Consider the following 143,635-nt stretch of genomic DNA (forward strand, 5'->3'; position numbering starts at 1 on the left):
CTTAAAGTCTGATACCTCACTAATACCACAAATATTGAATCAATATTGTGCCAGCACAAATCTGCTCTCTGTAGTGGCGCTCTTTATGGTGCCATAAAATATGCATTCACTGTTACCCTGCTACCCTGTTAGATGTCCCAAGGTAACTCATTAACAGTGACTGGCAGAGATATGGTAAATGTATATCTGTGGATACTTCTCCACTTTGCACTTTGTTGCCAGTCATGAAATAAACAAGTTTTTTTCCCATTTCTTCAGTCAAATCTATAAAATCAAGGGTGATCGTGGCTCAAGAGTCGGCAGTTGGTCTTGTAATCGTAAGGTTGCCAGTCGAGCCCCGGCTCGGACAGTCTCGGTCGTTGTGTCCTTGGGCAAGACACTTCACCTGCCGCCTGCTGGTGATGGCCAGAGGGGCCGATGGTGCGATATGGCAGCATCGCTTCTGTCAGTCTGCCCCAGGGCAGCTGAGGCTACAACTGTAGCTTGCCTCCACCAGTGTGTGAATGAATAATGGAATTGTAAAGTGCTTTGAGGGTCTCGAAAAGCACTATATAAATGCAATCCATTATTGTTATTATTAAAATATGCCAAAGATGGTTTGACAGGCATAAAATAGGATTTTCGAAGAAGTGGTAACCCTACAAACCTATCTGTAGCAGATAAAGTATCTGAACATCAGTTAAAAAGTAGGAAATGCCATGCAATGCCATCTAGAAGCATATGATTGCCAGAAGCTTAATTTTTCAGTTTGAAACACTCAGTGTAGTAAAATCATACCTGACTGCTCCTGTCTGCATGCCAAAGCATAGATTTAGCTTTGAAGCATGATGGACTAATCCAACTGTTGGCCTCTTTTTCTAACAGTAAAACAGTGACAAGGTCCAGTTTTATGCTTGATACTGCGGGTAAAACACAAGTCAGCTTGCAATACATGCCACTGAGCTCATGTAGTCCTTTTTTCTATCCCTGTGAGCGTTTCCTGTTATTTCAGCTGGTGTTCTGTCAGGTCATCATCTTTCTTCAGTAAGGATGTGTCCATAGAGAGACATATCTTGAGTGAGTTCAGGTCATTCTCCTCTGTGTGAGACTGAAAGATAACTAACCAAACTCTGAGATTCTGCTTCCACCAGCTTCATTATAAGTAGCTTCCCATCTTTTGCTATTACTGCAATTCTTTTTCTTCGAATTTTCCAACATATTCCACCAAAGTTTGCATTGTATGCGCCCATGTGGAGTCCTATGCACATAGAGGAGGCAGCAAAAGACCCAATTTAAGTAAAAGAGGGAAAGTGTCTGTCCTGCAAAAGCAGTGCAGTCTCATATAAACTGGGACCTCTGGTCACCTTTCATTCATTTAACATTAACCAGTAATGACTTCTCTATTGGGTAAAATACAGTTTAAACAAGCAGAGAAAAAATTACTCTCAACCATCACACAGACATATCATCATGTAAAGCTACTTTCAATACTACTGATATTTTCTTTCTCTGAAATGGATTTTTCTGAGTTAACTTCAGTAGTTACTGCCTCCAAACCATCAATGTGTCTATTGGTCGGGTCATCAACAGTAGGCTCATGAACAGCCCTAAGATGATCCCATGCTCAGTGAGATGAGCTTTCAGCCATTGCAGACATTATTACAACCCGCACAGACACATGAGCATGCATGGTCATTGCAGTATTTCAAGAAAAGACAAAAATACAACCTTTGACAGTTTACCATTGTTGCAGGGTGTGGTCTCTGGCTCCGCTGCAGTGGAGGGGTGGGGCAGGGGGCTCGAGGGGCAGTGCCAGGGAGGCTGATGGCCAGGTGGAAGGGATTTCACTAATGAATGCTCCTCTTTATATAGGCTGTATCCCAATTCAGGGTCTGCAGCCTTAAAGGCTGCATTTTAAGGCCGGTTACATCACAGCGACGCGACGAAGGCTGTCCCAATTCAAAGGCTGCTCGAAATGCAGCCCTCAAATGTGTTCTTCATTTCCCTGAATTTTAAGGCTGTGGCGGTGTAGACTTCGTGGCCCAACATATCCCATAATTCATAGCGCGGCAGTCGGTGTGGATAATTTTGCCGCAGACGGCAGAAGCGGAGCGGCCGAAGAGTAAACTGTGAAAAGTAAGTACTGAATATTATGTCACTCATTCATGTGAAAATGTTTAATAATGAGGAACATTAAAACATTACTGTTGGCCACATGTCGGCAAAGTTATTTGCCATTAGCGATGTTTGTACTTTCAGCGTTTACTTGGTTTTAAAGCCTTTACTTTAAAATATACGCCGTTCAATAGTCGACCTTAATCTTACAGAGAATGTGATGATTTTGTGGATAATTAAAGTCAGTCATATATCCACAAACACAACAAGCTGAAAGTCAGTGATGCTGCTCGGTTTGCAGTCCTGAATATCACGGCACAAGCAGGATTCACTGCACTGTTAATGTTAGCTATGTTATATTGCTGCCTCTGTTCGGTGGTGTCGAGCCAAACGGACTTTAATGTGTGTTTGAACGAGCTGACGGTTCACTCGTTAAGCTGAAAGAAAGATGCTTTAATCACAGCAGTCACACATGTGTCCACTGTACCATCTGGGAACTCTTCTTGTTTAGCACTCGTAATAACACAAACACTAAATCCTCCTTCTCTTGTGCTGTTTTGTAGCAGTGTCTACACCTGAGACACCTGTCTGTCTGTCCTGCACTCTATCTCCTTCTTTCTCTCTGATTGTGTAATAAAAGTATGAACATGTATTTATAAGTTACACTTGTGTTTGAATCCTGCAGCTTATCACACATTTGATTTCCATGTGTGACAACTGCAAGTGTAAAGAGTGAGGACAGACTGAGGGACCCACTGCTGCACATCATCTGTGAGGCTTTGCACCCCTGATGATCCACCAGGACAAACTCAGCAGTGTGTGAGGAAGAGGAGGAGGAAGAAGGTAGGAGGAGGAAGTATGTATCAGCAGCAGAATGGACCTAAAAATAAATGTTTATTTCAGTTCTATGAAGCTTTGAGTATTTTGCATTACTAGTACTGCTGTGTTTGTTGCATCATATTGCTGTAATTGTTTATATGCTTTATATATTCTGAGGTAAGTTGATCTATAGTGTTACATCATATTCTATAAGGATGTTATGTGTTTGTATACTTTCTGCCCAGTTTGACCCATTTAGCAGAAGTCAGCCTGTTTAAGGCTCTGATATCTATTCTGTATGACTTAAAGCAGTTATGACATGGTCTGATTTTCTCACCCAATAAAGGAATATTTAATATATCAGTCTACTCTTCATTCTATCAGAAACAGTTATCACAGCTTGTACATTTTCTTTTTATAAATATATGTAACCATTGAGCCACATTTAGTAATGCCAACATATTAAACGAACAATATTTGTCTCTTATATATAATACACCTATATATACACTGTCAAAGATACTCGTCTTTGAGTGAAGATTTAAGGTGATAGGAACGATAAATAAATGCAACTTGAATCTTTACTGAAGCTCAGTATTTGACACGGAGTTCAAACTCCCTGCTGTGATGACTAATAATGATTAATATAATAACTATAATATTGGCCATATTATATTTACATTACCAAAGTGAGATGACTTTAATCTCATGAACAACATTACCTAATTGTTATTTACTAGCTAATCTTAAAATGACTGTTCAGTACAGAAATGAAGCCCAACAATCATGTTTTACAGTCCCGTGGTCTCAGCCTCAGATACTTATTAAATCACACAGAGCTCATGTAGAAACAAATGAACTAAATGTGTTCTCCTTCATTTCTGTCAAACAAAGCTGTATGACACGTTTCCAGCTATCATGGTTGCTAGGCAACCTGGGTAGCACGAAGGAGGCTAGACCATCCCATTTCACAAGCCTCGCACTTCCGGCCTTAGCGGTCTTTGAGTACGCGGCCCTTGAGGACCGTTGAGGCTGCAGACCCTGAATTGGGATACAGCCATAGTGACGCAGAGAACCAGAGAGGAGGCGATGTTTGTTTGTTTGTTTGTTTGTTTGTTTGTGTGTGTGTGTGTGTGTGTGTGTGTGTGTGTGTGTGTGTGTGTGTAGGAACAGCTGGAAAGCTGTCCAGACTCATCAAAGTGCTGACCAGGAAACTCTGTGGCTGAGCTGCCGGGAGGAAAGCATCTAGCTTGACACACTGTGTAAATAAAACTGTTACAATATAAACGAACGCTGTGTGGGTTCGTGGTGTGTCACAGTCATATATGTACTACTTAATGTTTGTTGAAGTTAATTAAGTATTTTGTGTCACTTTCTAAATACCAGCATGTCATACAACATCCAAAAGTCAAAACATAATGGAATGGAATTATTTCTTGTGATTAGTTCCACTGAAATAAGAAAAGGTCTGTTTATAGATGCACAATGTGCATAGCAGGTAAACTTTGGTAAATTCATCCCTTGTCACGATCTGAGGGCACAGACCGTGCGGTGGTGTGTGTGGTGGACCCAGGTGCGAACACAAGAGAGTAGACCGGAGTAAACTTAAACTGAAAGCGAGCCTTTATTGTGGCTGATGACAGGTCTCAACACAAAGCAGAAACACCGTGACTAAACTGAACCTAAACTAAACTGGGAAACAGATACTGATAAACTAAGGAGACTCAGAAAACCATGACGATGATTGTACAGACTGGCCGTGAGGACATGGAGGGTGGGAACACAGACGACGCGACACAGACTGTATGAAACACAGAGACTAAATACACATGAGGGATGATCAGGGGAAGTGGCCACACATGGGAGCACAGCTGACACACATGAACCTAACGACAGGACAGGAGAAGTGAAACTGAATACACTGACATTGAATACAGACTTTCAAAGTAAAACAGGAAACATGGAGATTAGACATGACATGAACTAAACATAACCAGGCAGACATGACGCATGAACCAGGGAGACTTAGTACAGGGGGAGATGACATAAACAACTAAGGAACAAAGGACTAAACAGCAATCTCAAAATAAACTAGATGAGCTAAACTAGGGCACAAATGAATACAAAAGATACATAAAACTCAAACACTGAGTCGCTCGACCCAGGACCATGACACCCCTAAAATCTGCATCCATTCTTAATGTCACAGCAGCTGCCAACAATAAAACAGAAAGAAGAGAATATTAACATGTAAGCCTGAATAATTCACAGCGTTTTCACACATGACTAGCTGCTTGTTTTAATTTAAAGCCAGTGTAAAAGTATTTGTAATGAGAGATTAGCAGCAGTCTCTTTGTCTGACATTATAGTATAGCTGACAAATGATCTATTCAGGTAGCATAACTCACAAACAATAAGACAAATGTTTTTGATGAGCTTGGTAAGGCATCCCTCTTTCCCCAATCTTGCCGTATTTCTTCTGCTATGAACCATTGTTAATTTCTTCTGTGAGATGTAATCAGTCTCAGAACAAATACACATAAAATTAATTTCATGCACATGATACAAACTGACAGAACAGCTTCCACTAGCATCCAACATATGATGCTGACTTCTGAGACTATGGAGAAGGGGACAGCGGTTGATGTCTATACTCCTTTGAATGCAATCCATGACCTTTAGCTGTTTGGTTTGATCACTGACACACATAATCTGTGGTTTCATACTGCAGTCTAGTCCATTTGCACATCAAAGCTGGTATTGCCAATCAACAATAAACAGATGCCAGAGAAAACTCATAATGTTGGGAAAAGCAATTCTTAACAATAAGTAAAAATCTTTCAGATATCTCATTTTGAAATTTTAATATTGTCTGAAGGTTCTGATTGTCTGTTTACTCTTTCCTGCAATACTGTTATAACTAGCTAAGTGGATAATGGTAAAAAAGCTAACATCAGTAAAGAGTTTTGTCAGTATTTATGAATCTATCATGCAACACATAGCTATTTTTTTAAGTTTTAAAGTGAGAAAATATATTTGATGGTTCTTCCTTCTGTGTTTTTGTGTCAGTCCCAGTGTTTTTACTTGATGTTAGATCAGGGGAACTTGCCCCTCCTTTCAATTGCTATATGTGTCTTCAGTAAAGGTTCACACTAACCTGGAGATTTTACAGGATGCATAAAGCAGCAACAGGCCTGCAGATGTTGCAAAAACTAACACTCACCCTAACTGCCTCAGCTGGAAAAATCAATGCTTATGTTAGGCTCCTCTTCATCGAATTCAGCTCAGCCTTTCACACCACCATTCCCGGTGGAGAAGCTGAGGTTGCTTGGGTTGGACACGTGTAAATGGATCCTGGACTTCCTGATGCAGAGGCAGACTATTTGAGTGAGCAGCCACATATCTGACACAATCTCAGTGAGCAAAGGTTCAACTCAGGGCTGCGTTGTGAGTCTCCTGTTCTTTACCCTGCTGACCCATGTCTGTATGGCCAGTTTCACCACCTTGTTATCATCATGCTGATGAAACTACAGTTGTCCTAACCACCTCTTCCAATGCACAATTGAAAGTGTTATCACCTACTGTATTACATCATGTCTTTTTGGACAGCTGCATGATATCCAAAGAGAAACAGCTGGAAAAGCCTGTGAAAAACAGCAGGGAAGATCACTTGTCACCCTCCCAGTCTTCAAATATAGCCCACTGTTCACTGTGTGAATATGTGTCCCTTCTAGTGTTGTTCCGCATGCCCCTGTTTTTCTGTCTCTGTGTCAGTATGTACACGTGTGTGTTTACCTTTTCTCCCACCTGGTTTCTGCTTTCTTTGAGTAACTCACCTGTTTGCAATCTGCTGATTAACTCAGCTGCAGCTCATCAGAGGATTAAAGCTGGCTGAGCACCAACTCGTTAGTCACCAGATTGTTGTGTCAGCCAGGTAACGTGCTTGGCCTCAGTTCTGTCCGTCTGTTCATCTCGTGCAAGGTTAACTATTGTTTCTGTCCAGTCCTCTTCTTGTAGTGTGTGTGTGTGTGTGTGTGTGTGCGTGTGTGTGTGTGTGCGCGTGTGCGTGTGCGTGCGCGCGTGAGTGTGTGCGTGCGTGCGTGCGTGTGTGTGTGCCTGCCCACGAACAACCTGGCAAACCCCCACCAATTCACCCTCAAAACAGTGTTAGCTTGTTTTATCCTCTACTTGTAACCTGAAAACATTACCATTGCTCAGCTTTGCTGGTCCATTCTTCAGTCTGTTCGGGATATTTATTTCACATTGTGATGTTTTTACTCTTCTTTTAATTTATTTGTACACTCTGTTTAGTGTATGATATGCGGTGTCTGTGAAGGTTCTCAGTCATCCAGGTCATCGTAGTCAAAGGAGCTTGCAAAGAAAAGCGTCTGGACTTCTTTAAGTTTACTTGAAGACGTTTCACCTCTCATCCGAGAAGCTTCTTCAGTTCTAAGGTCAAATGGTGGACCTCCACCATTTGACCTTAGAACTGAAGAAGCTTCTCGGATGAGAGGTGAAACGTCTTCAAGTAAACTTAAAGAAGTCCAGACGCTTTTCTTTGCAAGCTCCTTTGACTATGATATGCGGTATTTCATACTTAATTGATAGGTTTGTAGCTTGAACCTATTCGCTGGAACGTTGAAGACAATATAATTACACAGCAAGCAAGACACGAAGTAGGCAAAGCTCTTCATGTTTCTCGTGCACGGGAGAGAACCAGACAAACGCCGTTCCTTCGCTTGACCCCAGTTGCTCTCGTCCGCTCCCCCGTAACACTGCTCTTTTATTGAGGTTACATGAATATACATAGGTTCATTAACATATGACGTCTACATACAAACAAAGAGTACCTTGCCTGTGTGTGTGTGTGGTCAGAGTGTGACCCCATAAATGACTTCCCTAAACCTGCTGGTCTGAAAGTCCAACAGTTCATCTAAACAAAAGGCACTTAGACTAAAACAGATTAGATACGTTTATCCTACCATAAAACAATAAGAGAAGGTACGACCTCTCCCATGCTCCCAGAGTGCTCTGGAATGCACACAAAGTTTGCAGACTATTAAGGATCAAACCTCTACCAATCTACAACTAATTATAAAACTCTAAGCCTATATAAGTAGATATTTCTAAGCATAAATGACAATCAACAATACAAAACCTAACATTAATGGTAAGTAAATGCAGGAGACATTCAATTTAAATTAGATTTAAGCACCAAAAGAGGGCTGGTGCTTGCATAAGTCATTAGCTTTATTCCTTTGTTCAGCTCTTGCATTTAAATTCTCATCTAATCATTTGGAATTGAAATCCCTGAACTCCATCGGGGGTGCTACACTGACGTCTGCAACCTCTTCTGATTCTGTCTTATTCCTCACCAGCTGCACCTTCTTCACTCATCGAATAGCCGACTGTGCTATCTGTCAGTGCATATGCTTCATGCTACAGTACGTTATTCTGGTTTGTTTTGTTTGCCTGGTGTCTTAGACATCATTTATCTTCTCCCTCACCTGTAGATCTGTCTAGTCCTTCTCTAGCCCCCACTTTCCAACCCTTGCTTGGACAGCTCTTCTGCCAATGACTTTAACACTCCAGCTCTCTCTTTTTCATTTCAGCCTGACTCCCTGTTCTCTGAATTTTGCTCTGGTTGGTTTTTCGTAGGAAACCCCTGCTCCGCCTTAACGCATTGCGTGACTTTAATCTCAGGCTTAACTCTCCAGCTGTCAGTTGGAGTTGGCAAGTAAACTGCAGCCACTTTATAATAAACAACATTTTTTCATGCCCTATGATTGTTTGCTCTTGCGTTGATTAGTTTGGTGCTTTGCGTCACAGAGCCCATAGAGGGAAAACAGGGGCTCAGAAATCAGCTGAAAAATGCACTGCTCAAACAACATTGTACCCTCACACTCATTTGCACTGTCAGCTGAGATATGATGAAGCATTTCCTTCTGATCAGCAACCAAATTCATAGACTTATCTAATGGTATGTGACACTACATGTTTGATATACATGTATACACAAACACTCAGATGTGTAATAGTTAATGTGGCAGCGAGACAAGACTATCAAATCAGGTGCTGGCAGAGCAGGTGTTTGTGGTTTGTCTTTTTGCCTTTTCAGCATGTGTATCCTAACCTTTAACACTTTGCTGACACTGTTTCCTCACAGGACAAAGGTTCTGGGTTGGAAACCACCAGTCTGATGAGGTCTGTGTGAAGTTTGCATGTTCTCCTGCACCTGAGTGGGTTCTCTGTGGGCTCTCTAACTTCCCCCCACAGGCATGTGTACCGTGCCTTATACCCTATGACAGCTTCTGCCAATCATACTTATTGTTACGTTACTGAGCTCTATCCTAATAAACTTATTTAAATTTGTTATTATATAATTGTATTTTTTAACAAATCTACAGTAAGTAAAGTATTTCTTATCTTAATATAGAAGATGAAGAAGTGCACAGTAGGGCAGACTACTTACTATACACCGTTTGGTCTGATGAGCTCAAAACTCTAGCCCCTGTGTAGTTTTATTCTCTAGAGGGAGGGGAGCCCAGTCTGAGAGGGCTCTTATAAAAAAGCTCAGTGGCTGATCCAGAAGAAGATCAGAGGGAGCACCTGAGGCCAGAGGAAACATTAAGTTGTTATAGGCCCACACTTTCTTGTTGTTGTATGCCTACCCTTGCAGTACTCCTGTCTACATTCTTCATCTACCAGATTATCCCACCTCAAATACTTCCTTTGAAAGTCCCCTTGTCCTCTTTCCTTCTGTCCAGATGATATGCCGAACACCTTCTTGGCAGAACCTATCACAGCTCTGTGCAACATTCTTCCTTATTCAACTTAAACCATCTAATCCGTGGCTTCACCGTCACTCTTTTCCCTTTCTTTCCCCCCCCCCCCAAATCATCCTACAGACTACCAAGCAATGCTGCCTAGCTATACTCTCCCCTGACATCACCTTGTAATCTAGCTAAATGTTTGCTTCAGTTTTCCCTTTGCCCCTGGTCGTGGTTGTGTTTCTTCCCCATGTGCTCTCAGTCAGCGTTTCCTGGAGTTTAATTATGACTGGATACATAATTTGATTTTCCCTCATGGATTTACCCAGAAAGCTGATTCTGTTCATCTGGACATTGCACTTTCAGTGGGAGAAGTGTTTCATCATTCATCCAAGGGTCCTCTTAAGTCTTGTGAACTTACTGTGTGGACTTGTGAATTTATGGACTTTACATCAAACTCATTAAAAGTTTTGTTGATTTTGTGAATCACCTGCCTTCTTCTTAGAGTCTGCGTTTGGGTAACTCAAGCTCACTTACGTCTTGATGCATGCTCAAACATCTAGGTAAGTAAATCTCCAAAAGTTGATTCTGTTCATCTGGACAGAATCAATTGAAAGAGTGTCCACACCTACAGGCCAGTGGACACTCTTTCAATGATGAGGATGTACACACCCTGGACAGGGAGGAACGCTGGTTTGAGCGCGGAGTCAAGGAGGCCATTTATGTGAAAAGGGAAAGACCATCTCTGAATCGAGGAGGGGGCCTAAGGGTACATCTTTTGCCATCATACAATGATGTAATTGCAGCCATTCCCCAACTCTCTGTGAATGATACTCATGGCCATTGATCAGTGGTCTTTGATCAGTGGTTGTTGATCAATGGTCATGAGAATTTGCATAATTATGATTAAGGAACTGACCTCCCAGCCCATTGTTCCTTCAGTGGGCTGGTTTCAGTCATTATGCAAATGTACTGTTTATAAGATTGGGGAAACCTGCAGTCAGCTGAGACTGAAGAAGTCACTTGGATGAGTAACGAAACGTTTCTCCCACTGAAAACGCTACGTCCAGATGAACAGAATAAACTTAAATCTAACATTTTTTTCTAATTACTATATAGTATAATAAACATATTACCAAGGTTTATGAAAATATTTAATGAATGCTAATATTATGTAAAGAGTTCTTGAACCCAAGAGCAGAATTTCATACCCAGTGAATCAAATCTTCAGTTTCTGTGAAAAGAAACACTTTTTCAAAGAAAAGAGGCTACAGCAGGTCATTAAACTGATCTACTGTAGCCTGATGAGCTACTCTGATCAGTACATGTTGGCGAAATGTCAACATAATGACTGCATGATTAACTCTGGACACCAATAGTATTAAATCAGAAGAAAACTATCTGTGCAGTGTTGAAGTATGCAAGAAGGAAATATCATTCAAAAAGAATGTGGCTAAGTTTTCTTAAAACTTAAAACTTAGCCAGGTCAGCAGACGCAGCATCGAGCATCATCTTCTCCTGAATCAAAGGAGAGGAGCATAGCTCTCAGGTCACTGTTTTTCTGAAAACTGCAGTTGATTAACGCTGCCTGTGTGAAGGATCTCTACTCCTTCACTCTGAACAACCTCCCAGCTGGCCTTTTGTAATCAGGATCACGGTCTTTACCTCTGTATGCCCTCCCACAAGCTATGCTCTTAACGCTGATCGTCAGCATCATCTCCTTCTTGATCTTTTCCTCGCTCTGTGCCGTCTCTGTATTGATCTTAAGTAAAGAAAAACTTTCTCCAAAACTTGTTGGACCTACTGCAGCGATCTGAGATTTAATGGGATGGCAATCTAAGTAATTTCTGCCAACACTTACATCATGTATGCACTAGACAGGTGAACGCTTGCTTGCCCAAAGATCAGCTGTCAATTGGAAATTGAGTCCTTGACTGGCGTCATGTTTTTATTTGTGGCTTCAGCAAATCTATGCGAGTGATTCCTTTGAAAGTAACCAGTATAATCATTAACAGGCTCACTGTCAAATTTTTGAGGGACATATTGACACAGCATGTCAGTCTTTGCTTTTATAAGTGAAATTCTTCTTTGCTTCAAGTTTCCCTTCAGCCAGTCACTGCTGTCAGAGAAAACATGCTGCTATTATTGGCTGTCTTGGGGTAGACATAACTGACAGACCTGAACTGATTATAACGTACATCCCAGAAAATGGTACCTGCTGCACATATTTTAAATAAATCTAATGCCAGTCACCCAGCCGCCTGGGGAGGGTTCAGGTCAGCTTACCCAGCTCCAGCTGTAATATTTATTAAAAGGTCCATAGTCAAACTGTCACAAACAGTTTAGCTCAGAGCTCCGGGAAATATTGATGTAAACTCCACTGACCTTTCATAAACATGAATACAATCAGTGTTTACAAATGTGATAGTCAACTTGGTATACAGCCAGTGACCATGGTGACTCCTTTGGATACACATAGACAACTGCACTCTGTGTTGACCATGCTCAGAATCTTAGTTCTTTTATTTATTGCATCCCCCCCCAAAAAATGTTTTTGCGTTTTTGTACAAATCTAGTTTTTATTTTCCATAATTCCATATGTCTATCAGAAAATCAATTAATTCTTTGAAGATTCTAAGATTTATGATCCGCATTTGTACTGCAGCCAGCTGCTGTATACTGGGCTTCACCTTTGCTTATTCAAGTCTGTTAACCGGACACCTTAAATAAAAAAAATGGTAAATGGCCTGTATTTGTATAGCGCTTTACTAGTCCCTAAGGACCCCAAAGCGCTTTACACAACCAGTCATCCACCCATTCACACATACATTAACACACTGGTGATGGCACGCTAGTGGGTGCATGATTCTAGCAGCAACCATTCCATGCTGCTCATGTTCTGTTTTCAGGAGAAACCTTACCGTTGTAACGGGCTGGCGCCAATCTGCCAATCTACGCGCATGTATGTACGGACTGAGTAGAGCTGTGGAGGCCTGGCTTGTATGGCTGACAACGAATAAAGGTCTGTTGTTTGATTTAACTGACTGGCTTCAAGTTATCCGGCCAGCCTCCCTCCACACCACATGCCCGCTGGACCTGCTAGTCACTCCTTCCTCGCCAGACTGCTGTTACACTAGCAGGTATCCTTGTCAGTGCTTTGCACTTGCTAACTAAGCTAGCTAGTTGTAGCTGGTAACTTAGCACCAGATGTGGCAAAAGTACAGACATTCTGTACTTAAGTAGAAGTACAGATACCTGTGTTAAAAATAGTCCAGTAAAAGTTGATGTACTGAAGCAACTTCTTTACTTCTTTACTGAGCTCACGTTAGAAATCAATCATTTCTAACGTGAGCTTCAGTAGGTTTTCTTAGTGTATATGTTGTGATCAGCTGACCTTAACACAACTGAATTCAGCCAGATGTATGCAGATGTTTCACAGCTATCTTGGCTGATTTCCATCACCTACACTGACACCACACTGTTTATACTGTCTTTATACTAGACAGTATACAGTTGGTATGAAGCTGGAATTCAGTGAGTTAATCTAAGCATCATCAGATTAATTGCAAATTCATCTCTGATATACTTGATCTAACCTAGCACTGTGCAGCAGTCCAACACAGAGCTTTACTCTGAATTCACCACATTAATGCAAACTAACCTGTTTATCCTGCACAAAACTCCCCAGTATTTTCATGCAACATTTGTTAGTATCACTTCATTTGTTTTGCAGTATGTTTCACAACATGTCATATAGAAATCAATATGATTAAAATGATCATATGTAGAATGGTATATTTGTACTTTGTTACTTACCACCTCTGCTTTGCACTACATAATCATACAGTGACTCAAATATGGTGACATTTCACAGTTGCAAATGCAAATAACCTCTCTAGAGATTTGAAAGTTTCCTGTTCTGTTAATTGATTGCGGTTTCTTGTAAAGGTCTCAGTGCATTTCAAAAGAACATTGCATGCGTGTTCTACAGTTTGTCTAGAAAGATTGCACGTCATTGACTCTGAATGACTGAAAGGCTGTCTCTACTTCCCTCCTTGACATCTGTGGCTTGCCGTGTATTTGTTTGTGTGTCAGACACTTTAAGAAAGTCACTTTTATGATGTGCTCGGCTGTACATGTGGGAAGTGGCAAAGGTTGCAGCTTGAAGAATGAAAAACCAAAGCTATTCAGTTTGCCCCTTTGGATGTCTGACCAATTGCTATATAAAGTGGGCGTGCTTGTCAGATTGTCTGCTACAGGAAGGATGATTCAGATGTTGAAGCACTTCATAGGCCCTATACTGACATCCTAGCAATCTCTTGTTTCTTTGTGGTGTCAGAAAAGCACTACTTGTTCAGACTGAAACCCACTTGTTACTGTAAATGACCCATATCATGAATAAGATCTTCCTTCAATCATTCACTGTTCCCAGACATTCTTTTGTATGATTTGTATTAGAGTTTAGCGAGAGATTTTGAACATCTTTCACACCCACGCTTACATATACTAGCCTTACTTACAGTCCACATTATATTCGCTGTCTTTATTGGGCCCAGCCACTATTTTCCTGCCTCTCCACAGATGTTGTATGGGGTTAGAGCTTTGGCTGGGCCGCTCGCCCCAAACACAAATCATTTTTGGCTCCACTTTCAGATAGCAGATCATCACCTCCCTGTATTTTACTGATTTCACCTGATCGGGCTCATATTTCTGGGTGCCTGGGCTTTGCCTGACATGGTGCTTGAAGTTCTGCACACACGGTTAAATTTTGACCTTGTCAGACTACAAAACATTAAAGGCAAACTCTCAGCACTGTTCGTAGTCAACCAGAAATACTGGGCTGAGAAGAAGACACTGGACACAGACACAATTTTAGGAGATTTATTAACAAAGGCAGAATGAAAGTAACAGTAGAGGATGGATATTCTTTCACTCTATTCAATGAAAAATAGAGCAGCGGGCAAGCACAGGGAAGGATCGTTCAAGTGATGCTGACAGGATGATGGTGGATATATAGAAGAGGATCACAAGAAGAAAAAAGCAAATGTCAGTAAGTCTGATGATGAGCTGCTATTACCATAAAGTGCTTCTAATAATGTGGGTAACTGCGACACACTGTTTTATTAGACATTTATTGTTGTTTCATTATGACTGGAGTCTGAGTCACATTGTCAGAGGAGCAATACAGCATTGTTGACTGCTGATCTATGAATTTGCAAGTATATTGCATGACTTCAGTCAGATGGACTCTGTTGGTTTCTTTTGAAACTTTAAATATTATGTGTTTATGTGACTAAGTTTAAGTCTTGCCAGACAGAAGAAGGCACTTGGATGTGAGACGAAATGTTTCTCACTGAAAACAATTTGTTCAGATGAACAGATTCAAGTTGTTGGGATTTCCTTAGCTGGATGATTAGCATGCATCTGCTGATGTTTGTTGAGCTGATAGAAATGTTGCATTTGGAATTACATTTAAAAACCATTACTCCCTTTATGCTCGCTCCAGCCAGAAATCAGCAGGAAGACACAATCTCACTGAGTGAAAGGGACAAGAGAGGGAAAAATAGGTATATAGTGCTGGGAAGCATTGTACAGGGTGGGCCATTTATATGGATACACCGTAATAAAATGGGAATGGTTGGTGATATTAAAGTCCTGTTTGTGGCACATTAGTATATGTGTGGGGGCAAACTCCTCAAGATGGGTGGTGACCATGGTGGCCATTTAGAAGTCGGCCATCTTGGATACAACTTTTGTTTTTTCAATAGGAAGAGGGCCATTTGACACATCAAACTTAATGGTAATGTCACAAGAAAAACAATGGTGTGCTTGGTTTCAACGTAACTTTATTCTTTCATGAGTTATTTACAAGTTTCTCTTTGTTCACAGCCATTGACATGTCGAAGAGGTTAACACGTGAGGAGCGGATCGAAATTGTGTTGATATCTGGTGAACGCAGTAACTGGGTCATTGCAGCAGATTTCAATGCAAGACACCCTACGAGACCACCCATCTCCCATGCTACAGTTAGCAAACTGCTTGCTAAGTTTCGTGAAACTGGTTCAGTGTTGGATTTGCCAAAATGTGGACGCAAGAAAACTGTCACTAATGAAGAAACATCAGTGGCTGTCCTAGCTTCATTCAGCAAAAGCCCACAGCGTAGCACTCGCCGCATGTCACTGGAGAGTGGCATTAGTCGAACATCCCTTTAGCGGATATTAGCTACTCACAAATGGCACCCTTACAAACTCCAGCTACTGCAGCATCTCAACGAGGATGACCCAGATCAGCGCACAGAATTTGCAGAATGGGCAAAACAAAAACTGGAACAGGACCCTCAGTTCACGCAGAAGATTTTGTTCAGTGATGAGGCAAACTTTTACGTGAATAGTGAAGTTAACAAACAAAACCACCGCTATTGGTCTGACACTAACCCACATTGGATGGATCCCTCCAAGACTGTTGGAACAACAAAAGTGATGGTTTGGTGTGGTATATGGGGTACAACGATAGTGGGTCCATTCTTCATCAATGGAAACCTCAAGGCCACTGGATATTTGAAATTGCTACACGATGATGTGTTTCCCTCTTTATGCACTGAAGCTGGCACGTTCCCTGAGTTTTTCCAGCAAGATGGTGCACCACCACATTATGGGTGCCAGGTCCGAGCATTCCTAGATGAACAGTTTCCTGGAAAGTGGATTGGTCGTCGTGGGCCAGTTGAATGGCCCCCAAGGTCTCCCGATCTGACCCCCTTAGACTTTTATCTTTGGGGTCATCTGAAGGCAATTGTCTATGGTGTGAAGATACGAGATGTGCAGCACCTGAAACTACGGATACTGGATGCCTGTGCTGGCATTTCTCCTGCGGTGTTGCTATCAGTGTGTGAAGAGTGGGAGAAGAGGGTTGCATTGACAATCCAACACAATGGGCAGAACATTGAACACATTTTATAAGTGGTCAGAAACTTGTAAATAACTCATGAAAGAATCAAGTTACGTTGAAACCAAGCACACCATTGTTTTTCTTGTGACATTACCAATAAGTTTGATGTGTCACATGGCCCTCTTCCTATTGAAAAAACAAAAGTTGTATCCAAGATGGCCGACTTCTAAATGGCCACCATGGTCACCACCCATCTTGAGGAGTTTGCCCCCTCACATATACTAATGTGCCACAAACAGGACTTTAATATCACCAACCATTCCCATGTTATTACGGTGTATCCATATAAATGGCCCACCCTGTATTCATACAATTCACATTTTGTGAACAGATTTTTCATTGGGTTGTGGAACATTTTATAAACAGGACTTTACCCCAAGGAATGGGGTCATTTGGTAGAATCCAACTGACTGATATTTAAACAAAGAGGTTTTTGAGAGTTTATAAGAAAATCAAAGAATATTTCCACATGGTTTCTGCTGCTAGTTGACTTCTTCCACCTCCAAAGTTCTGAATGTATGAATTTGACATCTGCTGTTAGTAAGAAGTGTCTTCCCCATGTATGTTTTTGCAGCGGCACCAGATTTGACATTAATAATCATACCGTAGCTGCACACACTGTATTTCCCTCGTTTTAAAATTCATCAAAGCACTTTGAATTGTAAAGTTAAAGTGAAAAAGCCAATAAAACCTTGAGCTTGACATAAGAGGTGCTTCTGCTGGGTAGCTAATTTATATAATTGGTTCGTGTGTATTTTCCACATCAGTAGAGCACTGTATAATCCTTGGAATTACAATGTAAATGAACAAAAGAATCACCCTAAGATGAGACCTAAGGACTTCAAATGACAGCAGTAGGGGATGCTTCATTTTAGGCACATTTAAGTTCTGTCACAGTGGAAACCGTTAGCAGGCCTGATGCATTTCCATGAAGTCACTGAAAGCTTTTGATTAATGTAATTGGCTTGACTTCACTCGTTGCACTTTTATGAATGTATAATCATATCAAGGGAAGAGCTGCTAATCCTTCACCAGCTTTTATCAAAAACAATATAATGTATATAGTTTTGTTTTTTTAAATAATGAGGTATTTAATTTGTTTTGTTTTATATAAAAACAGATTGTCAGCAGGTACGCCACAATTAGCAGACAGAACTGTCACCAAGAGCCAGGAGTTTAATTGAAACTGTGAGTTCTTTTATTTTCATGATGAGAGTTACATGAAAATACTTCACTATCCTGACACTACAATTATGGCTAATAAGCCTAGTATAGCATAAATTCAAAAGAGTACGAGCTGGCCTAGCCCTGTCTAGTCAAAGCAGACCTCAGGAAGTCACATGCTTACAGTGTCCAAAGTTTCTTTTTCCCCCAATAGCTACATTATTATCTTACACCTGTTACTTTGTAGTTTTTCACACACTTAGAAGGCTTTAACCTCTGAAATCTAACATATATATTTAAATAGAGATTGAGAGTGGATTTTGTGTTGTATCTGAGATCATCTACTCCAAGAAGCCTCATTTGGTATCAAACTTCACAGAGGATTGCATTTTTCTAAAGATTACACAAATTATACACTTCTTCATTTAATGACAGACTGATAATGGATCAATATGCTCTTTGTAGTCTTGCTGCAGGGTAAAAATGAGGACATTCAGTTAAAATCAACAGGCAAAACTGAAATGAAAGGCATGGACTTAGAGCTAAAAGGCAAAATATATTTTTTATTACTTTTTCTTAGGAAGTACATTTGAGATGATATGGCAGGTGAGGGCCAAAAGTTGAAGGAAGCTGGTGGCTCGCAAAACCGTGCAGAGTGGGGATGAAGAGAGTGTACATGGATGGCGAACTGTCAGGGAGGGAGGCTAGCAGAGAAGCAGGCAGACAAGGAACAAGGGAAACCACAACTTAGACAAAGAGAAAGAGACGTGGGGCACAGAACACAGAGCGAAAAGAATAAAAATAAGAGAAACCTGTCAGACACACAGAGAGTGGATTTTCTGCAGTGGTAAATGTGCTGTTTCTTTTTAGTTATTTTTAGAGAGATATTATTTGGATCTGCACTGAATATGAATGGGTGCTCAGCCTTGTAGTTTTTGATTAATTTTGCCTTTGAACCAAAACTGGGAGTGAAAACATACCCCTGCACCTAAGCAGTGACACAAACTGGACTCATGACACATATTTGCACTGTGGGTGGTTTTCATGGCTTTTTAAGATTGCTGGCTTAGGGAAGGTTGGTTAAAGTTTGAAAATGTCATCAGTATTTCTATATCTATTGAATGGAAGGAGGAAAACTCAAGTAAAAGTGAAAAGCGATTCCATGTCCACATTGACACCAGGCGAAATTTTAGACCCAAAAAAAAATGCTTTTTTTCATTTATTAACCTTTTTTAAAGTTAGTTTAACCCTCAGAAACAGGATTTACTGTTTACTGTTGCTAAAAAATAATGAATCTTTATATGAATGTGAATCATCATTGTTGACCAGTCACATAAGTCATAGTTGCAAAGCTTGTGTCGATTGTTTTCAGTGTGCCATTTTTTCTGACATCAGCCTCCGAGCTTGCAGACGATACGCAGTGGAGCACAATTTTAGTCCTCATTTAAAACTTCATGAAAACCTGCCTACCATGGGTGACAGAGGTGCACAGACCTTTTTACATTCAGAATTCATCTTTGAAGTTTTCCCATTTGCTGCAAATTATTATTTTATTGTCCCCTGGTTTAAATCTGTACTATTTTCACTGCAAATGAGCCTGTAAAATTCACAGTGCTGTAATCTGGGGACCCTGAATTCCAGACAACTCAGGCTCTGTGCTGAATGCAGACTTTACATCATGGCCCTCAGTGCTCCCCCTTCCCTCTTTTCATGTGACTAACCATCTTGAATATTTTTCCCCTGTATGCAAATTAGTGTGTGCCAGTCCACTTCTCTTTCAGTTGCCATTTCTGTGCTTCTTCACAGTCCTGAAAATAGGTTTCTTGGACTAAAATACAGCCTAAAAACTAAATGAGTCGCTGGCCGCCTTGTGGTTGTCAAGAGGTTAAACTTCCACAGGAAATACTGGAATTTCATGATTAGTGACCTTATATACATCTCTCCTAAGTCCTAAACCAAAAGGTTATGAGGATTAATTAAAATGTTCCCTGTTGGATAAGTTGGAGTGATATTTAGCATGCTGACTCGTTTTTATTTGTCTGAGTTTAAGACATCAAAAAGTATTTAAATTCTTACCCTTTACAGGAAGGAAGTACAACCTCTATAAATGTTGTTTACATATCAGGACATAATAAAAATAGTTTTTCTAGTTTTTAGCAGGTCTTGAAATTTTGTAAATATGATCTCTGATGAACAGTGATATGAGATTTTGCACCATGTCATCATTTATTCAACAGCAATTAAGCCAAAGTGCAGAAGCAGTGTGTGGAAAACCTAAATACACCATTACTGTTTCCATAGGACTTCAGAGGTAAAACAGTAGCCATATGCTGCTAGTCAGATGCACTTAACTACATATGATTATTAGCAAGTGTGACCACCTTGCAATTCTTCCCAGGAGCGGGTGTCCCAGCAAATTCACCACAAGGTCAGACCATACAATGCTCAGAGAAACCAAATGGAAATTAAGAGCAAAAAACTCAGTGAGTCACTTAACTCAAAAGAAATTATGTCATATTGTCAGGGTCCTGGGACTGGGCGACCCAGGACCCCTGGGCAGTCATGGACCTGTTATATTATTATGTATTTTTGGTGTTGCTTCCCCTTCTTCTCTATGCTTGTACATATGTGTGTGTGGCTGTGTGTCTGAGCACTCGTTTATAGGCGCCGTCAGGCCTGGTGGGTGTGGCCCTGCTAGGGGACTGGCCACACCCGGAGCCACACACCTGCTGCTGATCAGGCCTCGTCGGGGGAGCTACTTAAGAGAGTCTTGGAGCTCCCACCGATGCGGGATCATTGCATGAGTCTCCACGTTAGTCATCCAGTTGAACTGAGCTAGTGCATGCCTGCCATTGTTTAGTGTCCTGACAGCTGCCGCTATTGTTTCCCGCAGGAGGAGCGTGGAAGGCCTGAAGAGCAGCGAGCACCGGGAGTGCAGACACGAGAGCAGAGAGCACCAGGAGGACACGACACGGGAGTCTGGGGAGAACACGGGGATTTATTGTTGTTTTGTACCACACTGTAAATAAACGCACTGTTCGCACACAGAGCACCGCGCCTGGGTCCTCCTTCCCTACACCCCCCACGGTCTGCCATGGCAAACCGTGACACATATGAATTAAAGTACAGTTAATTTAATTAAAAATTTCAGCAAAATTCAGAAAAATTAACAAAAATGAAGCATGTGTAATCCAAATACAGAAAAGGTCAACGTCAAGATGTTTATCTTTATTTCATGTGTTTATTTTGAATGTTTGTTAAAAACGATTAAGATAAATGGCTGTAGGTGCAACCATCACAAATGCAGGATCACACATGATGCATTAAATTGCGCTGTGCCAAAAGAATAATCATATAATGTATGAATTCACTGAGAGTAATGCAAGATCAGTTGCTTCCACAGTTAATAGTGCACGTTCTTTTTATGCGCAGCAGATTGAAGAAATTTGTTCTCTGTTCAGGAAATGATTCCATCGTGTTGAAGGTGGAGTGCATTACCAGGCTGATATGCAGTAAAAATGCCAACATCAACCTGAAAAATCGCCAGATTTGTATATAAATGATCATAACCCTCTAGGGTGGGACAGTGTGTGCGTGTCCTGGCTAGAATGCGATTATGTCCTCAGCAGGGTGTTCTGCAATGCAGCTGACAGTGAAGTGCAATGATATTCCTTCAGTTTCTCTCTGGAGAGACACTTCCAACACTCAGCACTCTACCACTTATTTTAGCTCTCACACACACACCAGGTAGAGAAAACATGCAGTCACTCAAGGGCATTAGCTCACTTGGAGTTAATGCACAGCCATAAATAAAAGTATTGTGCCTGGGAAAAGCCCTTGAGATTCATCATCTGATTTTCAAGTTGGTCCGACCAAATGTTCATGGACAAAATGGAAATAGATGCACAAGCCACATTTGTAATTTAGACTTGTGAGGACACGCTGTCATTTAGCCACCCTCGGTTAATTAATGTATTCCAAGTCTGCGCAAATGTTGCTTCATCACAGCATGTCAGAAACAAAATGTGAGACCTTCCAGACAATTCCTTAGTTGCACAAGTATAATAATAATTGATCAACAAATTGATTTACTCTGTCTTACAGAAACCTGGTTACAGCAGGATGATTATGTTAGTTTAAATGAATCAACACCCCGAGTCATTCTAACTACCAGAAATCTCGAAGCACAGGCCGAGGGGGCAGTGTGGCAGCAATTTTTCACACCAGCCTATTAATCAACGAAAGACCAAGACAGACTTTTAATTCATTTGAAAGCCTGATGCTTAGCCTTGTTCACCCCAGCTCTGAAACTCAGAAACCAGTCTTACTTGTTATCATCTATCGTCCACCTGGGCCTTACACAGAGTTTCTGTCTGATTTCTCAGACTTTTTTTCTGATTTAGTTCTGAGCTCAGATAAAATACTTATTGTGGGTGATTTTAACATTCATGTAGATGCAAAAAATGACAGCCTCAACATGGCATTTAATTTGTTATTAGACTCAACTGGCTTCTCTCAAAATGTGAAAGAACCCACCCACCACTTTAATCACACTCTAGATCTTGTTTTAACATATGGCATAGAAACTGAACATTTAACAGTGTTTCCTGAAAACCCTCTCCTGTCTGATCATTTCCTGATAACATTTACAATAATTGATTACACAGCAGTGGAGAGTAGACTTCATCACAGTAGATGTCTTTCTGAAAGCGCTGTAACTAATTTTAAGAACATAATCCACCCACTGTTATCATCTTCAATGACCTGTACCAACATAGAGCAGAGCAGCAATCTGAACGCTACTCCAACATAGGTCGATTATCTTGTTAATAATTTTACCTCCTCACTACGTACGACTCTGGATACTGTAGCTCCTGTGAAAACTAAGGCCTCAAATCAGAAGTACCTGACTCCGTGGTATAATTCTCAAAGACGTACCCTAAAGCAGATGACTCGTAAGCTGGAGAGGAAATGGCGTGTCACAAATTTAGAGGATCATCATTTAGCCTGGAGAAATAGTTTGCTGCTTTATAAGAAAGCCCTCCGCAAAGCCAGAACATCTTACTATTCATCACTGATTGAAGAAAATAAGAACAACCCCAGGTTTTTCTTCAGCACTGTAGCCAGGCTGACAAAAAGTCAGAGTACTGTTCAGCCAACCATCCCTTTAACGTTAACTAGTAATGACTTCATGAACTTCTTCACAAATAAAATTTTAATCATTAAAGAAAAAATTTACCAATAATCATCCCACAAATGTAATATTATCTACAGCTACTTTTAGTACCATTGATGTTAAGTTAGACTCTTTTTCTCCAATTGATCTTTCTGAGTTAACTTCAGTAATTACTTCCTCCAAACCATCAACATGTCTTTTAGACCCCATTCCTACAAAACTGCTCAAAGAAGTCCTGCCAATAATTAATTCTTCGATCTTAAATATGATCAACTCATCTCTAATAACCGGCTATGTACCACAGGCCTTCAAGCTGGCTGTAGTTAAACCTTTACTCAAAAAGCATCTCTAGACCCAGCAGTCTTAGCTAATTATACACTGTAAAATCTAATTAGTTCCCAGAACTCAAAAAAATTGAGGAAACTCGTTGCCTCAAAAAAAATTGAGTAAAGCTTAGCTAAAAATGACTAAATTAGGACAACTTATTTATTTTGAGTACTCTGTACAAGCTCATTTGTTCCCAGAACTCAAAAAAATTGAGGAAACTTGTTGCCTCAAAAAAACTAAGTAAAGCTTACTTAAGATGACTGTTAGGACAACTTACACATTGCAAGTCTGCAGTATTAAGAATAACTTGATATTTCTGACTGCACAATTTTAATTGTTTACCTACTGACAAACATTTCAAGTTCCGTTTTCAGAGAGCTCTGTTATCCACCAGCGCGATAGCTGACCGGGAGGTCAAGGCTCGATAGAGTCCAGGAGTACAGCTAACTCCTGGCATATTCTTTTCAACCCCCCTGCACTCTTTTGCTACTCAGGTTAAACATGAGATATATATATATATATATATATATATATATATATATATATATATATGTATATGTGTATATATATATATGTGTATATATATATTTATATATATATACATATATAATTAGTTAGTTAGTTATGGCTATGGATTGAAAATACCCCCCACACACCCCACCCCTCCCACCCACCTCCCGAAGAATTTTGTCTGGGCTCTTATCTCACTTTTTTATTTCAAACAATCAACAGAAAATTTCACAGACATAGTTTTATGTAAGGTTTTTAAGGCTGTGGTGTTAATTTTTAAGTAACATGAGCCCAGCGGCAGCAGCAACACTAGGCTAGCACTAACTAGCTAGCAAGATTATAAACCTGGTGCTAAACTAAGAGAAGCCACAAAATCACTTTGAATAAGAGTAAACATTTACTCACCAAGTCAGTGTATCAGGTAAAGATCCACAGCAATGACAATAATCTCTTGACCTGACGCTTCTCCAGGTTTGCTCAACATATTCCATAACAAATGCACCATGAACATGTGGACTGATCCGAGAGGGAGGAGGACGGTAGTCACGTGGCATTTTCAAAACACATCTTTCATCCTTCCGCCCTGAGAAGCAAAACTTCCAGCTTACTTAGTTTTTCTAAGTTAAGACAACTCAAATAAATTGAGTTTATCAGCATTTTTGCATAAAAAGTACTGGTAACTTATTCAAATCAAGTTCTAATAACAAATTGTTAAAAATTGAGTTCAGCCTATTTAATATTTTTAATTAAACACAATATTACATTTTACAGTGTAGGCCAATCTCCAACCTTCCTTTCATATCAAAAATCCTTGAAAGAGTAGTTGTCAAACAGCTAACAGATCATCTGCAGAGGAATGGCTTATTTGAAGAGTTTCAGTCAGGTTTCAGAGCTCATCACAGCACAGAAACAGCTTTAGTGAAGGTTACAAATGATCTTCTTATGGCCTCTGACAGTCGACTCATCTCTGTGCTTGTCCTGCTAGACCTCAGTGCAGCATTCGATACTGTTGACTATAATATTCTATTAGCGCGATTAGAACATGCTGTAGGTATTACAGGTACTGTGCTGCAGTGGTTTGTATCATATCTATCTAATAGACTCCAATTTGTACATGTAAATGGAGAGTCCTCTTCACACACTGAGGTTAATTATGGAGTTCCACAGGGTTCAGTGCTAGGACCAATTCTGTTTACACTATACATGCTTCCCCTAGGCAGCATCATTAGAAGACATAGCATAAATTTTTACTGCTATGCTGATGACACCCAGCTCTATCTATCTATGAAGCCAGATAACACACACCAATTAGTTAAACTGCAGGAATGTCTTAAAGACATAAAGACATGGATGGCCGCTAACTTTCTGCTTCTTAATTCAGATAAAACTGAGGTTATTTTACTCGGCCCTGAAAATCTTAGAAATATGGTATCTAACCAGATTCTTACTCTGGATGGCATTACCTTGGCCTCCAGTAACGCTGTGAGGAACCTTGGAGTCATTTTTGACCAGGATATGTCCTTCAACGTATATATTAAACAAATATGTAAGACTGCTTTCTTCCATTTGCGCAACATCTCTAAAATTAGAAATATCCTGTCTCAGAGTGATGCTGAAAAACTAGTTCATGCATTTATTACTTCCAGGCTGGACTACTGCAATTCATTATTATCAGAATGTCCTAAAAACTCCCTGAAAAGCCTTCAGCTAATCCAAAATGCTGCAGCAAGAGTCCTGACAGGGACTAGAAAGAGAGAGCATATTTCTCCTGTTTTGGCTTCCCTTCGTTGGCTTCCTGTTAAATCCAGAATTGAATTCAAAATCCTGCTCCTCACATACAAGGTCTTAAATAATCAGGCCCCATCTTATCTTAATGACCTTGTAGTACCATATCACCCTATTAGAGCACTTCGCTCTCACACTGCAGGCTTACTTGTTGTTCCTAGAGTATTTAAAAGTAGAATGGGAGGCAGAGCCTTCAGTTTTCAGCCCCCTCCTTCTGTGGAACCAGCTTCCAGTTTGGATTCAGGAGACAGACATTATCTCTACTTTCAAGATTAGGCTTAAAACTTTCCTTTTTGCTAAAGCATATAGTTAGGGCTGGGCCAGGTGACTCTGAATCCTCCCTTAGTTATGCTGCAATAGACGTAGGCTGCCGGGGATTCCCATGATGCATTGAGTTTTTCCTTTCCAGTCACCTTTCTCACTCACTATGTGTTAATAGACCTCTCTGCATTGAATCATATGTGTTATTAACCTCTGTCTCTCTTCCACAGCATGTCTTTCATCTTGTCTTCCTTCTCTCACCCCAACCAGTTGCAGCAGATGGCTGCCCCTCCCTGAGCCTGGTTCTGCCTGGGGTTTCTTCCTGTTAAAAGGGAGTTTTTCCTTCCCACTGTCGCCAAAGTGCTTGCTCATAGGGGGTCATATGATTGTGGGGTGGCTGTAGCTCAGGTGGCAGAGCAGGTCAGGTCAGCACTAATCAGAAGGTCGGTGGTTCGATCCCAGGCTGCCTCCTGGCTGCATGCCAAATATCCTTGGGCAAGATACTAACCCCATGTTTGCCTACTGGTGGTGGTCAGAGGGCCCGGTGGCGCCTGTGTCCGGCAGCCTCGCCTCTGTCAGTGCGCCCCAGGGCAGCTGTGGCTACAATGTAGCTTGCTATCGCCAATGTGTGTGTGAATGGGTGAATGACTGAATGTAGTGTAAAGCGCTTTGGGGTCCTTAAGGACTAGAAAAGCGCTATACAAATGCAGGCCATTTACCATTTGTTGGGTTTTTCTCTGTATCTATTATTGTACGATCTACTGTACAATATAAAGCGCCTTGAGGCGACTGTTGTTGTGATTTGGCGCTATATAAATAAAATTTAATCGAATTAAACAAGTAACTAGCTCAAGTCAACCCAGTTGGCAAAATACACAGACCATTATAAACCTGCTGTCTCCCCTGTTAGCAAAGCACAGCATTGAGCTAACAGTGTGTACCTGTAACTTTTAATGCCAAAGTGGAACATGGCAGTTGTTGGCTTGAAGGCTTTTTCCAGTCTGGAAGAATTATTTTGTGTAAAGTAAGTATCACTCCATAACATAACTGTAGTCCCAACAATGCTAACGCATGGTTTTCTTTCAGGGTGACTGATTCAAGCTAATTACAAGACTCATTAATCACCATGGAAACTTCTCACATATTGTGTGTCATGGTCCTTTTGACCCAGCTGTTTGAGTTTCCTGTGTTTTAAAGATATTTTGCATTATGGTTCTGTGGTAGGATGAATGTTATTTTTTGGTTCAACCCACTTTCAGCCTGGCGCATTAGGGGGCGCTAGTATAAATAGTGGCCATTTGAGCATTCCTGGATCGCTTACCTGTGATCTCCTTTTTGGTCACCTGACTTCCCTTTGGTGTTGCAGAGATCATTCTGAAGCCTCCATCGCGGCTGGTAGGTGTTTACTCATTGTAGTGTGTACATTACCTTACTTGGTGGTAAACAGATATTGTTTTTAGGTCATAGCTGTAGAAGCCTCCTATGAGCCACTCTGCTCATGTTTCATGATGCAGTTTACTCGGTACGTAATTCAATTTTGTTACGATCTCTGCCTTTTATTCTTTTATAGTAATTACTTATTATGCTTTGCAGGAAGTGTGGGCCTTAGTTTTACGCAACGCCACGCTAACTGAAGTGCTGCTGCTTTGCTTTGCTTTTACCGTCTGTTCCCGTTGCGAGGTTTCTTTTCCTGCTGCTGCCAGCTTTTTAAAGTGGACGTCGGCGTGGACAGCGGCCATATGCATGCCGGTTATGGGAGTCAGCTGGCGTACATATTAATTGACCGGATGATTAACTTATAGTCGGGCAGACGGCAAGTTGGAGCAATACGGCGATTCCGCTTGCTCCAGATTTTAAAGTTTTATCCAGATTGTATGTTGTTTTTGTTGTTTTGATCTGTTGTTTGTGTAACCCTGGTAAGATTCACAGCAATCAGAAGTACAGGGTTCTTTGAATGCATCGTAGTTCTTGTTTGATAGTTTAATTTCCGGGCTTGCCCTGAAGGCATCATCTGCAGCTCGGTGCGCGTGAAGGTGTGGTGTAGGGGGAAAAAGGACGGCAAGGAAAAACTCCATGCTGCCGCGGAGCACGGTTTTTTCCAGTTGAAAGAGAGAAAAGAGGTTCAATTAACATTTGTGAGAGAGCTGTCGTTAGCGGTGAACCACAGACGGGTACCTACCTCAAAGGAGTCGGAGTGTTTCTTCGAACTTTTTGAACTATTCTGACTGTTTTTTTTTTTTTGAGGTACAGTTCCATGTGTGCCGAGTGAGGAGCTGGTATCGTGGGTCTAAGACACTGTTGCTGCTGTGGAGGCCTTCTGTGTGTCAGGACGCCGACACGTTGATGCCTGCCGTACCAGGAGGGCGGTAGGGAAAAAAACAAAAGGAAGCCCACCTGAGAGATACCTTATCATTTTCTTTTGCTACTTTTTCCCGGCCTGAGATTCAGGTCGTTTTCAGTTCTTAACCCAGGACAGTGGGTAACTGAATAAACTGACACCATAAGGAACTGGACACTCACATGCTATTTTCTTTTCTTTTTCCTTTTCTTTGGGGTGTTGAAATATTGTGTTTCTTGTCTTACATCTATTTTGATTGTTTCAATTATTTTTGTGATGCATTTGAGATGGTTACTGCATTTGAAGGTATCCCTACATTGAGGATGAGCAAAGGGAACTGATCCAAAGAAAATATATATAAAGAAAACTTTGTTTCACAAACCTGTGGTCGTGCGTGTTATGTGGGTTGGAAGTCTTATTGCTCTTACAGAGTTGCTACCGCCAATCTCCTTCCCAAACCTACATTCGGATATTGTAGACATTGCACTTGGGCGAGCAGTATAGATCATCTCTTTATAGATAGAGGGACACACGTCCAGGTTACATAAAAAGTGGCGAGCCAGCCAGGAGATTGGTTAATAGTAGCTTCCTGATCTTCCACCCCATACTACGCACGTTTGAGAGTTTGACATTTGTTCCACTGAGTCAGGTATGGATATTTGCAACCGTTTTGTGGTTAATGGTCAGAACTCCCTGTATGTAACAGGTATAGGACCAGAATACACAGATGAGGAAATAACTGCTGTGTTCAAAGTTAATGGAGACATTTCTAAATTAGTGAGGATCCCTGACGAATCAGGACAACCAGAGGGTAGAGCCCTGATCCAGTATGCATCTGACAGGTCTATCTCTAGAATCGACCCCATTACCTTGGGTACCGTACCAAGTCCAAAGGACCCCGCTGTGATGTGGTTTGCGAGGACCATTAGAGATATTTGTCAGGAAGTGGTGGGGAGGGAGATAGCTCGCAGATACCTGGGCGAACTAAACTCTGTCGCAGGCAGTGGCAGGAAAGGTTTCTTGAATGTGCTTCAGGAGGAACTGCATGGGAACCAAGGCACATCACATGACGTACACAGTAATGCTGCACAGCCCCATGTAGCTCAAAATGCTAACACACCTAATAATGATCAAAATGAGCCTGCGGCGCCCACACATGCTTATAGTGCATCTGCTAGTTTACCAACGAGCCCAGTCCACATCAGTGAGGATGTTTTTAACCCCCCCCCCAGATCCAGAGAGTGATTGTGGAGCATGTCATCCGAAGTGAGTCCACCACTTCACCATCCCCACAAATAAGGTTGCGCACCTTCTCTGGGCGGATGCCAAGGCCAAACGGTGAGGTGGACTATGAAACATGGCACACCCAAGTTGATCTTCTCCTTAACGATCCTTCCTTGAATGATGCTCACAAGGTGAGAAGGATTCTTGAGAGCTTGCTGAGTCCAGCAGCTGATGTTGTGAAGCCTCTTGGCATCTCTTCACCACCAAGTGTCTACATCACTCAACTTGACTCTGTTTTTGGTGTTGTGGAGGATGGAGAGGAGTTGTTTGCGGCATTTCTCGGCTCTAACCAAGATAGTGGAGAGAAGCCATCAGCATACTTGAACAGGCTCCATAGCCTCCTCACAAGAGCAATTTCTAGAGGGGGAGCCTCAGCTGGAAATTCCAATGATCATTTGCTCAGACAGTTTTGTAGGGGCTGTTGGGATCAGGGCATCATCATCGGCTTACAGTTAGAGTGCAAAATGGGAAATCCACCAACATTTCCCGAATTCCTCCTCATGCTGAGAACTGAGGAAGACCGCTGTTCCACAAAGCTAGATAGGATGAAAAAGCATTTAGGTGCTTCAAAAGCTAACATGTATGCCCACCATGTTTTTGATATGCCCTCTTATGACTGTGAGCCTGTCCCACTGCCTAACTCAAAGCCGAATGAGACATCAAAGCTTGAAAAGAAAGTAAATGAGCTAACTAAACAGTTGGAAAAGCTAAACAAAAAGCCACCGAGCCTCATTCATGATAGTAATCCTCCCTTAGTGGTAAAAGCAAAGCAAGATGAAACCTCTAACATTGAGAACAAGATAGCTGAACTGACAAAGCAAGTTGAAAAACTAGCACAAAATCAGAGAGAGAGTACTGAAAAGACCGACTGCTTTGCAATCAGTAGTAGTAACATGAAGAGGGGCCTTAAGGTGCCTGGAATGCCGAGGCCGTGGTTTTGTTTAAAATGTGGGGAAGACAACCACATTGCTGCTCATTGCTCCAATGAACCCAACCCCGCACTGGTTCACAAGAAAAATGCAGAACTCCGGGAGAGGCAGGATAAGTTTTTAGCTCAGCAGGCTGCTTCCCCATTCACTTTAAACTAGTAGCAGCTCCTTTTGTGGGACATCCAGGAGCTGCAGTTGATGATAACCCCTGTCCCAACAGATCAGTTGATGGTGCTGGAACACAAAAGAAGGTTATAACCCACACAATGACTGAAACCTACCGTTGCACAGAGCGATCTATACCTGCAGGGCTTGTAAGTCCTCGTTGTGCGGCTTCTGTCTTTCTTGAGGGTGTACAGTGTGAGTCCATAATGGACACCGGCTCACAAGTTACAACAGTGTCCGAGTGTTTCCATAAGAACCATCTGTCTCACTTACCTATACATCCAATTCATGCCCTTCTTGAAATCGAAGGAGCAGGTGGACAGCAGGTCCCCTATCTTGGTTACATAGAAGCGCGTGTCACTTTCCCGCTGTCCGTTCCTTGCAGGAAAGAGGAGCTAGTCGTGTTAGCACTTGTGGTGCCAGAGTGTCAGTTCAACAGCAGGACCCCCCTGTTGATTGGTACCAATGTGTTATTACGACTCTATGAACAAGTACTTGAACAAGATGGTCCAGAGGTTGTTTGCAAACTCTTCTCTAGAGATTTTGCAGTGATCTTCCAGCATATTGCCCAGATCCATGACCTCAACAACCATGCTCATCCTGTCAGGTTACATGGTGGAAACCCCATCACCATCCCTGCAAAACAGAAGTGCTGCATCACAGGTGATGTCAGGTTGAAAAGGAACAGTCAGACCACATTTGTGCTTAAACCCAATGAACATCACAGGTTGCCAGGTGGCGTGTTCCTTGAAGCTGCTCTGATGGACATTCCATTTAAGTCTAGCTGCAAGGTCCCGGTCGTCCTGCGTAATCTTAGTGACCATGATGTTACGCTGCAGCCAAAATGCATCATTGCTCAAATATGTGCAGCTCAGCAGGTCACATCACTTGGACCAGTGAAAGGTGACTCTCATCACAATAAGCCTGACAGTGACAACCTCAAGTTCAATCTTGATGATTCACCAATATCTGAGCAATGGAAAGATCGTATCATCACCAAGCTTAGATCTATTCCAGAAGTCTTTGCTGTGGATGACCTGTCATATGGTCACACCACTGCAGTGAAACATCACATCAGGCTACATGACGAGACTCCTTTTAAGGAGAGGCCAAGGCCTATTCATCCCAGTGACAGGGAGGCAGTCAAGGAGCATCTTAAAGAACTGCTTGATGCAGGAATCATTAAAGAGTCACAGAGCCCTTTTGCATCCCCAGTGGTCTTGGTCCGGAAAAAGAATGGTTCTATCAGGTTATGCATCGACTACAGGAAGCTAAATGCTCGAACCATCAGAGATGCATACGCTCTTCCGAACATCGAGGAGACCTTTGCTGCCCTTAGCGGTGCTAAATGGTTCTCCGTCATGGACCTTAAATCTGGTTATTACTAGGTTGAGATGGCCAAAGAAGACAAGCCTAAAACCGCTTTCACGTGTCCACCCGGCTTCTTTGAATTCAATCGCATGCCTCAGGGTGTCACGAACGCACCAAGCACTTTTCAGCGCCTTATGGAAAGGTGTGTCGGTGACTTGCATCTCAATGAGGTATTGGTGTTTCTGGACGACTTGATTGTCTTTTCAGACACATTGGAACAACATGAAGCACGACTCATGAAGGTGCTGAACCGTCTTAAAGATTTCGGTCTAAAGCTTTCTCCGGAGAAATGTCACTTCTTTAAGGCGTCAGTGAAGTATCTTGGTCATGTCGTGGATGCACGAGGAGTTCATACTGACCCTGACAAGATATCCGCCTTGAGAGACTGGCCTCGTCCTTCAAATAGGAAAGAGCTTAAATGTTTCTTAGGCTTCGCTGGGTATTATCGGCGGTTTGTCGAATGATATTCCCAGATAGCCAAACCTCTTAATAGCCTGACAGCAGGCTACTACCCACCAAAGAAAAGGGGCAAAGTGTACAAGAGGGAGCGCTTCACACCTCTTGTGAGCCCTAATGCACCGCTCGGTGAGGAGTGGACTTCTGAGTGTGAGAGTGCATTCAGAACTCTGATCAAGAAATTGACGTCTGCGCCCATCCTTGCTTTTGCGAATCCACAACTACCATATGTTGTACATACTGACGCTTGTCGCGATGGATTGGGGGCAGCGCTCTATCAAGAGCAGGAGGGGAAGCTCAGAGTTGTCGCGTATGCCAGTCGAGGTCTTTCCAAGAGCGAGAGAAACTACCCCACGCACAAACTCGAATTCTTGGCCTTAAAATGGGCTGTTTGTGAAAAGTTCAGTGATTTCCTTTATGGGTCAAGTTTCACTGTGCTTACCGACAACAACCCCCTCACATACGTCTTGACATCTGCGAAGTTAGATGCTGCTGGTCATCGCTGGTTAGCCGCTCTTTCTACTTACCAGTTTACCATCAAGTACAGAGCAGGGCAGGCCAACCGCGATGCAGATGGGTTATCCCGGCGGCCTCAAGGTCTGCCTCTTGAGGATGAAGCTTTCACTAAAGAAAGAGAGAGAATAGAGGACATGAAAAAACGGTTCATGGAAGCAGGAGATGACATGGATCATGAGGTGTTCTCTGCATTATGTCAACGTCATCTTGTGATGGTTAAAGATGAACGTCACCCTCATTCAGAGCAGCCTGTCATTGCAGAGTCTCTTGTTGTTGACCCTTCTGTAGTGCCTGATGTTTTCGGTGAGGACACTTTACCATCCATGGCTAACTCTGACTGGTGTAATGTTCAAAATAATGATCCGTCTCTCTCACGTGTCATCACCTTTGTGAGGAGAGCTGTAAAACCCAGTTTCAGAGAGACAAACCTTGAACATCCCGATGTCAAACTTCTTCTCAGGGAGTGGAAAAAACTTGAACTCAGGGATGGTGTCCTGTACAGGAAGTGGTCTGAGCGAGGCGAACTGGTGTATCAGTTGGTCTTACCCGAACAGTTCAGAGAGAGGGCACTGCAAGGAGTGCATGATGATGTTGGCCATCTCGGTTCTGAGCGTGCACTTCAACTTGCTCGTGCCAGGTTCTACTGGCCGAGAATGGCCAGAGACATCGAGGAGAAGTGCAAAAAGTGCGAACGCTGTTTCAGGAGGAAGGCTGTGCCTCAGAGGGCCGCGCCTTTGGAAAACATTTCTGCTACTTATCCACTTGAACTTCTTTGTATGGATTATTTATCCCTTGAGCCGGATGATAGAGACACGAGAAACATTTTAGTCATCACCGACCACTTTACAAAATTTGCTGTGGCGGTGCCAACTAGGGATCAGAAAGCCAGAACTGTTGCGAAGGCTTTATGGGAGAACTTTATTGTTCACTACGGGTTCCCCAGTCGTCTGCTCAGCGACCAGGGCAGGGACTTTGAGTCTAAGACGATCAGAGAACTCTGCACACTGATAGGAGCAGACAAAGTTCGTACCACCCCCGTACCATCCCCGGGGAAACCCAGTGGAACAGTTTAACCGGACCCTCCTTGGTATGCTAGGGACCCTGGAAGAGAGAGACAAATATCATTGGAGAGATTTTGTCAAACCTCTGGTCCACGCATACAATTGCACGAGAAACAGTACAACAGGCTATTCGCCTTACGAACTAATGTTTGGTAGGCAGCCCAGACTGCCAATTGATCTTGTCCTGGGAATCCAACCTGATATGGCAAGTCACAAGACCCACTCAGAGTATGTCAAGGGCCTTCGTCAACGCCTACAGGAGAGCTACTCATTAGCTGCTAAAAATGCCAAGAAGATGGGAGAGAAGAACAAGGCTAGGTTTGACAGGGAGGTCAGGGCAGCTGAACTCTTAGAAGGGGATAGGGTCTTAGTGAGAAACGTGAATATCAGGGGGAAACACAAACTGGCAGATTGGTGGGAACAGAAAATCCATGTTGTTGTCAGACGGATTAGCAACAGTCCTGTTTATGTAGTCAAATCTGAGACAGGGGAGGGGCCACACCGTACGTTGCATAGAGACCTTCTTTTGCCGTGCGGGTTCCTACCTGTAACTGAGATCAGAGAGCAAAGTTCTTCCACTGACGCGTCGAGAAAAATGAGACTGAGGGGCAAAACAACAAAAGGCGTGCAAGGGGACACTGATTGTCAGGAGGACGAGTCGTACAGTGATGAAGATGAACTGTATCCTAATGCATGGATGCCAGAAATCATCACGAAGAGTCCTTTCCTGCAGAGGGAAGGTGGCTTCAATGAGCCTCAGCCAGTTTCCAGGGTATTAAACCCAGACACCCCTTCTTTTGTGCCCCAAAGTTCTGCACACTTACCCGAGAGACCTACTCAAGAGCTTCAACCAGGAACTCCTTATGTTAGCTCTGAGAATAGTGGTTCAGTTACACATCCTACTTCACACTGTAGGACTCCGGACCATATTGTCATTGATATTCCTGAACCTGATGTAACACAAATCTCACCTGATGAAGAGAACACAGATCTCATCACCACAGACCCTGTAGTTGCAGAAACTGACAATGTAGTATCTGAGAGTCAAGAGTCTGAGAACGCAAGTGTCAGGCGTTCTGCTAGGGAGAGACGTCCGCCTCGGAAACTCACCTACGATGAGCTGGGGGAGCCTTTAATCTTGGCCATTAGTTCATTCTTTCAGGCTTTAGGGGCTGCTATTTCACACGTGTCTGTACCGGTAGGGGCAGGTATGCATGCTGGGACTCATGCAGTCTAGAGGGGGAGAATGTAACCCTGGTAAGATTCACAGCAATCAGAAGTACAGGGTTCTTTGAATGCATCGTAGTTCTTGTTTGATAGTTTAATTTCTGGGCTTGCCCTGAAGGCATCATCTGCAGCTCGGTGCGTGTGAAGGTGTGGTGTAGGGGAAAAAGGACAGCAAGGAAAAACTCCATGCTGCCGCGGAGCACGGTTTTTTCCAGTTGAAAGAGAGAAAAGAGGTTCAATTAACATTTGTGAGAGAGCTGTCGTTAGCGGTGAACCACAGACGGGTACCTACCTCAAAGGAGTCGGAGTGTTTCTTCGAACACTCACATGCTATTTTCTTTTCTTTTTCCTTTTCTTTGGGGTGTTGAAATATTGTGTTTCTTGTCTTACATCTATTTTGATTGTTTCAATTATTTTTGTGATGCATTTGAGATGGTTACTGCATTTGAAGGTATCCCTACATTGAGGATGAGCAAAGGGAACTGATCCAAAGAAAATATATATAAAGCAAACTTTGTTTCACAAACCTGTGGTCGTGCGTGTTATGTGGGTTGGAAGTCTTATTGCTCTTACAGAGTTGCTACCGCCAATCTCCTTCCCAAACCTACATTCGGATATTGTAGACATTGCACTTGGGCGAGCAGTATAGATCATCTCTTTATAGAAAGAGGGACACACGTCCAGGTTACATTTGGATTTTTGTTACGCCACTGGTGGGAGGCCCTTTTTCTAGCTGCAGATCACCAGTGAGGTCCTGCAGTTGGGTTATCCCCCAGTGCTACATATTATTTTTGTTGTAATATATTAACATTTCTTTGTTTCTTTTATTCAGATGCGGAGTGCCGACGTGGAGGAGACTAGGGTGCCTTGGTGGTGGGATCCTTTGAGTGTACACACCTGCCTTGTTTAGTTTATTAGTGTGAGTGTGTGATTTGGTGTTGCACTTGTGTCTTGGTGTGTGTTCTTTTTTTTTGAGTTTGTGCGTGGCATCCCTGCCCCTCTACTGGTAAGCCTCAGCTCTGAATACCTTTTTAAGCATATTTGTCCATGGATATTTATGATTGTGTTTTTATACGGTGTTTTAAATAATTATTAATAAATTGTCAAACTGTTTTACCATTGAACCTCGTCTCTGTACTGAGTATAACAAACCTAACTGCCTTCTTGGTGATTAGTGTTACTTCCAGTATTCTCTGGGTGAAATTCCCAGAGTGGCGTTGTCTTTTAAACTGTGAAGAGTATTTACTTTATTTTCACCTCGTGCTGCCACAAACTTGGCGTTGTCGACAGGATATACTCAAAAACAGAGACCTTTTTATTATCTGGTGTAACGTAAACTGTTTTTTTAATTTTTTTTTATTCATTTTGTACAGGATAAAAGCAAAGCAGCAGCTACTTTGGTGTTGGATTCCACAGCTGTGTTACAGAGATGGAGGAAGAGTTGCAGGAACTCAGGGACTTGATTGCGCAGCTAAAAGCAGACAATGAGAGGCTGCGTCAGGAGAGGGCTGTTGGGTCAGGTACAAGTGCTACACCTTCTACTTCAACTGCATCATCTGTTAACCCCCCAACTGCTAGTGTCCCTGTAGCAGAGAGACTAGTTTTTGTGCCCCGTGACAGAAAATGCCCTATGTTTAGAGGAAAATCAGGTATAGGGTTGAATGAATGGTTGGAGGAAATAGAAGTTTGTGCTAGGGCACATCATTTGTCTTTGGCTGATAAAGCATTTTTCCTGTTTGACCACTTGGAAGGGGAAGCACGTGAGGAGATCAAATATCGCTCTAGTGTAGAGAGGACTGATCCCGCTAAGATCATCACTATATTGCAAGAACTTTATGGCTGTTCAGACTGCGGGATCGGCAAGGCGCTGATCAGCATCTCTCCACTCCTAGCCCCCCTTCTCTTCTCTTTTTCCTCTCTCTCTCCCTCTCCCCTGTTTTGCCAGGGCGGAATTCATGGCGGGTTCACGCCCTCGGTCCACGCCTTCCTGGATCGTGCACACCTGGGCCTCATCAGACCAGCTGGTATATTAGGAGGAGATCAGCTGTTCAACGCTGGATTGTTGTGAAGGCTCTTGTCAGTACACACCTAGCTCAAGTTTCCCGTGCCTCTGTCTCAGAGACTTAACGTGTTCCTTTGTTCCTAGATTCCCCGGACCCGTCCCCGTGTTTCCCCGTGTGGAGTGTGGAAGGAGTGACAGGTCGCTAGCGGAGTGGAGAGAGGCTGTTCTGAGCGCGTGTGTGATTTCCCCGTTTTCCCTGGAGCCCTGGACCCCTGCCCCTCACGTCTTGTATATAGCACTAACCTCGCACTGTCTGTACATACACTTGGTGAAGATCTGTAATAAACAATCTCTGTTTGAACGCTACCCAGGAGTCCTGCGAGTGGATCCTCTAAGCAACCCGTGACACCTATGTAGCATTGCAGGAAGCTTTCTTCTCTAGAAAACAGCAGGAAGGTGAGACACTGCAAGAGTTTTCCCTTGCCCTCTTGGGTCTTATGGAAAAAGTTAAATCGAGTGCCCCTAATGGCATGCCCAATGCTGATGTTTTACTAAGAGATCAATTTGTTGAACAGGTATTAGACAGTACGTTGTGGCGGGAGTTAAAGCAGCTAGTAAGGAGCCAGCCAACCCTGACATTGCTAGAGGTTAGAGGGGAAGCTATTAGGTGGGAACGTGAAGGGTTGCCTAGTGGCGTTAGACATAGAAGTAGTTCTGTCCCTTCTGTCTATGGCATTCAGTATGGGGTCCATAGCGGTCCTTCAGGAATAGCCCAGTCCACCCATCTGTCTGAGATGAGTGAGATGAAGGACTTGTTAAAGCGCCAGCAGGAGCAACTTAATCAGCTCACTCAGAGCATTGCTCGAATGCAGGGCCCCCATCGAATGTCTCGCTCAGGACGGAGCGATTCCATTATATGCAGACGTTGTCAGCAACCTGGACATTTTGCTCGGGAGTGTGATGGGGAACGTGTTCCTCGTTCCTGGCCTCCTTCGCAGGCCCCTCCGCATAATCGCAGGCACTCTCCTTTAAATACGGCTTCGGAAAACTAGCACCCTCTGTACTGCCGAGCCACAGTTCGGGTGGGGTGTCTGTTGGCTCAAGGGTTGTTTCCAATGGTCCAGAGGCAGTCTCCAAATTAGTTTCATCCTGTCCGCATATAGATGTGGACATGGGCGGCATAAAAGTACCTTGTTTGGTTGATACAGGGTCCATGGTGTCTACCATTACTGAAAGCTTTTTCCGCCAGCATTTTGAGTCCTGGGGTCAAGAACATCTCCAAGCTTGTCATTGGTTGCAGCTTAAAGCGGCTAATGGTTTGTCTATTCCCTACCTTGGCTATATAGAGCTAGGTGTAGAGCTCTGTGGTAAGTTTATTCCACAGTGTGGCGTGTTGATCGTTAAGGATCCGCCAGGTGCAGGACCTTCTACGGTTCCAGGTGTATTGGGGATGAATGTGATTCGGAAGTGTTACCACAAGCTTTTTGGGCAACATGGTGAAGCATTGTTTAGTTTAGGCTCTGTCACAGAGGCCCCTAAACCCCTTGTGCATGCGCTGCAAAAGTGTCATGATGTTAGTACAAGAGCCCCACCGGATTTGTCTGGCCATGTGAGAGTGAGAGGTAAGCGAGCATGTTGCATTCCGGGTGGTGTAATGAAAATAGTGGCCGCCACCTGTTCTGAGCAATATTCAGGTGCCACCGTGTTATTTGAACCCAATAATGTTAATTTGCCTGCTGGACTTTTAGCGTCCCCTGCATTGGTTCGAGTGGTTAGAGGTACTGCATACATACCAGTTGTTAATGTAGGGACCACAGCGGTTTTGCTTCATCCCAGGACCATTATGGGGACCCTGGAGGATGTTCACGTTGTCAGTTTGCCTGCTGGTGTGACAGAAATACCCCATAACATAGCAACAATGGCATCTCACACCGCCACTCCTACTGTGCAGGATCAGATGGAAGGAATTGATTTGTCTAAATTGTCAGCAGAGGAACAGGGACAGGTGAGGTCTCTCCTTAAGAAATACAGCTCGGTCTTTTCTGCTAATGACACTGATTTGGGTTGCACTAACTTGATCTCCCATGACATTCCGCTCTTAGATGATATCCCCATGCGGCAGCGTTATAGGCGCATCCCCCCTTCAGAGTATGAGGTTGTGAAAGAGCATATTAACCAGTTACTAGGGGCTAAGGTGATTAGAGAGAGTAGCAGCCCCTATGCTTCTCCCATTGTGCTCGTTAAGAAAAAGGATGGCAGCCCGCGCATGTGTGTTGATTATCGGCAATTGAACAACAAGACAAGGAAAGATGCATTCCCCCTGCCGCGCATTGAGGAATCCCTAGATGCGCTGACTGGTGCCCGTTGGTTTTCCACCATGGATTTAGCCAGTGGCTACAATCAGGTCCCAGTTACGGAAGAGGATAGGCCCAAGACTGCCTTCTGTACTCCTTTTGGCCTATTTGAGTGGAACTGAATGCCATTTGGGCTCTGTAATGCCCCTAGCACCTTCCAGAGACTAATGCAACGTCTTTTCGGTGATCAACAGTGCCAGTCTCTGCTTCTCTATCTTGATGACATTGGAATCTTCTCATCAACAGTACAGCAACATCTTGAGCGGCTGGATGTGGTGCTAGGTCGGCTTCAGCAGGAGGGTTTGAAAGCAAAGCTTGCCAAATGTGCCTTTTTCCAGCGGGAGGTTCGCTACTTGGGCCACGTCATCTCCGATCAGGGTGTCTCCACGGACCCTAGCAAGGTTGAAGTGGTGGCTAACTGGCAGCCTCCTAAGACTGTTTCAGAACTGCGGTCCTTTCTTGGGTTTGCCAGCTATTATCGCCGTTTTGTAGAGGGTTTTGCCAAGTTGGCGGCACCTCTGCATAGACTGGTGGCAGAGTGGGGAGGCAGAAAATCAAAGAAGAGGTCAGAGCATGGTGTAATGGAGAACTGGACTGCAGAATGTGCTCAAAGTTTTGAGGCATTAAAGACTAAACTGACAACAGCACCAGTGCTTGCTTATGCAGATTTCTCTTTGCCTTTTATTTTAGAAGTGGATGCCAGTCATGGCGGCCTAGGGGCAGTGCTCTCCCAGGAGCAGGGAGGTAAGGTGAGGCCAATAGCCTATGCCAGTCGGGGTTTGAGGCCTACTGAGCGCAATATGCTCAATTATAGCTCAATGAAGCTGGAGTTTTTGGCACTTAAGTGGGCCATGACTGAGAACTTTAGAGAGTACTTGTTGGGCCACAAGTGTATTGTTTACACTGACAACAATCCTCTTAGTCATTTGTCTTCTGCTAAACTTGGGGCTACTGAACAGCGCTGGACAGCTCAGCTTGCTTCATTTGACTTCGACTTAAAGTACAGGTCAGGAAGGAGTAATAAGAATGCAGACGCTTTATCTCGCCAGCATCCACCCGATCCTCAGGAAATTAAAGCCATGGTTCCTGGTACAGCCTTGCCTGAACCTCTTCAACAAGCCTTGCAGCTGGGACCAGCTGAGGTATCCCAAGCTGCCATTACAGTTTTGCCCCATCTCACTACTCCTGATCTTCATGCCCTCCAACAGGTTGATCCAGTGATAAAAGAGATCCTGGTGTTCTGGAGACGGAAGCAGCGACCTAGCTTCGAGGAGCGGCAGCAACTTGCCCCACCTGTTCTGGTGCTGCTACGACAATGGGATCGTCTGATTGAAAGGGATGGAGTTCTGTATCGTCAGGTTCATCGCCCTGACAGGGCCGAGGTGGTACTTCAGCTTTTGCTGCCTAGTGCACTAATGGAGCAGGTGCTGACTCATGTTCATCAGGACCACGGCCATCAAGGTGTGGAAAGGACCCTAGCGCTTCTCCGCTTATGGTGCTACTGGCCAGGTATGTCTGCTGAGGTAGCTCGCTGGTGTCAGAGATGTGAACGTTGCCAAGTTGCAAAAGACACCCAACCAGCAGCTCAAAGTTTCATGGGACATTTGTTGGCTTCTCGACCAAATGAAATCTTGGCTATTGATTACACCCTGCTTGAACCTTCCCGGAATGGGCTGGAGAACGTCTTGGTAATGACTGATGTTTTTAGCAAGCATACATTGGCTGTCCCCACTCGTGACCAATGTGCTGCTACAGTGGCCCAGGTTCTCGTAACAGAGTGGTTCTCAAAGTTTGGTGTACCTGCGCGTATTCATTCTGATCAGGGTCGTAACTTTGAAAGCTCCCTGATCCAGCAGCTCTGCAAGTTTTATGGTATTGAGAAGTCCCATACTACTCCTTATCATCCGGCTGGAAATGGTCAGTGCGAACGCTTTAATAGGACTTTGCACAAATTGTTGCGGACCCTGCCAGTATCCAGGAAAAGGGACTGGAATGTATGTTTGCCCCAGTTACTCTATTGCTACAACACCACTCCCCATCAGGCTACTGGGGAGACTCCATTTTTATTGATGTTTGGGCAAGAACCCAGGTTGCCAGTGGACTTTCTGTTGGGCAGAGTACCGGATCCCATCAGTGGAGATGTGCACGAGTGGATTCAGGAGCATAAAGCCCGGCTACAGGTTGTACATGAAGGAGCCAAGGAACGACTGCAACTGGCTGCCGTCCGCAGGAAGAGGCACCATGATAAAAAGGTGAAAGAGGCACCATTGAATGACAGGCAGTTGGTGTTCCTGCGCGATTTGAGTGGAAGAGGGAGATGTAAAATCCAAGATCGATGGAAACCAGCGGTATATAGGATCCTGAAGGCACCTAAAGGAGGTGGGGCAGTATATACCATTGCACCTGCAGATGATCCTAGCAGTGTGAAGCATGTTCATCGTACATTGTTGAAGGCTGTGGTAATAGCAGCTACACCATCAGTAGGGCCTGCTCCGAGCAGTAGCCCACATGGCCCAGAAATACCATCCTCAGAACATGACTCATCAAGTGACAGTGACCTGCTATTCCTGAGCATAGGAGCTCCTCAAGTAAATGTTTTACCATCTTATAGCCCAGCGGCAGTGATTCCAAGTAGCTCTGAGTTGTTGCTCTCACCAGAAGACCGGCTTTCCGCCATTCCAGCCATTTGTACAGCGACCCCAAGTGCAGCACCAGTTCCATCTTGCTCTCTTCCTGTTCCCACTATGAGCTCTGATACAAGAAATATGGTGGTGCGAAGAACAACACGGTCCACGGCTGGCCAGCATTCAAACATCCATCATCTCCCAAGACCAACAGGGGAGGTGGCACCAGGGGCTGCAAACTCTATTTCTGAGCTTAGGGTGCATGCTGTCTCTGCATTTTTTAGGCCTTGGGATTAACCTGGGTGTCCTTGTAATCCATCATCGGGGCGACGATGCAAAAAGGAGGGGTAGATTGTGGCAGGATGAATGTTATTTTTTGGTTCAACCCACTTTCAGCCTGGCGCATTAGGGGGCGCTAGTATAAATAGTGGCCATTTGAGCATTCCTGGATCGCTTACCTGTGATCTCCTTTTTGGTCACCTGACTTCCCTTTGGTGTTGCAGAGATCATTCTGAAGCCTCCATCGCGGCTGGTAGGTGTTTACTCATTGTAGTGTGTACATTACCTTACTTGGTGGTAAACAGATATTGTTTTTAGGTCATAGCTGTAGAAGCCTCCTATGAGCCACTCTGCTCATGTTTCATGACGCGGTTTACTCGGTACGTAATTCAATTTTGTTACGATCTCTGCCTTTTATTCTTTTATAGTAATTACTTATTATGCTTTGCAGGAAGTGTGGGCCTTAGTTTTACGCAACGCCACGCTAACTGAAGTGCTGCTGCTTTGCTTTGCTTTTACCGTCGGTTCCCGTTGCGAGGTTTCTTTTCCTGCTGCTGCCAGCTTTTTAAAGTGGACGTCGGCGTGGACAGCGGCCATATGCATGCCGGTTATGGGAGTCAGCTGGCGTACATATTAATTGACCGGATGATTAACTTATAGTCGGGCAGACGGCAAGTTGGAGCAATACGGCGATTCCGTTTGCTCCAGATTTTAAAGTTTTATCCAGATTGTATGTTGTTTTTGTTGTTTTGATCTGTTGTTTGGATTTTTGTTACGCCACTGGTGGGAGGCCCTTTTTCTAGCTGCAGATCACCAGTGAGGTCCTGCAGTTGGGTTATCCCCCAGCGCTACATATTATTTTTGTTGTAATATATTAACATTTCTTTGTTTCTTTTATTCAGATGCGGAGTGCCGACGTGGAGGAGACTAGGGTGCCTTGGTGGTGGGATCCTTTGAGTGTACACACCTGCCTTGTTTAGTTTATTAGTGTGAGTGTGTGATTTGGTGTTGCACTTGTGTCTTGGTGTGTTTTCTTTTTTTTTGAGTTTGTGCGTGGCATCCCTGCCCCTCCACTGGTAAGCCTCAGCTCTGAATACCTTTTTAAGCATATTTGTCCATGGATATTTATGATTGTGTTTTTATACGGTGTTTTAAATAATTATTAATAAATTGTCAAACTGTTTTACCATTGAACCTCGTCTCTGTACTGAGTATAACAAACCTAACTGCCTTCTTGGTGATTAGTGTTACTTCCAGTATTCTCTGGGTGAAATTCCCAGAGTGGCGTTGTCTTTTAAACTGTGAAGAGTATTTACTTTATTTTCACCTCGTGCTGCCACAGTTCAGTAGTAGTTTAAAGTTAGTTGGTTTTGAGTTTCTTCTATTTCCTGTTTAGTTCTTTGTTGATTAGGTTCCCTTGTGTCTCTGTCCTCTGCGTCCCTCTCTGTGTGTCTGTGCATGTTAATGTGGGCATCGTTGTGTCTTGTTTCCCTCTTCTATTCCCACATTCCCCTCATCGTGTTCATCCCGTCATGTCTCCCTCGTCCTCATGTTCCCACGCTCCCTCTCTCGTCTGCCTTTCCTCCACTCCTGTGTCAAGCTCATGTGTCAGTATTGCATTCCATCGTTTCCTGTTTTATTTTGACAGTCTTGCGTCCCATGTTCAGTGTGTCCACTTTGCTTCGTCCTGTCTTGTCACGATGTTCATTCATCCCAGCTGTGTTTCCCGTGTGTTTCCTTCCTCGTCACCCTCACGTGTATTTATGTGTTTAGCTATCATTCTGTCATGTCTCTAGGTTTCCTCGTATCCAGCCCAGGTTTTCATGTTTAAGGTTGTCTTGTTTATTTTCTAGTTTTCCCAGTTTAGGTTTAGTTTAGTGTTGAATTGTTTTGCCCTTTGTTTTGGATTCTTTATCAGCCCCAATTAACGGCTTACCTTCTGTTCCACCTCACCTCAGTGTCTGCATTTGGGTCCTCCTCCTCTCACCACACGATCTGCCATTACAGATCGTGACATTGTGTCAACATTTCAAGCTCATATATGTTTATTTTAGAACATCATAAAGGAGTACACCTGATATTTTAACATTTTATGAATCTAACCAAACTCAGTAATGGCAGAAAAATCTACTATGTAATATATAGTATGATAAATATATTAACATTAAACAAGTTGTACTGGGCCCAGTTCACTAGATTGAGATGCTGCTATCTAAAACTACATGCATGACAGTGCAAAAGTCTTAAACCGCCCCTTATGTCTTCATATTTTGGTCTTTCACCTGAGCATTTTGAGAGGAATGTGGTTGTTTTGTTCGTTAAGCCATTTAACACTAGGGATGGGTACCGGTATCCGGTGCCATTATGGCACCGGTTCTGACATAAGCGGTAGTAACCAGACCGAAAAGCAGCGCACATTTCGGTGCTTTTTTTTTCGTGAGATGTCATACACTTTGGATTCTAGCCAATCATTTTACCTTTCTGAGGATAGTAGGCGGGCCCAGGTACGTACGTTCTTTTAGAGCAGAGCTACAGATTAAAAATGCCCAAGGCGAAGAGGTCAAAAGTCTGGCTGTACTTCACAGCAAAAGATGCAAACTCAGCAGCCTGCAACAAGTGCTTTAAGGTGATTCTGTGCAAAAGAGGTAACACCTTGAGTCTGATGAAACACCTGGCGACGCATAGCGTTTTTTTTTAAAAGCCGAGAAATGGACCGTATTTGATAGCTTGCTGCAAGACCGAGCACCGAGTGCGGGTGTGGTGCCTGTTACCGGGTGTTGTGCCAAAAAGTGGTTGCCTGCCAAAAACTGTTTTCCAGTGTTTCCGTGTATTTTTTATGTGTAATATCTTTACGTATGTTGGTAAATAGACTTTGGTGAAAGGGGTTATATATAGAATTAAAAAATTATCTGTTTTTTCAAGTATCTTCACAACTCTGTGTTATTGTACTTACATTATAACCAATCCGGTCCTTTATCCCCACTTAAAATATTTTTACAGAACTATTGTAATATTTGCTGCCATTTCACTGTCCTCCTGGTCAACTTACTCTTACAAAAGACATATTTAATGTTAATGACATTTTTTAACTGCATAAATAAAGGTTATATAAAAGTCGCTGCCAAAAACTGATTACTCCTTCTACCTTGTTACACGAATGTTGTTTGTGGCTCAGTATGACTTTGTGTCATCCATGAGGGATGCATTTGACATATGTTTCACATATTATAGCCCAACAAGTTACTTATAGCAGTTTAAATACGAGCAATCACTTTTTGGCAAATACCGGAAATCAGTTTTTGGCAGACAATCACTTTTTGGCTCAACACCGGACCCGGAGTTAGCAACATCCCCCAAGAACCCGAAGAGTACAGTCCTAGCCCCTAGCCCTGCCAGTGTAGCAGAAATGATGACGGATGATGATGGCAGCAGCAGCCGTTCTTCTCTGCGTGAGTAGCTTAATGTTGTTCGTGTTTAATTTACGTTGAGTAGGCTAACCACATTATTAAGTTAATGCACGTAAGGTGAACTAGCAAACACTGTCGTAGTTAAATGCTGCTGTCTTCTTGTTTGATGGCAGATGCTCCCTTCACCCTGGCCAAAAAGGCTAAAATGACCAAAGAAAAAGTGGGAAACAGCTAAACATGAGAGGTTTTTGGACAAAGTTTGTGTCTTTTCCATTGATTAAGCACTGCTTCCAAGCAAGAGTGATACCATATATACCCTATAGCTGCAGAAAAGGCTAACATTGTTATCTTTTTACAAAAAAACAGCTAAACATGAGAGGTTTTTGGACAAAGTTTGTGTTCTCCATTCTTTAAGCACCGGCACTGTTTCAAAAGTACCGGTTTGGCACCGGTATCGGATAAAACCTAAACGATACCCATCCCTATTTAACACTGAGCTATGAATTATTCAAACATAAAAACGGTACACACTAATTCAATTCAATTCAATTCAATTTTATTTATATAGCGCCAAATCACAACAAAAGTCGCCTCAAGGCGCTTCATAGATACAGAGAAAAACCCAACAATCATATGACCCCCTATGAGCAAGCACTTTGGCGACAGTGGGAAGGAAAAACTCCCTTTTAACAGGAAGAAACCTCCGGCAGAACCAGGCTCAGGGAGGGGCGGCCATCTGCTGCGACCGGTTGGGGTGAGAGAAGGAAGACAGGATAAAAGACATGCTGTGGAAGAGAGACAGAGGTTAATAACAGATATGATTCAATGCAGAGAGGTCTATTAATACATAGTGAGTGAGAAAGGTGACTGGAAAGGAAAAACTCAATGCATCATGGGAATCCCCCGGCAGCCTACGTCTATTGCAGCATAACTAAGGGAGGATTCAGGGTCACCTGGTCCAGCCCTAACTATATGCTTTAGCAAAAAGGAAAGTTTTAAGCCTAATCTTAAAAGTAGAGATAGTGTCTGTCTCCCGAATCCAAACTGGAAGCTGGTTCCACAGAAGAGGGGCCTGAAAACTGAAGGCTCTGCCTCCCATTCTACTTTTAAATACTCTAGGAACAACAAGTAGGCCTGCAGAGCGAGAGCGAAGTGCTCTAATAGGGTGATATGGTACTACAAGGTCATTAAGATAAGATGGGGCCTGATTATTTAAGACCTTGTATGTGAGGAGCAGGATTTTGAATTCAATTCTGGACTTAACAGGAAGCCAATGAAGGGAAGCCAAAACAGGAGAAATATGCTCTCTCTTTCTAGTCCCTGTCAGTACTCTTGCTGCAGCATTTTGGATTAGCTGAAGGCTTTTCAGTCAGTTTTTTGGACATCCTGATAATAATGAATTGCAGTAGTCCAGCCTGGAAGTAATAAATGCATGAACTAGTTTTTCAGCGTCACTCTGAGACAGGATATTTCTAATTTTAGAGATGTTGCGCAAATGGAAGAAAGCAGTCTTACATATTTGTTTAATATGTGCGTTGAAGGACATGTCCTGGTCAAAAATGACTCCAAGGTTCCTCACAGCGTTATTGGAGGCCAAGGTAATGCCATCCAGAGTATGAATCTGGTTAGATACCATATTTCTAAGATTTTCAGGGCCGAGTACAATAACCTCAGTTTTATCTGAATTAAGAAGCAGAAAGTTAGCGGCCATCCAGGTCTTTATGTCTTTAAGACATTCCTGCAGTTTAACTAATTGGTGTGTGTTATCTGGCTTCATGGACAGATAGAGCTGGGTGTCATCGGCATAGCAGTGAAAATGTATGCTATGTCTTCTAATGATGCTGCCTAAGGGAAGCATGTATAATGTAAACAGAATTGGTCCTAGCACTGAACCCTGTGGAACTCCATAATTAACCTCAGTGTGTGAAGAGGACTCTCCATTTACATGCACAAATTGGAGTCTATTAGATAGATATGATACAAACCACTGCAGTGCAGTACCTGTAATACCTACAGCATGTTCTAATCGCTCTAATAGGATATTATGGTCAACAGTATCGAACGCTGCACTGAGGTCTAGCAGGACAAGCACAGAGATGAGTCCACTGTCAGAGGCCATAAGAAGATCATTTGTAACCTTCACTAAAGCTGTTTCTGTGCTGTGATGAGCTCTGAAACCTGACTGAAACTCTTCAAATAAGCCATTCCTCTGCAGATGATCTGTTAGCTGTTTGACAACTACTCTTTCAAGGATTTTTGATATGAAAGGAAGGTTGGAGATTGGCCTATAATTAGCTAAGACTGCTGGGTCTAGAGATGGCTTTTTGAGTAAAGGTTTAACTACAGCCAGCTTGAAGGCCTGTGGTACATAGCCGATTATTAGAGATAGGTTGATCATAAGTCTAAGTAACTAAGTCAAGGGATGAACCAGTGTTGTGTCTGTGCATAACTTAGCAAAGAATACATTTTACATTGTGTCTTTAAGCATCTTTTTATCTTTAGTGAACAGAAAAAAGGGCAGCTAACATACAAAGAAGAACTTTGAATGTCTTTCAAGAAGCCCAGAGAACTATTGAGACTGATTAAAGACCTTACTGGAACGCTTCCTAAGAGATTTCAGGCTGTCTTGAAGAAGAAAGGTGGTCATACCAAATATTAAATGTCAAGCTCCCTAGAAAGTGAAGAACAAAATGACAAGATTTGCTTTATTGTATTTACATCTATTTTTGCATGTTTCTGTAAATTCCTTTACCGTGAAAAAAATCAAGACTTTTGCACAGTTCTGTATTTTAAAGGATTTAATACATGTAACAGATGATGATGGAACAGGTGTCCCAAAGACCATGCACACACACACATGTCACCAGCTGTAAAAGAGGAATGGTTAAAGAGACTCGGGATTTAATGAGCTGTTGGCTGAAGGTGCCACTGGGAACCGATGGAGACCCCAAAGTGTGATAATCACCCTGAGCAAGAGCGCTTAACCTCATATTTCTATCTCAATTACATTTCTGGGGAGCTCTATTTCCTCCTAGACAGGCAGCAGGGTGATGCATTGTGTCACATCCAATAAGACAGCAGGAGCTTAAATAAATAAATTGCAGAGATATGTTCATCGGAAGCATATTTGTGGTATTTCAAAAAAAAAGAAGTGAACGAGAAAACAAATACTTTTGCACTGTATGCATCAAATAAATATGTTTTAAAGGTATAATTCAGCACTATGCATGATTTAGACTGAAACCAATTTTGCTCGTGAGAATATTTTTAACATAATTTTACAGGAAGAACATTTTTCACAGCAAAAAATGTTTCTACCACAGAGGTATAATACTGTTGCAATCTTTGCAAATGTTTTTACAGTGTTTTACAGTTTCCAGACCTGGGTCTGGGGTTTGCTGAGCCTTGGCCCCTGTGGGACATGGTCATGGAGGAAGAGGTTTCCCTTCACTGGATGCTGCTGCCCCTCCCTGGGATGCAGATGCTTGCTGGTTTCAGGGTGCGTGGCTGGATCTTATTTTTAGTAAGGCTAGAAAACATTATTGCATAAGGGTGGTCTGAAAGGAAGTCACAAGCTCCAGAAATGACCTTTATTTCGTCTTTTATACGATACCTTTAAGAGCTAAGAACAACTCATACGACTTCATCTTTCATCTACAAACTCCTGGCAGTCATGGGTTGAAAAGACACAGTAAAAAAGAGCTTCTGTAACCACCTTTCCTGTTCTTATTGTGTTTCTTACATAAAGGTTTTGGTAAATTTCTTTACAGTTGCATGTGTCTAAGACAGATTTTTAGTTGAAGGTTCAGACTGATTGTTTCTAGATGTTGTTGTCGGGTAAACTTATTGTCCATCGTTTACCTCATCCATTTTTCTGCTGGGTTTGTTTGCTGTCAGAGTGACAGAAGTATTCCTGAATGTCCTGAAGTATTTTGTGTTGAGCCTTCCTGCCCTTATCTTCTAGAGCTAGATCTTAGATAGTTTTCAGCTTTAGGCTTCTCCCATTGACAGATGGTCTGGGATCAGTGCAATTACCGTCATGTGAAAAAGAAAGTTTTACAGGACTCTGTGCAATGCTGTGAGTCAATAAGTTGACCATGAACCCCTCTATTCTGGAGTCAAATATGAGACCGTCTGTCTCAATGGCACAAAAAGAAAATAATCAACGTGTAGCATTGACTGAAACCTGATTAAAATGCTGTGTTGGGACTTTAAGAGAGCTGTGCATAAATGGATGTGCGGAAAACTCAACAAAGCAAAACAAAGCTAGAAAGAGAAGGACAAAATTCCTCCATTGATACATTCATACAGAAAATTTCAAATTATTGCTGCTAAAGGTGGTTCTACAAGCTATTAATAGAGTGTACGCAGTTTGTTAGTGCATTACATTTTGCAAAACTTTCTGTTGGTAGTTTTTGAAAGAAGATGATTACAATCTCTTAAAAAGAAGTATCTGTAGTTCTGCTGTAGCGACTTTTGATTCTTCGGTTTTAGGGTTGCCATACTGGATTGACTTTGATCTGTTCTTTTTTTCAACCTCCATTCAGTTTGACAGTGTTATCAGATTCCAGTGTTAAATCAGTGCACTACTCTGTAAATGTATTATTGTCAGCGGCAACTTCCTGCTGTGCTGAGCTTGGTGTTCCCTCATGGCTGTGACAGATGCCAAGAAAATTGGGCATACTGTAGTGAACATTTATATAATTATTTGACTGACTAAAATAACTTTGGCATGCGTTTACAGCGCAACTAGCTTTGCATATCTATGACTAATTGTGATATGTGATATACATATTTTTATGTCCAGGTGACTGATTTAATTTGTTATTGTTTTCTTTTTTCTTTAGAAAATTAAATGTTAAAAAATGTAAAAGTAGAATTTACCATCTGCATTCATCCAGCAGCACTTGGTGAGATACATTTATATTACAATCTAATTAAAATATTGCTTAAAAGCAGGAGTGATGTTTGTCTTTAACATCACAGGGAGTTTCTGGTTATACTGATAGACTGTAGATGTTTCCTCCTTGAATTTCCCTTCCTTGGTTTGGGAAATGACAGGAAGCAGACGCAGTGCAGAACTGAGCTTCTTAAAGGCTGGCAGCAGATGTGATATTTATGACCGTTTTTAAAAAAATCAGACACTGGCTGTGGTTCTCTACCAGACCACAGCCAGCGCTCAGAGAAGACTATTTCTGTATCTGTGTGTGACCATCACTTCAATCCATAAAAAACCTGCAATAAGCATCCATCACTGTTGCCTAAAGAGCTGCAGGCTTTCACAGGAGACATTACATATCTGAAATGCTCTAAACTCAGTGGGTATAGGCTTTGCTATGTATAGTATTTTATACAAACTAATCTCAACAAGTTACCACGTAATAATTCAGAAGGTCATATGACCATTAGGGATGTTGCAAATCCCATTTTCATGCTTAAACTTGAAATATGAAGTATACAGCTATGTAAACTATATGTATTGTTGTGAGCAAAGCAAAGCTGTGATGCAATATACACATGTAGAAAAAACACATCTGAGCATAGCTCTAATGCTTGTGACTCTGCTTTACTTTTTCTACCTGCTTGCTTAAGTATTGGCAACTATGCAATAGCCTGTCTCCTCCATACTTGTAGGAATCCTGCAGGAAAGCCTGAAGAGTACCTTTCTCCAAGTGTGCCTGACCCACTCTCACCCCACCTGTCATCACTACTCACCTGCCCTAAACCTCTCAGCATTGGAGCTCTGCCCTGATAGATTACTTACCTAAGGAACCTCATTTGAACTTTGCTCCCACATTAATCAGCTCTTGACAAAAAGAGAAATAGCTCTGATTCCTGTTTAGTAACCTACCTAAAGACACTTACCTGAAGACTGTTGCTGTCTGTGAACTTTAGGGATTTGCCTAAAAACACTAATGAAAGTTGTTAACTGGTTAACTTGTGACAGTATCCTGCATTTGGGTCCTTCAGTGAAGTCTTGGCAGAATGCAGAGACTTTGAAAAGATCAATACCACCCTCATGCCTTCATGGTTAATGTAGCTTGTTAGCTTAGTTACTGTGTTAGTGCAGTCTATTTACGACACTTACAGCCATCTAATACTATGCTATATGCACTGTGTGTTTGACTCTGTTGTAAGTGTGTGCCTTGCCTGAACATTGTTAAATGAAATATCCCCTGGCCTGCTTGAAAAGGTTGCATCCACTGGTACTCTGAATGCAAAACGTCTTCAGTGACAGCTGCCTTTGTGAAAAATACTGTGTTAAGAAAATAAATGCATAAAGTGACAGGATGACTTTCTCAGTGAAGCCACAAAATGCATAAATTCATCGACTTGATCTCACTCTGCAAGAAAGCTTTCCAAGAGTGCATGTGTGCCTGAAAGCGAGCACATGCCTTTAAAGAGGAGTTGAGATGCTGAGAGAAACTGATGCGTAATTCAGTCCTGATCATTAAGGGTAATGTGAGCAAGTCTAGAGGGTGAGAGTGGACATTTGTCCAAGTGCTTGGTGTGGGAAAGAAAACTATTCATCACAAGATAGTGATTGGGTAAAACTGCTGTCTTGTCCTTAAGTAGCTGCTGAGGGGAAAAAATGGCAATCCAGTAAGTGTAGTGGTGAAGAGGAGCAGAGATAGGAGAAGATGGTAGCAGCTAGTGGAAACAGTGCTTCTTACTATTTTATTACTCCAAGGAAAACAATCACTATTCACACAGATCCCAGAACTAGCAGATCACCAGTAGAGGTTGTATACTGAGCAACCTGGTATTCAACAATAAAATAAGTACAGAAATTTTCACTGTGTCCTCAGCATCCTTTTCTCTCTCACTTACTCTGTCTCACTCTTGCTCTCTCACTCTCTCTCCCAATTCCCTTCAGAGTGATAGTTTCTGTAACTCTGCAAACAGCTCTTATACATACAAAATTTGAACTGAGGTTGCTGTCTGCGTCTAGATCTATATAGTCTTATACCCTGAGTTAATTTTGATGGGTATAATTTATGAATAATCCCATGAACAGTAGAGGTGGACATAACTATCATGAAGACCTGATTAGTAGATTCAATGTTATTATGTTGGTTTAAAAAACTGCATATAATAACACGGGATGGATTGGGTGGATCTGACTGTGAAGCTGCTTGCTTACTTGCCTGTGTCATTAACCAATGAGCAAACCTTGGATAAACCTCCAATTTGAAACATAACAAGCCAAGATTTACAAAATAGAAATTATTTTTTATTTGATCTGGTGTGAAATGAGTGGCTGAATTCGTAAACTTCACAGGAAGTTTGATGTCGAAGTTCGTAAACTTCCACATCTAGGTTTTTGTTAATTCACAGAAAATGTCCTATTTCTTTTTTTTTTTTTTTTTTTTTAATTTGTAATGTAAATTTTAAAAAAAGAATAAAATTTCTGTCATTTATCTAATACTTGTGTTTCACTAGCTGGGCCCACGTCCTCATTTTAGGTTTGACAGTATTTTAGTAGGTAAAAGTGAATGCTTTGACATGAATTGAGCTGCGGTTTGGGGAAGGCCTCGAAGGGGACTGGAGACGGCTCCCGGGCCTGGCAGATCCCCATGCACTAAATATAAATGAAGACGTTAAAGAATTGAGAAGAAGGAGGGAGGGAGGGGCACGTAAACGAGAATGAACAGCTTGCAGAACTGGGGGGAACCTATATAGACTGGAAGGAGCGTGTTTGGAGGCGTGGTCCCGCTCCTGAAATTCCGATACATAATCTCCAATTAATATGAAGGCCATGGAGGAAAGGTCTTTATCAGTAGGAAAAGCCATAAAACCTATGGAAATTCCCCTGGATTGGTTTCTTACGTACTATATAATAAGATTTAATGTTGCAGCCTCACATGCATGACAGGGAATCTCTTGATGCTGTTATTATTAGCATTGGTAGTGCTGCAGTGTGCTCTTGCTAAAGGTCCAGTGCAGCACCTGACATGTTTTTATCTGACATCAACAGCACACTGAGCCTGCTGTTTCTGCTGCTTCTCATTCTTCTTCTTTGCCCTCCTCTCTCTGTCTTATCTGTAAGCTGTCATAGTGCAGGTCAAGACACACACACACACACACACATATTGTTCTGCTTGAAATGAGCACAAATTCCCGATGACTTGTAAATTATTCTTTAATTATCCCTTTACATCAAAATTTACACCAAAATTTAGGCAAAAGCACAGATTTAAAACACCTACTGCACATTACACATTAAATGTAACCAAACATAAGGTAGTTAAAACTAGGTAGTAACAGATACACAGTCACCTTATCAGTACTCGCACTGAAAACACATACAAAAGATAAACACTTGTTTTCTGTCTTTTTTAATAGCGAAACCATCATGGAAACACCAACACAGTGTAAAAGTCAGACTGTCATACATGGCTGTGTCTGAAAAGTGCTATATCACTACTTACTGTACTTTTCAAATGCATGTCTCAGTTAAAAGTGCAATTTTCAGTCACATATGACCAAAAATACCGAATCAGGTATTTTTTCCACACACACTGTGCAGTTAGCTTTATATTTAATGCTAAAACGCTGACCTTCAGCTTTAAGGCAATTTGAAGACTAAAAGAAAAACCCTGGGTAGCAGTAGACATTGTAGTTTTGTACCCTTTAGGGTTAGGGTGATTCAAATAGCTAAAAGCCAAACGTTCTCAGTTGATTGGATGTGAATGTAATTGCCCTCAAAGTAAAACTGAGTCAGGAGTTTAAAGCATGATGCTGTGCTATATTTTTCGTCATGTCAGCTCATCAGAAAAAGGCCATCATCAACAATGTGTTAATCCTTCTTTGCCATGCTGTACGGGACACGTGGCTAGCCGCAAACTCTTTTGTTTGTCAGAAAAAATAAATGCTGGAAAAACTGGTAAAAAACAATGTACAGTTTAACTTTTAAAATGAGGCTCTGAATTTGGTGTAGATGTGGTTGTCTGTCTCTCTCTGAACACTTAGCAGCACAAGGCTCATGCAGGCTTCAACAAAATTTCACCAATGTGGTAGCTACACAAAAGTGGTGATATAAGTTCTCAGACACAGCCTGGCTTCTCTTTTTTTTTTTTTACCACGGGAAAGATATGTGACCATTTATATTGTAACAGGCACTGGTTCTGTAACACACAGAGCACATCTTTCCCCAGAGTCACATCTCCTCCACAGACACAGTTCAACAACATATGCGGCTGTAATGCTCCGCTGTACATTTTGTGGTGCGTTAAATGACTTTACAACACAACACACACACAGATATCACTATGCCATGGTTCAAGGTGAGTTCTCTTTACAGCTCGTACTCAAAGTGTCACATTGAAAAGGAGATTCACAAAAGAGACCACTGGAGAGGTTGTCATTTGTACAATATGAGAAAAACTCTAAAATTCAAAGCAGCAATAAACGTCTCAACACTGACACTGCAGAGGCGGTCACTGAAGTTTTACTTCCAGATGTGATGATTTCTTCTTTTATTCAGGCACACCTGCCACTATGATCTAATTTCCCCTGGTTGTGCAAACATTCTTACAGATAAGATTCATCATAATGAAGTGCACTGTGATTAATATATATATGTAAATGTAAGGCTTCTTGTATGTAAACCCCCAAAAACCACTTTGATCACCGATAAGTACACCAATCTGCTCCCACCTTCATGAGCAAACACACTTGAGCATACACACATGTCACTCTTTTTATTTTATTCCCCCCATTAAGTGAGGAGTCCCACAAGCATTTGCATTGTAAAGTATGTGTGTCTGTGTGTGTGTTTAGATAGTAGCTGTAATTAGCATGATTGGAGAGTGAGGGATGGTTAGAAACACAGGAAGAGATGGTGCTGATGAGGACATTCACCCTACCGTGTAGCCTGCCAGGCGGCTCTCCTCAGCAACAAGCAGGCATCTTTTTGTCTCCATCGCTACAGCTCTCATCAACGATGGCCGTGTGAGAGCTCTGAGTGTGTGTTGAGAGAGACACTGCGGCGCGCTCGTTTAAGGAGCGCTCGCTGAACAAAGTTGATTACACATTCATTAAAGCCCCGGCCTCTCGTTCACCCACTCCACTTGACCTGTCCAAGTGAGAGGCGGATCAGGGAGCGTACTCTGCATTCAGGACACACTGTGGATTATTTCTGGCTCTGTGCTTATGATTAGGGCACCGCAGTCACATGAAATATAAATAAATAAAAGATGATGATGATGAGATGATAAGATGGGTTTTGAAGTGCAGCCTCCCAGTGCTCACTCCTGCATGCCTCTCTGGCTCAGACAGCTAATGCCACATTATAATGGATACTATGGATTTCTTGCATCCTATTAGATCTGTGATTTGCCCCATAATTGTGTTTGGAAGGCTTACTTGGGATTTTAATTTAGTTTTCATTTTTACATCGTTAATTAAACCAAGTTTGCACAACTGAATGGGATCCTCTGCCAACAACTAAGACAGTTCTCTGCACTAAAAAACAAAAGGGAAAAAAAATATTGGATAGTAATTCAGTAAACAGCCAAATCAAATGGACCTCAGACAATCCTTCCAAATGTTTGCACCACTGTCCTCGTGAGGATCTTGCAATTATAGCCTGAAACGCCTAGCACAACATAAACTGAATCTAACTTTGAAACTCCTCTGGAGAAGGCCGTCTCTGTTAGAAAATCTAATTTCAGCAGGAGCATGCGGAGATTACCTCTTCACGTTTCGGTCCCCTTGCAAGGGAGACAAAAGATTAAAAGCTCACAAGGCGGTTGCAGGAAAATTAAACGAATAAATAAACAAGCACACTTCTGTTACACATAAAGGACACATTCTCTGCTCGGGACTTTTACTCTGTGTTGTTTTGCCTCTTCGGATAAAACAAAATAGCCTCACAAATCACTCTTGAAACGAACTGCCCGCAGCTCACAGACGATATTAATAATATTAATAATATATCAATATTAATATTGATGGAGTATCTATTCCACTCTAACGGCTTTAAAAATATGTTTTAGCAGGATCTAATAAACTAAACCCTCCTCATAACACTGAATGATCCCCATTGCAGAACAAAAAACCCACAGCAGAGGCTGGTTATGGGTAATATGTCCTTGAGATGGTCCTCATTTGTAAACACAGTAAGAATCTGAGTTGCAGACTTGATCACTTACTGAATGAGCTCATTTGCTTCCAGTATTTTAGCTAAGGAACATTTTCTGCTCACTTCACTCACTCCAAATCATCCAACCAGGGCAGCACACATCAAGGTGTTTATAAGGTAATCAGGTTACTATCATCAAATAACATCAGCCATCATGCTCTCATTCACTCCTGGCTAAGTCTGTTTGAGGTTCTGCTCCTGAAATGTAACTATGCTCTTTGGATTGACAATACACCACTGCTACCAGAATACTAAAACACATATTTCATTAAACTTTTATGATAGCATGTGGCATTTGTGGTTATTTCACAAGTTTTTTTAAAATTTGCTTTACATTTTCCACATGTTCACCTCAGATGTTGGTGCTGATGAGTGTGAAAATATGACGTTATGAACCTCTGTGCAGAAGTTGAATGAATAAAGATTTCACTGTTCACTGTGAATCTCATGTCATCAGATGTTGCCTACATGTTAGCAGTGCTGTAGTGCAGCGGTCCCCAACCTTTTTTGCACCACAGACCGGTTTAATGTTTGACAATATTTTCACGGACCGGCCTTCAAGGTGTCGCAGATAAATACAACAAAATAAAAAGATACAACCACATTTAAGAATAAATGTGAATTCACTGTGTAATTGTGTAACTTTATTAGCAGCGTCCTCCTGAAATGCACCAACAACACTGAGAGCAACATCCTCCTCTCTGCCCCTTAATGCTCTCTGGTCACTATGGTAACACATAAATATTTCTTTCAAATAAGACACACAACTACAACACGGGAAAAGATCCAGGAAAACGCTAAAGTCCCTGAAAACCATAAATTTCACACCTGAGCCTCAACTCTCACAGCCCGGTACCAAACGACTCACAGACCGGTACAGTTGGGGTTGGGGACCACTGCTGTAGTGCACTCTTTAACATACTATACACACTAGACACTGTATGTATATATGTCTTGTGCTGGACTACATCATTCTTTAAACTTGAAACACTTTAATTCTTAAGGTGAATTTATTTTGCAGCTGCTAGTATCTGATAATGTAAGGAAAGCCAATTACATGTGAGACATTTCAATATGTTGAAGTTTTATGCTTGGCAATTTAAATGACACACACTGCTGTCTATGAGAACAGCAGGGATCATGTTCACGTTTGACTTCTATTTTGCATGAGAAAAGTCCCAGAGATCATATAACGCTGATTTCTGGCCTTGACCATTGCACACAGATATTTCTTCAGATTCTCAGACTCTGTTGATGATATTATGTACTGTAGATGATGAGATAATCAAAGTCTTCACAGCTTTACATTGACAAACATTATTCTGAAATTGTTTCACAGTTGTTTTGCAGACTGGTGAACCTGTGTGCATCTTTACTTCTGAGGAACTCTGAAGTCATGTTACTGACTTGCTGTCAATTAACCTAATTAGTTGCAAAATATTCCTCCAGCTGATTTTCACACTGCTTATCTTTTCAACCTTTTCTTGCCATCATCCCAACTTTATTTAAAAAAATATATATGTTGCTGTCATCAAATTCAAAACAAATCTTCAGGCAATAAAGGCAAGTAAAATATATTCAATAGTTATAAAATAACTATTGAATATATTTGACATTTTACACAGCTTTCCAATTCTCTTTTGTCCTGTCTTCTTTTCCTCCCCCCCAACTAGATGCAGCAGATGGCTGTCGGAGGTTGCTATATTTATTTTGTGTGTATTTTAGGAACAATGTGAAATCGTGTTTCAAATGTCACTGAAATGTACTTACAGGCTCAGATTAGTTCGGCTAACCTTAGCAGTGCTAGCGGCCGCAGCCTGGGTTTCTTCCGTCCTAACCTTCCTATTCAGTGCAGAATATGGTCACACTTGGTTTCTGTTGCTTGGTTACATATCTGCTGTCATACCTGGCGGTCGGTTGTATTATTGTACCATCTTTGAATGGTACAACAGCACCTGCCATTGTACTTTTATCAGAATCAGAATTAGAATCAGAATACTTTATTAATCCCGAAGGAAATTAGGAAATTATTATAAAATAAAAATAATACATCCTGCACCTGTGTTGAACCCAATCACCACCACCACAGTCTAAATTTATCCTTGTTAGGGTAACTGGTGATTCTAAATGGCGTGTAGGTGTGAATGTGAGTACCTCACCAGTGGCTGGACAAGCACGATAATTTAATGGAAAGTTATCCTTCTTTGAATTTTCTTTCTTTTGAGTAGATTTACTAGACTGTCACTCAACATGGCTGTCTGGTATGTGTATATGAAATCTCAAAGCTATTATTCTGATGGTCTTATCACTCAACCGATGCGCCTGTCTAGCTATGTTGGGTTTATTACTAGCTGCTTTGCCACGGTGAAACACTGGAATGTTAACTCGGGTGATGACACGTCTGGTATTTGCCTTTCATTTTCCCTCCCCGCACTGAATGTGACCTTCTGTTATTCATGCACAGTGTCCATGTTAAATGCTGTATGGTTCACTGTCAACAAGACAATGCAGTGAAAAAAGCGATAGAATTTATTGAATCCAAAGTAGTAATGTTGCTTCACAACTGCTTCTCACTTTCATGTCAGCTGACACTGGAATTTATAACAACAGGCCTTGTGTGCCGAGAATAGACCAACAATCAGGGGGGAGCATGTGAGCGGTATGTGCGTCTGTACGAAAATCATTGATGGGTGTCAGCAGGTGATCACTCTCTTGTCATGTGTGCACGTGTTGTGTGCACACACTGAAAACAATATCCATCTTGGAACTATATTTAACCAAGGGCTGCTGCATACTGTGTTCAGTATGTGATAGCAGTGAATTGATTCTCAGTGCAAAGCAAGTAAAAAAAAAAAATGCCAATAACGGTTTACTTACTTTCAGATTTTTAAAAAATCACTGAAATACTTCAAATGGATTCAGTCTTTCTTGCTTTGTGTGTTCTTGTCTGATAAGCGATAGCTCTGCAGTGCTGTGGATGTGCGTATCTGAGGCTGTGTGTTCGCTCTGCATCCAGCAAATATGTAAATTGTTGTGAATTTAGCTGTTAAGCACACTGCAGAATATCTGTATACAAATATCCTGCAGTGTGAACTCTTTCACAGATATAGCAGCAAGAAAACATCTTAAAATTTCATTACAGTTGTTAAAAGTATTTACAGTTTTTCTACTGTGAGAACAGTGTCACCATAGGTTTGCACCTCACTGCAATTTGTTATTACAGCAGTTGTATGTAGACATTTGAGTGTTTACTGCTGTAGGAGGTAATGACAGTTTGTCCCTGTGGGCTTTTCATTTCAATTTTATTTATATAGTGACACATCACAACACAGTTCCCTCAAGGCGCTTTTTATTATAAGGTAATGACCCTACAATAATACAAAAAATAAATAAATAAAAAATGAAGAAAACCCTGACAACTTCCCATTATTTGGAAGGAAAAAGGAAAAACTCCCTTTTAACAGGAAGAAACCTCTAGCAGAATCTGTCTCCTGGAGGAGTGGCCGTCTGTCGCGATTATTAGAGGTCAGGGGGGAAGACACGACAAAGAGAGCCAGAGATAAATAATAACTAATAATTAAATGCAGAGAGGTGTATAAACACATAGTGAGTGGAGAAGGTGATTGAATGTGCAAAACCCACATAATGCACCTGATCGAGCCCTAACTATAGGCTTTATCGAAAAGGAAAATTTTGTTTTTATGTCTTTTTGGGTTTTGTTTAGTGTGTGTGTGTTTTTGTTTTGTTTCAGACATTATGAAAAGCAGCAAGGCACATCACTGCACATTAAAGAGCCACAGGTAACAAGCTGCACATCCAAGGACAAAAAGTCCGCAAAGAACTTTAAACCTGATACTAACTTGTGTCCTGTTGTAGCTGGATTACATTTTGGACTGACAGCTTAAACAGTATTTGAAACAACTGTCCAGTGACACCTCATGCAAAGGAAGTTAAAGTTCACTTCGCCCATCTTAACAATGGAGCCTACCCATATAATGTACCAGATTCAGCCCAAAACAGTGTAGGGAGAAAACGATAAAGCTAACATAGAAATACAAGAAAATAAAAGACCATAACAGACAAAGTGAAACTAAAGTGGTTTGCTGGATTACCCCAGGGAATGTCCAGAACTGAAAGCCCAATAAATCTGATTTTAAGGTGCCAGCTAAAAAAAAGTTAAAAAAAAAATGTTTTACACTCTGAAAGCAGTGCCTGTCTTTCAGTTCACCAATGAATCATTATGTATCTGATGGAGGAGGAGCATGTTAAACAGACTAAAATAATGTACTGGTTCTGCAGAACACTCGATCATTTCTTTTCCGGATTGTGTTGAACAGATTTAATGGTGCACTCACATCATTTAAGGGTTCATATTGGGCATGTGGGGGGTTTAGCTAAATGTCTCTTGAAACAGCAGCCTCTTTAGCATCTGAAGCGCCTCTGTTTTTCAGAAATGATGCTGCCAGCTGCTGAAGTCAATGCGTAGCCTGATGACGGGGGAGTCCTACACTGCTGGTGTTTATGCTGATTGCCAGAACTTTTCAGCAACACCTACAGAGGATCTTTTGAGCGCTTCTTCAATCAGACAGGCGCTTGCTCTGCATGTTGGACTGCTCATGAAGTCCTGCTCAGTGAGACAGAGCTGGCAAGTTCAGAGTAGATTTTCGTTTGTTGTTTACAGTTTTTATCTCCCCTTGTGGGAGACCCTTTGAACTAAAATCCCACACCTGCATGTGTTTCAGTGTCTGTTAGAGAACTCCTGTGTAAAACAGGTTGCCTTCACTTTTTTCAAAACCCAAGCGCTGTCTCTTCGGAGAAAACCCCTCTGTTAAAAGGAGAAGCCGCCGTTTTTACAGCAGTGTATTGGCATCGTGTGACAGCTTCACTCTAAAATAGACTGTGAGAAGTCACGCAGCCTGCGTGATCGAGCATGTGTGAACCAGAGATGACTGGGGTGACATGCAGAAGCTGTGAACAATGGAGGCGCTAGCGTCAGCTTCAGTTTAGCTTTTCGAAAATGACATGTGCTCTTGTTGTTGAAGCTCGAGCCATTCTGGCACCTGGCAAATCCTACGAATGCCAGCTGACCATTAGCTCTGAATTGGATAACTAAGTGAAACTACAGTTCTGTGACCAGGGACAATATTTCCCAGCATGGCATTCCAGCAAACATGCTGGAAATGTGTTCATTAAAAACTCACATTCACCGGCAGACAAACTCACATATTCCTGCTGTACTTTTCATAAACACACGCAGGCAAAAGCATCAACGTGATCGCTCAACTTACATTCTTTTCCTGCTGTCCAGCAAAATGCTGCCTGCACTTGAAGTCTATTCCTCCAGGTTGCTACTGGAGTAGAAACTCGACATCTCTGATACTGTTTTGGAGACACTCCAAGATGATGAACCATTTGAGGTGAGGTCCAGGGAGGAGCTGTGTGGTCTGGCCTCAACCACAGCCCCGCCAGGCCCTGGGCCTCCTATAACTTTCACCTTGGGCTGCTCTACATCGTCCCCAACCTGTAGAATAGTAGACACGGTGGTCTCCATCCTGCTGGCCTTGTAAACACTTGTCTGGGTCTGAAGATAGCGGGTGGACTTGAGTTCGAGGCCTTCATAGGAGCCTTGAGGGACGCAGGGGCAGCAGCGGAATGCTTGTTTAAAACCAGCTCGAAACCTGTGGAGGAAATACACAAATAAATCTGTTCTCCTGTGATTTGGCTGCACGGTGACTCAGAGGTTTACACTGTTGCTTCACCCCAAGAGAACCCTGGGTTCAAACCTGGATAGCCCCCTTTCCCTTATTGACATCTATCATCCCCTCATAAATAAAATCATCATTTAAAAACTGCATTCTTTACTCTGGTGATCTCTGTCTAATATTAAAATTTGTTTAATAATCTGAAATATGTTAATGTGAAAAAAATAACAAATAAAAACCCTGAAATCTATTATCTGGCATCAACCACTATATGTGAACTGTGAGATTATGGTGGTTTAAAGGTAAGAGCGCTGAATTAATCAACCGTGCAGTTGATTTCTTCTTGTTAAATTTAAGGGAGAAATTTGCTATTTTGTTTTAATGTCTGACCAGGAGTGACAACTTGGGAAAGTTAAGAAAAAAGATGACAAACATACAAAACTATCACCAGTTTAGCTCTGCAGAGTTTTTTCATCTTCAGCTAACTGTTTGCAAATGGCCTGGTTTTGTTTGATCTCTGTGTGTGGATGAAGCCAGGAGTACAGTGCCAGGCAGTGGCAGCACAGTAAGCAGGGTGGTGTTATAACTGAGACACTCAGAGTCAAACTGGTGTTGTAACTATTCAACGTTACCTCTCTGTGAAGCCCCAGTAAAAACTCAGTGGAGCATTTAGCAGCTAAAGAGATATTTCCACACAGGAGTTGGTTAGAGAGTGAACATTAGACCTAAATTGGTCAGATGGACTGAGAAACAGCTCTAAATAGAAGCTATTGACGCTCTCTGTGGATTCTGGTTGTGTAAACAGAACGGTGACACATTACTCATTCCAACTTTATAATTAAATTTGTGTAGCTTGTTGCACAGCCTCCAAGTAAACAAAAAGTCATTTAATGCAGGTTTAAAGGACACAGCTGGTTCATTTTTTCCTCATCTTCTTACTGGTAAACTACAGTACAACAATAACATCCATCCGTGAAACACATATGCTCTAGATATTTTAAATGTAAAGGAAACTGTAAATCTGAGTTATTAACATTATATCTGTGGTGCAATTGTATGCCAAAGACACTAGAACATCATGTGTGTGTACAATCAAAAGATCATCTGTCAATGGCACTTCGGGCATGAAGCTAACAGCAGATGTAAAACTGTAACAGTTTAACACACATGCGCAGTGAACGTCCAAATGTTACTGTTCATTAACACATTTGCAGGTGTTACAAAAAAGACTAAAAATAAATCAAAACACTGACAGAAGACACGATGGAAGTATTTTGCGATTTAGATGAGAAAAGCCTGACATGAAACATCTTCAGTAGACAAACACAACCAAATGTGAAGCCCAGACAGAGAGAGAAGAATGAAGGGAAAGGCAACATGTCTGTCGCTGAGAGCGAGCGATAAGAAAGAGACTGATGAAAAAACACTCACATTGGTTATGCATATGAGCTCAGGGAGACAAAAACCGCCAGTGACTAAACCTATAACCCTCCCCTCACCCCACACATTTTCATTTTTGGGACTTGGGAGGTAAAATACTCAAGTGTGAAATCGCATTTCTCTGAAAGCTCAAAGGCAATTAGCAGGTTACAGCAATGGAGGACAATGGAAGATGCTTCATTAAAGAAGCATCTTCCATTGTCTTTGTGAATGATGATTCATTCACAAAGTCGAATATTTTAGATAGATAGAAAAGATAGGATAGCTTATTTCGAACATGTCAATGTAAGTAAAATAACAAGAGAGAAGCCAGGAGTACAGTACCAGGCAGTGTTAACCAGCAAAAACTGCTATAAACTTAAAAATTGTTGACAGTCACATTAGCTTAAGTGTGTACCATTATAAAGGAGTGTCTGGTGTTTAAAATTTGCGATGTTTTTTGATGAGGTTTATTGCCCATACTAAGTAATTTTGATATAAAAATAATGTAGCCTGAGCTTTTCAAAAATCCAAAGCCTACATTGTCATGGGGGGCTTATTGTTTTTTTCCCCCTTATTTTCTCAAACTTTTTGGTTAAGTTGCATGTGGAGTTTTAACTCCATCCCTTGGAGCTGTGATCCTTCTGTGATGCTTAAAATTCTAAGTTTTCAATCTCAATTGAGCTAGATAACGGCTCAGAGCAGACTAACGGGGCATTAATGGAAAAAACAAAAGCTGTTTAGAACGCACTGTGTGCTACTCTTGTCAGCCACATCTCAATCCAAATCAATGACTCTTTGATGTACTTGAATAAGAAAATTGCATTATGAGGTTGCTGTCCACAAGTTTGAAGCAAAAGATGGATGCTGTCATGTCAGTCTTAACCAGAATCTTTGAGGAATGTCTCACAGCTGAGCCTACAACAGGAAAAATAAAGACAGTTCTAAACCTCAGTATTTGATATGTGGAACTAATAAGATGGCCTCTGGGTGAAGTAGTTGCATAATGGTTTGGAGGTGCTAACTAACCTACCTGTCATTTAAGCAGCAGTAGATGATGGGGTTGTACATGGTAGAGCTCATGGCCAACCACATGATAGCGAGGTAGACCTGCTGGATGTATGTTTCCTCAAACATTTCGGGGAAGAACTGGTGCACCAGGAAGTAGACATGGTAGGGCAGCCAGCAGATGGCAAAAGTACATACCACCACAATCATCATCTTCACCACCTGTTGAATACATGATTACGCAATTATGTTTTGTAGATTTCTCCAGTGTGAACATGATTCTCAGTCAGACAAAGATTAATGTCAGACCAATTACAAACTGGTATCCTTAAGGAGCCTTAAGGTCATTATTATTAAAATAAGATTTCAGCAAAAAAGGAACCCCAGGTTACTCACGATACATTCATCGTGAGTAACTTGGGGTTCAATGACACAAAGGAATGGAGGAGCCAGAGATCATTCCATTAACCTCCCAATTGATAGATGTTCTTTGGGCCAAAGCTCATTTAAGATAGAGCAGAAAATTTGTCTGTGGACAGAAGAATCAAAATTCAACATTCATTTTTGGAAAAATGCCTGTGAGAGGAACCATCTGACGTGGTCTCTGTTCAAAAGCCTATATTTCTGATGGTATGAGGGTACATTAGTCCCTGTGACAGGGGTCGGCAACCTGCGGCTCCAGAGCCACATGCAGCTCTTTAGTCCTTATAGTGCGGCTCCGCGTGGTTTGGGAAAATAAATTAGAAGTATTTAGCTGAAGTGTATTTTATTTATGTTAGTTCATTTTTAACTTGTAGTTCTAAATTGGAAGATTATTGTGATATTGAAATATAAAAATAAAATTATATTCTATTATTTTTTCATCGCTCAAAATAAGCGTCACACTCACGAAAGCCGGTTTACCCACCGAAACGCCGTGCATTTATCGAGACTTATCAACCCCAGGTAGGCCAATTATGGATCTTCGGATCCACATTATGTCAGCAGCTATTCTCCACCGTGAACTATGTTAAAAACAAACGCCGCTCACGCCTCACAGATGACAGCTTACAGACCTGCGTAAAGATGAAAGTGACTTCGTACAGCCCCGATTTGCAGACGCTGTGCGCAGAGGTTCAGGAGCAGAAGTCCCATTGTAAACATATCACGGCAGACCCGACGATGTTTCCATGAACATGCTTTTCAGCAGCTCTTTATTGACCACTTTTCACACACGGTTGCTGTACGCATACAGCCGTCTGTAGCTTTTCAGCTCACAGCCCGACACACACCAACACAACAGCATAGACAGCACAGACGTTAAGGCAGCGAGGCGTGATTGCGGGTGCCGCTCAGGCGTGTCCGCCTCCCCTGCAGCGGTGCTGCAGACCACGCCCCGCCACACACATTAACCAATTAAAATACATATTTAGGCAGAATTTTGCAAATATCTATTTTTCATTTTTCAGCAGCATAGGGCTTTTTTTCCAATTATTTTTTAAAAGTCAGGTCAAGCCTCCAAACGCCCAAAGGCGATATCAGGGTGGCGGCTCACAACAGTTTTTGTTTGCTACATGGATCATTTTAGTTCAGCTGGGTGTCTTTCCTTTTGTTATATTTCTTTAAGAGTTCAAAATGTGTTAATTACATAAATAAAATGTAATTTTCTCTATAGCACTTCATGGATTTCATAAGCAACACACCTTAGTTGTTCACACAAAGCATAAAGGTAAAAAACAATATATACAGTGTTATCTTCATTTTAGATGTCAAAAAGTATTTGCGGCTCCCAGTGTTTTCTTTTGCGTGGAAACCGGGTCCAAATGGCTCTTTGGGTGTTAAAGGTTGCTGACCCCTGCCCTATGACATTGAAAGCTTGCACATTTAATACGTTTTATATGTTCTAGTGTGAATTAAATTTGAGTTTTTGAGATTAGCAAATTGCCGCATTCTGATTTTATCGATATTTTACACAGTGTAGTAACTTTTGAGAATTTTGAGTTTATAGAGTCATAGATGAACTCAATATGCTGTCTAACACCCAGAGGAAATCCACACAGACACACCCATTGAGGCTCCCCATGATTAGCAAGAGCAGTTCCCCAAATAAGAGAGTGAGCCAGTAAAACGTGTCTCAGAAAACCAGCACTCACAACAGTGTTACAGCAGGTATTGTCAGTTTCCGGCTTCATTTGTTATCTCTTAATGATGAGATTACAAGCTGCACTGCATCGATTGTTTCCACTGAGAACTCAGCATTCACCAATGTCATTTTAACAAGACATTGGCCAGCAGAGCCAACAAATCTATTTGTGCAGAAAAGTCTGAGCTACTTTGAAATCTTTCTGGGGCAAAATAAAAATATAATAGATCATGAGACACCGTCAGCGCTGCCAAGAATAGACAGTGCTCACTGACATTTAAGAGAGAATAAACAGATTTGACACATCAATTCCTCTCTATTTTGAAAAATCTTTTCAATATGTATATTTTTTCATTTTTAATTGTAAGAAGTAGAATAAGTCCAATAATAAAAGTGCTTTAGGGAAATGCCAACTCTAGCATATGCACTGCTAGCATGCTAAACTTTAGCAGAAGTTGGCACTGACCACAAAGAACTCCTGAGGGTGCAGTTATTGAGAATGCAATTAGCTCAGCAGGTTTTGGAGAAATGAAAGTGATCTCATAGTGGCTGTTAAAGACGGTGGCTCACCAAAGTGACAAAAGAATTTACCGCGGAGGAGTCGTGGTTTTCTACACCTAATGAGCAAGAAGAAGAGCTAATGGTGAAAAGAGTGGATTAAGAGACTGCAGTTGGTTAAAATAGCAAAAAGTGGTCTGAAAAAAAAAAACAGTCTAAGATAGAAGAAAGGACTGAGAACTCAGATTCAGGTGTGTGATGCTATGATGATTTTTTTATTACACGAGGAGACATCAGTCACATCCTGCTCAGGGCTGCAGAGCACAAAAATATTCTGATTACATTAGTGGTGAAATCCAGTAGGCAGGTTACCTTGCGTTTGGCAGTCAGCTGCTCCTTGTAGCGGTCAGAGGAGTCCCCAGGGATCTCACTGGCCCAGAGTGTCAGTCCCACCACCAGGTAAGCACAACCCATCAGCAGCAGTGGAAATGAATATATGAGGATGACCACACACACGTAGTACCTACAGACACATATTCTATATTATTACAAAAATATTTATCTATTCAAATAAAGTCAATAAGTAAATGCATTTTTAAAAGCAGACACATTGGCATGTATTGCATGGTAAATGAACTAGCTCTTTTCTACTCAGGCATTCAAAGTAAATCTAATGGAAAAACTGTAGAGCAGCCAGGATTGAAGTATGACCCGGCCTAACTGACTCCCAGCCACTCCAGCACAAATTAGTCAAGACAAGGCACAAGATGTGATACCATATGCTGAACTCATATGTTTTATCAATCAGTCAACAATTCAATTTCAGTTCAATTCAATTTTATTTATACAGAGCCAAAACACAACAACAGTCGTGTCAAGGCGTTTTATATTGTAGGTTAGACCCTAGAATAATACATAGAGTCAACAGTAGTCAATACTCCAGAAACTTGCACTTTGAAGTAGGATTTGGAGCAAGAACTTCATCTTATGCTGCATAACTAACGTGCTCTGGTACCTGTTGGATCTAAAAGTGAAAGAACTGGATTTTGTAATCTGACTTAGTCCTAGACTCTGGCATGCGGGTGCAGAGTCACATAAGTGTACCTTTTGGGTGTACTTATTCAGACCAATTCTTTGTGCTGTCCTTGCCTGAAGAGTTTGAAGCTGGCAGCTCTGATCTTGGAATGGACTCGAAAGCTTTATTTGTATCAACAGACAAAGTAGTGCTCAATTTGTGCATTGTTCCAGAGTGAGGCTTGAAGTGAACCCATTACTACTGATAATACTGGTGAATTGGTGAATTAAAATAATTTCCCTTTAAAAAAAAAAAAAGGCACAAAAAGTTGCACACACACAAATACAGATTTCATAGGAAGAAAAACCCCCCAAAGAAACAATTTCCCTGAGGGTTTTACAGCCTTCTTGGTGTGAGCCATGGTGAGTTTGTTGAATCTAAAAGAGTGTCAGAAACATTTCTCTGTCCCGTGATTTTCCTTTGTTGTTGTCATCACGGAGTGATCTGGTTGCAGAGCATCAGCTTAGTTGTCCCTAAAGTGACTGTTAGAATAGAATAGAATAGAATAGAATAAACCTTTATTATCCCACGGATGAGAAATTTTGGTGTTACAGAGCTCTTACAGCAAGGGAAAATAAAATATAAAAGGAAGACACAGAAGGTGGTCCTATAAACATAAGCAACCAAAGTTTGTACATACAGGTATATACAGGTAACAATGTACAGAATATGTATAGAAAAATTGAAAAATTTTATGGAGATATGTATAAAATGTACAGGGTTATGTATAAAATCTACAGAGCTATGTATAAAATGTACAGTAAACAAACAAGCTGGTGAGTAAGACCAAAAGAATGTTAAGCTGCATTATAGAGTCTGACAGCTGCTGGTAAGAATCACCTGCGGTAGCGCTCCTTCCCACACTGTGGGTGTAAAAGTCTACTGCTAAACGAGCTGCTCAGTGCTCGTACAGTCTCATGCAGGGGGTGGGAGGTGTTGTCCATGATGGATGTTAGCTTAGACAACATCCTCTCCTCCCCAACCTGCTCGATGGACTTCAGCGGACAGTCCAGGACAGAGCTGGCCCTCCTGACCAGTTTGTTGAGTTTCCCCCTGTCCCTCTCTGCCATTCCACCACTCCAACATAGAAAATAGCAGACCCCACCACAGTGTCTCGATAAAAGTTTGGTGTATGTGATGTATCAGAGCAAATGTTAAGTTGCTGAATATCCACTGCACTCAATGAGGCATTTCAAATGTTATTCAGTCCTATTAACGTTCAGCCTTCTCTTGCTGCATATTTTTTACAGGTGTTAAAGAAATGCCTTATTTAGAGCTAGACACTGATGGCAGCATAAAATAATCAAGAAAACTAAATAAATTATTTATAAGTGGTCTGAGCTCATAGGCAGGTCACTGGTGAGTGGAAGTTCCTGCTGTAGTTAATAAAAGGTCTCTAAGTATGTTTCAGTTCCATTACCCTGGAGCACCGACAAAATAAACACAACTGTGAGTGGAGGACTGAATCAAATAATCCTCAGTGTATCTGCAGGAGGAATTTAGAAATTTATATTTTGATACTTTATAATGAAATTTCAGATGTGAGAGTAACAGTTAGAAGTCTTCTTTGTCCAATAATGCAGTAATGCAGTAATTAGTTATGACAGCTTCAGCATTTAGTGACTAATGATTTGCAAATCGATCACAGACACAGTGCTTGATCATGTTAGCTCACTGTAAACTTTGTGCACTGTGTGTTTTATGGTATGTTAATCTGTGCACCAATGCATTAACGTCCTTTAAAATGTGGAAAATCGTGTTATATATATCTGAGAGCCCCTGTGTCAGGGATCCTGGGTCTGAGCGACCCAGGATCCCTGAGCAGTTATGGACTTCTTATTGTGATATGTATTTGTAAGTCTATGCTTCTGTTCCGGTGTTCCACTTATTGTATGTGTAGGCGTGTGTAGGTATGTGTGCGTATATATGTGTGTGTGGATGCCAAGAACCTGCAGGCCTGATGGGCGTGGTCCTGCTAGAGGATTGGCCACGCCTGAAGCCCCACACACCTGCTGCTGATCAGGCTCATTGGGGGAGCTATTTAGGAGACCGATGGAGCTCCCACCGGCGCGGGATCATTGAGTGAGACTTCATGTCAGTCTTAGCTCAGTTAAAGTCTGTGAGTGTATGCCTACTGGAATACAGTGTCTTGATGGCTGCCTCTGTTATTTTACCCTCAGGAGGAGCGTGGAGGAGGGCAGCAGGCACGGGGTGTGTGTGGACACACGAGATTGGAGAACACGGAGCACGGACTTTTTGAGAAGACACGACACGGGAGCTACCGGAGAGCACGGGGGAGCACGGGGATTTACTGTTATTGTTTCATTCAATGTAAATAAACGCACTGCTTAGACACGGAGTACCGCGACTGGGTCCTCCCTTCCCTACTTCCCCACGGTTTGCCCTGCCAAACCGTGACACCCTGACTCCAGCATCCACAGAGGGACAGTCTCTGGGCAGAGGAACCTCAAAGGACCTTTCCAACACACACACACACACACACACACACACACACACACACACACACACACACAGAGTGTCAACGTAAACAATATTATTCAGTACATTTCTAGATGACTAATAATACTGTAAGTGGTCCTATAGGGAAAACACAAATAACCAAAAAAGTGACCTGCTCTACCTCCTGAGCCACAGCCACCCCAAAACACTCATCAGGAACTCAGGAGGAGAGTACTGAGAAGGAGCAGAAGACTGCAGTTGTGATAGATGTGGCAATCCCAGCACAGTGACATTAGGAAGAAGGAACATGAGAAAATATAGCAGTACTAGGGAGTGTCATGTAATTAATATATGATTGTTGTTTTATGTACTTTAATAATGAAGGTTTGTAAAGCAAGGCCACTTTTGACTCATAAACCAAGTGCTTAGCCAGACTGAAAAACAGGAAGTCTAGGGTAGAGCTGCAGAGGTATATTAATAGAATACATGAAACCAGACAGAAAAGCGGAACTAGTACATACAAGGACTTGTTTTTATCGAAACGATGTGTGATGTGTGAAGGACCAAAATAACACCTATATGAGACACATTTTTAGCTTCTAATGTTAGAGATTCTGCAACTGACTTTGGGCTGTGCAGGGCTCTCTCTTCCGGAAGATGATTGAATAAAGAATTATAAATGTTTTGACCACTCCTGAGTCGGGTTTTCTCTGTTCTATCATGGGGATCAAATAATCGGGTTTAATATTTGGTGTTTCCGCTGCAACAGAGAGAACATATGTGGCCGAAGGTTGGATCTGAAATGAGGCGAACAGAAGACCGGTCTAAAAAGATTTAAAGGTAGGCACAAGCCTGTTCAAAAAGCAAATTTGTGCAGATTGGATGAATTCTAAATTATCTGTTCGCTGAGTTGACGATATTAACTATTAAATTGGCTCAGTAGTGGTAAAACTGAATTCTTGAGAATAAAGTAAAGCTTTGAAGTAAGGATAATGAAACTTTGAGAATGACAGTACTGAGTTAAAGGTAATATGGTATTTCATGGTAAAAGAGAAAAAGAAACAATGTGTGTTTAAGAGAATATAGGATAATAGGGAATTGGTCATTTGTTTGTGGGATTTAAGTCCCCATTGAGTATAAAGCCGGGCTTGGACATCCATAAAATCACTTGAAGGAGCAACTGGAGCAGATGTGGAAGACAAAGTCCAAACAACAATATCAGAGGCCTCTGTCCATAAGAGTGCAGCTCAAGGAACACCTAAGATGCTGCTCAGTAGCCTCAAACTCCCAGGTCTCTAGTAGAGGACCAGAGATTGAGGAGTACAGACATAGAGATGCAATCGCCCACTTCGTTAGGTACATCTACTTAATTAATCACATAAAAATCTCATCAGCCAAAGTAATGGCTATAACTGTCAAGACAACCTGCTGAAGTTCAAACTGAGCATCAGATTGGGGAAGAAAGGGGATTTAAATAACTCTAGACTCTGCATGGTTGTTGGTGCCTGACGAGCTGGTCTGAATATTTCAGAAACTGCTGACCTACTGTGACTTTTCCACAAAATCATCCCAAAGTTTACAGAGACTAGTCTGAAAAAGAGGAAATAGCTCTCTGGGTGAAAATGCCTCGTTGGTGTTAGAGCCTGGAGACGAATGGCCAGATAAGAAGGCAACAGCAGCTGAAACAACTTGTTTCTCCCAGTTTATACATACATTTAACAGGAAACAAGATAATGCATAATAGGTCCTGTTTCACAGCTTAAGTTACCTCCTTTGGTTTGCAAGAGTCAGGAGTTGATGTTACAAATATATCTTTTAATGAAATCCTGCCTTCATGCACCACCTGTCTTTCCTTAAATGTTCTTAAATTTATCATGAAACTGGTACACAGCTGCTGTTAAAGTGAATTGTTAAATGTTGTCATTTTTATGCTTACCACCTCTACATTGTTTCAAACTCTGGCATTCCTTTGTCCCCCTCCCCAGCCTCTCGAGGTTCTGGGGGGAGGCTGTAGTGTTTTATTACAAGCACATCCCATGTGAAGGATTTGGGCTAGAGACAGGTGATGAGCATTATGCTCCACCGCCTGGTTCTGACCAAGGCTTCCCTCGTTAGTGAGTTAAAGACCGGTTGAAGATGTTCTGTTATGTCTTGTGTTCTTCATGAGGAATAAGTCTCTAAACTAGCGGGGCATGTGGAAACACAGACCCAGCATTTATTTGGTCCTTCCGAGCCGGATACCAACACATCGCATCCACCAAGGAGAAGGAGATGACGCTGCCGCAGTCTGCTAGCAGCCAGCGTCTTGGACACCTGATGAAAGACCTGGTGCTTAACTTTATCACCCGGCCGGAGAGTTTGCGTCTGAACTCCCCTCGGGTTTGATGGCGATTAAGGGGATCCAGAGACTTTCCCGTGAACAAAAACAACACGAACAGTGAGTACAGAAGGCCTTAGAGAGCGGCTACGTGCTGTGCGTTGAACGCAGGTACGGGAGTGCGCTAGCCGCGTGAGAGAGACGCAGGCCTCTCCGCCGTTTGGGGCGTAGAGACAACCTAGGTTTGGTGACTCCGCCGTGAGGAGAGTTCGGAATCTCCGCCATTTGGGGCGTTAGGAGAGTGTCTGATGGTTGAATTCTCCGTCATATGGGGCGTTTGAGAGCTTTCAACAGAGTGCGCAAGCTGTGCGTGTAGACGCAAGCGGTAGGCGTATTTTGTGTGCGTGTGTGGGCCAGACGTGGTCTGCGTGAGTGAGTTTGATTGTTGTTTTGTATGCAGTCGCTTTTAAGCTGATGAGCAAGCTACACATTTTCAGAGCAGGAGCTGGTTGAACGTATCAGAGGGGAGGGAAACAAAGCTATGATATCTCGAGCATGCAGCTATCCGTGAGTTCAGTTTCTTCCTCGCACCTCATATGGGCAACAGCTTTTCTGCATCCTGATTCATGTGTGTGAGACTTTTGTAACATCAGCATCATGTTTTTGTTTTGGTTAAAAGCAGGTGATTGTGTCTGACGTCCTGGTGTGTGTGAGTTACAGAGAGTTGTGAAAGTATGTGAGTGAAGCGGTATCCAGCTGGGGCAGACATGATTCTGCAGGTCACCTGCCCAGTGGACAAAAGAAATAAAATAGTTGTGTTGATGAAATATGAATGATAACATGAAGAGTGTTTGGTGTTTCTCAGCCTGAAACAACTGAAATGTTACTTTCTGTTTTTAAGGAAGGAGAGTTAAAAAAAAAAGAGAGAGAGAGATGTGTGTTGTTTAAGCAGTGATGAGAATAATGAAAACGTGATGAGAGAGGTACATAAAACAGACACATACAGAAAATGCATTAACCATACTAACGCTACATGCATATATATATATACAATGAAACTCATGAAGACCAGACAGCATCTTAAGCATGAGATTCTGTTTGTCATCTTGTCCAAGTCACTAGTAAGATGAAAACGATACATAGACTAGTGGACTGAATATTATAGGAGCACAGATGTTTGCATCACATAGTGAGAAAACAGAATGCTGATGAGGGGTCTTGAATGAGTGAGCTGAGTGAGCTGATTGTTGAGTTTCTGGTGTGTGAAGAAGTTTTAACATGGCACACATTTGGTTACATGAGAAGAAACTTATTATGTGATGAGACAACAGGGTTATGCTATATGTTGTGTGTGGCTGATTGGATGAATGTTTGAGATTAAACTGGTTGATGATTTGTGTTTTGTTGCAAAGTTGAGCCTGCCAATTAGGATTGGTATGATTCCCCCCCTCCCGAGATGAAGAACACGTGTCATGATTTAACAAGGCCTTTCCTTTCTTTTCCTGTCTTTTCTTTCCTTTCTTTTATTCTTTTTATTTTGTTACTTTCATAGTGCACTGAAAGTTTTGTTTAATTTCTCTGTCATCTAAGCAGATCTGAACGTTGAATAGGAAGAACTACAACATGTTGTTGCGAACGGTTGCAAAGTGAATTTCTCCAAAATTAAAATGGGCTCAGGAGAAAGCTACTTATTTGGGACAATTAGGAAGTGAGTCCCTTTTTCTATAAGGATTCAACGAGGAAATCCAGCCTAAATTTTTTTCTTTTCGAAATGTTGTCGTTTTGCTGAAGGTGGAAACGAAATGCGACGATAGATTCCGCTATCAGCAAAGAAAGAATAAATGAATTAATGATGAGTGAAAATAAAAAAGATGGGGAACTGACTGACTGATAAAAGCTGACAAAAGCTGACAACCACTATGTGAACTTAACCCCCACGCTGATGTGACAAAGGTGTGGATGTATCTCTGTGTGTGTCTCTTGTTGCAGGAGCAGGAGGAGACCACAGGAGGAAAGTTGGGTCACATGACTATGTGAACTCTGCAAATTTAACCTTTTTAGTTGTAATTTTTCTGGGTTTTTGAATTTACCAAGGGTGTTATTCACCACCCTGTGTTGCTCACAGAGACCACTGTGAGAAAGAGTGTATACACCTGCGTAGCGCTAACATTTACATTTCTTTTCTACAGTAGAGATTAGATTAGATTTGATTAGATTAGATGAAACTTTATTAATCCCTCGGGTAGGTTCCTCCGGGAAATTCAGTCGAGGGTTAATCGTGTGATTTGATCATGTGATTTACAGCAGGACACACAACTTAATGTTTTTCTACTACAGGATTACTGAGTTTTTGTGTGAAGAAAACTGTGGTTACAGGCTATTTGTTGGTGATGAAATTACACTGTGTTGTTGAGAAAATGTTGGAGAAAATGTGAGAAGGGGAGGGGGAGAAGTGAATACAGTGTGACACATACTGTGTTTAAAACCAGTGTTACTTCTTTTTACAGCAGAGTGTTAACTTTATGACCTTTTACAGTACCTCTGGAATCTGGATGGCCTACGCCTGACCACCAGGATAATGTTGTTTGTTTTTGTTGTTCTAATGTTTGTTTTTCCTTTAAGAGCGCTTGTAAAGGATTCAGCACAGACAGACAAGTGATAATTGAACAGATGTGCAGTGGTTACAGAATAGTTACATGGGGCTCATTATCTGACCACTATTGAACTCATGGTGAGTGAAAAAATTTAAGGAAAGTCACTGATTACAATGTGGAATGACGTTGAGATGTTCAATGATTTGGAGTAAATTATGGAAAAAGTAGGGGTTTAATGAGTTTAGAATAAACCTGTAATGATACTTGTCTCTGTGATGCTGAATACTTTATTACACTTATGAGCTATAGTTGGTTGCAAATGTGAAGTTTGTTTTAACTGAAAGACTTTGTCTTCTAGGATACAGGCTCCAGGTGGAGCTGGGAGTTAAATAAGTTTAACATTTAACCACTGACTAATGTTTTGACACAGGGTTACAGGTTTGGAGTGAAGCTGCTCCAAGTGGGAAACCCTGTAGATTGTTTTAGGGAGAATGTGCAACATTCTTGTGCATGTCTCATTGTGTGGGAGTTTACACATGGCGAGAGCCGTGTGGCACAAGAGGAGTGTCAATTTTTAATTTGCAGGTACTATGAGAAGAAGCGAGTAAGGAAGAGTGTCGACAAGATGGAAGCTGAGGCCAGGAGAGGGGCTTCAGGAGGATCCGAGATCATCTTCAGCACAGCAGACATCCCACAGAGAGCTGTGCTACTGGGCTTCCAGGAGATCGTCACGAGGAGACTTCGCACAGCAAAATTTTAAATAAAATGAAAGAGATTCGATGTTGACGTTGAGGAAGACAACTAAGGTGTACGACGCGCTCTGCCTTAAATCGTCCACGGTGTTGGAACATGAGAAACTGAGGGATGAAGGGAGTGTGCCAAGCTCCAAAAGTGACAGCGCAGAGGAGGTCCAGCGATGGACTTGTGGTTCTGTGAACAGCACAAATGCCAGGTGACTGTGAAATAACTAACAGCACTTTTCCCAAAAATGAAGCCAGTAACTTACTATCCTAAAAGATTAGCTCTAGTTGCTTGTGCTTTACCTCCGTGTGTGAGATCAGTATGTGCAGCAGCTCAAGCTGTACAATGTTCCGGAAAATAGTTTTATTTTACCCTTTTGACACTGTTAGTTCCACATGAGGTAGATGTCTACTACTGCAGACTAAAATTAAATTTCTGTCAGCTGCAAGACACTTGTCTTTAATGTCACTGCTACTCTTACAACCGCACATAACAATAACGCGGTGCACAATTCTGACTCCGTCAACCCTTTTGCCAACGAAGGAAGAGGGCACTTCTCATGAGTGTAGAGAGCACGTGGAGACGGAGTGTAAGCCAAGAAATGACTTAATAGATGTGCCACTCGTTGAGGGAAAGGTTTGGTTTGTTGATGGTTTGAGCTTTACAACAGCAGAGGGACAGGCTAAAATAGGTTTTACTGTAGTAGATAGTGAGAAAGTTATCTGTGCAGGACAATTAGCATGTTTCATATCTGCTCAAGCAGCAGAAATAGTAATTTTTACAGAAGCGTGTAAAGCTGCAGAGAGACAAATTGTGACAATATATACTGATAGATTTGCTACATTACATTTCTTTGCAGCGCAGTGGGCAAGACAAGGTATGACAGCCTAGAACATGCCAAATTCTTGCAAAATCTGCTGGAAGCAATAATGTTGCCCAGTAGAATTGCCATTTGTAATTGTGCAGCACACACATGAGGGAAAGATCCAGTTGCATTAGGGAATGCTTTTGCAGATAAGATTGCAAAAGAGACAGTTTTAGGAGCACATGGTGTTCACATTTTTGCAGTGCAACACCAGCAGACATTGCCTATTATACAAGATGCATTGGCAGACATGCAGGCCCACTTACATACGGCAGGAGAACAGTTGTGGTTCACGAAAGGTGCAAGCTTGCAGGATGATGTTTATTATCTGTGTGATAAACCAATACTGCCTAAGAATTTATATAAGACTGCTTCTATTTTGAGCCATGGGCCGTGCCATGTCTCAACAGGAGGGATGATGGCAGAAGTAGAGCAACATTTTCATATTCTAGGATTTAATGCTTTAAAAAAAATTGCAGGACATGTATGATATGTTGCAAGCACAATTCTCAGGGTAATTTGAGACCTAAGAGAGGGAAATTCCCCAGACCCAGTCACCCATTTCAAGTTATTCACATGGACTTTATAGAGCTGTCCAACTGTAATAACTATAAGTACTGTCTAGTGATAGTGTGCCCTTTTTCAAAGTGGGTAGAAATCGTCCCAACTAGGGAAGCAGATGCCATTTCGGTTGCCAAAGCAATATGTACAAATATCGTCCCAGGACACAGGATTCCAGAGACTATTTATAGTGATAATGGCCCACACTTTGTAAATGAAGTGATTGGGTTAATGGCACAGCATCTAAAACATCATTGTTCATATCACCCACAAAGTGCAGGGTTGGTAGAGAGAACTAATGGGATAGTAAAGCTAAGACTTAGGGAAACAATGGAAGAGACAGGCAGGACATGGTTAGACTGTATAGAATTAGTTAAGATGTACATGAGGATTACTCCAACAGAGAACGGTCTGACACTCTTTGAGATTATATATGGTAGACTATTTAGGGTTCCAGTTTTCAGTAGTGATGATAGAAAAGCAGAAGAGAGAACACATTAGCAGATTGGATGCTTAAAATGTTAAAAAGTGAAGAAGTCATGAGAACAAATGATCTGCCAGATGATTCTGTTTCTCCACAGGAACAGAGTCTGAAGTCTGGAGATTGGATGCTGATAAAGGCCATGGAGAGGAAGTGTTGATCCAGTCCACGGTGGGAAGGTCCCTATCAGGTGCTGCTGACGACGCCCACAGCAGTGAAGATTGCTGAGAGAAACACTTGGATACATCAAGCGCACTGCAAGAAGGTAACACACTTCCTGGCCGACTCTGGGTAATGGTGAAAAGTCCAGGGTACAAAGGGGGGAGAATATCTCTAGGACCTCTCGTCTCAATCCTGGTGAAGAAACCAACGGATCCAGAACCCAATTTAGAATGGCTAAGGAATGTGCTGTGCACCTTCTTGAGCCTGTTGACCCTGAGTGGATTAACAGGAGCGCACTGGGACAGAGCAAATCACACCCAGTACCCACATGGGTTTTCAACCAACTACTGGTGGCAGTTTATGAACACAACTGCTCACATAAACAACAAGACCAATTGTTATGCTTGTGATGCCACTGTCTACACATTCTGGGCTGTGGCCATATAGCATCACAGAGAGCGAGACAGTTTGTTTGCTTGCCTTAGCAACACACCCAGTAGTAAGACATGCTTGGAACACTGCCAACTTTTCAACTCCCCTGAACCTGAATGGAAAAGTTGATTTGCCAGTAGCTGGGAAGGTGAATTGCTCTGGTACGACAGACCTGCTAGCCTGGCCCCAAGTATCTGACCCGCTGCTGGACATTATACTGCTAAACAAACTGGAAGCAGGCCAGTTACCCATGTGTATCAAGGGCAATGGGTCAGTCCAGGTTGGGGATTTGCCAAGGCATTTATGCAACGTCACTTATTCTTTTTGCCCTCGTTTGAACAGAATTAAGTGCCTGACGTGTCTGATGAATGTCAGGTGTGCCAGTGATGAAATTCAGCGAGCAGCAGACTGTGCATTTGACTCCTCGTACCAAATGACACATACTGAGGGAAGACAGAATGTGACCAAATGCTCAACGATCGCACCAACACCTAGAGGTACGAGGGTGTTAGCAGACTGGTATTTCTTTTATGGACATAAAGCATATCCATCTTTACCAGCAAAGTGGGGTGGTCTACGTGCACTCGTGAAATTGTCTGATCATGTTTTCTTCATGGAGAGAATTGAACACCATCCAGCATCAAAGACAAAGAGAGATGTCCAGAGTGCAAGCACAGGGCTCACGGATTTGAGTGAGGTCCCCTGGTAGTTTCGAATCTGGGGACCCGGAGCCAAGTTCTTACAAGGATTGTTCCCATGGATCGGGGTCGGGAAAATTGTTTTTCTTGTGACAGTACCAATAAGTTTGATGTGTCACATGACCCTCTTCCTATTGAAAAAACAAAAGTTGTATCCAAGATGGCCGACTTCTAAATGGCCACCATGGTCACCACCCATCTTGAGGAGTTTGCCCCCTCACATATACTAATGTGAGGGGGCTAATATCACCAACCATTCCCATTTTATTAGGGTGTATCCATATAAATGGCCCACCCTGTATATGGCGCCAAATCACAGCAACAGTTGCCTCAAGGTACTTTATAGTGCAAGATACCATTATATTTTGGTGAATATAGACGTAAACACATGAAATATTTCCTCTGCTTGTTATGTCTGGCGTCAGTTCTCGATTTTTTGAGCATAATAACTTGCTAAATCCCTGAATGAAAATGCATGTTAAAGGTAATAATCATTTCTAAATCATAAGGTAACTATCTTTACATATCTGTTTGAACAAGGCAAAATTAAATTAAAATTCACATATTAAAATTTACAGCCTCTCTTTAGCTATAATGTCATAAGCATTCACATCAGTAAGACTTGTCAGTGTCACCCTGGGTAAAGATGTCAAGGTGAGCTTTCTGACTCACAGACGTAAATGGCCTCCCATTGTGTTTCAAAACTATCTTCATGTGGTGCTTTTTTATTCAAAGAGCCTTCAGAGACTTTACATCATTGCCAAAAATGGCACCAGATGCATATGGCATATGCACTCATTCTGAAGCGGTCCTTCATACGGTCTCCTCTCTCTAGACAATGAATTATGATGCAGACATGTAAAGCAAGCAAGGATCTGACTGAATCACTCACTTATGCTTCAGATTAGCATACTTGAAATGGCTTTAAATATATTACTACATCCAGCTTCACAGAAAAAAAGCTTCCTATGCTTACATTTTGGCTCTACATTGTGTAAATAACCAGTGTAATGAAATGTAATGAAATCACTCAATGAAATAAAATGACTCAAGCAATCCACTAATGTTAATGTCAAATGTGGTGGTCAGAGGGCCCGGTGGCGGCAGTGTCCGGCAGCCTCGCCTCTGTCAGTGCGCTCCAGGGCAGCTGCGGCTACAGTGTAGCTTGCCATCACCAGTGTGTGAATGTGTGTGTGAATGGGTGAATGACTGAATGTAGTGTAAAGCGCTTTGGGGTCCATAGAGACTAAGTAAAGCGCTATACAAATACAGGCCTTTTTTTTTTTACCATTTAATAAATGAGAGTCCACAGAGACATAATTTAGATACCCAAAACTAGTGATGGTAAATTTGATTCTTTTTACTGAATCGAGTTTTAATGAGTCACTCACCAAAGTGAATCGGGTTTTTTGAGTCATTTGATTCACTGAGTCAGTCGACCAGAGAGTGCAAAAAATGTACATTTTCACTCAAACTTAATTTGTTTCTCTTTTCATGTAAATCCCACTGCTAAGATGAATGATTCTAAAAGAAAACTATTTTATAGAGCAAAAAAGAGCAAAAACATTTCTAAAATTAAGCAATTTCCTATCAAAATTGCTTAATAAACATTTATTTATTTTTATTTTTATTTTATTTTATTTTAATATATTTTTATTTTTTATTTTATTAGTATTTTCCTTAAATGTGTTAAATATATATTTTCTCATCTAAATGTCCACTGAGCTGTGAGCCAGGGGGCGGTAATGCACCTTAACATTGGTTGCCAACCAAGAAGAAGAAGAAGCTGTGAGCCAGGAGGGAGGGGGTGAGTGAGTGAGTGATTCGTTAGCTCTATGATTCAGCACAGGAGGGAGGGGGTTAGTGAGTCCTGAGTGATTCGTTCGCTCTATAATTCAGCACAGGAGGTAGGGGGTTAGTGAGTCCTGAGTGATTCGCTTAGGCTTACGATTCAGCACAGGAAGGAGGGGGTTAGTGAGTGAGTGAGTGATTCGTTCGCTCTATGATTCAGCACAGGAGGGAGGGGGTGAGCGAGTCCTGAGTGATTCGCTTACGATTCAGCACAGGAAGGGAGGGGGTGAGTAGCTCAAATGTGCTGTTAGCATGTTAGCAGAGCGATGCTACTGTGAACCGAGGAGCTATTTTCTTGATGTGAGCTTCTACTCTGGGTTTTTTCTTCCAGTTCAGAGCAGAAAATTTTTGTTACGATACTGGATGTTGTGTTTTTCTCCACAATTTTAATTATAAGCTAGATACATTGCTGCTAACAGCAACAGGGATGAGTCAGTTGGGCTTGTGAATCATGATTCATGAGTCAGTAAAGTGATTCTCGAGTATTGAATGATTCGTTCATGATTCGCGCATCACTACCCAAAACTAACACCCACAAACTGATGCATGTCAGTTTTGGCCGGCGGTCATAGGTTCTGTCCAATAACATGACGCGAGACTGGAGTAAAAGACATCCATGGATTGGCACTTTATTAAAGAAGGAGCATGATAACAGCACAAACACTAACTACAACTAAACAAAATGGCTTCCTTTTATACTCTACCTTTTCAGGTGAGCATCTGGAATAGCCCAAGTATGGGGGTTAACTAATCAAAATGAACACATAACCCTCCACACAAACAAACATACAATAACATTAAAGCACATCACAAACATATACATATTTCCAACACATACTATAAACAAACCAATAACATAAGCTTCACCCATTTCTATCTAAATTAAAACCCTCTTTAACCATACTCCCTAACCTGGCACACTGGTCTGCTCCAAGAGCTCTTAAACAGGTGATTGAGCCGCTTTCACTCTTTTGCTCCACATCCTGCAAGAAGCAACCAGGACAGGTGAGTACCTTTACAAGTTCTCATTTCACATATGTTTAGGTTATTGATAAATGATTAACTGCAAGCAGCTCTAACTTTGGCTCTTCTCCAACACAGGTAGGATGGCCAGTCCCACTGTCCCTTTTCCGTTACAAGCTGTCAATTTAATCGTATGTCAAATAACCTAATAAAAGACTCCATAAGAACGAATGTGTTTTCTTTATTACCCTATTTTAAATTCCTAATCCAACAATTAATCACTAACAATACCAACCAGGTAATGGAACCCCTGGTCTCCATTACAATGCAACTGAATTAAATTCAGCTGTCATTATGATTTTTAACCTTTTTGTTAAAAATCAGCTTTAATGGATAAACCTGACACAAAGTCAGGTTTATCCATTAAAGCTGATTTTACTTTTCTGTTTATTTTTGAACTTCTTAGTTTTCATTTTTTAAAATGTTTGGTCTTTTTTCACTATGATGATTTTCCCTCATCACCACATTCAAACCTTCTCATTTCTTGTATGCTTGTGATTATGGTCATGATTCTTGTTGAATCCCTAGCTATTACTGTTCCAGTGACACTGGCTGGCGACACCCTGTTAACCAACAGCTTTTAGCACAAGGAATATTTCCCGAAACGATTGCATGTGGTTGCTCAAGACGTCTGGCAGTCGATGTGAAATCGACAGCTAAAGACTCAGTAATAGGGACCTAGAGATTGTTCAAGTGAGGATTTTTTTCTGGAGGTCACCATGGGGTTGCTAGCTTGTCTTCAGGCCTATGTGACTAGGTTTTTTTTCCTGTTAGCTTCCAAACTGAAGGTAAGAAATAAAGTCATAACATGCTTAAAACTAGCTTAAATAGCTACTACAGACTATGTACAAAAGAAAACATAAGAATATGGAGAATAAAGCTAAAGCATAAGTGCCTTATAACTGAATTATGTCTAAGCAGAGATGTACCTGTTAGAAAAGAAGACCGACTGTGCGGATGGTTTATGGGAATTTACCATTTGGCTTACTTGATCCTTAGCCCCAGTTAAACCTTTTCTGATTATTATTGCTAGGTTAAAGTCTTAGTGGATAATGTTTGGATCTTCAGAGTCAAAAGAGATGGCAATGTTAGTTTTGTACTGTCTCAGTGTGGGGTGTCCTTTGGTGTCACAGTGAAGAGCCACCCTCAATTTATCACACCCTCTTTCAAAACACTAAAAAACTTTAAGACAGAGGACTGAAGTGAACTACTATGTGAGAACTATTTCTATCATTGAAATTTATGGCTTCCACAATTTGAACACAGTTCAGCTTTTACATCTCTAGGGGGAGGGAAGTCTGTCCTACTGGTGTTTGGGGAAAAATGTTAAAAGGTTACTTTAATTAAACAATCTTCTTTATATCTGGACATGTTGGAATTGCGTAACTAACTTCATAATATTCATTCATTTACATTTATATTTTCTGTCAAACTGGGGCCTAACATGGAGGCTACATTAGCTTTAGAAAGCTGCAAATTTAATTTTAATGATTTTGTCCATTTTATATTAAAGAAGACAGTGAATACTAAGTAGCTGATATATAGACTCACGAATCCACACATTGCATGGTTCTGTCATTCTGCACCATTTTGGCTTTGATGAATACACCACAAGGTTTTAGAAAATGAACTTACAGTTTGATATTTATGTCCAGTGCTCAGAGCAGAAGTAATTATCTGGTTAATAGTTGTGTAATTCTGGCAGGTGAACCAACTGTGGGTCAGTGTTTAAAACCTCCCCACGTGTTAATATGTTGTGGTATTTTCCCCCATTTTAGATTTCTTTTCACTCAGTTACAGAATGGTAAATGGCCTGTATTTGTATAGCGTTTTACATGGTCACTAAGGGCCCCAAAGCGCTTTACACATTCAGTCATCCACCCATTCACACACGCATTCAAACACTGGTGATGGCAAGCTACATTGTAGCCACAGCCACCCTGGGGTGCACTGACAGAGGCCGGACACTGGCGCCACCGGGCCCTCTGACCACCACCAGTAGGCAACGGGTGAAGTAAACAACCGAGACTGTCCGAACCGGAGCTCGAACCCGGCAACCTTCCGGCAATCTTCGGGCAACCTTCCGATTACAAGACGAACTGCCAAATCTTGAGCCACGGTCAAGATTGTGTTCATTGCAATGGCTGCCGACAAATCACAAAAGAAAATCGGTGTCGATATTCCAGAAATAAAATCATTTGTGTGGCTTAAATGCTCATTGTTGGCTGGTTTTCTGCTGCAGACAGGAAGGAAAAAAATCTGTCTGTGACATCATTTCTTGACACACATATTCTCTAAAGGTGTGAATGCTTGTGCTGGTGCTCACAAACACCAGCTACTATCTATGTGTGCTGTTGCTGTTTATATATTGCAGTTATCTGGGCATTATTGACTTAGTATTTCAGCAGCAGTAATAGATAAATGTTGTGGGTTCTGAGGAGAGTCTTATAGCAGAAAGCCGCCAAGATTAAGCAGCATTACACACATAATGGAAATGTCTGACATACACGTAGTGCATATGCTCCTTTATCGGGTCAGTAAAATATTTAACAGGCCTGGTTCTCTCTGTGTTGCCAGATTTTGTATTTTGGTTTTTCTTTGTTTCTGTTCCCCCTGATCTTTGGTTGTTTTACCTTCTGTCTTTGTGGTTGAGGAACTGTAAGCAGCGACCCCAGAACTGTCTATATTTGCAGTAACATGACTCAGGAAAGGTGATTTAGTGCTCCATTTATTATCTCTTGTTGCGGAGGACACACTGAAGCATCTCTTATGAACAGGAAGGAGGTAATGCAGTCCCACAATTCATAACATCAATTAATGCTCAACAGTAAATCACAAAAAGTGTTGCAAATCATGCCACTCTGCCGCTGAGGTTTTGAACCTTCAGCAGCAGGTAACATTAAACCCACAGGTGTACCTTGAACATTGAAAAATTTGAAAAAGCAGTTGCTCCCTAAACCTAATAATTGGTTGGGCTTCAGTCAAGCGTTTATGATAACTGTCAGTGAGTCCTTCCTCTGACTGTGAACGAACTATGGCCCACTTTTCTTTGCACATTTCTTTTAAGTCACACTGGGTTTCAAGCAAGAATAAACCGTTTAAAGTTACACCAGAGCATCTTAATTGGACATAACTCCGGACTTTGACTAGACCACTCCAAAAGATGAATTTTGTTTTAATTTTTTAGCCATTCATGTGTTTTGGTGTACTACATGTACTTGAGCTGTCAGACATTCTCCCTCAGGATGTTATGGTAGAAAGAAGAACTCTTAATCTCAGCAGGTTATCCTGAAGCAGCAAAACAGCCCCAGACCATCACACCACCATGTTTGACTGTTGGTATGATCTCCTTTTTATGAAATGCTATGTTAGTTTTATGCCAGATGTAACGAGACTCAAACCTTCCAAAACCTTTGTCTCATCAGTCCACCAACTATTTTCCCCAAAGTCTTGGGGTTCCTCAAGATGATCGGCAAATGTGAGACAAGCCTTTTTGTTCTTTTTATCTCATGGATACCATTTTTGTCCAGTGAACACTCAGTCTAACTGAGACTGAGAATTTCCAAGCATAATTGTGGTTGGTCACAGTTAACTCATAATTTAACAAGACTGGGGCTATTTCACAGGGTGAGGTAGGTTTGAATAGCCGCTTTCCTTTAAAAAGTCTTGATGCATTCTCAATCATCCAGGTAAGTAAATCCTAACAGGTTGATTCTGTTCATCTGGACGTAGCGTTTTCAGTGAGAGAAACGTTTCATCACTCATCCAAGTGACTTCTTCAGTCTCAGCTGACTGCACGTTTCCCCAACCTTATAAACAGTACATTGCACAATGATACTTGATAATTAGACATTGGGGAAACCAAACAACCTCTGGTTAAATGGATGGCACAACACAGAAGAGCTACCTCATCAGGCCATGACTCTGCAGTCTATTTACACCTACAGGCCAGTGGACACGCTTTCAATGATGAGGATGTACACATCCTGGACAGGGAGAAACCCTGGTTTGAGCGCGGAGTGAAGGAGGCCATTTACGTGAAAAGGGAAAGACCATCTCTGAATTGAGGAGGGGGCCTAAGGGTACATCTTTCACCATCTTACAATGCTGTGATTGCAGCCATTCCCCAACTCTCTGTGGATGGTACTCATGGCCATTGATCAGTGGTCTTTGATCAGTGGTTGTTGATCAATGGTCATGACGATTTGCATATTAATGATCAAGGAACTGACCTCACAGCCCATTGTTCAGTCAGTGGGCTGGTTTCAGTCATTGTGCAACTGTACTGTTTATAAGATTGGGGAAACCTGCAGTCAGTTGAGACTGAAGAAGTCACTTGGATGAGTGACGAAATGTTTCTCCCACTGAAAACGCTACGTCAAGATGAACAGAATCTACCTTTTAGAATTTCCTTTAAAACCTGAAATGATCCTTTAAAAACTGCACTTTGAATTTACTTGGGTATCTTTGACTAATATTATAATTTGTTGATCTACATATGAAAAGTTTACAATAATAGCCATAGCTTCATTAATCATTAAGCATGATCATTAATCAAGTTCAACTTTAGTCACAAAAAGCCCAAATAAAAGGCAGGATTTACACTGGATCATCTCTACATGAAGGTAGAGAAGGAAAGAAGATACGACGAACAAATAATCTAGAAATAAATATGAAATCTTTTTTACTTTGACCTTGTGAGAACCTATGGACTAAACACATCTTTTTGTTTTTTGACTATTTCATTTATTTTTCAGCTTCTGCAATTCCCTGAATGTTTCTACCTGTTTCTCATTTCCCAATCATCGCTATAGTCTTTTCCTTCTTTGACCGATTATCTGTCGTTTTTCTCTTCTCAGTATTTGGTACTTTTGTTGTCATTTGTATTCTCTGTGAAACTTCTTATAGGTTCTTGCTTTGTACTGTATGTGAGTCTGTGCTTGTGTGCCAGTGTTTCCAAATATGATTTCAAATATCCAGTTATTTAAGCTCCTGTTTTGTTGACAAAGCAGCTCTCCAGTCACTAACATTCATGTATAATCAGTCTCGGCTGGCAGTTTTGTAGCATTACTCTAAAATTCTACACTTCCTACAAACTCAAATGCCATTAAAATACAGCTTCACTGAGATGAAGGCCGTCTCCACAAATCAGATTAATAAGCACAGTCGTAGTTCTGAAAAAAAAAAGCTGGAGGTTTGTTTCTTGCCCGCAGCTTTTTTCCTCCACCTGAATTGACCACATTCCTAAAGGAGGAGCATTTCCAATGCCAGCACGTTTTACAGTTCATAATGGTTGTTATGGCCTCGTATTTGGATGTATTTGAGTTTCTCCGACTTATTAGTTTTGTTGATATTTGTAAAAAAATAAAATAAAAAATACATTGAATATTTAGAGCACGTAGTAGCAGTGTGGTTAGTAAGATGTTCTTTTTGTAGTAGTTTAGAAGCTTAGTTAGAGACTCATTTGATTACATTTCCTGCTGCAGAAGTTCACGATTGATTATGGAACTTCTTTTGTTGATATTAACAGACTTCCTCACTGAGATTTGGTTCACACTGTGGAACAGGCCTTTCTAGAAAGAGTGGTCGAGTAACACAGGATGTTATGTCTAGATTTCTACTGGAGCTGCGACATGACACTTACCAGATCGACTCCTTGACAGAGTCATTCTGCTCAGAGGGCCCGAGCAGGCTCTTATTTCTAAGTGATGAATGACGCTTTAGGGAAAGGAAGCTGCAATATATCACCTAACTGACATACAAGCAAAATCAATAAAACCTTACTCAGTGGAGATCACAGCTGCACTGACAAATTACACACAGTAATTTATATATACAGGTTAATGTGTGTGTGTGTGTGTGTGCATGTGTGTCTTTAAATGCATAATAATTAATGAATATGGAATACATTTTTAACACATGGGAACAAATGGATGCATGCCTGTTGTTCAATAGTAGCGTTCATATAAATATAAATAAATAAATAAATATGTCTATATATAGAGATATATATAGATAACTTTATAGATATATATGGAAGGAAGGTCAGCTGTTTTTTGACTTTGCTTGCTAACAGAGGCAAAAGATTACTGGAGGTAACAGGAGGACGACTCACTCCAGACTGCTTCACTGTCACTAATGACAGGCTCATGTCGCGCAATTTTACAATGCCCAAAACATGCTGTAGCATGTTAAGGGGGAATAGTTTGTAAGCTGTCAGTGAAAGCATGCAGTAACATCTATTAATACCCACCTATGAGACCTTGCATATTAATTCCCACTGACTGCAAAGTCAGTGGGCCATCAGAGGAGGTGCAGATGGAGGAACGACATGTGGGACCCATCCTGCGTTGGGCTTTAATCACAAGTGTCATTTACAGTCTTGTTAGTTCAGCTTAGTAATTGTTTTCTCACTCAGCTCCGGCATGTCACTGATTACAGTTTCATTAAAAAAAATAATAAGTGTAGCAGGCACCCCATCATGAACAATGAAATTGCTGTTGTGATGTTCATAATAAGCTATATTTCCATGGAGAAATGTGGGAGAATATGGGGACGGCAGTGGCAGACTGGCACCGAAGCAGAGTAAACATCGCTGCTGATGAGCTGAGAGGGTGCCATCAGTGGGGCTGCGATCAGCCTGTGTTTGTGTGTCATTGTGTGGGTGTTTTTCTGTGTTAACATTTGTAGAATCTACCTGTGTTATAGGCATCATATGTGGTATTGGACAGTCATGCCACTAGGATTACAAGAAGACAAGCAGGAGAAACTGCAGGTCACTGGGGTGGTGTAAAGTGGGGATTCGTCCTTTTTAGATATGCTGTGTTTATCCAGCTTTGTCTAAAGCACCTTCTGAAGTTTGTATAACACAGCAATGTGTGCAGAGAGAAGATTAACAGGCGCATTTGCACAACAATACATTTCTTTGCCTTTTCTTTGATCTCAGATCACGGGGTGAGGGGAAATGCATTTGGAGCACTTCGACAGAAGTGACAGCTTTTGCTGTTTCCTCTGCTCAGGCAATGCATAAATGTGGTGTTAAAATGATTCATGTTAATGTTCAGTCACTGCCTTGATATGAAAGCTCTTTGGTCCTATTTTAGCAACCAGAGGAAACATGATAATTAAGGATAAGGGTACTGACTGGTCATGCCTGAATGAACAGTCTCTAAACTCCCTTTAACCTGCAGCATCTCTCATCCAAATATCTGCCACACATCTTGTCAAACCTCTGCAGCACTCACACAGTGTCATATAATACATGATGAGAGTACTCAAATCTACCAGTGGATAACATCAGGCATTAGTTCAAGCAGACCACAAAGTCAAGCACAGCACCAATCTCAACAGGTGAGCTCATCTCAACACCAACCCATCGGCCGGTGGGTACATCCAATCCAAATCTCAGATAGGGCACAATATTTAAGCTGCTGCACCCTGCCCACAGTTGTTGCTGCCCATCTGCGATCCACTCTGAAACACAAATCCACCCCAGCTCCTCCTTTCATGTTTTTCTGACTTAATATCATTTAGTACTCTGTTTACTACTAGGTTTTTGCAGCTTGCAGCTTTTAGTGATATTATTTTTCTGTTTAAATGCTGTTTCACTTAAGGTCCACATCTACTTTCCTAAGGGTGTGTTGTTTGGGTTTTGCCTTCTGTCTTCAGAAAGATAAACACAGTCTGACGCTAAAAGATTTTGGCACTAAAGGCTCTTTGAAATCAGCCTAAATTGGAAAATACAGATAATTTAGGGAGCCAGTCAGTAGCCCCAGACTTCCAACAGTATGATTAGGATGTGAAAACTTCAGGAGAAAACAATAGTTGCTTCCATCAAACTTCTCCATAAGACAGACTTAAGTAATTAAAAGATATTCAACTAACTAATTAGTTTCCACCATTTAACTAACAAAAACTCCAAAGTTTCTGACCTACACATTTGAAGTGATATTCTTGATTTTTGCATTTATTAGTATTTTAAATTAGCCATTAAAGCATAACTTCATGTTTGTTATTGTATTATTGAGTAAAATACCTATTCCTCTTTTTGCCAATTGTCATAAAACCTAAAAGCAGCCTGGTTTATAAAAATGTGACAGTAATAGGCTGTAGCAGTGCATTAAAACTGGTTAAATGTGTAAATGTGTAGTGTCTGCCAGGCAGATGTTTCTTCCAAATATTCCCCAGTAAAGAGAACATTAATGAAAAAGTGTTTTTGCTGCATGAGAGACAATGACCACTTTTAAATAAAAATCACAGCAAAGTGCTGAAAAGAAGAAAATGAGCTACTGAATATTCAGCAGTATAAGAGAGAAGACTTTGACTCCACATGACTGAATTAGAAACCTCAGGAGTAAAATTTCCTTGAATGCTGGTAATAACTCTATTTTGAATTCTGTGCGACCCTCTGGCTTAACTCTCTTAATCTGTCGCATTTCAGATAACAAAATAAAAAATAAATCAAGTCCACATTTGGCTACTTAAGTTGATGACTGAACAGGCGCTTTCATTTATAGAATTGAGGCTGGCTTTTAGACAAGCTGGAATCAATAGCTCAGCAAGGGCACTTGTCCAAAATGCACCACATGCAGTCAGTCTTCTGTGGTTTAATAAACAGCCAAATGAGGCCGTAGGTTCTGTTTACATTAGGCTTTTGAGTCAGCTCTTCTGTTTTGTTGTCCCACAGGCGGTTTGTCTGAGTGCCGTCACTTGACTTACTTTGAAAGCTTGCTAATTAGGACTAAAAGCCATGGACATATTTAATACGCTGCACTATCATAAAAAGCTAAATTGAGTGGGGATAATATTTCTCAGATTTGACTTGAAGAACACTGATTTTTATTTGGAAAATATTAGCCTGAAGCATTTCTGATAAAAAGCTGAAAGGCATCATCCATCCGTTTATGCTTTATCCAAAGCTGCAGTTAGGCTGCAGAGAGAGATTACCCCAGGTGATGTTGGGAAAAAAATAAATTGCACACTCTACTCTGGAAACTGCCTGATCCTACAAGTATTACCTATATATATATATATATATATATATATATATATATATATATATATATATATATATAAATTTTCCGATTACATATACATACTTAGCAGTTGGATATGTTAAAATAAATATCCAAAATACAATTATGCAAAAGGTAGCATAACACGAATAGCAAGCAAAGTGCAGGAAAACTGTCCAATAGTGTTGGGCACTGCAAGATCATCCACTCTAGCTCCATGGCTCTGTGTCATCCCTTTTACACATTCTCCCTATCCTTCTTAGTAGCTGCAGTTGTAAAATTACAAAGGGAAAATGAAATGTTGAAATGTTTTTCTATCAGAGCGAGAGAACACCAATCTACTAGGATGTGCCTTCAATTCATCGACTCCAAAGTACAAAGAGCTTTAATCATTTTCACTGAATACACACAAATTTCACAAACCACCCAAATTTGCTGTTGATGGGAAAATAATTAACTAGGCTTGTTGACTTGAATAGCTGCTTGCCAGAGAGACTCACTCACATCTTTTTGAAGTCAAACACAGTGTATTCTGGCCAGTCGATGTAACACACCACTCGGCCAGGGACCTCAGCCGTGTTGGAATAGTAGTACTGAGGAAAAGCCAGGAGCAGAGCCAGAACCCAGATCACACCCACCACCACCTTGGTCTCTGTGGAGGACATGCGCTGCTGCAGAGGGTGGATGATGGCCATGTACCTGCAGGGACACAAATGCTTCATGGTTTACATGAAAGAAGAATATAGGACAGAATAAAGAGCTTTACAGATAGAAGATTCTTTTTTTTTAGCATGGGATCACAAGTTATTTAAGTCCTTGACGTGGGCAAAGAGTAAAAACACTCACAGAAATAGAGTTTCTTGAGAGTAACTTGAACATGACCTCTGGGATGTGAATATTCACACGCACTTGCCCACTCAGCACCAGGAAAAACATGACCTTTTTTCTTTCATATTTACAGGTTGAAAATCACATGACGTTTTGATTTGTTCAAAAATTATTTGTACTTTGAAGATGATTTTTTTCTGCACGGGATCGTGAAACTATGCTCACTAGAGAGTAGAGCTGCCACGATTAGTTGTCTAGTCACGATTACGTCGACTATCAAAATCGTCGACGACTGATTTAATAGTCGACGCATCAATTGAAGCTTTGTAAGATCACAAAAGATGCATGAATAAGTAGTAGGATTTAAGAGTGTAATAACGGACTGAAACAGAAGATGGCAGCACTGCATGTACAAGGATGCCAGCTGCCGTTAAATCCCGAAGAAGAAGAAGTAGCTCTGTCCCAGAATTCATAGCGCAGCCCAGCTCAGTTTCCAACAATGGCGGTAGCTGGTTAGTTTTAATGTTACTCTTATTATTCTTTCTGGGTCACAAAATAAACGTTTAACATATTTTCAAGCAAGAATGTAGCTGTGTAAACCTCAAATATCTGCTCAGTTTATCAAGACACCACATATTTTCAAAAGCGCTCCGACGTCTGTTACCCACTAGCTCGATAGCTAGCTGGGGGCAAAGCTCACTAGAGCCGGTGAGAACCCCGGACTCCAGGCAAATCGTTTTCAAACCCACCGCTGTCTTTCGCTACTCAGGTTAAACATATATAAGTCACTTAGATAACTTAAAAATGTTATTGTTTGGCTTTTTTTTTGTATTTTATTTATTCCTGAGTAAATCGGTTTGGCTGAGATTAAAGTTATAGTTTTTACACAGCTGAATAAACGTCAAGCAGACAACTGATTATCAGAAGTGTGAGATGCTCGAGAATTTACTCCGGTGTCCTGTTATATTTTAGATAGCAAGGAGTTTATTAAACTTCACCGAAACAATCTGCAAATTTCATTAAAATTTAATAAACTATCATCTTGCCTTTATTTTTAGTTAGCACAAACCTTAAACACTTAAAGCTGTAAGCTAATGATAGTTATATAAGAGCAGATGCATGCTGGTGCAATAAGCTGTACGTTTTACGTCCAATGGATGCATGATCTGATTAGTCGACTAATCGCAAAAATAATCGGTGACTAGTCGACTATCAAAATAATCGTTTGTGGCAGCCCTACTAGAGAGACACCAACACTGGAATTACAACATAAAAGTGTTTCATAAAATGTGTGAAGGATTCCCATCAGGCTCCCTCGACGTTTCCATAGTGATTTCACACTACCATGTTCATGCTCCTCATCAGAGACGAAGAGGTGCAGGAATCACTTAAAATGACCTTGCACATCATTGACACTGAGCTTCATTACAAAGTCCATCTAAAGTCATTTTTCTGTTGGATCTCATTTCTCCTCATTGAAAATACAATACTTCAGGGAGAGAAAGAAATAATTATCGACTCCCCATCAGTTCTTATTTTAAACCTCTGTATAGATTTTTGACTTACATTTATTAGAGATTTGGTTGTATTGACTGAGTTGCACTTTAATTCATGTTTTTCCTGCTAGCTCCATAATCTTGAAGGTATGCTTATCTGGTGAAGTGTTTACTTTATGGAAGTCATTTCTCAAGGATTTTCAGTTTCAATTACTAAATTCCCACACTATGTGAAAAGCCTATAACGTTGATATTTTTGTTGTACACAGTATACTGTTACTAATTTTCGTCTCTTTTCAGAAAAGCTCTCCAGCCAAATGCCATCCTGAGCCAAAGAGGTCTAATTAAAGGCTTAATCCCACTAATAACCCAAATGAATCTGCTAAATGGATATTCTCACTCTAATTATATCAAGCACAAGAGCAGGCTTTTAAAATCAAATGCTCCCTGCAGTCCACTGAAAGCGGGAGATCAGTACCTCGGCTTTACCTTAGCTCTACTTCAAAAGGCTCTGGCAGCCATGTGGCTTTTCCTTCATGTAGGTGAGTCATATTTAAGCTGGTGATGTCAGATTCAAATACACACCTGCAGAGAACAGTGGTCCGCTTGCCCAAAAGCCCAAATCATCATTATTATCCCTACTGGCATGCAAACTGGACACCAAACTACACTTGCCTTCACCCTCCGCATGTTCTTGAGTTCTTCTCTCAGCCCTTGGTTTTTCTTGAGCTTTTCATGTTCCTTCCTCCTGATGTTGCCACAATTCGGTATAGCTACATTTATTACTACAACCATCTTCCTCTGCTTGTCTACCACTATCATTTCTGGTTGGTAAGCCATCACCAGTGTGTCTTACTGTATTTGGAAGTCCCACAGAATCTTAGCTTGGTCACTCTCAACCACCCTAGGGGGAGTGTGTCTCATATTGACCTTGGGACTTAGGCCATATTCCGTACAGTTATTCCTGTACACTATGTCAGCCACTTGGTTATGGCGTTCCATGTATGCTTTGCCTGCTAGCATCTTGCACCCTGCTTTTATGTGCTGCATTGTCTCAGGGGCATCTTCACACAGCCTGCACCTGGGGCCTGGTTCTGTTAGATTAATCTTCTCCTGCAGTTAAAAAATAAATAAATAAAAAACACATTCAGACACAGACACACTTCTTTACCCGAAAGTAATTTCATTTTCATGGATTTGCTGGTAGAGATCTTAGCACCCCTGTGTTTCCCTCCCCTTCATTCATATCTTGGTAAACACACCCTTCAGACTTTGCACTTCAAACATCTGTCTGTAGGCAATATCTGATTCCTCTCAAAAGGATTCCCTCTCACAAGGTAGCAGGTAGCTTGGGCAGTAAATGCTGGATTTCATGTCTGACATACACCTCCAGTTATCCACAAATTGAACCTAAAACTGTAATGGCAATGCAGTGGTTCAATATGAACACCATGAACCTGCTGCAGAGTTTTCCTGTAATGTAAGTGATTAAGAATGAGACAGTAAAGGTGATTGATTAATTATTTATTTTATTTTTTTCAGAAATTGTATTTGAATGTAGGCGGTGGTAATTGTATTGTTAATCTATTTCTTGTGGTCCTTCATCTTTTTTTGGTTTTCTATTTCTTTTTGCAGCAAATTATGTAAATTTCCATCTGTAGCTGGAAGCTGAATGATGGTAGCAAAGCTTGTGTGTGTTTCTGTATGTGAGAGTTCATTGTGTTTGTGAGATGTAATTTGAAGTATTGCATCTGTTGTTGCCATTATAGACTCTTTGCATACCTGTAAATCCTTTAGCCACCACTCACTCATGCAAAACCAATAGGAGCAGTCCACAGGGACTTCCCTGAATAGAAACCAGTTACCATCCCAGCAGCAGACATCCAAGAAAGTGTCCCAAGTATGATGAGTTGGGAAGCACCATTCACACTTACTGGCTAAAGAAATGAACTGCACTCAATGAGCACGACAGCACAAATGAACCAGCTGCTACTGGATGAGATGCAAAATCGCAGAAATGGCAAACCGAAGGCCAGATCCCCAAGGATCCCCAGAAGGCGGGGAATAACCTGCCTCAGTACAACATGGAAGCTCCTATCAGGCATAATAGCGGCTAAAATGAACAGGTGCATAGCCCACAAAGTAAGTGGCACAAGGGGGCAAAACACCAGCTCCTGGTAGACAGAGCAGTCACTCAAGACTGTAAGACCAGACTAACCAACCTGTGTACTGCCTGGACTGACAGCAAGAATTTTACAAGACCAACAGGCTCCAAAGAGCCTTGATGAGGATTTCAGGGACGTGGCAACACTAAAGGCCAACTTCAAACTAATTACGCAAGTCACCATTAAGTGTTGGATTTACCAAGGAGATGCCCTGTCCCATATACTGCTATGCATAGGCCCGAATCGCCTCAAAATGGAGAAAAATCAGCCTCCTCATCTACATAGATGACATCTAGCTGTGACCCAGTTTGTGTAATTCTGGTTTAAGTTATATTCTTTGATTTATTGTTTGTCATGTGTTTGGTTCTTTTTATTGTTTTCTGCTTGTGTCATATTTATAGTTCCTAGTTCACTGTCCCTTCCCTGTGTTTTACATTTAGTTACTGTTGTCTCTGTGTTTCATGTTCCCTCTGTTCCCCTATTCAGTCATGTCTCATCACAGTGTCAAGTCTGTGTCTTTGTGAAGGTCTCATGTTTGCTGTTTTATTTTGATAGTTCATTTTCCTGTCTTCAGTGCATTCCATAGAAGAAGTTGCTGATATTGAGAAATCCCGCCAATGGCTGGACAAATTTGGACTGAAAGACAGCACAGAGGCACTAATCATGGAAGCACAGAAACAACCACATCAGGCAAGATTGCAGGTGATAAAGACTGCTCTCCCTTACATACTTATAAGAAAAACTAAATACTGTCAAAATTTGCAGTCCTATGTGGCCTTATAATAATGGAGCCAAAGTTAAGCTAGTAATTTAAATTACTTCAGCACCACCACACTCAATTATCTTATAGCTTATTTTTTTAACTTCCTATACAGACACAAAATTAAATAATAACATTAATAACAGCAGCCACCAGTCAGCTAAGTGCCCTCAATTAGACACATCCAGCCTCATGGCTGTTTTTTCCAAGCTCTAACCTGAGTAGATTTTGTTCAGTGACAGGAAATGACAAGTGTTAAAATCAGTATTTATTTTTTTCACTCAGAGGTGACATGGCTCTGTGGCACCTTTTCAAAATTATCTAAATGTCTGAGACTAAATGATGTATGTGCATTTACCGAAGATCTGAGAGCGACTTGTCTTTTGAAACATTTGCAGCACATAAAATAACAATGTTTTTTTTGTTTCAATGAGATCATGTTTGCGAACGTATATGATGGTATCTCCTCTCACCACTAATTAATTATAATGATATAACTCTTCTATAATTTCTATATTCTTCTATATTAGGTGTTTTGTGACCGACATGCCCTTGACTTCTCAAATGAGTAACCATAGTAACACTTCATATCAGCGTTTAACAGCAAATCAGCAGCTCAAACAGCACTTTTGTGCGAGTCCTTGTACGTTAGCAATGTCTGATTACTGGTGACTAAAACATGACCACACATTTTACTGTATCTCTGATAGGAAAGGACGAAACATGCTCTTCCTGCTTTCCTCCTAGTGCTCTCATCATGAGGTGTGGATGACTGTTGTTGGGAAGAATGAAATTTAATTTAGCTAAACAAATCAGCTTAGCTACATCTTGTTGCAACTTCCTGATCGATCAGCTACAATCATATTTAACGATTAGCTCGATCACAACGACTAGTAGACCCTACAGTTTCCTTGATTTTTTGAAGAGCCATGTGACAATTCAAGCTTAGGATAAGCATCAACAGGTTGATGTTTTAACAACTGCATAACTGCAAAGCATACCCTACCTAATAAACACAGTGAGGCACGCTGTCAGTACCATGGCATGAGATAAGCCACTACCATAACCAAATCATCAGTCAGAATACTGAATGTTGCTAACAAGGTTATGTTTTTGGTAGTGTTTGCATGTGTGTCTGCGCATATGTCATCATTCTGTTTGCAAACATAGAAGCTTGCAAAGCTTTGAATGATTTCTGATAAAACTTTGTAACGGTGTAGAGTGGGGTCATGTTAACAGTTTGTTAAAATTTGGCTTATATCCACCAAAGTCAGCAAAATTATTTATTGGTTGAAAATCGACCAACTTAGAAACTATCCTTACAAGTGTATTTGTGTATTGACAGCATATAGAAGAAACTGTATAAAGATTTAAAATATTATGTCATTTGAACTCTGACCTCTCTTTCACGGTCCATAGTGTCATGGTTCTGGGTCATTTTGACTCAGCTTTTTCTGTTTCTTATGTTTTGGTGTGGTTCTGATTATGATTTATGTTCTGATTATTTAGTGATACTGTTTTGATTATGGTTATTATTTTTGCAGTTTTAGTTCCGTGTCAAGTCTGTCTCACTCTGTCTAGTCCGTGTCTTAGTAAAGTGTTTTACTTTGAAGGTTCATGTTCATGCCTGATGTCAATGTGTTCAGTTGTACTTTTCCCCTCGTTAGCCTAGTTTCTCCCAGCTGTGTCTCCCTCCTGTTGCCCATTTCCTGATTACCGCCCTGTGTATATAAGCCCTGTGTTTTCCTGTGCTCTCTGTCGCGTTGTCTGCGTTACTCTGTGTAAGTCTGCATTACTCTGTGTAAGTCTGCATTACTCTGTGTAACCCGGTGTTCTTTCTGCATCTCTCTGCCATCTTTCTCTGTGCATTTTGCTCCTCCCGTGAGTGTTTGGTTTCAGGTTAGTTCTTTAGTTTTCCCCAGTTTAGGTTTGTTAACCCCCCGCTCTGCTCTTCCTGTCCTTTTCTGCTCTTGCTCTTGACGAAGGCGGTCGCACTTTTCTTCTCTCCTCCTCTCCCTTAGCTTCCCTGCTTAGCCTCTTATGTCCTTCTCTAGTCTTGTGTTTTTTGTATTACTTTTCCCTGGAACACTCTCTCACAGTCTGTTCTCTAAAACCTAAAAGAGGAATTATGGATTTGATCTACTGGTCCTTAAATGCAATTGACACCCCTTTCTCAACGAGAAGTTTGGGCTTGGGTGAGCCTGAGTGCTGAAGATATCTACCTATTCGGAACCATGGTAACAGGGTTCTTGCTGATCGGAGCTGGCTTGGCCCTGACTTATCAAAGAATTAAGAAAGCGGAACCGGCTGTTCAAACCCCCACAAGGCTGCCCGCTGGGATTGAAACGATGGGACGAGGCGTGAGTTTCTCAAAATGGGCTCATTGAGTGCAGCACGGATAAGATCTTGGAGAGGCTTACGGCTGCCGTGAACACTCAGAATAAGATCTCTGAGTGCAGACTGGATACATCTTGGAGGGGCTCGCTCGGAATAACATCTCTGAGCGCAAATTGGATGACATCTTGGGGAGGCTCACTGTGGTCGTGAGTTCTCAGAATCGGCTCTTTGAGCACAAGAATGACAACATCACAGAGCGCAAGTTTGATAACATCATGGAGAAGCTCACGGCTCTCCAACGGGAGATTGAGAGACCAGTGTTGGACTGTTAGAACAGCTTTGAAATTCATATGAGCTGTTCGCACTAAAGTAAAAAGCACCATCACTTCATGCGGAGACCCTTTCGGCGCCAGCTGCGGTCGCAAGGCTGGAGCCGAACAAAAACACCCTGATAACGACTGTGTTTAGTCTGTTCCTTCCCATTCCATGTAAGACCACCTGGGTTGGCTGGAAGACTGTTTACTTCGCCTGGCAGGGCGAAGGACACTGTCTCAGCTGAACTTTGGACACGAACACACATACATATACACTGATATGCACACACTCATCCCCCCTCGTTTTCCAAATGCCTTCGATGCTTGTTCCCTCCTGGGAACACGGCGGGTCTGAGCCCACGCTGGAATGGTAGCGCTGGGCAGGATGGCTGCTGTGTTTGCTTCGGATTACTCCTCACCCCCCACCCAACCCTGTGGCTTGTCACGTGTTCCATAATGTTGTGCTGTGGACATTTATGTGCTTTTTTGTGCAGAGGAGTTTTTTTGTTTCCTGTTCTCATGCTGTCCTCCCACAGAAGCCCAGCATGAGTAGAGGTCTCTTTTTTTCCTCTTGTACTTTCCCATTGTAGTGTATATTTCAGTGTTTTGTTTTGTTTCTGTAACGCTACTGATCTCCGACCTGTATCCCCATGTGATGTCTGTGTTGTGTGTGTGTGTGTAAGGTTGGGGGGGGTCCTATTTCACGGCAGGCAGGCAGGCAGGCAGGCTGGCTGGCTGGCTTGCTTTCTGGATCCTTTTCTCAATACACCACATGACTGCTGCCCCAGCCGTGACAAATAGATTGATATGATAGTCAAAGTAATCATAGTAAGAAACATAATTTTCACTTATTGCCATTGTTGTCTACTGAAAACATATAGGCATATATTAAAATGGGAAAAACACAAGGGTCTGTACTCTGCTCTGCAATTTGGAGCGACTGTGGTTCAGGGGGTTGGGAAGCTCATCTTGTAACCGGAAAGTTATCGGTTTGATGCCCTGCTCTGTCTGTCTTGGTCGTTGTGTCCTTGGGCAAGACACTTCGCCTACTGGTGTTGGCCAGAGGGGCCGATGGCGTGATATGGCAACCTCGCTTCTGTCAGTCTGCCCCAGGGCAGCTGTGGCTACAACTGTAGCTTGCCTCCACCAGTGTGTGAATGTGAGAGTGAATAAATGAAGGTATATTTTTTGGTCACTAATTGCACAGAGCTATTCTTACTACAGGAAAGAAGTTACAAAAGCATACCATATTCAGAGGTACAGTACTTGTACCTAACTGCAGGATAAAGTGATAAAGGAATTGTACCGTTCCCTGTACCACTGCTGTACCCCGAGTTCTCTTTGTGCATTAGAGGTGCAGTCCATATCTGCCTCAATAAACATAATATAGCAGGTTTCCAGGTTTCACTAGCATGGCTATTTAGCGTGTTTATTTCATCAGCTTGTTTCACTATTGTGTTTTAATCTCTCAGTTTGTTGTTGTATCAGCATTATTCTTACTTACCCTGATTAATAAAATGAACTTGATGTTTCAATTTTGTGGAGTGCCTAATTGGATATTGAACTAGATTGTGGATTTGCATATTAATTAACAAATAAAACAAATTGGATTAAATTTGTGCATAGTTTGGGAACTCAAATGGGGAAAAACTTAATAGCATCAAATGAAAATTCTGTGCTAATATTCATGCTAATTTGCAAAGCAAAGCAATGCTCTGTCAGAATTTTTCCTGATTAGTCACGTCAGAGAATCCTCTCGTGAGGAGTGATCCCTTTCTTCCCATTTTTTTATGCACAAGGCATGAATCATGGAGAAGCAGAAGGGAGGCAGAAGCCAGAATAACTTCCCTTGATGGTCCCTCTGGATATAGCAGACAGAACAGGAAGGGAAGATGTGGAAATTGGAGGAAGGACATGAGATGGAGAGGAGAACACGTTAAGCTGTAGTGGGTATGCAGCAAATAAACCCCTCCTAAGACCTGCTTTACCTGGTGTAAGCTGTCCCTCCAGCTATAGTAGGTGAATATAAAAAATACTTCATCTGCTTTGATCCAGTCTAAGCTGGTGATTTTTCATTTCTTTCTTTACTCCTCAGTCATATTGATTGTTGATTAAGTGGCACCCTTAAAGGATTCCTTTATGAAAGAAAGTGGCATTTATCACAACACATGGATGGCAACACAAATTGTTACAACTTTAAAATGTACAGTTTGTTTGATTCAGATTCATATCATTTTGCAGTGCATTTATATCATTCAGCAACTATTGAAGTACCTCCTAGAAGTTGATGCTTGTCAATACTGGGTTGAAAAATGAAACCGCCACACAAGTGTAAAAACTGCAGCTCCTTCAATGGCCACTTCAAGTTACAAATGCCCATCAGTTGTCATAGATCTCCCTAAGGCTCAATGTTACAGCAGAAATGAATGTATTTAACTCTAAAGAGTAACTCTTTACTTTGTTCTGGTACAACAGCTTAGTTTTAATCCTGTTCTTTACCAGCCAACATTACCAGTTCATAATAATATCACAATGAGTTTTTGCAAGCACCTAGCTAACCACGCTAGCTAGCTGTCTTTAGTATTAGCTGACAAATAACCAGCTCTACTGTTTCTACTAGGGAGACCAACCGTCCTCTTTTCCCCGGACATGTCCACTTTTCACATTCTGTCCGGGGGGATTTTCAAGATGGATGAAAATGTCCGGGTTTTCTTATAGGCTTACAGAGGACCCATATGTGCGACTTCGTCCCCGAACTGCTGCGTTGTAAGTGGTTGTTCCGCGCTCACAGAGCGGGACAGAGCTGGCAAATACGTTTGTGTGTCTAACAAAGGTTTAAAAACGTATAAAAAGTGGTGCATATAAGTGGTCCGCAGGTGCGTATTCGCTGTCAAAATAAAAGACGCGCACCAGATAAGAAGTTGCAACGCGCGTTCTCGTACATATAAAAGGCACTGCTTTTGTTCGCTAGAGTGGGATTTTCACGGCATATTCTGCACCAAATCTTTGTGCGTTCATCATTTGTTTGAAGCCAGCTCACCTCCTGCACCTCCGAGAATACGCGCTTCTTTTTATGGTTCGGACTCCATCTGACATTTCTTTGGAGGTGGAGGAACACCAAAGTAATTGCTTAAAGGAGCTTGCTTCTTTGACATCTTTAAGAGTTCTAAACAAATATCTGTCCTCCTCCAGAAAATCTTATGTACGCAAACGTGCGTTGCAACTTCTTATCTGGTGCGCGCCTTTTATTTTGACAGCGAATGCACACCTGCGGACCACTTATATGCACCCTGTATATACAGGGAGTGCAGAATTATTAGGCAAATGAGTATTTTGTCCACACCATCCTCTGCATGCATGTTGTCTTACTCCAAGCTGTATAGGCTCGAAAGCCTACTACCAAGCATATTAGGTGATGTGCATCTCTGTAATGAGAAGGGGTGTGGTCTAATGACATCAACACCGTATATCAGGTGTGCATAATTATTAGGCAACGTCCTTTCCTTTGGCAAAATGGGTCAAAAGAAGGACTTGACAGGCTCAGAAAAGTCAAAAATAGTGAGATATCTTGCAGAGGGATGCAGCAATCTCAAAATTGCAAAGCTTCTGAAGCATGATCATTGAACAATCAAGCGTTTCATTCAAAATAGTCAACAGGGTCGCAAGAAGCGTGTGGAAAAACCAAGGCGCAAAATAACTGCCCATGAACTGAGAAAAGTCAAGCGTGCAGTTGCCAAGATGCCACTTGCCACCAGTTTGGCCATATTTCAGAGCTGCAACATCACTGGAGTGCCCAAAAGCACAAGGTGTGCAATACTCAGAGACATGGCCAAGGTAAGAAAGGCTGAAAGACGACCACCACTGAACAAGACACACAAGCTGAAACGTCAAGACTGGGCCAAGAAATATCTCAAGACTGATTTTTCTAAGGTTTTATGGACTGATGAAATGAGAGTGAGTCTTGATGGGCCAGATGGATGGGCCCGTGGCTGGATTGGTAAAGGGCAGAGAGCTCCAGTCTGACTCAGACGCCAGCAAGGTGGAGGTGGAGTACTGGTTTGGGCTGGTATCGTCAAAGATGAGCTTGTGGGGCCTTTTCGGGTTGAGGATGGAGTCAAGCTCAACTCCCAGTCCTACTGCCAGTTTCTGGAAGACACCTTCTTCAAGCAGTGGTACAGGAAGAAGTCTGCATCCTTCAAGAAAAACATGATTTTCATGCAGGACAATGCTCCATCACACGCGTCCAAGTACTCCACAGCGTGGCTGGCAAGAAAGGGTATAAAAGAAGAAAAACTAATGACATGGCCTCCTTGTTCACCTGATCTGAACCCCATTCCTCTATTAGATTAAAGGTAGCAATGGAGCGTGCTGCATTAAAGGCAAAGGCTGCAGCTCTGGAGAAGAGTTTGGCAATAGAAAAGGAAGAAGCGGATTGGTATGCAGAAATGAAAGGAAAGGAGGCTCAATTACAGGCAGAAGAAAAACAAAGAGAGGCTGCAATAAAGGCTAAAAAGGAAATGCATGCTATGCAGACTGCCCTTGCTGAGTCTGATGCAAAACTGGAAGTTTAGCAAAAATTTGAAGATACACAGCCAGACATGAGCATTTTTGCAGATGATGATCAGAATGGCAAAACAGATTAAAACCACATTCCACCCAACATCGCATTATGTCTCATCTGCACCCTACAACGACGACGATGTGCAGACACCAATGCAAGAAAGGACAGTGCCTGCGCCAAACACTGAAAGGGCTGGTGAACCTGTGCTTGATAGTTTGTGTCAAGCCATTTCTCAGCAAGTTAACGTCACTGAGTACCTGGTAAAGAATCACAAAGCATCTCTATTACCTGACATCTCCATTCCAACTTTCAACGGAGATCCACTTGAATACAACCCCATGAGTTGGTTAAAAGTTGCATCCACATGGAACCTTCAGTGGGTTATACAAAGGCGAAACAAATGCTCAAAGAGTTTTTTGGAGATGACTTTAAGATAGCTGAAGCCTACATAAAAGAGGCCCTGGATTGGCAGACAATTAAGCCAGAAGACGGCACTGCACTACAGTCCTTTGCGTTGTTTCTCACCGGCTGCTACAATGCAATGACAGATGTTAACTACATGGAAGACTTGGATAATACATCTAACCTACGGGCATTAGCTAACAAGCTTCCTTACAAACTTAAAGAATCGTGGCGAAAGTATGCTTGTGACCTGCAAGACAAAACAAAGAAAAGAGTCAAGTTCAAGGATTTTGTCAAGTTCATCAATCAGCAAGTTAGGTACGTGCTGCACCCACTTTATGGAAATATAAGGGAAACTACAACAGGTGTGAAGGACTCATTCAGACAAAGAGCAAAGCCACAATACCCAGAGACATTCAAACCAAAGAAAGTGTTTACAACAGCCATCGCTGACCCTCAAATGGAAAACAAGACAGAAAGTGCCAAACAAGTGGCATCAAAAACATGGACTGTCCCAGTGGATTCAAGCAGCAAACCTTGTGTTTATTGCAAGGGAGAGCAACACAACCTCCAAATCTACAGAAAGCTCAAGGACAAGCCTCATAAGGACAAGATTGAGTTTTTGAGAAACATAGGACTGTGTTTCGCCTGTTTGAAACATGGTCACATGAGTAGCAGTTGCAAAGACAAGCTCCATTGTCAAGAATGCTCTCAACTGCATCCTACCCTGCTGCACATCACCAATAGGGACTCACAAGAAGAAACAGCAAGGGAGACTGCTCAACAGTTCGTATCAAGTGCTCTTGTACAAACAACAGCAACTTTCAGCATGACTGGGGCCGGTAAGGAAGATTGTATTCTTCCAATCGTTCCAGTACGTGTCAAGGCCCAGAAAGGAACCAGATAGTAACAACATATGCATTCTTAGATCAAGGCAGCTCAGCCACCTTTGTGACAGAGTCACAGATAAAACAACTGAACCTGAACGGACGAACTACGAAAATCTCACTCTGAACGATGGGAAATGAATCTGTTGTGAACACCTGCATTGTGACTGGACTGGAAGTCAGCAGTCTGGACGGTAGCCAGTTTCTCAAACTTTCAGAGGTGTATGCACAAAACCACATTTCTGTAAGTAAAAACAATATCCCATGCCAGGATGATGTTGACAGGTGGTCTCACCTGACGGAAGTGAAACTTCCCACTATCCAAGCGGATGTTGGATTACTCATAGGAGTGAATGTTCCCAAAGCCATGGAACCGCTTAAGGTGGTAAACAGCATGGACAATGGACCCTACGCAGTGAGAACAATATTAGGTTGGACAATAAATGGACCACTTAGGAGTGGAGGCGACATGAGTGGGAGAAACAGATTGGCACAAGTGACTGTGAATAGGATATCAGTTGCCAGGTTGGAAGAGCTCTGGCAGCTACAGTTTAAGCAGGACTTTCCTGATGCGGGACAAGACGAAAATCTTAAAATGTCCAAGGAAGATCGTCAGTTTCTGAACATGGTGTCTCAGTCTGCAAAACTGGAGGATGGCCATTATAGTATTTGTCTTCCAGTGAGAAACAAGGCGCTGTGCTTGCCAAACAACAGAGAAGTCGCCGTGCAACGTGCGCTGAACTTACAGAAAAGATTCACCAGAGATGTCAAGTTTTACGAGGAATATGTTGCATATATGGATAATATCCTAAAAAGGGGTTAAAGCATTTTGGTGCACCAAAATGCTTTGACTTGATGCTCCTGTCAACTCCAAAGTCGTCAAGCCTTTGCAAATCTGCAACCCACGTATTCCAGTTGCATCATTTTGCTGACGCAAGCGAAGAGGCTTAGCACAATGAGTGAGGAAATCAGGATGAGCCAATTCAAGAAAACTTTCAAGGGAAAAAATCTAACCTGTGATGATTTGTCTGAAGCAGAAATGGAAATTGTGACGTACTGTCAGAAGCAAAGTTTTGAACAGGACTTGGCAATGCTGAAAGAACATCAAAGGGTGAAGAAAAGCAGCTCTCTCTACAAGTTGACTCCAGTACTGCAAGATGGAGTCATAAGAGTTGGAGGAAGGTTGAGTCGAGCAGCAATGCCAGATGATGCTAAGAAGCAAGTCATCTTGCCAAAGGAGTCACATATCACACAGCTTGTGTTAAGACATATCCATGATGTTACAGCTCACGCTGGACGGAATCACATGTTGGCTCATCTGCGTCAAAAATTCTGGATCCCTGGAGCAAATGGAGCCATTAGAAGGTTCTTGTCAAAATGTGTCACCTGTAAAAGGCTACACGGAAGTACTGGCAAACAGATAATGGCAGATTTACCAAAATGCAGGATCCTGCCTGATGACCCTCTGTTCACCAAAGTAGGTGTTGACTACTTTGGTCCATTCCTGGTAAAAAGGGGAAGAAGTCAAGTAAAGAGATATGGTGTCATTTTCACATGTCTTACCACAAGAGCTGTACATCTGGAGGTTGCATCTTCGCTTGACACTGATGCGTGTCTCAACGCCATCAGAAGATTCCTTGCCAGAAGAGGACAAGTTAAAGAGATGTACTCGGATAATGGAACTAACTTCCGATCAGCTAACAGTGAGTTAAAGAAAGCAATTAAAGAATGGAACTCCAGTATGATCATAAAATCATTGCAGCAAAGGGGGATCCAATGGCATTTCAATCCACCAGCGGGATCTCACCATGGAGGAAGCTGGGAGAGACTCATCCGCTCAGTGAGAAAAATTTTGAATGTCACAGTAAAAGAACAACTGTTGGATGAAGAAGGTCTCCACACCTTGCTGTGTGAAGCTGAGGCTATTATAAACAGAAGGCCTATTACAAAGGAATCTTCAAATCCCAATGACCTGGAGGCTTTAACACCCAACCATCTCCTGTTGCTGAAGGTTAAGCCAGAATTACCTCCAGGAATCTTCAACAAGGATGCCCAGTATGTAAATCGCAGGTGGAGACAAATCCAATATCTTGCAGACATTTTTTGGAAATGCTGGTGCAAGGAATACCTCATACAGCTCCAAGAGCATCAACGATGGACTACACCTAAGAGAAATTTCCATGTTGGTGATGTTGTGCTGATCGTAGATGATACAGCACCCAGAAATTCATGGCCACTAGGAAGAATCGTAGAGATCTTTCCAGACCAGAAAGGTCTGGTGCGTCAGGTGAAAGTAAAGACCAAGACCAATGAGCTTTGTCGACCAGTTACAAAGCTGTGCCTTTTGCAAGAAGCCGAAGATAATTGATGCACTCTTTGAAGGTCAAGAACTAGTTTCCTCTGAGTGGAGGAAAGTGAAAGAAGATTTCTTTAAGATAGTTGAAGTTCAATTAAGTAATGTAGCCATAGACCTTTTAATTTAAGTTAAAGATATTGGAGTAATTGTTTCAAAGACATTGATAACAATTAGGGGCCGGTAATGTAGGAGCCTACATGCAGTTTAATTTGAAATGTATGCTTTTATTTTGATGGTGCAGAGAGGGCAGGAAGTTGGGCGAGAGGAGAGTGGAGCCACATGGTTTTTTGACCTGGCAAGCTCTCTTCATCCATTTTGAATTGAGCTTTATAAGTTTTCATAATTTGGAATTTTGTTACTGTGTACCTGTTTGGACTTTTGAAGTAAATATTGAGAAACTATCAAGGACTGTTGTTTTTTTTTTTTTTTTTTTGGATATGGAAAGAGGGACTAAGCGGAGCGTCAAGCTAAGGCTCCATTCGCAGGAAACCTACATATTATTTTGTATCGCCTTAACTTCCGTCAGCAATAAAACTGTGTTTTGAGTTCATTCCTGCCTCCGTGAGCTTGCGTTTGGGTCCTCATCCTGCCTGCACACAGCCTAATCATGACACAATCAGCCCAAATATCAAAGAGAAATTAAAAATGCATGCCATGGAAGAGTTCGGGTCTTAGGAGGTTAAGTGGTTATGTCCATTTACAAAGTCTCTGCTCTCAGCAGAGAAATAACTGGAACCTGTAAGAAGAGAAGTGGAAGCCATTGTTACTGTTGTGCTGCTATTCTTGGCATCATTTTCTAATTTGGCACCTAATGTGGTCCAGCTGGTAGCTGTAATTGATTACTAATAACAGATTTACAATTTCTTAGTGCTCTGTAGAACAGATACAAGTACACTCATTGGTCACTTCATTAGGTACACCTTGCTAGTACTGGGTTAAACCCCGTTTTGCCTAAAGAGCTGTTTTAATTCTCTGTGGCCAAGATTGAGATCTGGTAACAGTGTAGGCCATTTGATTACATTGAACAGTGTCATGTTCAATGAGCCACCTTGAGATTACATTTTTCAAAGAACAAGCTGTAGAAAAGCCAAAATGCTGGCATGAAATGGAAACATTTTGGCAAACACTAAAAGTGAAAACCATAAACTAAAATTCAGTACAACATCATATTGGACTATTCATTTGTTTTCTGTAAGCAGTAGTCTCTGATCTGCTGGATAGCATGTTTATTGATGACCATCACATAATTTCATAATTATGTGAGGAGTTTAGAAGTGTTTTGCTGAATCTGAGAGCTGAATAAAATGAATAAGCTGAAATATCCTAAGACGCTCTGATTTAGACGGGAATATCAAAGTTGGCTGTTTAATGGCTCTAAGTTTGTAATTGTCTTAATTCTCTACTTTTCCTCAGCAATAAATATCCCTTTATTTTCCAGGCAAAACTGCAGCATGTAAAACTTTACCATCACCGAAATCTCTTGAAAGTCAGTTGTTAATGCTACTGACCAAACAGAAAGCACTTTAAAGAGGAGCTACAGTCTGATGCCTTAGAGAGCAAATTCTTTCTTCTTCAGGAATGCTGCTGCCTGTTCAGGTAAACTAACTGATTTCAGCTCCTGGTTCCCATAATGACGTCAAATCTGGCCTCGCTCTTAGGTAAGGTTAAGAGGTTCCTTAGTTTCGTTAAATAACTTTTAGCTGATCCATTAATAGCTTAGAAAACATTAGGCTAATTTCCCTTTAATGCATATACATGAAGCTAATTGGCATATAGTGTCTGTCTGGCTCATTCTGTCCAATCAGTAGATTAAGAGTTTCTTTAGACTAATGGGCACTTGAACATGCATACTTATGCCTCCACACCGGCTGATTCAAAATCCTTGGTGTTCATAATTGCAACCTATCGACTCAGAGTAAACCACTCATTACTACATACCAGCAGCTCTTAAGAATGAACATGAGGGAAAATTATCATCAGGGAGTGAAAGAAGACGAAACAGCTATCTGCGATGACAGAAACAAAATGGAAGAGAAATATGGCTGATAGAGACAATAAGAATTTTCTGTTACCACCTCCATGCTGCAGTGAGCACAGTGATTATAAGTACACTGAATACTATTGAACAATATTCAGCAATGTATTTTCTGCACTCTCTAACCCCTGCAAGCTGGAGTATATTCCTTGATGCCTTATGCAAAGTGGCTGTTGAAAGGCCAGTACATTCTGCATATTTGTTTTTATATAAACACATAAATTTAATCAGATGAAGTTAAGAACATCTGTTTTATAAGTATCGTAAAATATTGCTTTAAACCCTCAATTATTTGAAATCTCCAATAGTGAATTACAGAGCTGATTTCAAACAAAGACTTCTTATACTTTTTCGTCATCACCATCAACTGTTGTTGAAAAACTGATGTTTTTGGCACTTTGTAAAATGTGGCCCGTTGCATTATGTTTGTTTGCAGTAAGTACATTTTATGCCATTACAGCCTTTTGGAGAGCATCGTATCTATAATCTTGCACTCAGAATGTGGATACTTAATAATATCAATGCCATCATCCATCCTGGAAAAACACTGTGCACTGTGTTGCTTTATATAGTAACTAATCTTGATGAATGGAGAGTTTTGAGTTTAAGAGGCTGAGCTTTCACATAAAGACAGACTCACACAAATATAGTGTTTCCATTGCAGTTTATTTAGAAGGGTTTCTACTTCCTAACCACACCTTTCTATCCAAAGAAATTATCAACATATGATCACCCCTGGTGCATAAAAGATGGGAGCTTTCCATCCGATCGGGTCTACAAAAAAATTCATTTCTTGAGGATTCATGTGGACACAAACCCCCCCTCTGCTGGTCAAAACCTTTGTTGCCATTTCAACTTTTTGTAAGCGTCAGCATGGGAATAATCACTGGCTAGAATAGAAATAAAAATAGCTTAATCTGATTTTCTTTTTATTATTAATGTGTGAGTAATGGTAACAGAAGTCTATAGATGACAAAAAAAAAACCCTTGTCAGTGTTTAAATAAATCCAACAGGATATGAGACGTTTATGTTAAAACTGTTGCAGTATTTTCAAATGATGAGACAGTAATTGTACTTGTGAATATTGGGGTGATGGTAACTTCATTTTTATTGGGAAATAATATTTTTTTTCCACTTTACTTTGCCCAGTTGTTTTCTATTTTTGGTATCAACCTCTCCACCTTTGGAGAAAACCCTGTCATGGGGTACTGAAGAGGCACGGATCTACAAGTATCTCACAGCAACCCTGTAAAGGCTCCTATATATCCACTTATCCGCGATATAGCAGGTGTTTTTGTACCCAAGTTGCTAGACACACAACAAAAACCACACCATGGAATTAAAAACAAAACACACACTTGAATATTATAGTAGTAACATATTTCATTATTTACAGGATTACACTTTATTGGGAGAGATCAGCTCAAAGAGTTGCCATCCTCCTCCTTTGAGTAGGCTCCAAGATGTCACAGGCGAAACTCAACTAACGCATACATTTTTGTAGGAATCCACTTTATAAACTTTACTTTTCAGACCATCCATCTTTTATATACAGTTTACGTAACTATGTCAGCTACCCATTACTAACTTAATAATAATAATAATAATAATAATAATAATAATGATAATAAAATACAAATGATTCCCAAATATAAGACTTCAACAGTGTAGTTCACAAGACAGTTTTCTACAGTTTATCTAATGTCAAATGAGGAGAGGTGGAGTACAACCTGCAGAGGTCACCAGTCACAGACAGACAACCATTCATTCAACCATTAACACCTACTAGTTAGAATATGAACTGAACAAGCTTTATTTTGGACTATGGGAGGAAGCCAGAGTGCCCAAACCTCACACAGCTAGCCCCCAAGCTCACCCATGGACGACCTTCTTGGTTAAAGGCAACAATGCTAACCACTGCACCACCATCACCAGTGAAATGCCATCCATCCATTCTCTTCAACTTATCCTTTTCAGGGTCAGCTGTCTTAGGGAGAGAGACAGGGTACACCCTGGGTAGGTCACCAGTCTAACACATAGAGACAGACAACCATTCGCACTCACATTCACACCTATGGGCAATTTAGAATTACCAATTAACCTATCCCCATTAACTGCATGCCTTTGGAATGTGGGAGGAAGCCAGAGTACCCAGAGAGAACCCACACAAACACGGGGAGAACATGCAAATTCCACACAGAAAGACCCTGGCCTGATGGTGGACTTGAACTGAGGACCTTCTTGCTGTGCAGCAACAGTGCTAACCATGAATTTTGATCAAATGTAATCATCAAAATACTGAAGAATCAATTCATGTGTTATAGTCTTTTTCCCACTACAGTAATCAGAGGTTTTAGGTTTATACTGTTTTGCCACTTTGACAAATTCTCTTAATTCCCTCTACCCAAAATCCAGGGCGAAAGAAATTGAAAACTCCATTTTATAAAGGACCCAATGAATCCACATACGGCCCCAGAAGATTTTTCTACAGCTGAGTTTGTTTTGTTTTTTACCAATTACCTCAATACAGTCAGCATTGGAGCAGCACACTGATCTCAGCACGCAGCTGTACTGCTGATCTGTGGGCTGTGCAGTGCAAGAGCACCCCAGAAATGATGAGGAAAAGGATGGAGATAAGAAAAGGAATGTCTTATCAGCTACAGCAACACTGCGCCACCTCCCCTATTTAACACATTCATCAAACATACGATCAACAGACAGAAATGATTTTATATCTATGTCATTAAGAGATGAAATGTTAACTGTGAAGGTAGTGCTGTTTGTGAATGATGGGTCACAGTGGGTGTCTACCTCCAGCTTCATATTCTAAAATACTATCTTTTCCTGGCTGCATACATATGGGGCTGTCAAGGTAAAGTTAATGTTCCTTTACAGGGATTTTAATATCATGGTTGTGTTGTGTGGATGCACGTGGATAGCTAGATTCTTATATCCCCTGATTGGCAAACTCTCATAACAGTATGTTTGCAGTGAGCAGACTGAATGTAGCATGTGTTGTCGCTTCCCTTTTGTGCTCTGTTCAGCTCTAACCAAATCTCTCACTTAATCTTGGAAAGTTCAGATTAATGGTGTTCCACAGTGAGACAATTAGTGGCTAACATGTCCTGAGATGCAGAAAATACAGAGCTGCAAACACAGCTTCATGTGGTTAAGCAGGAAAATGGATGTCTCAAATGTACACCCACCCACATCCACCCACACTTACACATAACACATATAAATGTGTTTCAAACTGAGCAATGCACATATCTTCACACACAGAGATAATTACCTACATGGAAATATTGATAGATACTTCACAGATTTATATATACAACACAACACACAAGGACAACAACACACATTTATCACTCACACAAACACCTACTCAAATAGAGCAGGGCTTTCTATGCATTCAGGATTATTATGGTGCATTGGTGCAAAGTGTTCCTACACAAGGTTGCTCATTAAGAGTGAGCAAAGACTTAGAAATATTTTCCCCCAAAGGCTATATTTTCAGTAACAGGAGTATACATGAAGACATAAAATGAATGCACAAAACTTTTAGCAACAGCTTTGCTTTCCTTTTTTTCTTATTTGACAAGGGTTTGATCCAGAAGGCAATGAACCATTAACCATGGCTGTTTATTGCGCTTCCTGTGCGTCACGCGTTGTTTCGCCATATGCAAACAAAAGAGGCAGCGAAGGAAAACCAATACTGTCAATAGTACTTTTACACCAACTACTGAATGAAGTTTCTTATGTAATTTAAAACCTTTTTTTCCCAAAGAGTCAGTAATATTTAACCAAACAAAAACAATGTGAAAGCATTTGCACCTCTTTTTTTAACCACACCTATACGCTCTTAGAAATCAATAGTAGCTGTTTTCATAATGATCGATATGTATGGATGTACTCTTCGCTTTCGTGGAATTTTGAAACATAAACTGTACCGTGAATGGGCAGATTACATTAGACGGTCTCGGGTGTTTACGGGTGTTTTCCAATACCAAACACTTGGGGCACACTGATCATTTCTTGTGTATTCTGAAAGCAGACTGGCTGTGAAAACAGAAGCTTACCTGTCCAGAGCGATGGCAGTCATTGAATAGATGCTGGCAAACACAGCCGCGATCGGAAAGAAGTTGTGGAAGCGGCAGTAGGCGAGTCCAAAGTACCACTCGTTGTGCATCGCGTAGGTGAAGTTGATCACCGTGTTGAATGCAGACATGGACGCTTCGGCGAACGCGAGGTTCAGGAGAAAATAATTGGTGACAGTCCTCATGCGTTTGTGCGCCATAATAATCCAGATGACTGTGATGTTACCTACTACGGACACGATAACTATACAGCTGTAGGCAATGGCCCAAAGGACGATTTTCCAGACCGGCTGCACAAACTGGTTCCTGTAAATGGTCCCGTTATTGGTATCATTGGAGCTGCTGGTCCAATTTGGCGCATTGGTAGTACTGAATAAAGGATCCATTTTACTGTTTAGAAGCGAAAATGTCACTAAACCGGCGGAAATAACCCCAATTAATTACACGACTAAGTTAACGATTCCAAACGCAAGTGAATGTTGGAAAGTTTCCGAAAGCGTCACGCTCGTTTCTAAGTGTACAGTTGTAGTCTGCGGAGAGTCCGCTCTCCTACAAATAATAAAGTCAACGAACCAGAAAAAGTATTTGAAGTCGAAACTTCCATATCAATCTTTGCACGTTTCCCCCCTTTTTTTTCTTTTTTTTTTTTTTTTTTGCTGTGCGTAAAAACAGAAAGGCGTCTTTTACGCGCACCAGAACGAGTCTGGCAATGGTAACAGCTCAGCTCCGTCTGTGTCTCTCTCTCCGTGTCTGTGTGCTGTCCTCCTGCTGCTCCTCTACTCTGACTGAGCGGCTGCACACCAGCTTTTGAAGAGAGCTTCTGCGCTCCCGTCCAACAGGCTGGCTGTGTAATTATGATTACGGATGAATCCAGGTGACTTGATTACTACGCCTAAATACTTAATTTAATGTAATTTTACTATAATTCCTTCATGGACAGTTACAGTTATGATGTACAAAATAATAATATATACAATCTTTTTTGGCATTGTTGGTGCAATTTAAAAATAAAAGACAGATACCACTTGTGAAAATATGTTACCTCATAATTACAATGTAAGATAAGGAAACATTGTTTGACTTCGTTTCAAATGCCCTCAAATTTATGCATTACATAAAAATTACTTAGTGCATAAGTTGTGTCTCTCTTAACACTTTTTACGGTATTGTTAAATTTATTATTTCTTGGTTCTGGGTTACATTAAGAAGGTGCTGCTAAAAATGACTTTTTTTCTGACTGTGGCTTGTAGTATAGAGTGATGGGGTGCCATAATGAACACCCAGGTCCTCTCACTCACTACCCCCTCTTGTGGTCTTGGATTCTGGACTGGAGTGGTTTGATTGAAGATTGATTGCTTCACAGGATATAAATGAAAAATCTGCAGTCCTGTCATTCTTTTCACAAGGCTCTTCTTACAGTCCTTATATATGATCACATCATATCATAACATATCGTATCATATCATATGATGAGATGATCACATATATATTGCTAAGATAATGTACCAATACAGTGTCTAATGACAATGAGACAGATGTGGGCATTGTCCTGTCTTTATATCTCTCCAGAAAGATCTGTCTTTAGGTCTGTCAGGAAAAGTAATGTGAGAGAATGAATGAACTCATTAAGAAGACTTCTTTGCAGGTTGCCATCGAACTATTTACGGTACTGAAAGACTGGAGAGTGTGACATGAATGAACCATAACTCCTATCACTGGAATAAGGGAGTCTTTAGTGCCAAAAATGTTGTAGCTGTGATAAATATGTTAAGCTTCTGGCATTTATACAGTGCTTCTCTAGTCTTACTGATCTCTCAACGGTCTTCATATTACGAGCCACATTTACATTACTGAATTGATTTTAACACTTTTTGATTCATAATATAATACAGTATTTACTCCTGCTTTAAATTATTTAGAGGATTTTCTTTTCCTTTATATTCAGTTTTCTTTTTTACTGAGGAAAGAGTTCTTTGAGCTGCTTCAGCACGTAGTTATTCACTCAGTAAGATGCTTGTATGACTTGACTATCTCTGAGCTTGTCTTGTAGACATCAAATATAATTCCATGAACGGTCTGTACCTTCCAAATGTGATAAGACTCATCTCTTCATTTAAAGCCAGAAATTCGAGGCCACCAGGTCTTACTATAATAGAAATATAGTGATTACCACAATAATACTGCATTCTTATGAATGCATTCACAACTTTGATACTCCAGTATTTTCTACCTTGCTAACTACTCAGCACCTAGCTGGGTATTTATGTAGCCCCACTCTTTTAGGGCCCATTTGTTTATTGCCTTATTAAGAAAAAAAGAGGTTATTTGTATTTTGACTGCCTTCAGTCGTTTATTAGCTATACATTTTAAAGAAATTAGTATTTTATTCTAGTGGTATCAGGTCAGGACTACTCCTTGAGGCTTTGCCCCATGGTAGTTCTAGAGGCCATATTTCATAAAGTCTTTAATCAGTTAATTCCCCCTGAACAAGTTGTCCTCTATTCCCTAGAAGGCCCTTCTAAAGTGTCCGTGGACATTACACTGTTGCTCTCTTGTGCTGAGTTTAACTTCTATAGTCACATTAGCCATGATTTGTTCCCGCTGTGTCCTGCTGTGTCTCCCACCTGTTTGCCCCTTGCCTCATTGCTGTGTGTATAAATTGTCTGAGTCTCTAATTGCCATTTGTCGTGTCATCCGGTTTCCCGCAGCCTGTTTCCAGCTTCCAATTCAACTCCATCCATCCATCCATTCGCTTCCGCTTATCCTTTTCAGGGTCGCGGGGGGCGCTGGAGCCTATCCCAGCTGTCATGGGGCGAGAGGCGGGGTACACCCTGGACAGGTCGCCAGTCTGTCGCAGGGCCCAATTCAACTCAATTCATTTAAATAGCACCAAATCACAACAACAGTTCCCTCAAGACACGTTATATTGTAAAGACGCTACAATTATAAAAGTTCCAGTTTCTGTTACTTTACATCCTGTGGTGTGCTCCTGTAGCTTTCCTAGCTCCCAGTGTTTACCCCATGTTCCCGCTTTTCCTACTGGATTTTTGATTTATATTAAATAAAAGCTGGTTTTCGTTTAACATTTGTCCATGAGTCTGCATTTGGGGTCCTCAGTCTACATGACATATGACACTAACCAGTTTATCCTGCCCTAAATAGCCCCAGTTTTCCATGCAACCCTTGAATAACACAAAAATTGGATTGGTATAATTCAAGAACACAATTAAGCAACACATCATGTATATATCCAGTTATCTAATTTAAAAACTCTAAACTTAATTAGGACATTATAAGTAATCTTTAAATTTCCGTTTTATCAAAAGTCACTTGTTGAGCGATCCTTACCTTTGAAAAAAACCTTTCATTTTTCTCTCCTGTCTTCGCTTTCTTACTTTCTCCACCTACCAGGATACAATATGTGACAAGCTGTTCTGTGATATTTATTGAGCATTTCGATGCATTTCAATTTACCTCATGTTCCCCCCTTCATGTTCACTTGTAGCAGCAGCTCACCCTAATCTCCATACTGGAATATTATTTGTCTTTTATGTAGAGTTACAATACTGTAGTGTACTGCATGAGCCTTTGAAGGCTTGGGTTAAAGGTGTACTACTCATAGAAAGTTCTGAAAAAATGATTCCTATTTATTAAAATAAAATTATTATTGACATGACATCAAGATTTCATTTCTAAAATAAAACCAATGCATATAATTTGCATTGTATATACATACATTGCAAATTGCAAAATATATATGTATATGTATGTATGTATGTATGTATGTATGTATCTATGTATATACAATGCAAATTATATGCATTGGTTTTATTTTAGAAATGAAATCTTGATGTCATGTCAATAATACACACATGCAAAGACGTGCATCAGCTGGACACCCATAGTTTACAATAACATGACGTTAAACAGAGTATACAGGACAAGTGTTTATGAAGTATTTGCCCTTGTAGACAAAGATCCTTCTTTTGAAGCATGTTAGTATTACTGTACCGCCACTTTTAGTTTAATATCATTGAATTGTGGCCAAACTGGGCCAAAAGTTCCTCAGTGACACCAGCAACATACTAATTTAAAAAAAAGATATTCTCTGAAAATAAATTGATAGCATTCAACTGTGTTGATTTTGCTCCTGCTCAAGGACACTGCAGTTGTCTCCAGGGAAGCTTCGATCCCCTCTTAAATGTCCACTTCATCACAACAGTCAGAGCAAAATCCTCGAGAATAAAGGTGTGAGAAGAAGCCACAGCTATGAATGATAACAGACTGGCATGCACAACAGTTAAATATTCCTACTCATTTCCAGCCCCATCCACATTTGACTGCACAGCCCGAGCCATGAAATTACCAGGTCAGTCCCAATAACCTTCCCTTCTAAGGCATGCATGCAGGATGGGAAATGTACTTCTATGTATATAAATATATAGTCCTCTATATTCATTAAAGGTGTGTGCACTAAAATATCTTACTTATAATTAAATTAGGCTGTAAATGAATCAGTTGATTAGCTGGAATTGTATAAAAAGTGAATACTTTCTGGGCACATCCCTCCATGTTTTCTCCCCTAAAATATTCAGCATGGTACTACTGCTGAGTTTTCATTGGAGCTTTTATAATTAATGTGCTAATACTTGAATGTTTAGCAGAAAAAAAAACAAGTTTGTTTCTTTAATTTAACCTGCAGGCATGCCAATATTTCGCATTAGCACCCGTTAAGGCTGATGTAATAATATTGGTTTTGCAGGTATTTATTTAAAAAAAAAAAAAAAAAAACTGCAGTTAGCTCCATAATTTACAGGACAAAGACATCATTTATGTAGTTTTCCTCTCATCTTACGAAAGTGGATCTAAAATCAAGATGCTATGGAAGTTTAGACTTTAAGTCAAAGAGTTTCACAAAAGTATTAACTGATTAGTAATAATGGGCATTTTCTATACACATTCCCCTAGTTTTGGAGGCTCAAAGTTAATCAGTCAATTGACTGTTAAGCAGTTTAATGACCAGGTGAGGCCTGTTCCCATACAATTCCAACTCAGAAACACCAAAAGACCTTAAAAGACAGATAAAGTGTATGATGAGAGAATTCTTTCCTTGGTTAAGGGAAAAAAACTTCATTACATGTACCAAGTCAAGAACACAAGAGGTTGGCAAATAATTGTCAAAGTCAACAGTCAGGAGACACCTTCATGAATGTAAATATACAGGGAGTGCAGAATTATTAGGCAAGTTGTATTTTTGAGGAATAATTTTATTATTGAACAACAACCATGTTCTCAATGAACCCAAAAAACTCATTAATATCAAAGCTGAATGTTTTTGGAAGTAGTTTTTAGTTTGTTTTTAGTTTTAGCTATTTTAGGGGGATATCTGTGTGTGCAGGTGACTATTACTGTGCATAATTATTAGGCAACTTAACAAAAAACAAATATATACCCATTTCAATTATTTATTTTTTACCAGTGAAACCAATATAACATCTCCACATTCACAAATATACATTTCTGACATTCAAAAACAAATCAGCGACCAATATAGCCACCTTTCTTTGCAAGGACACTCAAAAGCCTGCCATCCATGGATTCTGTCAGTGTTTTGATCTGTTCACCATCAACATTGCGTGCAGCAGCAACCACAGCCTCCCAGACACTGTTCAGAGAGGTGTACTGTTTTCCCTCCTTGTAAATCTCACATTTGATGATGGAGCACAGGTTCTCAATGGGGTTCAGATCAGGTGAACAAGGAGGCCATGTCATTAGTTTTTCTTCTTTTATACCCTTTCTTGCCAGCCACGCTGTGGAGTACTTGGACGCGTGTGATGGAGCATTGTCCTGCATGAAAATCATGTTTTTCTTGAAGGATGCAGACTTCTTCCTGTACCACTGCTTGAAGAAGGTGTCTTCCAGAAACTGGCAGTAGGACTGGGAGTTGAGCTTGACTCCATCCTCAACCCGAAAAGGCCCCACAAGCTCATCTTTGACGATACCAGCCCAAACCAGTACTCCACCTCCACCTTGCTGGCGTCTGAGTCGGACTGGAGCTCTCTGCCCTTTACCAATCCAGCCACGGGCCCATCCATCTGGCCCATCAAGACTCACTCTCATTTCATCAGTCCATAAAACCTTAGAAAAATCAGTCTTGAGATATTTCTTGGCCCAGTCTTGACGTTTCAGCTTGTGTGTCTTGTTCAGTGGTGGTCGTCTTTCAGCCTTTCTTACCTTGGCCATGTCTCTGAGTATTGCACACCTTGTGCTTTTGGGCACTCCAGTGATGTTGCAGCTCTGAAATATGGCCAAACTGGTGGCAAGTGGCATCTTGGCAGCTGCACGCTTGACTTTTCTCAGTTCATGGGCAGTTATTTTGCGCCTTGGTTTTTCCACACGCTTCTTGCGACCCTGTTGATTAATTTGAATGAAACGCTTGATTGTTCGATGATCACGCTTCAGAAGCTTTGCAATTTTGAGACTGCTGCATCCCTCTGCAAGATATCTCACTATTTTTGACTTTTCTGAGCCTGTCAAGTCCTTCTTTTGACCCATTTTGCCAAAGGAAAGGACGTTGCCTAATAATTATGCACACCTGATATAGGGTGTTGATGTCATTAGACCACACCCCTTCTCATTACAGAGATGCACATCACCTAATATGCTTAATTGGTAGTAGGCTTTCGAGCCTATACAGCTTGGAGTAAGACAACATGCATGAAGAGGATGATGAAGACAAAATACTCATTTGCCTAATAATTCTGCACTCCCTGTAGAAGACTGGGAGTCAACAGATTTTAACAAGCTTTGAATTTTTCTAAATCTGGCCCTGACATCTGCTGTGGATCCAGTAATGATTAAAAAGACAGGGAGGTGAACACTGAGACTAATAAAAATGAAAATAAAATTAAACAATAAAAACTGAACTGAAATAAGAAAATTCAATCTGGAAACTGAAATTAAATTGAATTAAAAACAAACCAAAAAAATCCAAATAAAATAAAAACAAAAACTAATTAGAAAAACTATAATAACTCTGCCAGTAAGGGCCAGATTTACTAACATGTTGCACCAACACAAACTAGGTTTTAGCATAATGAAAAAATAATGAAAAAGAAAAGTACTGTTTACAACGAGAGCGCAGTGATTGTATGTAAGTGAGGGAACTCAAAGATTTCGCATATGTTTTTATGCGAGTTACTTTCCCAGGATGAAAAATATAAGAAGAAGAATGTTTGAGTTAATTCGTTCACTAACGTTTGCAACACTCAATTTTTACTCGTAATTATGTGTTACTTACATTAAAGTGTTACTTTTTGTCAGGGGCTGGGTCTTATTGTTTTATTTGTGAATTCTTAGGTAGATGGAAAGGATGTTTAGTTCTTGTATTATTCTCAGGTTGAGTTTCAAGTTTAGTTTAGGCTATTCTGTGTATTCTTAGCTATGAGTCTGTTTCTATTCTCTTTATTATATGGCCTGTCTTGTCCTCAGTGTTTTTCTTTCTGTATGTTTTAGTCTCCCTTCTCAGTGCGTCGTGTGGAGTCTGCATGCGTTAGTCGGTCATGTTTCATGTTATCTTGCTTGTGTCATGTCTGTGTCCTGTTAGGCTTCCTGTTTTATTTTGAAGAGGTCTTGTGTTCTGTGTTCATTGTTTTAGTTTTACTTTCTCCTGGTGGTGTCGTCATGTTAATTTGTGTCAGCTGTTTCCCCATGTGTTTCCCTTCACCTCATCACCTCCTGTGTATTTAGTCTGTGTTTTTCCATTCGTTCCTCGTGACGTCGTCTGAGTTATGTTCCCCCACGTTTTGTCATAGAAGTCATAGTTTTCATAGTAATCATAGTTGTTTCATAGTACCTCAGTCTCGTTTCTCTTGTCTTAGTTATTTGGTTTTCCCAGTTAGGTTTTCAGTTTGCTTTTGCCCCTTTTCACTTTTGTTCGAATTTTGATGTTGATGTTCATCAGCCACAATAAAAGGCTCGCTTTTATTTTGAAACTGAGTTCCAAAACAAAAGCGTGTCAACACTTAGGTTCTCCTCACACACCCCACACGGTCTGCGGGACACTTTTTGTGCTTGATATTAAAAACTTCTTGTAAACAGATAAAGCTAACCACATATTGCAAATGTGTTATGCAAATGTATTTTATTGAACTTCTTTAATAGATCCTATAAAACTAGTGAACTTTTTTATGAGGGGAGGGGGGGGGGGTCTTTATTATTTATTTATTTATTTTGGAATATCAGATATTGTAGAGAGACAGGAGAAATCCCTATATAAAATAATATGATTAGGCCGCATAAACCACACATACACCACTGTTAAACAAACTGTTTTATACTTTAATGAAAAATCTCTCAGCGGACAGACTGGCAGCACTGCTTAAACACACAAAGTAATTATTTTCTGATTTAAACTTAAAAGCAACGCAAAGCTATAAAGCCACACTGGCAACTATTTGTTGATCTTTCCCTTCCTCTTTTAATTAGACACACAAAAATCCATCATCTCCTGACTGAATGAAAATGCCAGTTGCAATACTTCCTGACATTACATATATTAACTGCCAACACACATATTTCCCACAAGGTCAGTGAGAGCACCGACCAAATTACACAGAGGTCAAATCAATTTTGCATCCTACATCCTGCAAATGACTGAGTTCTAATAGGCAGTTTGAGGATGACGGACCAGGCCCAGGACATATTTAGAAGAATTAGTATTGGATCGCTGGGGGCATTCAACAATCCAGCTTTTTATTGTCTTTATTTTGAAAGTTTATAGTTGCACTTTAAATAAAACTAAAGTGAAAAGTAATGTTCCCCGATGTCCATGTTTCAGAGTAACAACAATTGGGCTGTTACTGCAAGAAAAAATAACCAGGAGAAATATTAAAATATAATATGGATCCAATGTTAAGGAAATACTTTATGTCAAGGAAAAGAGAGATACAACAGCTGGCTGTCATTGATGACTCTTTTAATACTTTTTTATTTAAGGTGGATCCACGTGAACACATCAAAGATGCACAGACTGAGATGTAAATTAAAAAAGTAATTAATAATTTAACAATAACTCTGCTAAATTATCAGGCAGGTTAGTACAAAGTAAAGCTATTGCAGATGATTAATTTGGCAAGTGGATTGTATGACATAAACATGTCATACAATCCAGCCTCGGTCATGTGAAGCAGCTGGTGAAACTGAAGCTATTTCCTTCTCTCTTTTTTTTAAATCAGAAAAAATATTTGCCAGTCACGTCTGATTTTCAGCTTGAAAGAATAGCTAGCTTTGCCTTAGCTTCTAACAGCTGACATCAGTGCATCTCTCCACGGCAGCCAGTGCCTTCTTAAACCCAACCGCTGTGATGGAAAGAGGTGTTGCGTGAGTTTGATGTGAACATAATAGCACCAGTCAGTCAGAGTTAAAGTGAGCAATAAAAGTGTGACAGATAATTTTGGTTGTAATGGAAACAGCAAAATGATATAAAATGGCTCTCATTCATTCACCTGTGTAACAGAGGCTGAGACAGACATTTGATACACCCGGGGGTATCAATGTGGTAGTATGCATGTGGGATTGGGGGGGGGGGGGGGGGGAATGACTGAAAGATTAATAGGCTCTGTTTTGAGTTTTGTTCAAAAAAGAATGACTTCATATAGGGAAAAATATATATCACATATGCAGGACACCTTAAACTAGTTTTTTTAATTAAGCAGCAAGGCAGAACAAAGTCGGGGCTGTATCAAGACGAGGACTAAACCCCAATTCAACCAGACCCAGATCTGATCCGGAATTAAAACAGGACTACAACAGTTCAAAATCAGGACTACTTAGGATTTAACCAAGACAGAACCAGAATCAGAACTAGATGATAGTAGAACTAAAAATCATCATAGACCTGCACTACACTTATTTTTTAATTCTACCAAAGTCCACTATTTAGATTGAGAAAAGTTTATATAATTATTTAGCCTTGTTGTGCAAACAAGCCTGCATAAATATAGAATTTGAAAAATAACAAACCTCGAAAGAAACACTAGGTACGAGATACTTGAGTACCTATGATACAGTGATACTTTTGGTAAACGACCATTTGACTAACATGTGTGTCTCACCTGCTCTTGTTCCATCTCTGTTCTGTTCTCATTCTCCTCTCTCTCCCTCTCTGTTCCTCTCTCTCCCTCTTTGTGCTGACAATCAAGCCAAACACCAACATCATCAAATATACAGTTGAAACCAGATATTTACAAACTCTTCAGATAAAAACACAAACACTTTTTTAATTGTAACATCAAATCAGACTAAATGTTTATTTTTTTAGATTGATAAATATAAAAAACATATTTGTTAACTTTAAGAGTAAAGAGAGAAACTATCTGTATTTCTTAATTGCAAATGGCACCAAATTGTATTCAAAATTGAGCCACACTTATGGAGCTCCACAATTCTTTTCCTGGTGTTTTGGTTGATATCTCTTGATTTTCCCATGTCAAAGAAACAGGCTCTGTGTTTTGCCTTATATGCATCCACAGATGTGCCACCAATTTACTCACATAGACTCTACTAACCTATCAGAAGCTTCTTCAGCTCAGAATGGAATCCTCTGGAGTTTTCTTATCAATTAACAATAAACTTAGTGTATATGTACTCCTAAATTTGATGAAAAGGATAAAAAAAAAAAATAGACAGCTCTCTCTCTTTATTCTGACATTTAAATAATTCAAAAGATATTTCAATATTTATTTATCCAAAACAAAACAAGTTTACTCTAAATTGATGTTGTACAGTAAAAAAAATGTTCTTGTGTTTTCCATAAAGTGTATGTAAATATCTGGTTTCAACTGTGAATATACTGCTGTGTATTGAAATTCCTCTTGTTTTGCATAGAAATATACTAAACAACATACAAAGCATAATATATAAAATAACATCTACCAGAGTTTTTTCTTTGAAAGAAGCCCCTTATGTCCATTCTTGTGTATCAGTACATTACTGAAACCGATTTATTTAGCTGTAACAACTGAAAATATGAAATAAACACATGTAAGCTAAGACTCTCTAAAGAAACAGCATTGTTGTTGTTCGGCTTTTCATTTCGCCATTTGTTGATTCACTTGAAGAACAAGTAACGTAATATGGGTCAAGTGATCAGTTTGATATCAATCTTTCGTGATACAACGTTATATTTACATTATTTGTACAGTACGAATGATTTGCTTTGGTACCTGGGGTCCGTTCTTCGTACCTCGCTAAGTAAGTTAGCTGGATTTGATTGTTGACGATTTCGCGTGATCTTGGATCGTTCGGTTCTCCGAAGCTCATCCGGGACTTGCTGTCATAGCAACAGATCCGTAAGCGTAAACCTGCTTGGGAGCAGGCTTACTTTATGTAAACAGGATTAGATCGCGGCCACTCAGGTATGTCCGCTTCATTTATACGAAAGCAACAGCGATATTTTTCCACTGTTTTTCCATAAATAAATATTATCAATGTAACTAAAGATAATGCAGTATTTGATTCTTTTATTGATTTCATACAGATACATACAGGTCATTTCCTAAAAAAAGGGAAATGTACTATTAATCATTCTATTTCATGTATTTGATTGTTTCAGATGTAATTCATATTTTAGAGTAGTAATAGTAAATTACTTCGTGTAATCAAGATGAGAGACCACGGCTATAAAAGCGAAGGTGGATTTGGGAAGTCTGTCGCAGCCATGTCCTGTCCGTTTGTACGCGAGCAACCCATTGCGGAAGGTGCAAGATTGATAAGGAGAGTTTTCAGAATTCAGCGTATATTGCGGGATAGACAAGATCCTTTAGCTCAGCGCGACAGTGTGCTCATAGAGAGATATCGATTTTCCCGTGAGGGTATTATTTACTTAACCAACTTGTTGACGAGGGGGTGCAGGACCACCACCTGTCTTTTTTTGCTCTGCCCTTTTCTTGGTTGCTGTTATAAACAAACAAACAGATTATTTCAGGGTCTCTTTTCAAGAGACTAAAAGCAATATAAGTGATAAATATTACCATTCTGTAGAATATTCTTATATTTCACTTTTACTTGTTCCCATGTTCTAGTGGGTCCTGTTGTGGCTCTAATGTGAAAGAGGATATAATGTAATATGATATAATATGATATAATATAATATAATATGATATAATGTAATATAATATAATAAATTTACCCTACCGCCTACTGGTGATGGCCAGAGGGGCCGATGGCGCGATATGGCAGCCTCGCTTCTGTCAGTCTGCCCCAGGGCAGCTGTGGCTACAACCGTAGCTTGCCTCCACCAGTGTGTGAATGTGAGAGTGAATGAATAGTGGCATTGTAAAGCGCTTTGGGTGCCTTGAAAAGCGCTATATAAATCCAATCCATTATTATTATTGTTATTATTAAATTACTTACGAGTTTAATTTGTCAGCAACTTTCTGCCAGCCCTCTCTCCTTGCTTTTGCAGCCTTTGCAGTGTTCCCTTGCGTTTTAATTAAACTCTGACACTCCTGAAATCCCTCAATCAAGAGTTCTTGCTCTGCTGCCGAAAAATACTGAGCGCGCTCCTTCGACATTTTCGCCGACCAATCAAAGGGTTGCCGATCAATGTTTCTACTATCGATGCTAGCCCCTTTTAAGCCACCCAGTGATCTCACATTACTTCATCCAGCTGTACTAATCGTCAACAACAGGTGTGTTTGGAGAACCGGAATAGCGAGCTCAAAGTTGGCGCGATGATTTGATCTTGGATGTGTCATTTGATCTTGGCTGTAGTAAGCGAGGTACGAAGAACGGACCCCAGGTCAAACTTCAGTTCTCCTCTGTATGCCTTGCTGCGCTTCTCCAACAGCGCACTCGCAGGCAGCAGCTCCCCCCGCCCCCACGCTCAGTCGCTTAGTGTCTGAGCTCGGATCATACCAATATTAGGGGGGATTTACGCACAGTCGTAAATTCCCACAGTGTGCACTATGTGCTTCGAATATTGTGTGTAGTTTTTGTTTTATACACTTGTCAGCCAGGCATCTAACTATGAAAAAATTACACTCCAAAAGACCCCGGGCTTCTGAAAAAACAACCTGGGCTTAAGCCCAGTAAGCCACTCCCCCGCTCCGCCACTGCTGTGTACATCATCAATGGAAACATGGCATTTTATAGTCATATAAACGTTATGCAAAATGAATTGATCGCTTGTTTATTGCAAGAGATACTAAAACACTAGGCATCGTATTACTTTCAGAAATAAGCTGTTTAGGCAAACAATACACACAACTTGGGTTCCTCCCTGCGGGCATTTAACAGTCATATCAATTCTTGATTCCACTGGGCTTTAAGCACAGATAGGACTATATGGTTTGAGCAGTGCGGTTTGAGCAGCCAGGACAGAAACAAGGCAATCTTGTCTGATAAATGCATTTAAGTGATGAGAAGTGCCAAGTTAAGTTCCTCATCTTTTTACCTAGTCAGCAAACTTTTTGTGTTGATTCAAAAGTCTTAAATGAAGAATGTGGAGGAGGTTTAACATGTACATCCACCTCTGCACTCACCAATGAAATGATTTACCTTCAACAGCATCTCCAAGTGAAGAATGGCTTGTCAAGCTCATATCCACTTTAAATAAATCAGGCTAAAGTGTATGAAGAAGCCATTAACTAATTGCACAAGTTAAATTTTTGCTGTTTTTATATGATGAAAGTTAAAAAACTAAGAGTTGTGATTAACAGATGCACTTCAAGCCATGCTGTAGAATGGTGAACTGTCCAGGGTGTATGACAACCATGATTAACGGATGCACCAGAAAACCAAAATTAGAAAAGTGGTTAAGAAGCTTTATGTACGGACGGATGCACCACACACACCTGCATCTCTCTGCACTTGCTTGCAAAGGGCGTCCACACAGAAAGAGACTGACAGCAACATGGTGACCAGAGAACACAAAGATGGTCACATTCTGTGATTTCAGGCAGCAAAGGGATAAATAACTACTAGTGATCCGAAGTAGTCACCATCTTGTCTCAACTTCAAGGTTAGCAATGAGAGCGAGGATGCCTCTTACTGACATGTCACAGGGTGGTAAAATGTTAGGGGGTTACCTAGGCAACTGGATCCCAGAGAGTCAGCTAGCAACCCACCATCAGCAATAATGTTATGAGGAACATGGTTTTTGGTCCAATTTCCACTAGTTCCAAGGTGCATGAAGGAAAGTCTGAAGAGATCCAAATGAAGAGACAATTGCAGTATATAGAACAGCTTTATTGATCAGTGCATTTTGTCATATGGCCTTGATGATGACCCCAGTGAAGGCCACTAGCTGACATACATGGATTCAGCATTGCCCTGTTGGATTTACCACAGACAGTGTGTATATATATATATATATAAAACACCCAGCACGCCCCTGCGGGCGGTTTATCCTTCAAGTTCGGGTCCTCTACCAGAGGCCTGGGAGCTTGATGGTCCTGCGCAGTATCTTAGCTGTTCCCAGGACTGCGCTCTTCTGGACAGAGATCTCCGATGTTATTCCCGGGATCTGCTGGAGCCACTCGCCTAGCTTGGGAGTCACCACACCTAATGCTCCGATTACCACGGGGACCACCGTTACCTTCACCCTCCACATCCTCTCGAGCTCTTCTCTGAGCCCTTGGTATATATGTATGTATATATATATATATATATATATATATATATATATATATATATATATATATGTATATGTATATATATGTATGTATATATGTATATATATATATATATATATATATATATATATATATATATATATATATATATGTATATATATATATATATATATATATATATATATATATATATATATATATATGTATATGTATATATGTATATATATATGTATATATATATATATGTATATATATGTATATATGTGTATATATATATGTATGTATATGTGTATATATGTATATGTATATATATATGTATATGTATGTATATATATGTATGTATATATACATATACATACATATATATGTATGTATATATACATATACATATACATATACATATATATATATATACATGTTCAGATGTATATATATATATACATCTGAACATGTATGATATGATTGATATGACAAATTGTTAAAAGAACAGGTCACATGCATTTGATCTTATTGTTGTCTGTGATTGAAATTCACAATTCACTGCATAAAATAGAGCAAATATGGACAATATAAACTATTATATGCTATATGATACAATGTATTACAACGTATAGTAGGAGAGTATGTCCCTTGGAGCTTATTGTCATCATAAAAGGCAGTTTCGGTGAGTATGTGTGCACTGATGGTTTGAAGCAGGTTGGCAGAGAAAGTGCTGGATTCAGATGACTTAATGCAAGCAATGAGCTGAGCTGAAACTCGGTTCTACTCCTGCAAACTGTCTTCCAGTCTCATCCTGAGGTATCGTAGAGACATGAAAACATTTCTGATTTCTTTTTTTCTGAAATTTTAGATGTTTTAGTTTTTCAGAGGTTTTGCCATAAAGCTCCTCCTACCCATCACGGAGAATGCGATCTCAATTATTTGTGGAAGATGTGAGATTTTTTGTGTTTCCTTTTATAAACTGCTGACACCAAAGAATTCAGAACATATGTAGACTAGAAAAATTTGCATTTTCTGCGAAAATGCAGTGTGGTTGCTTTAAAGCTGAAGCTGTATGCAAAAACTAGCTGAAAAAGCTGAAAAGTTGCAGAAATTGTAAAAACTTTGCAGAAGCAAAGGAACTTTGCTAAAATGGAATAACTTAGCAGAACTGCAATATCTTAGAGGAAACATAATACTTGGCAGAAATACAATAGCATAACAGAAATATTGTAACTTACCAGAAACATGATAACTTCTCAAAAATACAAGAATTTAGGAGAAATAGTATAAGATAACAGAAAGAATATATTTAGCCAAAAATACTTAAGCATTACAGAAACACTATGATTTAGAAAAATAGTACAACAGAGCAGAAATACTGTGATTTACCAGAGACACTGTGATGAACTATGAATATTGTAATTTTAAATTAATACTATGTTTTAGCACAAATACTATAATTTGACAGAAATACTATCATTTGGCAGAAATACTATGTTTCAGCACAAATACTCTGGTTTAGCACAAATATTATAACATAACAGAAATACAATTATATAGCAGAAATGCTATATTTAGAAAGAAAAATATAATATAGTAGAAATAGTATGATTTAGCAGAAATACTACAATATAGCATAATAACAATGATTTAGAACAAATACTATGATTGAGCAGAATAGTAATAACTTAAGTGAAAATACTGGAAAAGTAAGATGACAAGCTGAAAAAAAAAACGGAACATGGTTAAGTTCCCTCAAAACTAATTGTTGTTCACCTGTGAAAAAAAAATAAAGAAATAAAAATAAATTTAAAAAACAAGAAGGAACAGCCAACAGATACACACAAAATCAAATATGTATACACAAATGCACAGAGAGAGAGACACACGGAGGGTCTATGCCAGTCAACCAGTCTGAATATATTATACTTACACACACACACACACACACACACACACAAGATCCAATTCAGTCAACCAGTCTAAATATATTGAATTTAAATCTTACAATGAGATCATCCCATAAAAAGGCTTTCTCTCTCTCTCTCTCTCTCTCTCTCTCTCTGTCAGACACACACACACACACACACACACAAGATCCAATTCAGTCAACCAGTCTAAATATATTGAATTTAAATCTTACAATGAGATCATCCCATAAAAAGGCTTTCTCTCTCTCTCTCTCTCTCTCTCTCTCTCTGTCACACACACACACACACACACACACACACACACACACACACACACACACAGGGAGAGAGAAGTAAGTTTCTAGCTCAGTCAAGCAGCCTGGGAGCTGCTGAATTTGAATCCACCAATCAGAGAGCCTGTGCACTTTTTCCCGCCAAAACAGGTGCACGCAGCACAGAGAGACACAGGATTTTTGCAGTCTATTTCTCATAATGACGACTCCCCTCAAACAAATGACCATAATTTCCTAACCGTAGGGGCTAGAACGGTCATTCTTACACCGTTTTGTTCAGAAGAGATGGGGGAATCTTAAAGTGTTGACAATTTATCATTAAAATATGAATTATTAAAGATATTTGACTTCTAATGCACCATAACTGAGTAGAGCAAAGCAAAAACTGCCTTGACTTGCCCTCAAACAACGCTTTCTAACTCTAAATCTATTTGGAGTATCAATATCATTCTTTCACCGTAAGAGACAGCAGGCTTTGGTGAACAATCATGGAAATTTTCAGGTCTCTGTGGAAATCCATTAAAAAGATATGACGAGAGAAAAAAGTGGTTCATTTCCAGAGTTTGAAATCTGAAGAAATCTGAGCGAAGGACGAATTTCCTACCCTCAAACAAGTCTAACTCATTTCAGAATGGTAATAGGTGAGAAAATAATTCTTGAATTGTGAGCGTCAGGAGTGTCTGAAGATATACTGGGACAAGCCTTATGTCTTAACTTTGCTTCGTTAAGGAGATATGACGATTCGAATATGCCTCTCATTACAGAAATCAAGCGGTGATTTTGAACAAGCTCTCCATTGACTTTCTATGGAGAGTTTTGCGACTTTGTGTTGGTCTGAGGAGATTTGCCAAAATTCTATAAATCCCACAACAATGATAGTGACATCGGAAAGCCAGCAAAAATACCTACGTTTTGATGTATAATTTGTGGAAGTTGAGTGATAATTGAGCAAGTAGCAAGAAGTTGTTCGGACATGAAGAGAAGACTGCAAAACCTTCAGTGGCACACTGGAAGCCAAGTGCATAGCAACCATAACAACGCATGTATTTTGTGAAAAATCACAATTTTGCAACTGAAAACTTTAAGAGGCATAAAAGTAAAACGGTAAAAGATTTGAAAAAGCTGATTTATACCTGAATAGCCCAATAATTTGAGAACATTTTAAAGTTTGAATGGTTGTTCTACGTGAAAATATGAGGAAGTAGTTAAGTTTCAAAAACAAGCAAATTTTAGCAGAATTGCAGAAGTTTCCCATTCATTTCAATGGGACAAATTAAGCTTAATATTTTAAAAAGTATAATAGTGAAAAATACCAAAAGACATAGCACACATTAGCAGAAATAGCAGAATAGTTTAAAATTTGAACGGTGAAAATCGGCTGAAAATTGTGGAAGTAGTTAAGTGCCAAAAAGTGTACGGAAGTCCCAAGAGGAAATCAATAGTGTGGATGCTTAAAGCATCGACACAATTATGTTACCAAGCACTGCAAATGAAAGAAAGCTTATCTCCACTGCATACATGGGCAATCACCACAAATTAGTGGACAAAGGTAAGAATGAGTGGTAGTGCTCTGATAGGTTCCCACTGACAGCCCTCATCTTTCCAGCTGCTTCTCATTAGGATATGTATTGATCTATATTGAATTAAATAAATATATCATCACTATTGAGTTCCTCTTGGGACTTCCGTACACTTTTTGGCACTTAACTAATGGTTAAGTGCCTGGTTGCTATGCACTTGGCTTCCAGTGTGCCACTGAAGGTTTTGCAGTCTTCTCTTCATGTCCGAACAACTTCTTGCTACTTTCTCAATTTTCACTCAACTTCCACAAATTATACATCAAAACGTAGGTATTTTTGCTGGCTTTCTGAAAATGTCACTATCATTGTTGTGGGATTTATAGAATTTTGGCAAATCTCCTCAGACCAACACAAAGTCGCAAAACTCTCCATAGAAAGTCAATGGAGAGCTTGTTCAAAATCACCGCTTGATTTCTGTAATGAGAGGCATATTCAAATCGTCATATCTCCTTAACGAAGCAAAGTTAAGACATAAGGCTTGTCCCAGTATATCTTCAGACACTCCTGACGCTCACAATTCAAGAATTATTTTCTCACCTATTACCGTTCTGAAATGAGTTAGACTTGTTTGAGGGTAGGAAATTCGTCCTTCGCTCAGATTTCTTCAGATTTCAAACTCTGGAAATGAACCACTTTTTTCTCTCGTCATATCTTTTTAATGGATTTCCACAGAGACCTGAAAATTTCCATGATTGTTCACCAAAGCCTGCTGTCTCTTACGGTGAAAGAATGATATTGATACTCCAAATAGATTTAGAGTTAGAAAGCGTTGTTTGAGGGCAAGTCAAGGCAGTATATGCTTTGCTCTACTCAGTTATGGTGCATTAGAAGTCAAATATCTTTAATAATTCATATTTTAATGATAAATTGTCAACACTTTAAGATTCCCCCATCTCTTCTGAACAAAACGGTGTAAGAATGACCGTTCTAGCCCCTACGGTTAGGAAATTATAGTCATTTGTTTGAGGGGAGTCGTCATTATGAGAAATAGACTGCAAAAATCCTGTGTCTCTCTGTGCTGCGTGCACCTGTTTTGGCGGGAAAAAGTGCACAGGCTCTCTGATTGGTGGATTCAAATTCAGCAGCTCCCAGGCTGCTTGACTGAGCTAGAAACTTACTTCTCTCTCCCTGTGTGTGTGTGTGTGTGTGTGTGTGTGTGTGTGTGTGTGTGTGTGTGTGTGTGTGTGACAGCGAGAGAGAGAGAGAGAGAGAGAGAGAGAGAGAGAGAAAGCCTTTTTATGGGATGATCTCATTGTAAGATTTAAATTCAATATATTTAGACTGGTTGACTGAATTGGATCTTGTGTGTGTGTGTGTGTGTGTGTGTGTGTGTGTGTGTGTGTGTGTGTGTGTGTGTGTGTGTGTGTGTGTGTGTGCGTGCATGAGAGAGAGAGAGAGAGAGAGACCCTCTTTAGGGCAGCATCTCATTGTTGGAAAAAAGTATAATATATTCAGACTGGTTGACTGGCATAGACCCTCCGTGTGTCTCTCTCTCTGTGCATTTGTGTATACATATTTGATTTTGTGTGTATCTGTTGGCTGTTCCTTCTTGTTTTTTAAATTTATTTTTATTTCTTTATTTTTTTTTCACAGGTGAACAACAATTAGTTTTGAGGGAACTTAACCATGTTCCGTTTTTTTTTCAGCTTGTCATCTTACTTTTCCAGTATTTTCACTTAAGTTATTACTATTCTGCTCAATCATAGTATTTGTTCTAAATCATTGTTATTATGCTATATTGTAGTATTTCTGCTAAATCATACTATTTCTACTATATTATATTTTTCTTTCTAAATATAGCATTTCTGCTATATAATTGTATTTCTGCTATGTTATAATATTTGTGCTAAACCAGAGTATTTGTGCTGAAACATAGTATTTCTGCCAAATGATAGTATTTCTGTCAAATTATAGTATTTGTGCTAAAACATAGTATTAATTTAAAATTACAATATTCATAGTTCATCACAGTGTCTCTGGTAAATCACAGTATTTCTGCTCTGTTGTACTATTTTTCTAAATCATAGTGTTTCTGTAATGCTTAAGTATTTTTGGCTAAATATATTCTTTCTGTTATCTTATACTATTTCTCCTAAATTCTTGTATTTTTGAGAAGTTATCATGTTTCTGGTAAGTTACAATATTTCTGCTAAGTTCTGTTATGCTATTGTATTTCTGCCAAGTATTATGTTTCCTCTAAGATATTGCAGTTCTGCTAAGTTATTCCATTTTAGCAAAGTTCCTTTGCTTCTGCAAAGTTTTTACAATTTCTGCAACTTTTCAGCTTTTTCAGCTAGTTTTTGCATACAGCTTCAGCTTTAAAGCATCCACACTGCATTTTCGCAGAAAATGCAAATTTTTCTAGTTATTTATTGATCTCTAAGGAAAATCCCCCCTTTTATTCTGAGATCAGAAGTCAAGGGCAGACATGGAAAAACCACATCCTACTTAGAGACTAATATGGCACTAGGGATGAGTATCATTTAGGTTTTATCTGATACCAGTACCAAACCGGTACTTTTGAAACGGTGCCAGTGCTTAAATGGTACTCGAACCGGTGCTTAAAGAATGGAGAACACAAACTTTGTCCAAAAACCTCTTATGTTTAGCTGTTTTTTTGTAAAAAGATAACAATGTTAGCCTTTTCTGCAGCTACAGGGCATATATGGTATCACTCTTGGCTGGAAGCAGTGCTTAATCAATGGAAAAAACACCAATTTTGTCTAAAAACCTCTCATGTTTAGTGGTTTCCCACTTTTTCTTTGGTCATTTTAGCCTTTTTGGCCAGGGTGAAGGGAGTATCTGCCATTAAACAAGAAGACAGCCGCATGTAACTACGATGGTGTTTGCTAGTTCACCTTACATGCATTAATTTAATAACATGGTTAGCCTACTCAGCGTAAATTACACACGAACAACATTAAGCTACTGACCCAGAGAAGAACGGCTGCTGCTGCCATCATCATCCGTCATCATTTATGCTACACTGGCAGGGCTAGGGGCCAGGATTCTCCTCTTTGGGTTTTTGGGGGATGTTGCTAACTCTGGGTCCGATAACAGGTAACCCACCCGCAGTAGATGTGCACGGTGTGAGGTCTCGCAGCAAGCTATCAAATACGGCGCATTTCTCGGCTTTTAACAAAACGCTATGCATCGCCAGGTGTTTCATCAGATTCGAGGTGTTACCTCCTTTGCACAGTATCACAGTATCACCTTAAAGCACTTGTTGCAGGCTGCTGAGTTTGCATCTTTTGCTGTGAAGTACAGCCAGACTTTTGACCGCTTCGCCTTGGGCGTTTTTAATCTGTAGCTCTGCTCTAAAAGAACATACGTACCTGGGCCCGCCTACTACGCTTGCAAAGGTAAAATGATTGGCTAGAATCCAAAGTGTATGACATCTCAGGAAAAAAAAGCACCGAAATGTGCGCTGCTTTTCGGTCTGGTTACTACCGTTTATGTCATGGCACCGGATACCGGTACCCATCCCTATATGGCACAAGGATTGCAATAATTGATTACATTTAAAATTAGTATGACTCATGCTAGCTGAGGCCTTACTGTGCAACATACAAAGCGGTGCGTACACAGCAGGTGAGGCTGCACATCATCTAAAAATCCAACACAGCTATATGATTGTCCCGCTAATAAAGAACTGAAAAATAAAAGACAGAGATAAAACATCTATTAAAGGTGATAATCTCAGAAAAAGAAATGGCTGTGATAATATACCTTTAATCTATTTGTGAATGTGTGAGCAATTACATAAAAGCAAGCCAAACACAGCATGACCAACAAGTAACAAGTGGAGGCAACAAATGACGCAATGTAAAGCAAGAGCTGGGATTAGCTGCGAGTCATTTCAAGGCATTACAAATACTCATAGCAGCTTGTTTCTTCCCCTGAACTGTTTGCACACATGTTCCCATTTCTTTTACATACATAGACACATGTTCATTTCAGTATCTTTCATTTATTATATAATTTTTTTATCATTTAAAAGAAATGCAACATACACTCATGGCCACTTTATCAGTTACTTCTTGCTAATACTGGGTTTAGCTCCCTGTTTGCCTTCAGAACAGAAGCATGTAATTCTGCTTGGCATTGATGCATAAAAAGTGGAAATCTATGTGGGAAGATTCTGTCTAGATTTTGATCAATATTGCCACAATAGCATTAAGCAGCTGCTGCTATTGGTTAAATATCCATGATGCAGATCTCCCATTTTATCATATCGCAAAGATGCTCAATTAGCTTGGGATCTGATCACTGTGGAGACCATTTGAGAACAATTAACTCATTGTCATGTTCAAGAAGCCAGTTTGAGAGGGTTTGATAATGTGTGACCTGGTGCATTATCTTGCTAGAAGCACCATCAGAAGATAAGTACACTGTAGCCATAAAGGGATGGACATGGTTAAGAAACAATACTCAGACAGGCTTTGGTGTTTAAATAATGCTCTTTTAGTACTAAGAGGCCCTGAGTGTGACAAGAAAAATACCTCACATCATTGTACCACCATCATTAGAAGCAGCTCTCATGTTGTTTACCCCAATTTACCAATTTCTGACTCTACCATCCAAATGTTACACCAGAAAATGAGACTTAGCAGATGAGGAATTTTTTTTCCAATGTTCTATTTCCAGTTCTGGTGAGAACTGTAGCCTGAGTTTCCTGTTTTTAGCTGAAAGGAGTTTAGCCTGTGTGGTCTTCTGCGGCTGAGACCCACCTGCTTCAAAGTTTGACGTGCTGTCAGAGATGCTCTTATAGAGCAACAACAAATTTGGATCAAATAATAAGTGGTTCTATCAGCTTGAAACAGTCTCCCCATTCTTCTCTGGCCTCTGAAATCAACAAGGCATTTTTGCCCTTAAAACTGCTGCTCACCAGATATTTTGGCTTTTTTAACCGTTCACTGTAAACCCCAGAGATGGTTGTGTGGGAAAATCCCAGCAGATCAAGTCTCTGAAATACTCATATCAACCCATTTGCCACCCTCTTTGGATGTTAAAAGTCCACTCAATGGACATTATTAGCAGCAAAAAGGCCCATAAACCACCTTTTATCTGCATTCCACAACTTCAACAAGTCGTCATGACTATGACTACATGCCTAAATGTCCTGAGTTGCTGCCACATGACTGGCTGATTAGATATTTGTGTTAACTGCCAGCTTAAATGGTGTAACTAATAAACTGCACAGTGATTGTGCACTGCTTGTAACAGTCCCTACTGCCTATATTCTAATTTTATTTATTAATTTTTTAATCCAAAACCAATTCATTTACAAACATTTTTCACGCATTTATTTATTTAGTTGTTTTTTGAGGGTGGTTATTTTATTTTATTCTTATTTTTTTAGAATTCTACTCTTTCAAAGACAGACTTTTGTCACCATTTTGAGGGCATTATGCTACCTCAGGGAGCCATGAGCACCTTTAAATTCAAATACAGACTGTCTTGCTTTACATTGCTATGTTTTTCCCATAAATGCCACAAAAATACATATCTATAAATAAGTGCAAGAACTTGAACTAAGCAACAAATGCTGTTACAGGTGTACAGTATCTGGCTGCTGAGTTGAAGTAAATGAGGTTGTGTGCACTGCCCCTTTAAGAATGTAGTCAAAACAAAGCGTGGACTGGCCGGCCGCACGGAAGTGGTTTTGTTTCGGTGGTGAGCCACAATAATATATGAGAAATGAGAGGTGCTACGTTATTAAAACACAACTAGGTCTCCTAAAAGTTTTTGTTTTGTATTTCTTCAAGAATATTTAATTTTTCATTGTTTTTTTTATATCGCTCGAACTAAACGAGAGATAGCTAGTTAGCTTTTTTTTTTAAGCTAGCTTTATTATCGCAAGCAACCATGCCTTCCTACAATGAACTAAGGAAAACCAACTACTTCTACTACTTCATCAAATTTACCTTAAATATCTACTCAATGCTCTTCTCGGTAAGTTTCTGGTCCAAAAATTAATGTCAGCCTTGGTAGTAAGTTCATTTGCGCTGCAACAGTGTCTGCTAACTCAAGACCCTAAGCATCCAGTATCATCGCCAAGACATCATTCCAAAGATCATTGAAAACACTGGTGTTTCAATATATACCACCTGCTGTAGGGTCATGTGTATTTTGTAGCATATAACTTAAGCCATATTGCAAAAATACATAATCTACTATGGAATTCGGCATATATCACTGAACAAAGATAAATGGTCTTTGAACTGTAATTTGAATGGAAATCACTGATTTTCCTTGTACACTAGCTAAATTCCACCTACATATGGGGCACAGCTTCAGATTGGATATATGTGTGATCAAACTGAAAGAAACCGTATTGAGTTCGATAGCACACTTTCCACATTTACTAAAATATTATAATTATTAGGAATTTAAGAGTTTCTAATCACTACTTTGTGTTGGGAAATGTAGAATTAAATTGGGTGTGTTTTTCCAATGGCTTTCGGTTTGGAATTGTCTGGATACTAGCTAGCTGGTTACGTCTGCGGAAAGACATTTTCCCGTAAGGCCCCATGTATCGTCCCAAAGCATAACCTGTTATAACACCTGCCTTTTAAATAAGACAATGCCGAGACATTCATTCCTCAATTTGGCATTAAAACAATACACCGGGGGCACGGACTAACAAACAGCATCGTGGTGCAGGGCGTTGGATCCAGTTAAAGGTACGATGACGTGAGTAAATAATACGCCGACAGAAAATCCGGCGCCGCTGATAGATGCTAATTCTTTTCCTTATTATAATTCCTAATAATACATCGTATCATTTGTGTAATGCAGGTTAAATCCAGATATTGTGTTTTATTCATGTTCATTCGATTATCTTTATTTAATCATCGCAGTTGTACAAATAGTTTAATGTACATAAATAACATTATTACACACAGATTATTCAGTTTATTACTTTAAGGTGAAGGAAGGTGAGCAAACAGAAACAGGTTTCTTTGACTCCTAACTAGCCCAGTAGATAAATTGACTAATTTAAATTTTATCAATGTAAACACTGACATAAAGTTTCATTAGGATGGTCACACTTATGCAAAGGTGACATCAAAATCTGACATTTCATTATTGCATGTCCAGCTCTGTTTTAGTAAGTTGCACTTAACCTTTTAACTTTAGTTTTAGCTGCAGAAGTTCTCTATCCCTGCAGGAATTTTGGCAGCTTAATGAACTATCTGCTTGAATTTTCTCGTGTTATTCCTTCATAAAGTGGCTGGTGATAATTAAGGATCTGGCAACCACTTAAAATGCTGGAAGAGTCCATGAATGTCTTGCAAGGGCATTAAGAAGTAAAGATGAGTCATTCTTAGCATGTGTTTTTTTTTCCCTGCCTCCCGGCATCCATAACCCCACCTCAATATCACTTTGAATTCCAGAAAGAATGTTAGAGTAATGTTCAGTTTGCACCACAGCCAGCTATATATAAGCTATAAGCTTAACTTGTTTCCATTAGCACTGCAAACTGCCGTTCATGTAGTAAGCCTTCACCTATGTCTCTCTCTTAATGCTTAATTATTAATTATTACAGTCAAACACGCACAGAATTATGTGAATGTGTCACTGTTTTTGCCCCCCTCACAACCCAATGTGGTTTTGGGGGTTTGTGATCCATTTGTGTTAACTCTCTTATCTTCTTTACTTCTGTGAGAAAGGTTAGCGCTGATATTGGAAATAAGCCAGATGTACAGGATCTGCCAGTGCTTTATAGATGGTTGTGAATTGTAATTGGAGCTGAAGTAGATGGACCCTACTCTTAAAGCAGATTGCCTCTGTTTCCAAATGAAAATCAATAACAGGGAAGCAACTACGGGTTGGTCCTTCCCCTTTTCTACCACTTCCATTAGTTAAACAACCCTCTATTTTTCTCATATGTCAGCAGAAAGTAACAAGTAACTAATGAAACTGTCTGGACACCAAAGTGTAAAGCAAGGGTGTGACTATGGACCTGGGGTTGTTTGTTATTATGTAATGATGATCATTATGTTTCACCAGCATACAATTTTGCCCCTTTATCTGTGCCCCTTACAATCCTTTCACATTTTCTTGCCTTTATCCAACATTATGTGAGCAACAAGGGCAGCTCCAGCCCATTTAGGGGTTTGTTTACAAGAAACCAAAGCTTCTGAATCTGTACATGGGAGATTATTTACTTTAGATTTTATCTATAACGGTCATGTCTCTTAGGAACGATTCCTAAATCAGCCATACAAGAGAATTTAAGCAGTAAAATGAGGCCATCATCACTGATATTGCGTAATGCAGATTGAAAATGTCTGAAGGGAGCATTTCCTGCTTTGTGTTACTGCAGCAACAATGTAAGTAAGTAAGTTTATTTATTAAGCGCTTTTCATAGACAGGTAGTCACAAAGCGCTGCACACAGAGATTAAAATAAACAGTACGATAAATAGCAAAATGCACAATATACACAATATAGAGTTTAAATGTAAATTAAAAAATGTAATTCTGCTCTCATTTGATTTGATTTGATTGCACAGAGTGACAAAACAAACTGAACGCAGGCTAAAAGATGCTCCAGTGTTTTTGCTGTCCCTGTAGGATTGGTGGTATTGTTTATCCAAACTTAAAATACACTGGCTAATCTCTGCTTTTAATTAGGGTTCGAAGTCTGAAGGGCTGGTATTTGTTAGTATTTGCTGTGAGCTGGGATGGTATAGAAGAAATGAAACACGATGGCACGGTGGGTTAGAACTGTTACCTCACAGTAAGATCGTCGACCAGGTCGACTCAATCTGCTGACCAATCGGTCTGTGGGCCGCAGTTGTTGGTCAGCTAGGTGGAGAGAAGAGTGAAGTTGTATCATACAAAGAGCTGAAGTGAAACCAAGAGTTTAGAAACAGTAAAAAGTGTCACTGTAGCCACTATGTGAACCTTTCATGCCTTTTCCCAGTTAACTCCGCTATAGCTACCTTCTCTGTTTCGGCCCACTTGTCAGCCACTCAACATTTAGCATTCACTTACGTCATCTACTTCAGCAACCCACACTCAGGATCTTGGAGGACTGCGCAGGAGCACATCTTGGATTCCCCCCCCCTTTGTCTGTATGCAGACGGACACATTTGCGGGACTGTAAATCCCGCTTAAATGTGAACGGTTGTCTGTCTTTCTGTGTTAGTCCTGTGACAGAATAGCAAGATCTATGAAGCTTTTCACCCTATGATAGCTGGAATAGGCTCCAGCCCCCCTGTTAAGGATAAGCAGAAGAGAATGGATGGATGAATTGATGAAAAACGAGCCTAAATAGGCACACGGTGCTGTAATTGAGGCCTAAAAATTCAACAATCAAAAGTAATGCAAAGGACATTTTAAATTATCTTAAAATTTCACCCAGAAGTTTTATTCAACATGCTTGACAAAAAAACCCAAAACTCTCTCTTGCACTCTTTCTTGGTTTTAATTAGAATTAGAATACTTTATTAATCCCTAAGGAAATTGTTTGGTTACAGTTGCTCCAAGACAATAACAGTAACAAACTGAACTAAAATAATATAAAATATTACAAAGTTTACAAAATATAAGAAATAGTTCTAATATTTTCAAAAAGCTCAATTACAAATATCCATAATATTGCAGAGGTGAAATATACAGACTGACATTTTACTCTACCTGTAAAACTTTGTTATTTTACTGTAGAGCATGCTCAGAAGGGTTGCACTGTGTACTGTGCATTAGATGGAGGAGTTGTGCAGGGAGCCACAGGCAGGAATGATTTCCTGTGTAGTTCAGTGGTGCATCTCAGTCTCTCACTGAATGTGCTCCAGTGACCAGCCAGCACGTCATGGAGTGGGTGGGAAGTATTGTCCAGCATTGTCCTTATTGTGGACATCCGCCTCTTAAACACCATACACAACATTACTGCCCTTGTGGATCAGTTTATGAATCAATTTTTCATAACATTAATCATGTAATTACATAATTAATTAACATTAATTATGTATGTATTGCAGTAACTTCTTTGATTTTGACTGCGTCAGCACCATATTAGGTATACAGCATTGTCCGACTGAGTGATACAACTTTGCTCTAAGTGATAAAGACTGGCAAGAAACCTCGCATAGATTGAGGTTCAGCAGGTCATTACTCATAACTCAAAGTTTCTTTGTGTGATCTTGATTAAACTCATTAAAGACCAGTGCAATCTTGTACATGCACGGTGCTCAGCTGTGTGAAGCCTGAAACCTCTCGCTTCCGATCGCAACTTAAAATTTGAGCTATTGCGCTGCTTCCTCCTTTTAAGTGTAAAATGGTTTGGGCTTATAAATTGCCAATTGTGACTTCACTTTCTTTCATTTTCTGTGTAACGTCAGTGAGTGGGTATATTGCAGTTGACATAGTGGTGCAGTAGTTGGCTGGCTGTGGCCTTGCATGTTGCATGTTCTCTCTGTGCCTGTATGGGTTCTCTCCAGGTTCTCCAGCTTCCTCCCACAGAAGGAGGCGTGGGCTGATAGTGTACGATTGTGTCCTCTGTGTTAACACTGTCATGGTCTGGCGGCCTGTCCAGAGTGTACCCAGCTGCTCGCCCAATGACAGCTGGGACAGGCTCGAGCCCCCACTATGACCTAAGTTGGATGGACAGATATAGTTGAATTTTGAGTGGTCTGGAGCCTCATCCTGGCTGAGAAGTAACACATTCACCTAACAATAATTTGTTAGTCTGGCCTCAAGTAAACTGTGACAGTAGAAATTATGTGGAAGTGACCTTTGCTGAACTATTAAAGATACTTTTTTAAAGAGGGATTTTTATCACCTCTCAATTAAATGTCTGAGTCAGCCTTTAAGCAGGCAGGGTAAATTGTTTGCATGCTAAAGCTTTTTTACCCACGTAAGAGAAGCATATCAGTCAAATTCATATCAAGTTTTTGTTTCAACAAACTGCTTTTAGTTTCCATTTAGTAGCTCAGCCTTGTCTGTTGGCA

At 40.7% G+C, this 143,635-nt stretch overlaps 1 protein-coding gene, 1 long non-coding RNA gene and 1 pseudogene across 3 annotated transcripts; 2 read left to right on the forward strand and 1 right to left on the reverse strand.

The window, feature by feature from the left end:
- The first annotated feature begins 20,327 nt into the window (after window positions 1-20,327).
- LOC146375715 (uncharacterized) lies at window positions 20,328-20,842 on the forward strand. Its single transcript, XR_014801768.1, has 2 exons — window positions 20,328-20,604; window positions 20,686-20,842. It is a non-coding gene; the product is annotated as an uncharacterized LOC146375715 (long non-coding RNA).
- Window positions 20,843-53,991: 33,149 nt separating this feature from the next.
- On the reverse strand, window positions 53,992-115,037 carry tacr1a (tachykinin receptor 1a). The gene is made up of 5 exons (XM_084945495.1): window positions 114,258-115,037; window positions 92,538-92,732; window positions 68,132-68,282; window positions 65,165-65,361; window positions 53,992-62,688 (listed from the first exon to the last, which is right to left on the reverse strand). Exons 1-5 carry the CDS (start codon window positions 114,659-114,661, stop codon window positions 62,343-62,345), a joined length of 1,293 nt encoding a protein of 430 aa, XP_084801621.1. The 5' UTR covers window positions 114,662-115,037; the 3' UTR covers window positions 53,992-62,342.
- LOC146375717 (uncharacterized) lies at window positions 71,931-81,202 on the forward strand (annotated as a pseudogene). Its single transcript, XR_014801787.1, has 2 exons — window positions 71,931-74,178; window positions 76,791-81,202. The product of XR_014801787.1 is annotated as an uncharacterized LOC146375717 (transcript).
- Window positions 115,038-143,635: the final 28,598 nt, after the last annotated feature.

Source organism: Perissodus microlepis, chromosome 12 (assembly GCF_051167445.1).
Source record: "Perissodus microlepis isolate ML-2025 ecotype Zambia chromosome 12, ASM5116744v1, whole genome shotgun sequence".
NCBI classification, from domain to species: Eukaryota; Metazoa; Chordata; class Actinopteri; order Cichliformes; family Cichlidae; genus Perissodus; species Perissodus microlepis.

Coding starts and splice junctions, on each gene's coding strand:
- tacr1a (XM_084945495.1), bottom strand. CDS start 114,661: ATGGATCCTTTATTCAGTACTACCAATGCGCCAAATTGGACCAGCAGC. Junction 65,362..68,131: donor AGCTGACTGCCAAACGCAAG/GTAACCTGCCTA, acceptor TGTATTCAACAG/GTGGTGAAGATGATGATTGT. Junction 62,689..65,164: donor TACTGCTGCTTAAATGACAG/GTAGGTTAGTTA, acceptor TTTCCTCCACAG/GTTTCGAGCTGGTTTTAAAC.